Source organism: Pan troglodytes, chromosome 3 (genome assembly GCF_028858775.2).
Source record: "Pan troglodytes isolate AG18354 chromosome 3, NHGRI_mPanTro3-v2.0_pri, whole genome shotgun sequence".
NCBI classification, from domain to species: domain Eukaryota; kingdom Metazoa; phylum Chordata; class Mammalia; order Primates; family Hominidae; genus Pan; species Pan troglodytes.
The window spans coordinates 107,341,723-107,485,901 of NC_072401.2; the positions used below are offsets into that span (position 1 = coordinate 107,341,723).

Genomic DNA, 144,179 nt, shown 5'->3' on the forward strand with positions numbered 1-144,179 from the left:
GTTATTTATCCTGTTTTCATCCACCACTCTTCCTCTTTTCCTTAGATCTCCAGTTTTTTAGCCGTATATTACGCCCTTTCTCTCTAATCATCCATTGCACACAGTGAGGTTTATTTGTAAATCTAACCCAGGCACCAACTAACCAACCAACAAACAAAAACAGCTAAGGAGTAGCCACTGGAACCTGGAACCATGCCTACACTTACAAAAATTTGATTTTCTGCAGAAAAAATATTTTGACTCCTACATTTTTGGACTTCATTAGAAGGACCTGAAATGGATGACACCAAGCTGTTTGCCTAAAATAATGTCCCAAGCCTGAATTGGCATGGATCTTTCTTGAGATTAAAATAGAAACTTGTTTTGCTAACTGAAAACAACTTAGAAATCAAAGAGCCATTTAAGTTGAAACCATTATTTTTCCTTTCCTTGAAGAAAATTCCTGTTTTTACACACACTGAATGATCAGGATAGTGAGATCACCCTACCACAGAACTTTCCATTAAAAATTTGAAGTTGTAGAAACCTCAAAAAGAAAATGAAGATGGGGGGAAAACGTTTGTAATGTAGCAAATGAATTGAATAAACATTTATGAGCACCTACTATGTGCCAGGCAGTGTTCTAGGTGATAAAGATACCTGCCTTTGTACAGCTTGCATTCTAGCAGAAAGAAAACATACAAACAAAAAATATGCAAGTTATATAGTAATATAAAAGATGAGTGGTATGGAGAAAAGACAAAGTAGGACAGGCCAAGGATCATCAGAAGGAGGGCAAGTTAGAGGTTTAAATAGGATGGTCGTGACTGGCCTCTTCAAAGAGGTGTGACATTTGAGCAAAGACTGAAGGAAGTGAGGGCGTGTGCCATGTAGATATTTGCAGAGGGCAAGTTGCAGTTTTAAATAGGATGATCATGATTGGCCTCCTGGAAGAGGTGACATTTGAGCAAAGACTGAAGGAAGTGAGGGTGTGAGCCATGTAGATATTTGGGTCCAGATAGAGAAAACAGCCAGTTACTGGCCCCAAGGCAGGGGCATGCCTGGAACGTGCAAGAAAGGCAAGGAGGCCATGGACTGGAGGAAGAGAAATGAGGACATTGAGAGGTACGGGAGATGACAGATGATCACTGCACAAGGCTGTCATTCGAGGTAAGGTTGGGAAGAGGGGTGACTTGATGTCATGTACATCTTAGGATAATCATGTTTTCATTTGAACACAGTCATTTAGTACAATACTTTTTACTCTGCAACAACTGAACAATGATTACTTAAAATGGTTTCTAAGTGATCCCCTCAAGATCAGGCACCACAACACTACTAGGCAGTAGCAGCCCTTCCTCTCTGGCAGGCACTTATCCCTAGAGGGGCAGTCCTGTCCTAATGTGCTCGGGAGTTGAGCTGATAGAGACAGAAACAGTCTGCTCATTTCTTCTTCAAAACCCGACTGGAGAGCCAAATATTTCTTTTGGTTAGTTACAAAATAAAAAATATGCCTTTGCCAACTCTGCGGGAAAAGCAAACTCCCAGAGTTTGCCTTCGCTAATTTGTCCAAGTCGTGCTGTGGTTTTAGTAAATGCAGACACTGCTCAGCTCCAGCCCCATAAACCTCTCTGCTCTAGGGCTTCTCCGCCCTCCGGTGAAAGCTACTGCTCGCCCCTGCAGTCACCACCTGTTCGGGCGGAACCTGCGGAGCGTGCACCTACGCCTCGGGCTCCTTTCCTCCTCCACTCCCCTTTCCTGCTGGGCACCCTGCTTTCCCTCTCCCAGAGAGGGTTTGCAACTTTTCTCCCAGGCTGGGGCTCGCCCTGCTTGGCTAACCCCCAAGAGCCACTGCCGTCCCGCAGCGCCCCTGCCCCCGAGTTGCCTGCCCCGCTGGGCCCCCGGGAGGAGCGGAGCGCGCTCACCCTTCGCCCGGGGCTGGAAGGGCGGCGAGTCGGGCGCACGCGCACCCCCTGCCCGCCCCTGGCGCCCCTCCCCGCGGGCGGTGCAGCTACCCCTGCAGCGCCTCCCCTAGCTAGAAGGGAGCGGGAGGGGGCTCCGGGCGCCGCGCAGCAGACCTGCTCCGGCCGCGCGCCTCGCCGCTGTCCTCCGGGAGCGGCAGCAGTAGCCCGGGCGGCGAGGGCTGGGGGTTCCTCGAGACTCTCAGAGGGGCGCCTCCCATCGGCGCCCACCACCCCAACCTGTTCCTCGCGCGCCACTGCGCTGCGCCCCAGGACCCGCTGCCCAACATGGATTTTCTCCTGGCGCTGGTGCTGGTATCCTCGCTCTACCTGCAGGCGGCCGCCGAGTTCGACGGAAGGTGAGTTGGGCCCCGGGGCGTCCTCTCCTCCTTCCCGCGCTAATTTCACACTCACTGTCTTGGATCACTTTTCCCCGCGGGGTTTCGTGGTCAGAGAGGCGTCTCCTCCATCCAGAAGTTGGGCCACCGCACAGCGTGGCGCGAGGAGAGCGGTCCAGCGGCTCCGAGTGCCCGCCCGAGGCGGAAAGGGCGCGCCCTTGCGAGTCTGGGACCCCATCCGCGGCCCCCCGAGGGCGACTCGCCCCGGCTCGGGAATTAGGACTGAGGGAGAGGAGCCGCTGGAGCCTGGGATCTCGGCTCTGAGGGCGCGGTTTAGCCACCTACGCCGAGGTGACGCGCGGAACATCCCTTACCCGGGAAACTCCCGCGCCTGAACTAGACGGCTGTTCACTGGGGAAGCTTCCAGGCCCCAGGGGGGAGGCCCGGGCTCGGCTCAGGGCTCTCGGGGCCGCTCACACAGAGGGTGGGCGCGAGTCAGCGACTGGGCTACGGGGGAGATTTGTGGGCCTCCCCATTTGGTTTTCTTGAGGGAAGGAGACTCAAAATGAGGACCGGAGGGTGGGCGCTCCGTGAATGTGAGCATGAGTGTGTGGATGTGTGTGTGAGAGCGCACACACTGCGCCGCTCCTCAGACTCGGGCGAGCCTGACGGCGGCGTGCTGTGACAGGTTCCAACAACCTCGGGCCGCGTCTCCGCTGTCACTCAGCCGGTCCTCCCGCGCTCCGGGGCCGCTCCGGTGTGTGAGAGACACTGGGTCTGTCGGGAGGGTGTGCTCGGTCCCCCTCACCTCTGCGCAGTTACAGACTAGGCTCGTCCCGGGTGCAGATGGCTGCTGCGAAAAGAGGTTTTACTCTGGCGCACACCGCCGCCCGGTCGCCTTCCTTCAGCGACCTCTGCCCCCACCCCTCCGTGTAGGTCCCTGCCTAGTCCTAAAGAAAGATGCCGCACCTGTTTTACCTTTAATCTTGGAACGAATCAATTCCACAATTGATTCGCTTTCTTGTACCCGGAGGCGAACGGAGGGGAACCAGTGGAGCGCCAAGAAAAAGCACAGCTGCTTGTTCACTACCTGGTCGGAGGAAATAGAAAGTTCGGGGTTATTTTGTACTTTGGGCCTGGGGGTAGAAAGGCAGGTAAAAGAAAAGGGGAATTGAAAAGATAAGGAGACTTTAAGAAAACGTGATAGCAGCCAGAGTGTAGACCTTTTTATTTTATTTTTAAAAGCAATTCTGTGCTCACATTTGGGTATGTTATGCATTTCTTGCACACATCTTTGCAACAAGAAACCCATCACAAGATATGCATATGATGTGAATGCATATAGCTTTTTGTAACTTTAAAAAGATATCTAAAACAGCAAATTAAAATGTTGATACCCAGAGGAAAAGTCATTTAGGTGTGACTCTATACAAGGAAACAATTTAGCAAATAATGTGTCAACGTGTAATCAGGTGGATAAATCTGTATCCTGAAATTACTTTCTTTAGGCATTATTTACATTAGAGAGGAAAATACTATGAATTGTTGATCTAAGCACGTTTCAAACCACAAGGATACTTGAGATATCAGCTACACTTTAAACTCTCCTTGGTTTTATTTAGACTTTTTTCTAGTACTTTTTTTGTTTGTTTGTTTCTGCCACAGTTATGTCTCAAAAAGAGCTCTGTTACACTTGATTTTTGAGAAACCTTTCTGCTCCTTCCCCCATCCACCTTTTATATGAGGCAGAAATTTTTTCTGCTTTGACATGTCTTACTTAATACTTTTCAGTTTATGGTGAATCAGTCAAACCTGGCTTTCACCCCAGTAACAGGTGTGGGTCTTTGAGGAATCTGTTTTATTTCAAGCTTCAGAAACTATCCTGTGAGTGGCAGCCTTGAGAATTGTTGGTGTTAGCTGGTGCTATTTCTAGTTAAGAAAGCATCTTTCCCTCCCGTTTTTTCTCCTACCCTTGTGTGTTGGGGGATGGGGTATTTAACTGTCTGAAATTTGACATTAGATCATAGCAGAACTATTTCTGTGAAGGTGTTTTAACCTTAAATTTCTGCAGGCATAAAAGAGTTTGTAGAAAATTGTTGGGTGTGGTTGACATTTTTTCTAAAGTAATAATACAGAGGAAATTACCTTTCTTCTCAAAAGTGTCCTTATTTATTTTGAATCTTTTTTTTTTGGTAGGTGGCCCAGGCAAATAGTGTCATCGATTGGCCTATGTCGTTATGGTGGGAGGATTGACTGCTGCTGGGGCTGGGCTCGCCAGTCTTGGGGACAGTGTCAGCGTGAGTATCAAGCCTGGGGACTCCAGTTCCCTGGGAGGTGTGGCTTTCCACCTTGTTCATGGCTTCACCCCACATATCAGAGAGTTCGTTACTGAGCAAGGCTTGGCCTTGCAGGTCTGACTTGGGGATTTTCAGGTACAGTCCAGACTCCTTATTCTGCTTCTTTTCAGCTTTAGCCACCTGTATTACGGCCCAGCTTTGTCATTCACAGAGAGCCACCTTAAATGTTTCTTTTAGCATTTTTCCCCCCAAATCTGCAGCTGCTTCCTGTTTTCTTACCAGGTTTATTTCTCTCTCTCTCTCTCTCTGTCTCTCTCTCTCTGTCTCTCTCTCTCTCTCTCTCTCTCTCTCTCTCGCTGACTCGCTCGCTCCAGGCTGGGAGATGGGGATAAGATAATGAGTCTAGACTGTATTTACACAAAATAAACTCTGAACCTTACTTATATAATCCTCACCATAGCTGTTGTGTAAAGTGGCCCATTTGTAAATCCTTTTTTGAACTGGGGTTGTATTGACAGTGTTTTAAATGGACCACCCAGTATAATGAAACAAAGCCACTGAAACAACATTATTTTTAAGTTCTATAAGTAACCAACCTCATGTAATAAGTACCAAATCAGAAAGCTGATTTTCACCTTTTCTGTGACCACAAATGGATATTTTAATGGTAAAATTTAGAGCTACATCAAAAGAGTTTGAGAAATTTAGGAAATTTGTCCCCAGCATTTTATCGCGATCTTAAAATTGTATCTCACTCCTACTGCAAAAAAATAGTCTTCAAATGATCAAGTACCTTTCCAGAGCACCCTTAGAGTGCTTGGGGCGGGGGTAGGGGGCACTTCTGGTAAGATGATGGGAACTAAGTTGGATTCTACATTGGAATATATATTTTATTGCTAATGAGGAGGAGGCTTAGAGGAAGAGAGAAGGGCAGTTACGAAGGCTAGAGCTGGCAATGGAGAAGCCTGCCTTAGAGATGGGTTGCTAGTGTGAGGAGTCAGGCAAATTTAAGTTCAGGAAAGTTAGGAGTTCCCTCTGCTATTTTAATTTTTGAGGATGCTTGCAATGTCTTCCTTAATTTTGTGAAAGAGGGACAGTGACAGTCACAGATTGACTCTAATTGCATATAAAGACCACAATCTGTGGTTGGGAATAGAAAGGTAAAGGAAATGAATGTTTGCCTACCTGGTATGGAATTTGAGAACCAACAGATTCTAATAACCAAAATGTGAAGAAAGGACCCTTCTGTTGGCCCAACACACCTACACATAACCCTCCTGAGTGAAAAATGAGTAGTTCTATACCTGCAGTCTCCAGCTGTGCAAATACTTCTGATACTACAGAAGACTAAATTCCACCAGGCACCATTCTTCTTTTTTGATCATCTTCCCTTAAAACAATATTGAATAGACTAACCAGTGAGTGCACAGCAGCTTTGCCTACTTCTTTTGTTTACTGGAAACTGGAGTTACCACCATCTCCCTTTAAGAGAATGTAATTGACCCCCCGTGCAAAGGGTCTAGCCAAGCAGCTCGCACATAGCAGTTAGGCAAACATTCGTTTGCTTCACCTTTTATGTTTATACTTCCAAAATCAAAGTAGTTCCAAGGTTCTCTATGTTACAGTGAAATAAAATTCCTTTCAATTAAAAAGGCACAAATGGTTCTTTACTATTAACATTGAAGTTGGCAAGGTTGTAAAAATTAGCTCAAAGGTGAATGTTTCCTTCTGTGTATTTTATTTTTCCAGCATCTTAGATGGCGCAAATGTCTCTTGTCAGTTCAGAGTTCTGCCTGTCTTTGTTTTGATATAAACAGGTAGAGGAATGTGGGGCTGAGAAGTAAGCTTGAAGGGGCAGAACAAACCAAAAAGAGGCTGGTCAGATTGAATGAAATATCTCTGAAAACTCCTGATTATTTTAAAGAAAGTCTTTATGAAATTAAAAGTTTTGTCACTACGTTTGTTCAAGAAAATGCCTTGCTATTGTATAACAATTCAATCTAATATGATTCCTTATAAAGATTCCAAAGAACTTCTAGCGAATTTAATGTGAAAAATGTTTTTGCCTTTTCGACCTTTAGATAATCATGTAGTTCTTTCCCATAAGGAAGGGCTATTCTCCCTTCCTCATCAGAGGTGCTCTGGTTCTCTTCTTTTCTGAATGATTCACTTTGGAATTTTCCTTCAAAACAGCATAGCAAAACAAAAAGAAACTATTCCTATTACTGCATAGATCTTCCCAACTTATCCCATAGAAGGTGTGTTTGTAGGTAGGGAAAGGTGGTGGTACCCTCATTATATTATTTAACAGATCTTATGCCTTAGTGCAGTGACCCTTTGGTGAGTGTTTGTTCCATTTGGTTGAGCATTTGTGAGATGTTTGACTTAATATTCATGTGAGTCAAATGTATGTATCTGTAGAAAACATGCTGCCCTTCATTTTCACTTGCTATCTTCCTATCCATGGTCTTGTTTGGAGAAACCGACTAATGTTGCAGGATGCTAAAGCTGGTAGACCTCTCCTTCTGGCTCACTATGTCTAAGCAGAGCCAGATATAGCTGGGAAACTTTATATCCTTCCCTCTAGGACTCAGGAAGGAAGGATCAGAGATGCTACTCAAATGGGCATAGAACCTGTCCTGCTGCTTCCTGCCTGTACCACCCAACATTCTATCCCAACATTCCTGCCTGCTAGGGAAAGCATGACCCGTTCCAGAAATAGGCAGGTTGTGTTTTCATAGTTCTTTTATAGGTCATACCCTTGGTTTTTTTTTTTTTTTTTTTTTTTTTTTGATTCTTTGTTTTGTGTTCTTGACTCTTAAACAGATCTCTAGCATATTGAAAATTCAACATTTGATTTTCTAACTGTCATGGGCTTTACTTTTATTGACTATTGATGTGGCTGTTTATTGTCAGGTGAAAATTTTTTAATATGTTCACACACTGATGATTGCATATTTGCAGCACACAGCATCTTAAATCACTCAGAGGTTTGTCACAAAATGTGTGTTTCTTGCTCTGTAATTTTTTTGTCATCTTGATGGCATATTTTAATTATGCTTTTATTTCTCTCCTTCTACCAAGTGGAGACCTCTGTAATAAAGATTTGTCAGGGTTGCATATTTCATCTTTAAAAGCTGTGTACACTGTGGAAACAATTGTTAACCAAAAGCACTAGATAATTTAGGATAACTGAGTTCAAGTTCTGACTTTTGTACCTGAATAGGTGTCTAACATTTCTCAGCTACAGTTTTCTTATTACACAAGCATATTTCCAAGGTATGTTGAAGCTCTAAACTGCATCTGAAAACTTCCTTAATGTAGAAAAACTATATAGGATCTAAATATTGTATTTTTGTATGGTTGTCCTTGTGTTTACTCGGAGATTTGACTGTATATGTGGCTTATGACAATAGCATTTTTGTTAAAAGCATTTTATAGAAGTGTGAAGAAAAACTAAAAATACAACCAGTTCCAAGTTTTAACAAAACTATTCCGTTTCTGAGTTCTTTGGCTGTCATTGAGCAACTTGTGGTTTCTGAAGGAAATGATGTGAATTAGGATGGTTTTGTATCATTTATCCTTAAGAACAGGGAAAATTGAGATGTTTTCTTATGTTTCTGCTGGAGATTTTGGAAAGATGTGAAACCTACACCTACAGATTGACCTTGCTTAGTTAGCTCTGAACCTCCTGCTGCCTCTTCCACGTAAAGTGAAAATTTTGGATTCTTATCGGCTTCAGATAAACTTACAGGTTAGTGAAACATAGGGACTGAGATATAGTAATTCATTCTGAAGCTGTTTTGGAGTGGTCAAATAATTTTTGTTGGATAATATATATTACTGGCTAATGATTGTGGATATTGGAAGTGATGAAAAAATTATTGAATTATTTCTTTCTGCATTTCAAATGAAAAGGCTATTAGTTTGAGCAGAGAATTTTGATTTAGTAAACAAAATATTTAAATTTCATGTTTCATTTCTTTCTCCTATCTGGGTTCAGATACTCAGTCTTATAAATGGAACATGATTTATTTTTGCTCCCTAAACTGGTTATTAACTTCCTGTCCATAATCACAAAACTATATAGATTATATATTTCTTTGATTATTTGGATTTTGAATACTCTCTTTAAAATAATCAAGAGAAAATTAGAGCTGTTAGAATGTTAGAATTTGTTTTGAAGGCCACACATAGTGTTCCCTCCACAGAGAGGTTATACTAGTAAATGCCTTTCTATTTGAGGTCAACAACTATGACAACTTCCATTGAACATGAGTTAGTATTTTAAACGTAAAGCAATTTTTATACCTGTATGCACCCAAAAAGTAACAGGGGCTCTCAAAAGGGGTGGGGATTGTACTGTTTACATCTATATTGAAGATTGCTAGCAGAATTCTGGGGCCAGCTTAGTGGAGCGGAGTACACTTCATTGTCCTTAGTGTAGTAGCTTCCTCCTCTAATTTTGAGGTGAGAATGCAGAATCTGTTTTTTGTTTGTTTGCTTTTAGGTAGGAATAAAAGCAAGGCAAGGAATAATTTTGATTACTTGCAACATTAAACTTGAATCCACAAATCCTTAGGAAGTGAAGTTTTTGATTAAGATTATTTAACTGCCACTTTCCTTGAAAGGTTGTTTAAGAACATCATGTACCTTTGGGTAACTTCAAGTGGTCTTGGAATGCAGATTCCAAAGTAAGATCAGCATTGAAGAATCTTGACCTTTTCAAACAGGTAATTTGTTAGTATGTGTAGTCTTCAAAGTTACGTTTCAGAGAAATTGCTTTGCTCTTTTATTCTTTTCCCCAATTAGAACTGATCTTTATGTAATACTGTTAAGATCTACTGATTTCCTGAAATCCCTTCATAAGCTTAATCTGGCCAGGTCTTAACCTTTATGGATTAGAAATTTTAGTACTTCTTAAGCTAGAAGGCCAGGCCAACTAAAGGGAAGCACTCTCCTCTCTGCCAGTTCAGCAACTAGATCTGTCCTCAAATACCTGCCACAGGGATATGCTGCTTGAAGTTGCCCACGCATGTACACACTGGGACCAAGAAGGCACTTCTGGTGCCAGAAACAACACTGTGTTTGCTTTGTGGAAATTTTTGATATGCTTTCAAAAATGTAGGTGTCTTCTCCCTCATCTCCTGTGTGTAACTTCCAGCATTTCTTTTTGTTGCTTTTTATCTACAGAATTCATGTTCTTTGCATTTTGAGTTAGTTGAATCCACTGTATGCTTTCCAGATGATAATTAGTGAAGCTCAATGATTCTATGCAGTGTCTTTCAGTGGGTAAGGGAAGATATTCATCACAGGGATGGGCCTTCCTCACAGGGGAGATGGAAGGGCAAGGGAGAGGGATTCTGATGGCCTAACCCTCATTATTGCCCCCCACTGCCACATGCAGACACTCTTGCCCCTTTCCCATTGATTTTTTGCAGTATTTTAAATTTTTCCACCAATCTTTGGAAAATATTAATTTATTTTGTAGGAGAAAATGTATTCATTTCCTTAAATATCCCTCCTCAGAGCAACAAGCATGATTAGTTTTTGGTATACTTTAAAAAATATTTTACCTACTTATGGGTAAATTGCAATAGATCTCTCCCCTATCACCCACTTGTTTTGTACAAATGAAAGCATACTATATACACTGCTTTGTATGCTGCTGCTTTTTCTTAACTGTACAACTGTACATGTTGAAAGGTTTTCTTTATAGACCTTCTTACTTTTTTTTTTTTTTTTTTTTTTTGAGATAGGGTCTTGCTCTGTCACCCAGGTTGGAGTGCAGTGGCATAATCTTGGCTCACTAGAGCCCTTACCTCCTGGGCTCAAGCCATCCTCCCACCTCAGCCTCCTGAGTAGCTGGGACCACAGGCGTGAGCGACCACACCTGGATAATTTTTGTATTTTTTGTAGCGACTGGGTTTTGCCATGTTGCTCAGGCTGGTCTCAAGCTCTGAGCTCAACTGATCTGGCCACCTCAGCCTCCCAAAGTTCTGGGATTATAAGCGTGAGCCATCTTGCCCAGCCGCCTCCTTACTTTTTTATGCACTCAGCATTCCATTGTATGGCTATACTGTAATTTATTAGCAAGTCTCTTACTGATGAACATTTATGTTGATTCTAATCTTTTGCTAACACAAGCAATTCTAAAAAAACTTTGAACATATGTTAAAAATGTTGTTTTGCATGTTCTTAGTGTTTCTGCAAAATAAATTTTTATATGTGGTCAAATGGCAGATACATTTGTAATTTTTATCAATTGCCCAATGGCTTCTTACACAGTAGAGAAGATAGTTTAAGGGGAAAGACTGAATGGCAATGCTGACCCAAAGGCTCCAACAATCCCATGTCCAGAGTCTGATCTTTCCTTGATTTTAGGATTCTTTGATCCCTTTTCTTTCCCAAGAAATCCCTCTGACAACTCAGTGAATGTCCATCTGCTCCCATCATCTGTTTCCCATCAGACCAGAGGCAATGGGCTGAAGCTAGGAGAATGGAGTGAGATGTGTCCATTTGCCAGGGTCTCCCAATGGCTTCCTGCCTATCGTTTACTTGTAAGAAAGAGCCACACATTCCTTTAGGAATTGCTTAATTCATTGATCTTTTATTATATTTGTAGTTTAGCCATACTTATTTTTTTCTTTGAGACGGGGTCTCACTCTGTTGCCCAGGCTGGAGTGCTGTGGCAGGATCTCGGCTCACTGCAACCTCCGCCTCCTGGGTTCAAGCCATTCTGCCTCACTCTCTCTCGAGTAGTTGGGATTACAGGTGTACACCACCACACCTAGCTAATTTTTGTAATCAACTGATGGAGTTGATATCCAGAGACAAGATACAGAGATTCTGTATCTTGATTTTTAGTACAGACAGAGTTTCATCGTGTTGGTCTGGCTGGTCTTGAACTCCTGACTTCAGGTAATCCACCCACCTTGGTCTCCCAAAGTGCTGGGATTACAGACATGAGACACCACGCCCAGCCATTAGCCATAATTTTTATACCTTTGTATATAGCATGGGCCTTTTTTTTTTTTCTAGACTTATAACCTATTAAGGAGGAATATGTAGAATTCTGAGATCTGAATACCATTTTGGGGACACCGTTTATGATAAAAAGATTTTCAGGAAATATTAAGACATTTTTGTACCAAAATACTTTTTGTAGTGTCCTTAAAACCATAGGGGCATATATTTTCTGTTAGTTATTCTAATCTTTATTCCAATTATATACTTAAATTGTCTCCTTTTAGAAAAGTAAGAAATGCATGATTAGGTGAAAAATTAAAAGACACATACTAAGAGCAAGACAGCAGTGAAGGTAAGTATTTCTAACTTTCCTGTTTTCCTGACACCTAGTTCCACCTTCCCACAGGCTACCACTGTTTCCTATTGATCCTTGTAGAGATTTCTTTTTTTTTTTTATTTTTTTTTATTTATTTTTTTATTGATCATTCTTGGGTGTTTCTCGCAGAGGGGGATTTGGCAGGGTCACAGGACAATAGTGGAGGGAAGGTCAGCAGATAAACAAGTGAACAAAGTTCTCTGGTTTTCCTAGGCAGAGGACCCTGCGGCCTTCCGCAGTGTTTGTGTCCCTGGGTACTTGAGATTAGGGAGTGGTGATGACTCTTAACGAACATGCTGCCTTCAAGCATCTGTTTAACAAAGCACATCTTGCACCGCCCTTAATCCATTCAACCCTGAGTGGATACAGCACATGTTTCAGAGAGCACAGGGTTGGGGGTAAGGTCACAGATCAACAGGATCCCAAGGCAGAAGAATTTTTCTTAATACAGAACAAAATGAAAAGTCTCCCATGTCTACCTCTTTCTACACAGAAACGGCAACCATCCGATTTCTCAATCTTTTCCCCACCTTTCCCCCCTTTCTATTCCACAAAACCGCCATTGTCTTCATGGCCCGTTCTCAATGAGCTGTTGAGTACACCTCCCAGATGGGGTGGTGGCCGGGCAGAGGAGCTCCTCACTTCCCAGTAGGGGCGGCCGGGCAGAAGCGCCCCTCACCTCCCGGACGGGGCGGCTGGCCCGGCGGGGGGCTGACCCCCGCCACCTCCCTCCCGGACGGGGCGGCTGGCCGGGCGGGGGGCTGACCCCCCCACCTCCCTCCCGGACAGGGCGGCTGGCCGGGCAGAGGGGCTCCTCACTTCCCAGTAGGAGTGGCCGGGCAGAGGCGCCCCTCACTTCCCCGACGGGGCGGCTGGCCCCCCCACCTCCCTCCCGGACGGGGCGGCTGGCCGGGCAGAGGGGCTCCTCACTTCCCGGTAGGGGCGGCCGGGCAGAGGCGCCCCTCACCTCCCGGACGGGGCGGCTGGCCGGGCGGGGGGCTGACCCCCCCACCTCCCTCCCGGACGAGGAGGGAGGACGCTCCTCACTTCTCAGACGGGGTGGCTGCTGGGCGGAGGGGCTCCTCACTTCTCAGACGGGGTGGTTGCCAGGCAGAGGGTCTCCTCACTTCTCAGACAGGGCGGCCGGGCAGAGACGCTCCTCACATCCCGGACGGGGCGGCAGGGCAGAGGTGCTCCCCACATCTCAGACGATGGGCGTCCGGGCAGAGACGCTCCTCACTTCCCAGATGTGATGGCGGCCGGGAAGAGGCGCTCCTCACTTTCCAGACTGGGCAGCCAGGCAGAGGGGCTCCTCACATCCCAGACGATGGGCGGTCAGGCGGAGACGCTCCTCACTTCCCAGACGGGGTGGCTGCCAGGCAGAGGCTGCAATCTCGGCACTTAGGGAGGCCAAGGCAGGCGGCTGGGAGGTGGTTGTAGCGAGCCGAGATCACGCCACTGCACTCCAGCCTGGGCGCCATTGAGCACTGAGTTAACGAGACTCCGTCTGCAATCCCGGCACCTCGGGAGGCCGAGGCTGGCCGAGATTTCTTAACATTTTCAAAATTTCACTTTTTCATAAATGATGGCATGAAGTACGAACGGTTCTGTATCTTGATTTTTTTTCATGTAACACTACGTTTTGGAAAGCAGTCCTCATTAGTTTATATAAACCTGACTCATTCTTTTAAATGGCTATACAGTATGCCATTACATGAATGAATGTACTATAATTAATTAAAAAATCCCCTATTTATGTACCTTTGAGTGGTTTTCAATATTTTGTTTTTACATAACATGCTGCAATCAATATTTGCATATATCATCATCACTGTTGTATACCTTTAGATATGGAGGACATATCTAAAGACATTTGATTTCTGTATTAGTATAGTAATTGAAGAGCTTTCATTTTATTGCTACAAATTTTCTTTTGTTTAATCTGTAATGTAAAGGAGAGTAAATCATGGCTAATATTACAGAGTAGAAACCTTCTGTTCAGTCATCTTCTATTTTAGATTCCTTAGAAGATACCTTAAAAGATAAATTAAATTGATTTCTTTATTTCTATTTGTTTATGCCCTATCTTGTTTGGGAAAGTATATAAAGTGGCTTCCAGGAATTCACACAATTAAAATAAGGAAATAGGGGCTACATGGAGGAAAATGGGGGTAAAATAAAAATATTAGGAGGAGGGTTTTTCAATTGCAGATATGTAAGCCATAGGATCCTACATATGTCCTACAATTTGGCTACTAGCTTCTGGTAGCCAAAGGTAAGAGATGTTATTGCTGATTTAATTTGTGTTGTTTGTCAGGGAAAAAGCAAACAAGTTATGTGGGAGGAATTATGGTTTTCCTGCATGTAGTTCTGAAGGAAGACTTTCACGTGGCCCTTTACGGAGTGGGAGTGAATGATGGAATGGAAGGGGCCACAGCAACATTCCTATCATGAAGCCAGTGGTGGTTTTTGAAAAGCTGTTTCATAGAAGATCCGTCAACATAAGATGAGGCCCTTACTCTAAAAGTACAGTTCACGGAAAGCTGTTCTATACATAGTTTAAGAAGCATTATGTACATAGCTTTCTGACAGTTCAGCTAGATCCAGCCCAGAATATCTAGCTGTGATGGATGAGCTGTATAGGGTTTTGGATGGACAGCTCTGGATTAGACAAGATAGTTTCAGGTTAGAATCACTAACAATGTTCTGAAGTTTGCTGTATTATTTAGCAGATTAAAGGCCAGTTCATTTTGTCTTTCTTTTTTAAGTCGATATATTTTGAAGATCAGTAATCAACTGATGGAGTTGATATCCAGAGACATTGTGAATAGAGTAGGGATAGGGCCCCGCCTAGGCTCCAGTATAAGGAGGATCTGCAAAGAAATTAGTGGGAGATTTTTTAATATCAATTTTGTACCCATTGGATAGCAATATATAAATTCACCACCATTTTGCTATATACGTATTCATTTCCATGCCAGTTATGGCTTGGAATAAGGAGGAAAGGCATGAACATTGTTCCCAGGCATCATTTACCCTACTGATGCTCATACATGGATATGGGCCAGTGAGCCCAGGAACAACAGAATCCCTGACCAGTGCTTATTTCCCCAAAGTTCCTGATTGCTATAGGTGTTCCGGGGAGTCAAAGTAACCTCAACTGTTTTCTTAATTCACCTGGATTTATAAGGGTTGATTTATATAAGTTGCTTAGACCTGAACAGACTCAAAGCAGAGTCTGTAGGAAATACTCTGCATATCAACATCCTGTACCCAAACCTAAGTCATCTTTTCACTGGGGTGTGCGGAAGGGCTGATTCTCATGTACTCTTGAAGCCCTAGGCAATAGAACCTGAAATCCTGATGCACATATACCCTAGGATAATTTCTCTCTCAAAAAAAAAGCAAATAGTGATTTTAAAAATGATGACTCAATGCATATTCTGAGAGGGCAGCAATCCAGTAAGGGTCACATCTCCTTGGGAGGAACAAAGAGAAGGTCTTCAAACGCCTTTTCTGCAGAGACTAGCGTGAACCAAGAATCTCCCTGTCTGAATTGTCACCGTATATCAACGTGGCAGTGAGCTGAGAAAGTTAGCATTGCCAGGGCCAAGGTTTTCTGTCTTCACGGGAACAAACAAATGATCAGTCCTCAAAGATAGTAAAATGTAGCCAAGATAATTTGGCTTGAAAAAAATTCAAAGTGATGTCAATAACCAGCTACAACCATAGAAAAATACTAGTAGCATATTGATGGTGCATCTCTGGGAACATGCCAGGGCAAATTGGGGTGCAAAATACACCAGTTATTTAAAAATTGGTATGTTATAAGGTAAAGAATTCATTAAGTAATATCAAATACAAATAAACTTTTTATTTTGATTCACTAAAACTTCTTTTTAAGTTTTCTGATTTTATTACTTAATTACTACTGATACATAACTAAAGAATTATGGCCATAATAGAATTCCTAATAAAATTTCTAATAAAGCCAGAATGAAGGAGTATATTACAGGCCAGACATGATAAAGCATTATGATGTGTGGTAAAATAGTGACATCTATTTTTTCATTCTGTATTATTTTATAAATTTTCTAAAGAATTTCAGTTTAAACAGCCTGCTGAAATACTGTTAAATCAACCTGTTATTCTTAACTCTGATGGGAGGAAACAGATATGAATAATCAAAATGATTTCTTAGCTTTAGAATATAGTTGTTGCTTTGGAGAACAAACCGTTTTATTCCAATTATTTTTTATTAGGAGACTTCATTTTCTGCCATACATTAGCTTTGGTAGATACTAGATGCCAGGGGAGTGCAAATTTGAGAATAAGGATTTGGCATGGGTTATTTGCATGTTGAGAGTCAAGATTTAACTAAATTTTAAAACCAAACACTTCATTTGATCAATATCTTTTTAACCATTCTGTAGATTAATAATATAAATTCTCCGGAGCTGACATTACTTTGCTATAACATCATCAGATCACAAGATTAGGGTTGCCTTTTGTAGATGTTATTCACTTACTCTGAAATGTTAGGAAATATGTCATCACAGTTTAAATTTGTAGTAATATACACAAAAGGAAAACACAACTAGGAATTTTGGATTTATGCTTACTTTGCCAAAAACCATGTTGATTTTCAAAAACCTTTAGCCTTTTTTTTTTTTTTTTTGAGACGGAGTCTTCCTCTGTCACCCAGGCTGGAGTGTAGTGGTGCAATCTCGGCTCACTGCAACCTCTGCCTCCTGGGTTCAAGCGATTCTCCTGCCTCAGCCTCCCGAGTAGCTAGGACTATAGGCACCTGCCCACCACACCGACTAATTTTTTGTATTTTTAGCAGAGACAGGGTTTTACCATGTTAGGCAGGATGGTCTCGATCTCCTGACCTCGTGATCTGCCCGCCTCAGCCTTCCAAAGTACTGGCATTACAGGTGTGAGCCACCGTGCCTGGACTAACCTTATTTTCGTAAATCAAAGTTCCTAAATTCAGTTTCTAAGGAAAGCCCCTAAGTGGTCAAAGGTGTGTGTTGCTGAATTTCAGAAACAAACTCCACGGATGGACTTTCCAGACATAAACTTCCCAACCAAAATATTGTTCCAAAGTGTTTAGTGCCTCCTATTTTATTTTAGTGTTAAGATTTTGTAGGTACTTGATAATTATCAGCAAAATATTTACATACCAACAAATAGCAAAGCCATTGATAATTAATAGAACAACAAAATCACAGCTTATGTTTAGTTGTATTTTTTAGTGTATTTCAGTGTTTAGAGTTGATTTTATATTGCATATACTAACTGTGGTAATAGTTTCTACTGGATAGATTATTTCAAGTTTACATGATTATAGAAGTATTTTATGATGTTTGACATAGATAATGGTGGTTTCAGGGTCCCTTGTCTCTTGGGTTGGGTTTTTACGTCATTGAAGAATTAAAAGATTGTGTCTTGGTGTCTATGTATGGCCAAGAATTAAGACATTCTGATGTACAGTTTCATTTTCTAACTAAGGCAAATATGATTTTTGAAACAATTACTTTTTAGGATAAAAGTATAAAATTATGAAGAAATAATGTGTAGGTTTGCTAAATGTTGTGTTCTTAAATCTTGTGTTGAGGTCTGATGAGTTTTTTTATATCTTTAATAGTTCTAAAGTAGTGTACTGAAAGTTAGGATCATCCACGTTGCTACTTAACTTGTTGTCCATAGGGTCTGTTGTCCTGGATGTTGGTGTTATAAATGTACAGAGTTAGGTAGTTTTCTGTGAAGAGTTTGCAGGCTAATATCACTGTTTTTGACAATGAAAAATATAGCATGAAAATTAAGGTTGGGGTATGGAGAACTTTCTAGAGCTATTGCTTTTTCTAGCTGATGATTAAGGTTGAGAGGCAGAAGTACATTGTGTCAGGGAGGACCTTTCCCTTTTATGCATGCACCTGGCATTTATCACCTTTAACAAAGTGTGTGTGTCATGCTGTGCTGCTTGCTTAAGGGGCTGTATGCCTCCAGTCTGAGTCACATGGTAACTGCATCAGCAGTCTTAGCCTGTAGCATTTTATTATTTCTTTTCAAAGTTTACACTTGGCCTAATACTTAGACATTTTATAATTCTTTACAGTAAATGAAACTATACATGAGAAGATGGGCATACCTTTGGATTAAAAAAAAAAAAAGGCTCAGTTCTTTAAAGTTTCTTATCCTTGATTTTCCTAACACGGTCCAAAGTTCAGGACTGGCTCCAAACCCATAAACCTGTGTTTAGCAAGCAAGAAACATAATCCCCAAATAGTTTAGTTTCTCTGGTTTATGAGTCACAATTTCATAAAATCATCAGAGTGCTTATTAATTCCAACCACGTATAGTAAAGAACCTTCAGATGAACTGAAGCAAGGGTTCTTAGGCAAGTTGCCGGAGAGAGTTCTAGAATTCTAAACTACCTGAGTAGCTTTGCTGAAATGTTGCTTGTATTTGCTACTGTGGCCATTTTATGATGGCCATAGAGCAACAGATTATCAAGAGAAAATGAGACAGATTTTTCAGTATTATGTGCTATGAATGAATCCTATTTTAGTGAATGTTTTAATGGGGTTTATACCGCAAAAAAAAAAAAAAAAAAAAAATTGTACGTAAGGCATTTATTTCTGGCAACTTTCATAAAAATTGTTGTGATGGTTGCATATAAAAATTTTCCTTATCATTCAATAGAGAATAGTTCCCAGAAACTTCCTGGAAGTAATCTATTCCAGATTTAACATTGCTTTGACATAAAATGCAGTTTTGTGTAGTTTTAAAATGCAAATTAAAAAATATAGGACATTGGCTAAAATTTTATCTTGAACTCAGGTATATATTGATACCATAAAACTTACTAAATCTATGTATTTCAAGGCTAATTTATGCCAAGTAGGAAAAATATGACCCAACCTTAAGATATTACAAGGATAAAATAGACTATACAAAACTGTTTGGCTATTTGCTACTAATACAACTAGTTAGAACATAATGATGTTTGCTATTCTTTATTAAGTTGTTTTACCTTTGCTTACAATAATTTAAAGTATTTTTCCTGATAAATTTGATGATTCAAAATTGGCAATTAAAGAATATTAAAGAAACGGTATCCTTTTATATTTTTTCTTTCTCATATATAACCATAGTCATAACATGTGTGATCCAGAATGTAATTTGCTATTTACACTTTGATTTCAGCTGTTTGCTTAGATTGTACCTGATGTGTTTTATTATTCTATTTAAGGAATGTCTCAACATCAAGATATGGTGAGTTCTTTTCAAAATAACAGTAGAAACCTGACCAATATGAAAAAAAAAACGTCTAGCAAGCAAATGTAATTTGTGTCTTTAAAAATACATAGCAATCATTCTGGATCAATAGTTAAATTATTGCTTCAATTAAATCAAATTGGACTTAGAATTTTTTTCTTCTTATATTACCCAAAGGAAGGCCCCATTCACCTAATTTTAAATTATACAAATTATACAAATAAATATACAATTGTAAATTACAGTGGATATTTAATCCTTTAAAGGCATTAATTTAGAAGAGAAGAATAAAATTATCCCTTTTCTTACCTCTAAAATCTCTAGGTTGATCAAACACTGACCATTATTAGTACCATTTCAAGTTTCTTCCCTTTACTTTCATCAAACTGGATTATTTATGTATGTTCAAGTGAAATGGCTGTGCTTTCATGGTAATTCTTGTTGCTATTGACAACAAAAGCAGCCATGCAAGAAGAAAATGCTGTGGAAGGGAAGAAAAAAATTATATTTCCTCCCCAAAGTTGGAGAGAGAAGGGAACATACAGTATGTAAGAAACAGGTAAGTAAAAATATATCAATTTTAAAACTATTAGCCTTTCTTACTAATTGATCAAAAGTTTAAATTTTTTCAGATGTGTTTTCCAACTCCAATTTAAATAAAAGGATACTGTCTCTAGGAATCAGAAATTAATATTCTGGAAATGAAAAACTGGATTTGAAAATACAGCATCACAAAAGGTCTGAAATATTTAAATTTAGAATTTGGACTATAGAAGAATAGCATAACTTCAATTATTGGTTAATATTTTTGTTATGAAATGTTTTTTTATAACAAAATGGTGACTAAAATATTACTATTTTAAACATGTCCTAGATTTTTTTTTGTTTCAGAAAAGCACTGAAAGTTGAATATGTGTAAGTCTCCGGGAATGTAACAAGTTGATAAATACCCAAGTCCAGCCTCCTTACAGAGAAAAGATCTGGAATTTCTTTTTTTGGACATTTGTTTTGCAGCTTTCTACGTCTTAAGGCAGAGAATAGCCAGGATAAGGTGCCAGCTCAAAGGTTAGATGAACATATTTCTTGAAATAATTTTGGCTAATCTATGTCTTGAAAGGCATACCTTCTAAATAATTTTACAAAGCTGTAAACAAAACATTAGTTGTGTTTTTGAATTGCTTCTTTTTAGGAAAACTATATTTCTTAGAGATGTGCTTATTCTATACATAATTATAGTAAGTTAATTTTAATTCCATTATTACATTAAACTTTTCCATTTCAGTTGATAATTCCTTTCTTCTGTTTTATGAATCTAATAAATTGACCTCCATTCTAAGCTAAAGGACAGTTTATGTTTTTAATACTTAAGGAAGCAAATATAAAAACAAAGTCCACCAAATGAAATTACTAACACCAGCCTATCATTAACCTGAGGGAGTTGTATTTCATATTCATTAATTCTCCATGGAACAATTCAGGTAAGAAATATTTTTATTGTATGAAATATGTTATCAGTTATAATAGCACTTATGGGCATTTATGCTCTTGTTTTAGGTACATAAAGGGTTCCTTGTTTAAGATATTTTTGGCAGTAAATAATGTCACTTATCACCCTATGACACTTTAGTGGAAAACGTTGGTGAAATATGTGGAATTGTAATGTTTAATGGAATTGATTCTAAGAAGACAATGTTCTTTTTGTTTGTTTGAAACAGAGTCTTGCTCTGTTGCCCAAGGTGGAGTGCGCTGGTGTGATCTTGGCTTACTGCAAACTCCGCCTCTTAGGTTCAAGTGATTCTCCAGCCTCAGGCTCCTGAGTAGCTGGGATTACAGGTGCCCACCACAATGCCCGGCTAATTTTTTATTTTTAGTAGAGATGGGGTTTTGCCATGTTGGCCAGGCTGGTCTTGAACTCCTGACCTCAGGTGATCTGCCGGCCTCGACCTCCCAAAGTGCTGGGATTACAGGTGTGAGCTACTGCACCCGGCCTGAGAATGTTCTTTAAACTGATTGAAGAAACTATCACATGTCATGAAAAATGTTTTTAAGGCAGAATTTTAATAAAAAAAATATTTGGGAACAAAATTGATAGTACTAGAAATAAAAGTTCAGAAATTTCTTTGTTCAGGGAGACTTAAAACATATGTATTTTAAAGTTACTAGCAGTTATAGGATTGACTAGTAGAGCTATGGCTTACATTAGGGAGGCAATGCCAAGGAAAGAATAGAATGTGTGGTTGGCCACCAACATCTGGGTTCAGGAACTGTTCCTATGACTTACCACCTGTGAGAAACTAGACATTTTAACTTTTCTGAGCTGCAATGTTGTAATCTTTAAATCTAACTTTGCAAGATTCTTACTGGTTATAAGGAGGTGGCTTCCACAGTTCTTGACAGATGTTTGCTATTATTAGTGTGTTCTCAATATATACAATACAAATGGAGAACTCTGAGCCGAGTTTTACTAGGATCCATCTTAGGACAGATGGTACAGCACATTTTCAAATGGTTTTGTTTACCATAATCATCTTTTGGAAATAATCAATTGGAAGTAGAACAATTCTTCAGTTATTCATTTCTAAAATCAAAACTTTCATGGGATAGTTTTCTGTGCTTCTGAACCGTTTTTCCCATTTCTCTAATAATATCCATCCATAAACCTCCGAGTGGAACAGTTTTGGTTGTCTAACAGTGTGCTTGGGAAATGAATTGAAGGGAGATGGAATTGAATTGTTGAATGTGAGCATTTAGAGTTCCTGTAATTTATCTGTATAGTTATTTGAGAGCTTACTAGAGGTAAAGAGCTAAGTTAGGTGTTGGGAAGATACAAAGGTGAATAAAACAGGGACCCTTACTTTCAAGCAACTCAATTTGTAAGATGATTGGCTCTTATTCCTTCTATGATTCTTAAATAGGAAAAAGTTAGGGATAAAGATTTGAGGGAGTTCAGGGAAAGAATCATTTCCTGCTGAAGAGGATCAAGGAAGACTTCATGGACTCAATGGTATTCAGTTGATACTATATATATATATATTATCAGTATATCTAGTATATAGTATCAGTATATACTGATAGTGAGTGACATGAATGCCTAGAGCTTCATTTTACTGGGATGATATCTGCAGTAGTTGGTCCTGGATCATGCAGGTAATAGCTGGCTCTCTCTCTCCATTCTCTCTCTCTCTCTATATATATATATAAAATATATAAAAATAATATAATATATATTATATATTATAATATATATTATATAAAAATATAATATATATTATATATTATAATATATTATATATATTATATAAAAATAATAATATATATTATATATTACATAAATATTATATATACATAATATAATATATAATATATTATATATATAGAGAGAGAGATAATGGAGAGAGAGAGCCAGCTATTACCTGCATGATCCAGGACCAACTACTGCAGATATCATCCTAGTAAAATGAAGCTCTAGGCATTCACGTCACTCACTATCAGTATTGAAAGCCCACAGAGGAAGGCAATACTGGGTAAGAGGCATGTTTTGGTATAGGATTCTGTGAGAGCATATCTTAAGGGGCAGTAGCCCAGACCAGCAGTGATGGAGTGGTGATGGCCCAGCTGAATCCCGAGGGATAAATCAGTCAAGTGAAGAGTATCCTGGGCACGCAGAAAAATGCATTTAAAGCTCAGTAGCCAGAGGGAGGAGCACATTCCGAGAACTGTTAAGAATCTCAACCCAGCATATGTGGGGTATATGTTTGAAGGGCATCTGATGAGAGACACAGTGGGAGAAGTGGGAAAGGACTCCTGGAAGGCTTTTGATATCATATTAAATACATTTGCCTTAATCACAAAGTTGTAGAGGAACACTGTAAAGATTTTAAGCAGAGAAATTAATATTTTAGAGGATAGCTGGTGGTAATGGATCGGATCTAGCACTCAGGTGAATTTAGTTTTGCTTGGAGTGTTTGTAGTTGTCAGTGTCTCACAGGAGACATGGATATAAGGGTTGGTTCAAAAATCGGTAGGTCTGCATTGCTGCGAGGAGTCTATCAGCTGGGGCCTCTTCAGTAGCTGGCCCATTTGGAAGAAGTATGTGCCTCATTTCCCTGTGGAGCTCACTTCCTTTAGTGCAAATGCCTGGGACCTGTAGGAAGTCAACCTGGTGAGAAATTAGGCTTCATTTTAAGTAGTGGTGGTGGGAACAAAGAGAAGGAGAGGGATTGAAAGATACTGAAAAGAAAGGATGGAGAGGCACACAGTGTTAGGGCAGTGGCGGGGGGGCACATGGGCTTGGCAGACAGACTTGCTGCAACTACAAATTGTGTTTTTGAGAAACTTACCTAAACAGTCTGAGCTACAGCTTCTTTTTTGATAAAATGTAGATAACAGTCCTATCTAATAGGACTTTTTATGAGGATCAAATGAGGAAACCCAAAGTGTTTGACTCAGCAACTGGCTTATATTCACATTCAGTAACATGGTGGCTGCAGTATTTGTAATGCTGGTTGTGAAAGGTGAAGAAGATGTAATCAAGATTACTCCCAAGTCTCTAGGACATCATTTGGTGAGCTAGAGAACACAGGAGAAGGTGCAGATAATGATTTCAACTTTGGATGTGTCCAGTTTGAAGCGCTTGTGAGACTTTGAAGTAGAGAAACTTGATATGTGCTTGGATTGCAGGGTGAGATCTGAACAGAACACAGGCTATGATTTCATTTCTTTCCACTATTCTACTCAAACCTTCCTTCCTTTTCCTTCGTCAACTTCAGTCAACATTGATTATTGCCACAACTATCTCCACGGAGGAACAGCTTTAAACAGTAGAAGAAGAATGTGGGATAGGTAAAAATCTGTGTTCCACATCTGCTGAAATGTTATCTAATAGTTGTAAGTTCTTGAAAAAAAATCTTTCCAGTTTACCGTTTTGGCAAAGCATTGTAAGCAACTAATAATTCAACATTTGTTTATATCAAGGGCTGAAAAAAAGTCATCCTCTACAAACATATTTTCTTTTTTTCCCTCTTTTGGTTGCCTTTTTTTGTTTTACATCACCACCACTCCTAACTCTAAGAAAATATTTGACTAAAAGTGAATCATTGTTAGTAGTGAATTCGTACTTTTTTTTTTTTTTCTATGAGACATAGTCTCATTCTGTCACCTAGGCTGGAGTGCAATGGTGTGAGCTCTGCTCACGGCAGCCTCTGCCTGCCAGGTTCAATGGACTCTCCTGCCTCAGCCACCCAAGTGGCTGGGATTATAGGCATGCACCACCACGCCCATATAATTTTTTTTTTTTTTTTTCAGTAGAGACAGGGGTTTGCCATATTGCCCAGGCTGGTCTTGAACTCCTGAGCTCAAGCAATCCACCCACCTTGGCCTTCCAAAGTACTGAGATTACAGGCGTGGGCCACTGTACCCAGCCAAGCACATTTATTTTTTAAGTTTATATTCTGTCCTAATACAATGTATTAAAAATGAGCCCTGCCTCAAGTCCTAGCCTAAATGCCACTTTCTCCAGTCTGCTTTCCTGATTTTCACAGCAGGAAGTCTTCTGTACTTCCTCTACATATAACACTTGCATGAAGCATATCTCACATTGCCCTACATTGTGGTTATTTGTGGATCTATATTATTTGTTCTGCTAGACTATTAGTTTCATGAAGGTGGAGACGGTGTCTTATACATCTTTACGCCAGTATAACAGCTTCTGCAATGCCTCGTCCAGTTCAGTTCAGTACACTTTTGAAGGTGTAAGAGCTAGTCATTTCTATTTATTAATAAAAGGGATTTTAAAAAACGATGGACAAGATGTAATCTTAATAAACATATTGTGGTTTTCAGGAAACAGTTTAATGAGAAAATGAATTTATTTGTCTCCCTACCTTATGACCTTATTACGTATCATAGATCTTCACTCTTGCTTTAGATTCTAAACAGAAATCAATTTATGTGCTTGAAAACACATAAAGGTAATCTGATTGTGTCATCTACTGCTTACAGTCCATTGGCTGTTCACAGTTATGGGTAGAATCTTGATTATTTGAGTAGAAGCCTTTTCAGGCTGACATCGCCTTATCTGTGGAGGACTGTTTCTTGTTGTAGGCCCAGTCGCAGTGGACGGCCCTTGGGTTTCCAGACTTCTGCTGCTTCATGCCTGTTGGCTTTTCTTACGCTGCTCAGTCTGAGTCAAAGGCCCTTCACCCATTCCCATGGTGAATTTCTACTTATCCTTTAAAATTCAGCTCACATTTCCTCTTGAAAGTTTTTCCTGGTATCTTTCCTATTCCTGCCTCCCTGCAGAGAAACGCCTTTTTCTGTATTCTTTTAACACTTTGTACACCTGTCATGTCTGTCTTTGTCAGGAGACTGTACACTACAGAGCAAGTACTGTGTATTTAAAGAGCTCAAAGTCTAGTGAAGGAGCTAGATAAGAAAAACAACTCTGAAAATATGGTATAAGATATATATATTTAAAAGTAAACCTGTATATACATATAATTTATGATAGAAGTATGCACAGAGGCTTATGAAAGCACTGAAGAGGGTATGAACTCAGCATGAGGTGTGAAAATCTTGGGGGTGATATAATGGTCAAACTGACAGGTGAAGCCTGTCTAGATATTAGTGTAGCAGACAAGAGGGGGAATGGCATTCCATGTGAAAGTGTGGAGGTACTCGAGAGTGTATTTCTAAGAACTGCAATTAACTGCTATATTTGTGAATGTGATTGGAAATGAGGCCAATGGGATAGGCAAGGGTCACATCATGAAATATGGTACTGAATGCCATGCTGAGTGTTTGAAATAGTATAATGATCTAAATGAACATGATGAGGAGCCAGTGAATGAGTATAAGGAGCAGAATGGCATGCTGAAATCATGGGTTAGGGAAGTCCCTCTAACAATAGTTCAGGCCTGGATTGTAGTCCATGATGTTGGACACAGAAAGACTGTTGTGCCATCACTTACATGACCAATCTCTTATTGATGGACATTTAAGTTGTTTTCAAATTTCTGTTTAAGGTTCTTCATCAGATAAATTTGGAATAATTATCATTTTCTTTAGAAAACAAATAAGCAAACTAAAAACACCTGAAGGTCAAAATGACAAGTCTCTGACATCGTATTAGTCGAGGCCCAGTAACAAAATTGATTTAATTTTAAAAATAATGTATACTTCAACTCATGTATCAGTGACTCTTTTAAACATAGAGATTTTGGTTGCTAAAAAAGGTGATGATGGTTACATTAAAATTTTCTGGCCTTTTGTGATGATTCTTTAGCAAACCTGCTCAAAATTACAGTATCAGATGTTTTAAAAAATGATAATTTTCAACTAAAAGAAATACTGTAATGTATTTCATCATATTCTATGAATTCATACATTATGAAAGATATCTTTTATGTTTCAGATATCTATTGTATTTCCTTTTTGAAAGAATTTTTTCTAGCACTACATCTTTTCCAAACCTTTTTGACTTTCCTAAGCCTGTGTAATTAATCACTGCCTGTTCTGTGTCCTTAACATGCATCTGTTATCAGGACATCCCTGCTTACTTCTGTTTCTCCTTACTAGACTTACCTGCTGGAGGATGAGAACTTGCTCTCCTATTCATTTTTATATCCCCAATTTTTAATGTAGTGTCTTAGACACTGGGGCATTTCCTCCTTGTCATACTTATAATCCTCATCATAATTAGCATTTTATTGAGCTCTTATTAATGAGATGGGTACTGTTCTAAGTACTTTATTTGGGTTTTCTCATTTAATCCTCCAATAAACCTATGAGTAAGATCTCTAATGAATCTTGTGAGTTTACTGTTTTTTAAATAAAAAATGGCAATGAGAGCAGAGAGAAGTTAGGTAATCTGTATAGGTTGCACATTTCCCAAGTGGTAGAGCTGGGATCCCAGCAGTCTAACTGCAGCATCTATGCTTGTAAACCTTTCTCTAAATTACATTGAAAAGTTAACAACTACTCACAAGTTAAATAATAGTTGTCTGTGTATTCATGTTATTGTACTCCTTTTTATATATTTCTTCCATGTTTTGTATTAAAAAAATTTTAAATCCACAGAAGAGTTGAAGCAATAGGAAGAGTAAATACCCATATATCCTTATTGTTAATGTTTTACACATTTTTTTCTCTCTCTTCCTTCCCACCTCACCCTTCTCTCTTTCTCCCTCAACCATTTTTAAGTAACTTACAGACCTAATGACACTTCATGCCTAAACACTTCAGCATTCATCTCCAGAGAGCAAGGACATTTACTTACAAACCACAGTATCATTTCACACTTAAAAAATTTAGTATTGATATAATAATGCTATGTAATAAACAATCCATATTTAGATTTCCCTAATTGTCCCAATAATGGTTTTTATGGATTTTTTCTTTTTGATCCAGATCCAATTAAGAATCAAACACTGCATTTAGTTGACATTCCTCTTTAATTTAATTGCTTTAAAACAATTCTACCACTTTTGTTTGTTTGTTTGCTTCTCGACAATGATATTTTTGAAGAGTCCATATCAATTGCTTGGTAGAATCTACCACAGTTTAAATTTGTCTGTTGTTTCTGCATCATTAGATTAGAACTAAATTTATTTGTAAGAATATTATATATAGATGATCATCTGTTATGATATTCCTTGTGCACATATGTTGGTTTGTCCTACTATTGGTGATATTAAGTTTGATCACTTGATGAAGTGGTATCCATCAGATTTCTCTACTGAAAGGCACCTTTTTTTCTTTGTAATTAGTAAGTAATCTGTGGGGTAATACATTCACACTGTTTTGATACCCTGTTCCCCAACAAACTTTCACTTGGTGAAAGTTTTAACATCTATGGATAATCTTTCCTCAAATTAATTATTTCAATGATGATAGTAAAGTTCTGTTTTTCAAATTTCTCCATTCCTTCTACATGTTAGTAGGCATTGTTCTTAAAAGAGGAGCTCAGTCTTCTTCCTATTTAGAATCACTTCGTAACCATAGATTCTTTTTTTATTCAATTGTTATCAATAACTACTGTTATTCTTCTTGATGCTCAAACAATCCCAAATCTAGTCAGTGGAACTCCTCCAAGCCAGCTTCTATTCTTTTCACATGTCTCTACCATTCTTTGAGTGCTTAATTGCTTTTTAGAAGTTTTTTAGAAGGAAACTTATTCTAGCCTCCCTCCCCTAGCCCTCATTCCTTTTATTATTTATTTTCTTTAGAAAACAAATTAGGGAATGAAATATTTAGAAACAAAGATCCAGATGCTAGCTGTGGGCATTGCTACTGTTACTCTACTAAAAAAAAAAAAAAAAGAAAAAAAAAAACTTCACATTTCCAAATAAATAGTAACACTTTTTAATGTGTTCTTAAAGTCTTATTTGGCATTAATCTAAATTCCCCTCTAGCACAATGAAAACAGAAAGAGAAAGTTAAAATTTCAAGTAAACTGAAAACAACAATAGTGCTCAGAGGATTTTTTTTTTTTAAGTGAAAAGGGATAGTGCTTAATTATGACAAATAAAAGCTAATTTGACATGCACATGTACAGATGCAGCCACTTATTTTGGCGGGGGACACTTCAGGAATTAAAATTTAAATAGCGAGAGATCAAATAGATACTTGGTAAATGTTTCTGAATTGGATGTTCCCAGACACAAAAATAAAATGAGTTATTGACAGCTCTTGGGAGACAACATTATAAAGACTAGACACTTCATTTATTTTAACTTTATGTTCTAAATTACCATTGAGTAATTGACATTCCTTTTTGACTATGGTTTGTGGTTAAGTTCTTAATTGCAATAATGTTAAATAAAATGTGAAGCCCAAAGCAAACAAGAACAAAAATTATAGCAATACTTCAACAGAGGTAATAATAATATGCTGCATCAATGGTTCAGAATCCAGCATCTACATAAAACAAGCAACAGGGTAATGAAATTATTTTCTTTTCAAATATTCTGGCAGAGCTACTTTAGTTTTCTTAAGTTATAGATTGTGGTCTTAACTGCAACTTTTCGCTCCTTTTAAGAAGTATTTAAGTTATTTAAATGTTACTTAAATACTTTTATGTTTTTAATCATTATTAACATTCTCTACCCCTCTCATCCTTTCCTGCTTAGTATTTTGTTGTAATCTCACTCTCCCCACTTCCAAATGCACTCAAAAATGCTGGACTTTCTGGTCTTTTTCTGACCACCAGAAGAAGTAGTGGATTGAGCATGGAACTGGGATAAGACATTTTTCCTGAAATTGGTCAAGTCACTTAATCTTTTGCATTTTTACTTGTTTACTTGTAAAATGAAGATAGTGTCTGCCTCTCTCCTGCCTTATATGGATATCATGAGGATAAATTCAGTCAGTCATATGAAATGGTTTTGAGTTCTATATTCATGAGGGCATTTAATGTGTCTTATAGTGATAACAATCAGAGGCATTATTATTCAGTTTTTACTGCAGCAGGAATTTAGATTTGACCATCAGATAATTGACACTATAGTACAGGGTATTAGGAAAGCTGGAAAGATGCTTTCCCCTGGAGATCTTGGACAGTAGGATTCTTCTAGGTTTTGTTCTGCTCATGATATGCAATGGCTCAGGGCACTTTTCAGAGGACCACTGTAAAATCTCGCTCCATTCCACCCAGGTCCTATTAATATAGTAGTGAGTTGTTTCATATTGCCTTCAGCGACTTTCCCTTTTCCAAGGCCAATTACCATTTGAAAAAGTCATTCCCTGTCATATTTTCTTGTTCTGCTCAAATGAATTTGTCCATATCTGAATTCTGTGAAGCTTGTTGGGTGTAAAAACAGCTTTTCAAAGTCTTCCAGTTTCATATCTATCTGTTCTTCTGCCCTACCCTTGCATGTTTCTCTGTCCCCTTTTCTTCTGTGAACATAACCTGGAGGACAAGGTTTTTTGTTCTGCTTTTAGTGGTGCCATGTCTGCATAATAACATGATGTAGATTGAAAAAATTACAAATGATTCTTGGAATTCTAAAGATAATCTTATTTCTATTGAGAAAATCCTTCTCAAGTTACTAACTACCATTGAGATTGGATTGGCTTTTGCCTTATTACTTTTCAGAGCCTACATCTGCTTGGGTATCTCAACATATCCTTAGTTTTCAAATGTTGGCACTTTACTCCCAGCATGATTACCTTACATAAGAAACATTATAGGACTGATGTGGGAGTTTACTTTTCTCATAACTTATTTGATAATTCACTGCTTATGTTAGAGTTAGAAACTATTGTCCAACTCTCAGAGACCCAGTTACATCACTTAAGATGGATATTTTTTTTTTTTTGAGATCAAGTCTCACTCTGTCGCCCAAGCTGGAGTGCAGTGGTGCAGTCTCAGCTCACTGCAACCTCTGCCTCCCAGGTTGAAATGATTCTGCCTCAGCCTCCCAAGTAGCTGGGATTACAGGTGCCCACCACCACACCTGGCTAGTTTTTTTGTAGAGATAGGGTTTTACCATGTTGGCCAGGCTGGTCACAAACTCCTAGGATGGATTTTTAAGACTAAAATTTTAGATTGCAATCAAACAGAAGAGGCTTGGACATGTGACATTAAAGAGCTATGTTTGTTTTGCCAGTTGAAACTTGTTTCTTTTTCTAGTTAAAACAATGATTTAGAGGTTATTTTGAGGGCACTTTGAAGATTATGCTACAGGAATGCTAGAGAGCAAATTTTGAGTGTGATTGCCCATTTGGACTTAATTCTGGCAACTGATTTTGGGGTAAAATGTCTATCATTCGTTGATTATCTGTGATTTTTACCTGGACTTTATTTAAGCTTTATTAAGTTGCTAAACCATATTTGGATGCTAGTGATAGCAGACCATCAAATACGGCCCAAACTTCTTGTTCTGATCCACACGAAGGTCAGAGAAGCAATGCTGCCTTTTCTGATAGCCAGTAGCACCAGCAGGCACGTTGTTTACTCCAAACAAGAATATACTCTACTTTTAATATTTTTGAAGACCACTGAAAATGGATCATTTATCCTTTTTTATTTTTTTGATAAGGAAGGGATGACCTACTATTCACAGAGTAATGCAGTTTGCTGAAAAGGTTGGTTTTTGCTGACCTCTGAGAGCTCACATTACAGTGGAGTGTGTTATTGGAAGGTGAGCCAGTTTATACAGAGGTTGGGAATTATTTTTCTCTAGTTTTGAAATGGTTATGCACTTTCTAATCTAGTTATTTAGATGTAGAAATAAAGTTTTTTTTTTACATTCCCCTGAGTATATGGTATTGTAGGTATAAAATAAATTTGATGAGTTTTATTTCTGTACTAGGATCTACTCATAACTCTTCTATCCTAAATTTGTATCAAAAGGAAACCTTTGCTGTCTTGATAATAAACACAGACTAAGTCCAGATTCCACAGTCTAGTGATCAAGGAAATTCAGGAATTGTATTTAGCTACAAGTAACGTGACACAAAGAACAGTGCCCTAAATTGCTAGGATGGTGATTTAGGGTTAATATTATGACTTCTTGCTCTACCCTCTTTCCATTCTCAAGATCGCCTCATGGTCATAAAGAGGCCACTGTGGTTGAGTCATGACATGCACGTTCTAGGCGAGAACACAGAACAAGCCATGCTCTTCAGCCCCCTTTTTACACAGCATTCCAAAGCCCCACCCCATCACTTCTGCTTTCATCCCATTTAGCCAGAACTTAGTCATTTGGCTGCCCATATCTGCTAAGGAGAATAGGGAACATAGTTTTCCATTACTAACTCATCCCCCACTCAAAAAAATAAAAATTTTAAAAGCCTTTCTATATTAAAGCAGAAGGGAAAGAGATATTGGTAAGAATCCAGCTGGCCTTTTGTGATCTGTGTCAGCCTTTCTTTTGATCTCATCTGCTGTTTTAAGCACTTTACACTGTAGCCCCACGAGAACTCTTTGCACTCACTAAGAAGCAGTCCCCTTTGCTGCGCCCCCCCACCACTTTGCTTATATTCTGAAAGTCTTTTGTTTCCTATTCCACTGCTCTTACCTCTAACACACTGCCTCTAACACACCAACCTGCAGTTGTAGTTATTACACACCCTCCTTGGTTCTTTCATCTCTCTATCACAGCCCTTGTTGTGGTTTAGCCAATATATTTTAGTTCCACAGCTAAATTTTCATACCCTCTGTGACTCTCTAATCCCCTGCCACACTTGCCTACTATAATACATTATATATATAACAAATGTTTGATACGTATTTATTGAATTCCATTCCAGAACTAATGCCAGCAAGATAACTTTGTGCTATATAGGAGAATATCTTTTTGTGCAACAGTTTCCAAAGGGTTTTCTTTTTCTAAGAAGAAAGAAATTGATTGTATCAACTTTATGAGTATCCTACCGCATTTAATAGCCATTGGCTAATCTAAGGGTTCTTGGTTACTTCACTGAATAGCCTATCAGATGGAAGTGCAAACAACAGTTTGTTTTGAAATAGGACTCCCTAAACATGGAAGAAACATTAACAGTCTTGGCCTGTTGGAATGTGTGCATTTGATGTGCTCAAGATTAGGGCACTCTGCTTGAGAACAAATAACAAAAAAGGGAGAGGAAACAATAAAAACTTTGGTTCTATAAAGCACCTGAAAGTACTATAAATTGATGGTTCTCAAGCTGGTCAGGGGGTCCAAAGGCTACAGCCTGGGGGCCTCAAGTTTAATTGTTTTATAAAGTGTCCTAAATAAATTTTTTATGTTTTTAAGTGGTATTTTTAAAACTACTTTTTCATGCTTTGAGAGAGTTTTCCAAATTCCAGTTATTTTAAGGGGTTATTTCCTGGACTTGCACTTAACGATTTTGAGATGTTTACATTTTTTTCAATATGGCATTCTGTGTGCCTCAGTGATACATGGTTATCCAGGTTGCATGTATATATAAATGTTAAGATTTACGGAAGGTCATCTTTTTAGATTAAAAAGAATTTTTTTAAGCTGGTATTTCTTGGTGATAGGGCCTAGAAATTATGTAGAGTGGCTTACTTCTGGAACTTATTTTAAACTGCATATAAACCATCTGCCTAGTGTACAGTTGGCTAAAGAGTAATATTAGAAGGCCCTCCTGGACAGTTTATTTCATTTCATGGATATGAACACAATTGTTTCCCTTTGAATTTAATGCCATGTTTAAAATCAGATTTTAAGAATTTTCCAAGGGCATTTCCCTATCATTTACACTCTGCTTGTGTTTTCTTTCTGTAGTCTTTTACATTAAATACCTCCTACACAGCACTGCCTAAGGATTTGTGGTGGTACAGGGTCCAGTTGGGATGACAAACAGGCAAGGAAGGCCTGGAAGTAAAATTAGCAAAGAGGCCCTGTGGAATGGAAGGTGAGGGAAGGGTTAGTGACAGTTGGGGGAGGAAAGGTAGAAAAAAAAAATAACATGCACATCAGTTTCGCAGGAGTATTAGAGTCTTAAAGGAAACAATGTTTGATAATTATCAGAGAGGAAACTGGGAGCATAGAGCATATCCCAGAATGGAGAACAGCATGGGTTAAAATGGGTAGGAACAGGTGTCAGGAGCTTCAAAATTCAGGGTCATTGTTGAGTCCATTCCGCTTGGTCTTCAAGGACTGTCTGCTCTTCACTCAACGATTATTGAAGCTCATTTCTTCCTGTCACCAACACAAATCATACCTTCTTCACGTCAGACCTAAACTATTTCGCTGGCCTTGCAACTGTTCTCTCTGCCTCTAACTCTTTCCAGTCCATCCTACATACCATCACCAGAGCTTTGATAAGATTCCCAGAGCTTTGATTTTTATTGGGCAGTTATGATGATAAATGTATGGAAACTTCCCATTTCCTAGAGCTAAAGTGCATGTTTCTCATTCTGAAATGTAGGGAACATAATCATCTGATACCACTCACCTGATTGTTTCTCACTCTTCCTCCACCATTTACCCATCTCTTTAGCTTAATGAGTCCCCTGTGTATCTCCCAACTAAACAGCGGCTTACTTGCCTGTGAAATATTCTTCTCTTGGGTAGTCTGCTCCCTTCTCTGTCTACTCATGCTTCAAGATTCAACATAAGCCTCCTCTATGAGGCTTTCTGCACATATGTATATGGATTTGCTTGTGTAATGATTTCTTCACAGATTTCATATTGCTGATAAATAAATATTGTTTTGAATAAGAAACGTGGTTTTGTATTTTTATCTCAATTGTAGACTCCTTGAGACCAGTACCATGCTATACAATTATTTTTCATCTATTATAGTGTCTGGCATAGGGACATGCACATATTTGGTACAGAACAAGGTTTCCGAGTCTGGCACGATGACATTTTGGGCTGGATAATTTGTTGTGGCGGGTTGTCTGAACATTTTAGGATGTTTAGCAGCATCCTTGGCGCCTATCCACTAGATACCAGTAGTATCCTCTCCCTAGTGTGACAACCAAAAATGTCTCCAGACATTTCCAAATTTCCACAGGGGTAAAAAGTGCCCCCCAGTTGAGAATCACGGATAGAGAATAAACAGAATAAATTCCAATTAAACAGTGAAAATATTTGAGTGATGATTTACAGAATTTTAAAGTCTTGAGAAAGTGGAACTCAGTTGATGGAAAAGAGTGAATGTCAAACTGAGAACGTCCTATTTGCTATGTTAGGGCATAGAAAGGCCATTATAGATTGAAAAGCAGTTGTAATGAATCTTAGGGTTAAGAAAGATCAAGATACAGAAATATCCTTGAATTGAAGTTCCAAAACAATGTTGTTTTGGTTTTTGTTTCATTTTGAATCCTTTCATACTTAGGAATACCATTTCTAGTAAAATAAATATTTTATGTTTAGTTAGAAATTTATCTGTATTTCATACATACTTAGTACTTTTGGACTAAGAACTGCTATTTGAAGTATATTTGAGGGAATGAGTTTGAAATTTTGGGTGCAGGACATTATAAAGTTGTAACTATGAATAAATATCAGTTATGCTTATGCATAGTTTTACCTAGTTTTATTTGTCTATTTGAGTATTGTCCTGGAATTTAAAATTTTTTTCAGCCCCAACTGATACACACATATACATACATAACACATGTGTGTGTGTGTAGCTTACAGAGTGTTTATAGGAAACTGATTTTGTATACTTTGGCTACTTTGTTGTAAGTTCTAGTTTTTTTTCTTTTATTATTAAACTAGTGCACGACATCAGTGCTATATGATTGGTGTTTCGTTGACCTAGAAATAATGCATGCCATCTTCTTTTCACAGCTGTGTGCCAACCACGATGCAAACATGGTGAATGTATCGGGCCAAACAAGTGCAAGTGTCATCCTGGTTATGCTGGAAAAACCTGTAATCAAGGTAGGAAAACAGTCTGACATAAATACACAATCGAAGACACCTCTATCACTCCCAAATTAAAAATATTCTTATCTCAAACTACTTTCCATAGCTATTTTTCCAAAATATGTGAGCTGCCATTTTGCTGATAAATAAAAATATATTAATGATAAATATTGTAAAATTTATTTTATCAAAGGACAATTAAACAAATTGTATCCTCTTATTCTCTGATACTAATTAAAATGTATTTTGAAGAAAAGAATCCCTGCATCAGTAGTTTAGAAGCCTTCTGGTACTCCTTGTTTTTCCACTAACTAGTTGGAAATCCTTGGCCAAATAATTAACCACCTCAGACCCCAGGTACTGCTTCCCTTTAATGCCAAAGTCAGGTAGGGGATTTGATTTGAAATTTGGAGTTTCCTCCTAACTCTGAGCCCTTCGATTCGTGATTAAATCTCCCTTCAACTACTGACCAGTTTGGAATGTTTCCATGATAAATAAAAATGATTAATTTAGCAAGCACTTTTAAAAAAAATCAGCATCAGTTGTTTAAAGCAAATATTTATTCAACACTCATAGTGCCCCAGGTATTTTATATATATAATCCATTTTTATCTTTACAACAACATTAGGAAGTAGAGCATTATTTATTATAATTAAGGTATAATCTATTAATTATTAGTCCATTTTTTATTTGGAGAGACAGAGGCATAGGAATATTAAGTGTCTTGCTCAGGTTCACAGAGTTAGTAAAAGAGCTAGCATGTCAACTTAGAGCTATGGCATATATAATCCATATTTTTTCTACTATACTAGTTTTGGATAAAAAAATATATTTGGAAATGTGATCCTCGAACTCATGCTACAAAGTCAGACAAGGCTTGTCTTGTTAATTAAATTCAGTTAAAAATTTCCATTATTGGCCTGGCGTGGTGGCTCACGCCTGTAATCCCAGCACTTTGGGAAGCTGAGGCGAGTGGATCACCTGAGGTTGGGAGTTCAAGACCAGCCTGACCAACATGGAGTAACCCCATCTCTACTAAAAATACAAAATTAGCTGCGTGTGGTGGCTCATGCTTGTAATCCCAGCTACTCAAGAAGCTGAGGCAGGAGAATCACTTGAACCCAGGAGGTGGATGTTGCGGTGAGCCGAGATTGCACCATTGCACTCCAGCCTAGGCAACAAGAGTGAAACTCTGTCTCAAAAAAAAAAAAAAAGAAAAAAAAATCATTATTAGGAATTAAACTGAAGAAAGATTAGGGTTAGATTTCACTAAATAGATAAGTGTCAAAAATAAAAAAGATAAGTCAATTTTTACTTATTTCTTAAATTATACTCCCTATCATCTTAAATGTCAGGTGAAATAATCATATGGTGTCTAACTATCCCTTACATACTTACTTGACCTCATCTGATATAGAAATGATGTTGCTGAAATACTACTGTTCTTCAGTGTCTGATACTTATTCCAAGATACTCCTTGAGGTATGTCATGTAAACTAATGATTTATAGACACAGTTTTTTTTTCACTATTTATTTTTATTTTTTTAATTTAAGTTCTGGGATACATGTGGAAAACATGCAGCTTTGTTACAAAGGTATACACGTGCCTTGGTGATTTGCTGCACCTATCAACCCATCATCTAGGTTTCAAGCCCTGCATGCATTAGGTATTTGTCCTAATGCTCTCCCTCCCCTTACCCCTACCCCCCAACAGTTCCCCTCCCTGTGTCCATGTGTTCTCATTGTTCAACTCCCACTTATGAATGAGAACATGCGGTGTTTAGTTTTCTGTTCCTGTGTTAAGACACAGTTTTTACAATCATCCAAAATATTGATTTTTGAAAACATATTCAAAATGGTGGTTCATGAACCATCAGATGAAATTATTCATGAACCATCAGATGAAATCCACACTAGCAAAAGTGACATGTCCCAATGGTAGAAGCTGCCATTCTAAAGTGTGTTCTTGTATTATCTGCTATTTGATTTAGAACTGATTTTCCCAATGGTTGTTTTCTCTCTAATACTCTTTTTAACTTGAAATTTACCAAACATACCTGCATAATCTTTTTAAATAAGTGATGCTCTTATTATCTCAGTTTGCTCCTTAAAAAACTCCACTTGATTTTTCTTCCCCAGCATAAGTTTGCAGGTAGCAGTGTGTTAGGTTCTGGTTATTGGATGCCAATGTTCATCTTAGAATCTCAGTATACTTTTTTTTAAAGTGGTGAACATAAGCCCTCAGAGGTTTCATTAATATGTCAGCACGGTAAAATATTGTTGTCCAAATGTGAGGATATAAAATATAAAGAAGACGATTAAAATAAGTCACTTTTGAGATTGCAGAGAAATTCATTTAAATTTCTTTGCAGGAGCTGCATCAACTTTAACATGCTTTAAAGACATGCTAAAAGTATTATTGAAACAAAGGTTCATCACTGGATAGCTCTTATTTTCAGAAAACCAGTTTAACATGTACTTTTTTTTCCTGTAACACATACCTATTTCTCTAAAGAAAAAATCGAATGTATCAAGTTAAAATCTTGCTCCCCAAAACCATATTCCTTAAAGAGAAGAGGATTTGATTAGTAGCAAAATGGGATTTTACACCTGCAAAAATAGTGCTGACGCTGAAAATGTAATTTCAAGTCCAGTTTTGAAAATAAAACTACAGCTTAAAATAAACTTAGGTGTTTTAATCATCTCTTATTTTGCCCTCCTCACAAAAAAGCAGTGTGGCAGATTCCTGATGGCAAGGTTTATGCTCCTTGAGAGCAGAAATCCTTTTTGTTGTCTCTCTGATTTCTAAGTTCCTGAAAACTATTATTAAAGTGACTTGCACATGGTAAATGCACACTAAATATGTTAAATAAATGACAGTTTCATCTAATGGTTCTTAGTCCTGAACACTGGAAGCTTGAAAGGTTCCACCAGTTCTTGGTACAGCATCTTAGAGAGTCTCTGCATCCATAGACTGAGGGCCCTGTCAGGATCAGGGAAGCTGCCATGTGTGGCCTGGTTGAGTGTGAGAGCTGCCTAGAGACTTCCATAAAAGTTGTTAGAGAAAATTGTTGATAGTGCCTACATAGCAGATTAACTTAAACTGTTTTCATTCAGGCCCACACATTTTAATAAAGTAGAAAATATGCTTCACAGATAAGGGAAATCAAACAGGCTCCTTTTTTCTGGAGGAGAGAAATGTCAAAAAGAATTACATTTGAAATAACTTTACAGAACTGGAAATTAGCTTTTGATTAAAAGTACCTTTTAGTATATGACAAGTATTCACTGAGAATTTTGTAGCCAGTTATGTACTTTAAGAAATAACCCCCAGAAACTTGCATCATGGTGTAAACAGCTTGAATAAACAAGTGCTTAACCAGTGCCTTTAGAGCTGCCTGGGAAACAGCCAGAATACCAGGGCAAGCTGCATTTTGGAACTGGTTTAATTTAGTAGCCTCGCCACAGGCTTAGTGTGATCTGCTTTTGGTGGCTTGATCTTCCCCACTAAGTCATTTTCTGGATTTGTTACACCTAGAACTGTTAGGAAATTACAGGCTTGGGCTGATCATTAACATACTATACTCTACAAGGCACATGTTACCTTTCAAAGCAGATGAAATTCTAACCTGAATTCTGGCAAGATTCTTTGATCATTTGCTTCCTTTACTTTTACTTTTATTTATGCATATTTCCCTCCTCCTTGAGTTTCTGTACCAATACAAACCTCTTTTTCCCCCAGCCAGAAAAAAAAATATTATTATAGATAATAATCTTTTTATAACTTTTCCATTGGGGAATGATTTTTAGTATGTAAATATATCATTGCATATTCTCAGAAATGAAAGACATTCTTAGGAATTTACAGTGTACTTTGTAATAATTTCAGAAGAAAATATTTATAAATGTCAATTCCTAATGTTTTAGCATGGTTTATGTTTCATATGTTGAATTCTTTATCATAAGGAAAGAACTGGAGTCTTTTAGGTCAGAACCAGATACTAATTTTGTGGACTAGTTACATCTGAAAGTTGACTGCTTTGCTAAGCACAAAAATCTAAGGGCTTTAACTCTAATATTAAGGTGGTTACCTACAGCCGTAGGTTTTGAAAGATGTATGGTTCCAGCCGGGCGCCGTGGCTCTACCCTGTAATCCCAGCACTTTGGAAGGCCGAGGCGGGTGGATCACGAGGTCAGGATATCGAGACCATCCTGGCTAACACAGTGAAACCCCATCTCTACTAAAAATACAAAAAAAAAAAAAAAATTAGCCAGGCATGGTGCCAGGCGCCTGTAGTTCCAGCTACTCGGGAGGCTGTGGCAGGAGAATGGTGTGAACCTGGGAGGCGGAGCTTGCAGTGAGCCAAGATCGAGCGGCTGCACTCCAGCCTGGGCAACAGAGCAAGACTCCATCTAAAAAAAAAAAAAAGGAAGTTGTATGCTTTCAACTCCAAAAACCAATGTTCATTTGATTTGGACATTTAACTGGCTATTAATAACATAATGGTGTTGAAACAACGTGATTGTTAAGTCTCAACTCTCTTCTTTGAGTCTCACCCATCTTATATTTTGGTAAGCTAATAATGGCAACAGTTAACATTTTTTTGCATAAAGCTTCTCATGTATGTTCCAGAAGCATAATTTCTTACATTTAAATGATAATATTGATGATCTATTATGCTGTTGTTTAAATAAAATCTTTATGCAAATCATACATTTGTGCATAATTTTGGAGTATTTTAAACTACTATTGTACAACGTGATAGTGTAGGGAAAAAAATCTTAAGTTGGTCGTTTACAACTTCTGTGTCCTTAAATAGAGCAGGTGGATTATAATCAATATTTGTATAATTTGTTTTTTGTTTTCTTCCTTCTGTGTATGACTAAATAATACTTTTAAAAATGATGATCTCTTGTTTGGAGTTTTTTAAAAAATTGTGTGATGATGGATTGTTCATTTATAATGTGTGTGTTGTCCTTGGGAAACAAGATGACAGTGATACATTTTTAAGAAAATTAAAGGAAAAGAGAAACCAGAAGAACCAGAAACTATTGTTTATAAAGTATCTAATGCATTCTTTTTAAACCCTACCAACTGTATGTAATTGTTTAATATATACTTGCAAAGATTTTTAGGGCTAAAATTGACATCAGTTCAAAGTTGACTCTTATTACCTTCTTCCTGGTGTGAAGACGAGCACATCCCAGCTCCTCTTGACCAAGGCAGTGAACAGCCTCTTTTCCAACCCCTGGATCACCAAGCCACAAGTTTGCCTTCAAGGGGTGAGCGTGCATTGTCCCAGGTGGTCTGCTCTTCCCACCTGCATGGCTTCCTGCAGTTATGTCACTTCTTGCAAATGTTCTGAAGACTAGCCCAGGAGTGTCCAGCCTTCAGCCCTGAGCATGAGCAAGCAGCAGGAATTGCCACCTGGTGCTGATTCTCTGTGCTCTGAAAAGCATGGAGCTCTGCTGTCCTTTTAATGCATCGAGTATCATTGCTTTTCTTTCTCTTTTCTGAATTTTGAAATATGTTCTAAAAACAGATAGCAAAACAACTTTTTTCATATGTAGGCAAATTCAGGAGTTCCAAAGCAACTGAAATTGGGGGTTTGATGCCTTTTGCCAAGTAGATTTTAGAAATCAAGTCCTCTTCCCCACTCTTGAGGTATAGAGTTTTAGGTTATCTGAAAATCAAAGCATACATTAGTGACCTTCTTTTGGTATACATTGTGTAACATCAGATAGCCTAAGTTCTGGTTCCAAGAGAGCACTTATTTGCTATTTGATTATAAGCAAGTCATTAACCAATCAGTAACAGGGAGACAGTAATTCCTGCCCTATTTGCCTGTGGGGTTGGCGTAAGAATAGAAACACCAAAAATATTAATGTCTTCATCATGCTGGAAAGCTTTGTAGGAAAATAATGTGGTAGCATAATTTTACAGTTCCTCTTCTAGGTCATTTTATCTCTAACCCATTCATAGGTTTAAGAACTTAGAATAACTGAATTAAAATAGTTGAAATTATTAATCATTGTCTCTGCTGAGAAGAAATTTGATGCATTTGTATATTTTCTGCACAAGGAATTAGGGCAAAAGAATTAATTTCGGTCCTTAATAATTAAAAAATTAAAATTTTGGTAGTTGACATATTGACATCTGTTTGCCTATGACATTGCCCGATTTAAGCACCAAAGCGGGGAGAAAGTCCAAATGTGTTAAAACAAATGAAAGTTTATTTTTAAAAAATCCAGTAAGTTAGTTATCTCCCGATTTTTCAAGCTACTTTTCAGTGTCTGCATGCTAATACAATTTCTGATTTTTTTTCTGAAGTTTAATAATAATGCTGTGCAGCTTGCATTTCCATTCTGGACCAGTTCCCTTCTCCCTCTCCTTCTCCCATCCAAGCTCCTGAATCCACCAACCTACTGAAATGTATTCCTGACAATATTAGATGCACTTTAAGACTTGTATACATAATAATTGAAGCATTTGAATGTAAGTGGTTTATTGTAAAGTTCTATCCTTTAGTATAAGCACATGAAATAATTCATTAAATTTTTTATTTTCCTATTTTATAGATTTTCCTTATATATATTATAAACCTCCAGAGAAAAAGGAAGATAAGTAAATTTAAAATAAAAACACCAAAGTTTTATTTCCAGGTTCTTTTATCAACTTTTAAGATTTATTTGAGACAGTATGATCAATGACTTCATTTTGTTCTGCTTATTATTGTAGGAGTATTTACTATAATTTGGAAGTAATTTATTTTTGAATTTATTGCTTAATTGAATGATATCCAATAGATTGTGATAATGAACACAGCATTTATAGAAAGCAGCACATATTAACTTACTTAATATGGCACTAGGTCAATGAGAAAAGAAGGTAACATAATTAAAGACAAGAAACTCTTAAGAAAACTGAGGACAAAAAGGCTTCTCACCAGGATACCAGATGCATTTAATCTTTTGAAGCTCTGTACTTTAGGAAAAGTCTGATATTTGGCAAATTTTGATAAACATGGATGACTATGGAATCCTATTTTATAGTATCTGAAGTGGCTTTCATAAGGTTCATTGTGAAGTTTTTAGGAGACACCTGCCTGTGGCAGATGGGACAATGATGGCAGTCACTAGGGATATTAACACCAGTCAGCTGTCAGGGAATATTATCCAGACCATCAGCAGCTGGTAGAGTGCAGCTTTCTCAATTGCTTTCCATGTTTTGGATACTTATATGCCCGTTAATAACAGGTAAAATAGCCAGTACATCATTTCCACATTTACCCATTGAATGTTGCATGTTTTCTTCCTTTCACATATTCATACAGTCCAGATTTTTTTTTGGACTCATGACAGCACATTGGCTTTTCTTTCCTTTCAGTTTCATGATTCTTAACCCCAAAGTGCTTTTGCCATGGGAACGGAAGGATAAATTTGGGTCGAAGCCATTCTCTAAAACCACCAGCAGCTCCAGTCCAGATTATGAATACTACCATAGCAATCCTAAGGGGCCCTTTATTGGCCCAGACTGGAGCCAAATTGTAGAAGAGCTGCCCCAACTGGGCTTCAGGTTTAGTTTAGGGACATAGTGTCTGAAGAAATTTCCATCAGCATAAATACTCCTTGTTTATGAGCTGCCTGAAACTGTAAACACCGAATCCATTCCCATCAGGAACTCACAAAAGTTTCTGTTATGCTTTGAAAATAAACCTAGGGATACTTAACTGACATGTAAAGAAAAATCCATCAGTATCCTTTTCTCGAGATATAGGTTTTGATTTTACTGTGTTATTTTGTGGTTTTGTTCTATTTTTGTTTAGTGCAGAAAAATACTTAAAACACAAAGCCTTTCTCTAACACCATATTTGGTTTTAAATGCTATTTGCTATAATATCAAAAAGATTTATCAAAGACAGGTGTGACTCTGCAGGACCATATTAGGAACAGTCATTAACTCCTCTTAGAAGATGAGAAAAGTTTCCCTCTCATTTTTAGTAAATTCTGAAATACAAAGTAGAAGAATATGGGAAGGGTAGAAAATTTCTCAGTCATTCTTCCTTGATTTTTGCTTCAATTAACAGAGGGAGAAAACATTTTTGATACTGTAATCTGCATGGCGCTTTCTGTGAGGAAATTTTTTTTGAAATATTTTAAAATGTGATTTTGTTTTAAAAACCCTTAACTAGTCAAGAGACAATAAAGTAGAAAATTGAAGAACGCGTAGGAGATGACAAAAGTATTTGGTTTATTTATTTAACCTTTCCGGGATTTGCCCAGCTCGGGGTCTGCTTACAGTTGCATTCAGGGCAGATAAAAGACCTACTTGGAAAATCAGTAAGATATGAAAATTTTTTTAGATGTAATAATTATTTGGTGGTTTTAAAACATAATGGAACTTGGTGATTTAGTTAAATGAAATATACAGATTTCTAATAAATGAGCAGATCAGATTGAAATAGATTAGATTTGAAAACAATTTTGTCACTAGACATATTATCTATATTTTTTATTCAATGACATGGATTAATAGATAATTAAATTATGCTAAATGAGTACTTATGCTGGTGGTTCCAGACAAACATGTGGTCACATTTCTTTTTAATAAAGCATATATTTTGGGCATTACTATTTCAATGTTTATTTGTCATTATGAGTTTTATGTTCACTTGAGGCAGTGTTTAATTTAGGTTAAAACCTTTCCATAATGTAAAATTTGTTGATTCATTTCATATTGATACTTAAACCAATAAACCTGAAATACATGACAGTCTATTATATTTTGTCCATTAGTATTTCCATATGCCTTTTTTAACTGCGGAATAAATGAAAATATGTTGGTAGGTTTTTTAAAGTTCATTTTGTGACTTGAATACATTACTAAAGTAGGAAACTGAAGTTTCTTCTTTAATCTGAAATCATATAAAATCTACCAGATTGAACAAGAAAAACTACAATATTGATCACTCTTAATTTATTTCGTTCTTATCCTCTGAAAATATAGTCTATATAGCCTTCCTTTGGGAAGGTCAAAGCAGTCAAATGTTTTAAAATCTGTATACTTCCTGTAAAGTAAAATATTCTCAAAGTCCAAGCCTTAAGGAGGCCAATGCCTTATCCATTTAAAGTAAAATATTCTCATGTAATATGTTCTTTAAACAGAGAAAGGAAGACATTGAACGAATAGGGTTACATTGTCAGGATTGGATCTAGCAATAGAAACCAAATATTTTGAGAATATTGGCAAACAGTTGTTAGCTGATAGAGCATCTCTGCCCATGAGGACGTTAGTATGCTGCTGTTTCTAGGGATGATAAGGTAGGCACCTGTTGTTGAGAATTTTCCTAACTGGCCTTTATAAACAGAGATCCATAAAGGTCATGGCGACTCCTGGTTGCCCCTAGTGTAACGTACCTTCAAATTAATATTGCATGAACAGGATCTATCTCTTATGTAAATGACAGTTACTGTAGCTTGACCTATTTTTCTCTTTCACTTTTTAATATAGAAAAGAATTTTAGATGGCTTACATTAGTGCTGAAGTTTTGTAATTTTTCTGCTTCAACCCACATTGTTTTCAGATCTAAATGAGTGTGGCCTGAAGCCCCGGCCCTGTAAGCACAGGTGCATGAACACTTACGGCAGCTACAAGTGCTACTGTCTCAACGGATATATGCTCATGCCGGATGGTTCCTGCTCAAGTATGTCAAGAATCTTAACTGTTTTATAAGTGCTTTGGGCTTGTTTCTGTTGTGCTCTGAGAGCTTGCTTTTGTGAAAATGGCCTCCGGGGTTCTCCTAAACAAGATGTGTGCATGTGTTTATACTTTTGCCTGAGGAATTGAAAATCAAAATAAGAGGCACCATTTTCGATGTATAATACTCTTCTATCACGGGTGCCAATATTAAATTGATTAGGAAATGGTATTTAGAATAAGAATTACAAAACTAAGTATGTTTTCTAATTTTTTTTTTAAACACGTTTACCCCTGTCTTCTATCTGGGCATAGAAGAATGATTCCAGGTTAAAAAAAAAAAAAAAAAGAACACTACTGACTATTTAGGGACTGCTCAGACAGAATCCATCAGGTCTGTTTTGTAATTTTAAATCATTCATAAATATTTTCTTCATTTTTATATTTCATTATAAAAGCCTTTAGGCTTTTATAGAATTTTAGACTCTAATAATAGTCTAAGACTTCTAAAAAACAATTTCAAATAAAAAATAAATGAATATGATACCAGAAAAGTAGGATTCATGTTTATAAGGAAGAAATGCATGTTTTCACCATCATTTGGATGTATAAAATGGACTATGCCCTAAAATTCTCTATAGGCTGACTCCTGAATTGTGGTATTCATATGATATCCGACAATTAATGACTTGATTTTTATTTTTACTGAATTATCATTTAACTGAGTTGCATAAAATAAAGTTAGCTAATTTTATTTAACATTGCATAAGTATAGCATGGAACTTTTTGGAATTAGGTGAATACATGTTTAACATTGTGCAACTCAATGGGAAATCTGCTGTTCCCCTAGAGAAATTTCATGGGCATTTGAGACAGTTACTTGGATGATTAGTTAAGAATAGTGTTTAGCTTGAGTAATCTGGAAAAATGCCTCAATTCTTCACTTTCCTTGGCCACTGGAAAAATTTCCAGATAATCTATATATGATAGTTTTATATTTGTCTTTTAATGCTTTCTTTCCTTCCCCCTTTTACTTTCTTTAGATGTTTGATAGTTAAGGCCTCTTTGTCTTCATTGTTGTTCAGTGTCACTGATTTCAGGACAAGTGAAAAAACATAGCTATTTCCATTACAGATTTTGTTTTCTACCTGTCTGAGTCAGCCAGTCACTCTCTTTCCAGGTGCCCTGACCTGCTCCATGGCAAACTGTCAGTATGGCTGTGATGTTGTTAAAGGACAAATACGGTGCCAGTGCCCATCCCCTGGCCTGCAGCTGGCTCCTGATGGGAGGACCTGTGTAGGTGAGTTGTAAAATCAAGCATCTCTGTCAGCAGCCTCTGTAGGATAAAGGGAGAAAGTGAAAGGTGATGGGAATAAGGAAAAAAAAGGCAATTACTTACATCAGATAATTAGCTATCGTTCAGAAGATATCAGATGTCTCAGAAGAGGACATCTCTGTGAATGGATAATGGGAGCGTTGTTTTTTAAAAAATGAGAAATAGGAGGAGGCCTCAGGCAGAGGGAACCCTCTGTGCAAAGGCACTGCAGTTCAGAGGAGCACAATGTTTAGGGAAACGAGAAGAGCTCAGTATTCCTAGAATGTAAGCGGCAAGGGTGAGCAATGAGTGATGAAGCTGAATAGCTAGACAGGGCTAGATTGTATGTGTTGATCTTCAGGCCTCAGATTTTTTCCTGGTAAATTAGGAAGGCAGTGTAGGATTGAGAGTCTGGACTTTGGTTTTAAACCTGGCTCTTCCATGTACTAGATATGTAACCTTAGGCAAGAGACTTTGTTGCTTTGAGCTTGGGTCTTCTTATCTTCAAAATGGAAATAATACCACATAGAACTGGTAGGAAGATTGAATGAGATCATGGATGCAAAGAGCTTAGCACAATACCTAGCATGTAATAAGCCTTGAATGAATGGAAGTGTTTGGTGATTAGAGTTATTTACTGAGTACTTTCTATACTCCAGACACTGTGCTGAGTGCTAGGATATATAGCAGTGGCCTAAGCACACAAGATTTTGATCCCCACAAAGCTGACATGCTAATGGGGGAGACAGAAAAGAAACAAATACCCCATAAAATTACAGACAATGCCAAGTGTTAACATGAGGTATTGAGAGAAAAACACAATGTGTCTATTAGCCTTAAGGTAAGACCTGTATCATTAGCCATGTGAAGAAACAGCCAAGCAGCTGAAGACATTGCAGGGCACTGCGGTGAGAGAGAGGTTGGCCTGTGTGAGGTTTTTCAAGGAAGAAGGTCCATGTAGCTCAAGTACAGGGTGTGAGTATGAGGGGTGGTGGCTGGAGATATAATGGGTGAAGTAGGTGAGGGTGATTTGTTGCAGGGCCTTCAAGGACACAGGGGAGGAATGTGGATTTAATTCAAAGTGCAAGTAGAAATAGTTAAAAGATTTTGAGCACAGTAATGATCTGATTGTACGTTTTAATGGAATCATTTTGACAGTTGGGTTGGATATGCTTTGGAGGGGGTAAGTAACAGCAAAAGGAACTGTTTTGAGGCTTTTGTAACAGTCTAACCCAGGAGATGGTGGCTTCAAATAGGGTAGTGGTGGTGGATTAAGAGAAAAGTAGACAGATTCAAATACTTTTTTTTAGAGGTAGAATTAACTGGACTTGATGATTTGGGAGTTAAAGGAAAGAGGGTTGTTTCTAATTCAAGAATGACTCATGTTTCTAGTTTAAGCAACTTGGTAGATACAGGTGCAGTATGTGCTAATATATAGAGTGCAAGAAAATAATAACTTGGCTTAGAAGGCTGGGTTGAAATTTGGATATGTGGAATTTATGTTGCCTGTAGGGGCAACCAGCTAGATACCGTTTATAATGAGCTACTATATGCCAGGCAGCCATTTGTAGTCAGTTATTTATTTTGAAACCCACTCTGTCTTAACATACCCTTGCTCTTCCTAAAATGCTATTGACTTATGTTTCTAGATGTTGATGAATGTGCTGCAGGAAGGGCCTCCTGCCCTAGATTTAGGCAATGTGTCAACACTTTTGGGAGCTACATCTGCAAGTGTCATAAAGGCTTCGATCTCATGTATATTGGAGGCAAATATCAATGTCATGGTAATGAAACCCAACCATTGCTTTGTGTTGTTTCTTCCTAGAGCACTGAAAGGTCTCGTAATTGTGGTGATGGCTGGAATGTCAAGGGCAGGGGAGAGTACTGGCGTTAAATTAAACCAACAGACATCCAGTTTAACCACTGGTAGTTCTCAGTCTACATGTACTTTATTTCTTCTGTTTATCTGCCAATTTTATGTAGATCATCACATTGCCAAAAAAAATCATTTTTGAAACTGTATATATTTTTTATGTCATCATATTTATCTCCTAAATAAGTCTCTTCTTTTCCTACTTTCTGATGCAGACATAGACGAATGCTCACTTGGTCAGTATCAGTGCAGCAGCTTTGCTCGATGTTATAACATACGTGGGTCCTACAAGTGCAAATGTAAAGAAGGATACCAGGGTGATGGACTGACTTGTGTGTGTGAGTAGCACTTGTCTCTCAGCTTTAAATTCTAGCAGGAAATACAGGATTACACAAAGGCCATTGCTAGGGAAAATAAGGAATAAGATTATCAAAGAAGTATAATTGTCATAATTGGTTATATTTGTCTTTGATTTCCACAAACAATAAAATCACTTGCTCAGGTACTTGTAAAAACTAAGGACTCAGTAATACACTATAATCTTAAGAGTATTTTAATCTCTTCACTGAAATCTCTCAATATTTTCTTTTTAGCTAAAAAGAAATTATTGAGTCCTCCCTGAGAATTTGCTTTTGTTAAAATTAGAAATCATGTTTGCCATTAGCGTTAGATTTTGATGGTGGGATAATCTGGATATATTCTACATTTTTTTCCCTCTGTTTTATGCCTCCTAACTCTGCTATTAAAAAATCATTCCCGGCCAGGCACAGTGGCTCATGCCTGTAATCCTAGCACTTTCGGAGGCCATAGCAGCAGGATTGTTTGAGGGTAGGAGTTCAAGAGCAGCCTGGGCAACATAATGAGACCCTGTCTCTACAAAAAAAAATTTAGAAATTAGCCAGCTGCAGTGCGCATACCTGTAGTCCCAGCTACTCAGGAGGATGAGATGCTAGGATCACTTGAGCCTGGGATCTTAAGACTGCCATGAGCCCAGTGAGCTCTGACCATGCCACTGCACTCCAGCTTGGGCAAGAGAGCGAGACCTGTCTCAAAAGAAAAAAAAAAGCCATTCCCATATTTATTTCCTCTACATTCAGAACTGTTTTGCTTTTAAAATTTTTATAAGTTTTATTTGGAGTAGTGGTTATGTAATAGATAAACATGAAAAAAACCCAAAAGTCATAATTTAACATACATTTCATGTAACAGAAGATAATTTTTAAAATTTCCTCAGTAAAATATTTACTGAAAACCATGGTGCATGAAATCATGAGGATTAAAGGGTTTTTAAAGAGTCATGTAGTCATTCCCAGTCTGGAATGTATCATTCCAGGCAGATTAAATATTGATTCTTTTTGGTGAAGATTATCAAGGAAAAAGATTTCACAGATGATCTTTGCAACCTCTGAAAATGTCTATTTAAAAGCAGTTGTATCTATCAGTAAAGGGAAATAAAAACCGACCATAAAACAATATGTAGAACATTTACTCAAACTGTATTTATGCAAATTGAATTTATATAAAGTGTGGATAAGAAAAGTATTTGTCTTTAGACAATTCTGAACACAATTTTATAATATACACATAGCATAGGGATACAACGTAGATTCTAACTATGCATTTCTTATATTAAAAAACTTAGAATGTCTCTGCATTTTAAAAATTCTCATTGGTTGTTGTCTGTTTGCACTGCACAAATATTTAAAATGTTTTTATGTTGCAAATAATACATATTCATTATGTAAACACACCAATATATTTGTTACATACATCCAAAGGATGAATATATGAATATATATGTGTGTGTCATATACATATATGTATATATATGAATATATATATGTGAATATATATATGAATATATATATAGACACACATATATATGTTATTTGGAAAATAGTATGACTTACAGTAGGTAATATTCTAAATGTGAAAAATGATACCAGTTGTCATTAGATGTTTTTATGTGTCTGTCAGTGTAATGCTTCACTTTTTAGGGAGGAATGGTTACATACTGATTTAAGTCTTTGACTCTTTCAGATATCCCAAAAGTTATGATTGAACCTTCAGGTCCAATTCATGTACCAAAGGGAAATGGTACCATTTTAAAGGGTGACAGAGGACATAATAATTGGATTCCTGATGTTGGAAGTACTTGGTGGCCTCCGAAGACACCATATATTCCTCCTATCATTACCAACAGGCCTACTTCTAAGCCAACAACAAGACCTACACCAAAGCCAACACCAATTCCTACTCCACCACCACCACCACCCCTGCCAACAGAGCTCAGAACACTTCTACCACCTACAACCCCAGAAAGGCCAACCACCGGACTGACAACTATAGCACCAGCTGCCAGTACACCTCCAGGAGGGATTACAGTTGACAACAGGGTACAGACAGACCCTCAGAAACCCAGAGGAGATGTGTTCAGTAAGTCTAATAAATGTTAGCACATTTTCAATAGGCTCTTTATAATGACTTTTCAACCACAGGCCATGCCTTGAATAAGAATGAAACTCGTAAGAAGAACTAGCTATGTAAAGTCGTATGTCCCTATTGACAAATATTATAAAGAGCTACATAAAGAGTCAGTCTAATTGGGCAAGTAAGAAAGAATGTATGTAGCAATGGAAGGAATATCACAAAGTCATATGGTAGATGACAGCTCTTAGCCAGTATGGGAATTCTGACATAGTTGGATTTACTTGAAAACTCTCAGAGGTGGGAACTTAACTGTATTCCATGCTATGTTACTTTTAATCTAACCCTTCATTCATTCAGTCAGTGAACATTTTTGAATGTCTTTAGAGTGTCAAGAAGGCCTTGTATTAGTTATTGGGTTTATGTAAAGATAAAACAGAAAAGGTCACAGTCTGGTGGGAAAGATGGTTACTCAGAAGATACCAGTGGTAGTATGTTAGTGAAAGAGATCTGTGTAGGACACTATGGGAGGAGAATGAAGGGATACCTCGTCAGTCTTTGGGTAGGGAATATTCAGGGAGGGCTTCCCGAGTGAAACGGGGCAAAGTGGATGAGGAAAGGAAGATATTATAGTTAACAGGGACAGCCCAACAAATGCAAAGAAGTAGGAAGCAGTGTAATAGGCAGTAGACTGCCAGTAAATTGGAGGGTCATGTCAGGGACAGATGAGAGAAGCTGGACAGCTACCCCTTGGATTGTTGTAAACTGATAGTTAGACCTACACTGGGGCTGGATTAGATCAAAGACTCCCAGATTCTTAGCAGGTGACTAGGTAAAGGGTAGCACCACCAATGGAGATAGAGGATTCAGGAAGAGAAGCAAGTTTTGAAGGAGGAAAAGGTTGTTAATTTATTACCAGACCAAAATTTGCATGTTATAACTTTCATCTGTTCCTCATATTTATCTGTTTGTCCTGTGTCACTTCGCTTATTCTTAATTACCTTTGCATTCACTCTTCCTGTCTCCTCCTTTATACATTACCAGTTTATTTTGTTCCTTTTCTCATTCCTCTATGATGAAGCTAAAGTTTGTGCCTTTTATATTGAATACCTTTATAACTTTTTATCAGGTGAAAAAAATACTGACATTTATTATTCTTTAAAGGGGAAAATTGGGAGGCTGAGGCAGACCGATCGCTTGAGCCTAGGAGGTTGAGGCTGCAGTAAGCTGTGACTGTGCCACTGCACTGCAGCCTGGGTGACAGAGTGGGACACCATCTCAAAAAAATGAATAAATAAATAAAATAATAAAGGGGATATCAGAGCCGCATTTTGCTTGTATGTGACTCTCAATTAAATTTTCTCCTCTGGGTAATTGTCCATTTAAAGAAAGATCGAAATTCTCTAATTCTGATATAGTCATGTATGTTTTGGATAATCAATATAATTTTTAGGGGAATTAGATGGTAGCTCTCAAAATATACATTTTATATGTGCATAACTATTTTCTGAAATTTATGTTTTTGTAATTTTCTCCTCACCCCCTCTCTCCATCTCAGATACTGTCTTTTTCTCCCTATTACTCTCCTTTTTAAATTCTCATCATTGTGATCATACAATGGGATTTTTAATTTATGAGTGCTTAAGTAATTATGGTATTTATATTATTTTGCTGCCTTAGGATAACAGGGAAATTTGGCTATTTAATGTAAGATGATACGCTAAATATTTTTTTCATTATGATGAAAGAATACATCTTTCTGAGAATTTTAAAAAATACTTTCTCTTTTTAAAATGTTTCTCTTTATTTCCAGTATTCCTCTCTATGCCAATACATATATGAATTAAAAATGACTTTGAAGTTCACCAATAAAATTTAGTGCAATAAAATTGGGGAAATACAGAGTTCCAATGATGTTTGGGAGCATTCATTATAAGAGAGTGTGATCTTAAAGACATGCTCTGGGAAAGCATTGCCTTGATCAAATGCCAGGGCTGTTGCATGCCACAGATAGCATTGCTGCCTTTAGAAACTCCTGCCAAAAATTAAATTCCACTCTCATTTCATCTTCAGCGATAGCTGCTTATTAAGTCTAGCATGTGTGAGAATGCTTTAGATGCTTTTTGACTTGCTGTCTTATGGTTATAGCATATATTCTAAATAAGGCAAAGGCTCTAAGTTTTTAATTCAGGACAAATAACCAGTGTCTATTCACTGTGAAAACAGTAAGGAACCTTAGCACTATTTCAGTTCAACACCATTTCTTTACTGAATATTTTCTTCACTTCTGGCATAACTTCTTAAATCATCCTTATTCTCCGAGACAGGTCTGAGAATAGAATTTAGCTCACCTCATTTCATAAATTTTTAGGTGATGTTAATTATGGCCACTATTTGGCAGTCTCCTTCAAATAGCCCTCCACTTTGTGTTTTTCTTTACATTGAAAGATATTTTTAAATTGATTTTTAATTGACAGATAACAACTGAATATATTTATGGGGTATGAAAGATTTCTTTTAATGGAAGAGGTTGTGAAAGAGAGCTTTTCCTTATAATGTATGTGCGTTGTTGCCCTGAGAAAAGACTGTAAAGATATTCTAAAAGAAAATCAAGGAAGAAAAATATTATAACAAGAACACATCTTCAGCCCAGACCTCTCCCCCAAACTCTAGACCTGGATGTCAGCTGACTGCTTAACCTATCCAGTTGGATGAAAATAGACGTCTCAAACTCAACATGTATAGAATTGTCCCTTTTCTTCCCTTAAACATCCTCTACTCTCAGCCTTTCTTATCCCAGGTAATGGGACCTCTATCACCTGTTGCTAAGGTCTAATAATGTGGATTCATCCTTAATTACTCTTCATACATACAGCCAATATGTAAGGAAATCCTGTTAGCTGTACCTTCAAATTATATTTAAGTGTGACCATTTCTCACCAACTCCAGTGCTACCACCCTGGCCCAAGCCATCTCTCCCCTGGAATACAGGCCCAAAATCCTTTATCCAAATAACTTATGGAATATAGCATTTTTTAGATTTTAGAAAATCAGTAAGGTACACATACTATATTGTACACACTGAAGTAGTGAAACATACTGATTTTCCTCTAGTGCTTTTACTGTGAACATATCAATGTTAAGGAAAGGAAAATGATATTAACTCAGAGATGATGTCTCACAGCATATATTTACTAGCTTGCACAAATTTTTTAATGTTAGCAAGATTTAAGGCAAATTTTTTACTTATATTTTAATTGGATCCTATGATGATTATTAAAGAAAAAAGTAGTTATCTCTAGAAAGTATAAATTGAGCTCTTGGCAAATGTGAGCAAAACCAGAAATCAGATTTTTTTAAAGTTACGTGTACATTTGTCTATAGAGTTATAATTAAAAGTATTGTGCTCATAGCCAGTCTGTGATCTGGGGCATATTATTATATCTTCCTATGCCTTAAAACAATGTTTCCTGTAAGTATAAACAAAGTACCATTGACACTGCAGTTTTTGTCCATTTGCTACTTCCAAAAGAAAGGGGTACAAAACAGAAAAGTTATTTAAACTTTAAGCAGTTGGTTAGATATGGTAGTTATAATGAGCTTTGGTATTTTAATATGGGGCTTAAAAATTTTCATCTAAACCAACATTAATTATCTAAGTGTGATATCCTTAGGAGGTCTTTGTTAAGTCCTCCCAAGTATATCCACCATCTCCAAAGGTGACTGAAATCCCTTCTAATAACTCATCTATCAGGGGAACCCACCCCCAATATTTTAACATAGGTTCTTTCTATTTTCCATAAGTGTCGGCTGGCTGAGAAAGAAAGAGAAAGAGTACGAAGAGAGGAATTTTACAGCTGGGTCTACGGGGATGACATCACATATCAGTAGGACCGTGATGCCTACCTGACCTGCAAAACCAGCAAGTTTTATTAAGGATTTCAAAAGGGGAGGGGGTACAAGAACAGGGAGTAGGTCGCAAGATCACATGCTTCAAAGGGCAAAAAGGAGAACAAAGATCACATGCTTCCGAGGCAACAGGACAAGGGCAAAATCACAAACTCCTGATAAGGGTCCAGCAAAGATCACAAGGCAAAGGGCAAAAGCAGAATTACTGATAAGGGTCTATGTTTAGCGGTGCACGTGTTGTCTTGATAAACATCTTAAACAACAGAAAACAGGTTTGAGAGCAGAGAACTGGTCTGACCTCAAATCTACCAGGGTGGAGTTTCCCAATCCTAGTAAGGCTGAGGGTACTGCAAGAGACCAGGGCATATTTCAGTCATTATCTCAACCGCATGAGACAGACACTCCCAGAGCAGCTGTTTATAGGCCTCCCCCAGGAATGCATTCCTTCCCCAGGGTATTAATTATTATTATTCCTTGCTAGGAAAAGAATTTAGCAATATTATCCTACTTGCACATCTGTTTATAGGCTCTTTGCAAGAAGAAAAATATGGCTGTATTTTGCCTGACCCCGCAGGCAGTCAGACCTTATGGTTGTCTTCCCTTGTTCCCTAAAATCGCTGTTATTGTGTTCTTTTTCAAGGTGTACTGATTTCATATTGTTCAAACACACGTTTTACAACCAATTTGTACAGTTAACACAATTATAGTGGTCCTGAGGTGACATACATCCTCAGCTTAAGAAGATAATATGATTAAGAGATTAAAGTAAGACTGGTATAAGAAATTATAAGAGTATTATTTGGGAACTGATAAATGTCCATGAAATCTTCACAATTTATGTTCCTCTGCTGGAGCTCCAGCTGGTCCCTCCATTCAGGGTCCCTGACTTCCCACAACACTCATCCCACCACTGGAGCATTTTTCCTTATATTTAACCTAAATTTATGAAACTACAGTTTATGCCTTTTTAATATTGTCAGATACTCAGGGTTAATGGACACAGTTGTTCATTGTCTCCAGATCCCATACTCCATGTACTCAAAGACACTTTCAGGAGATGACTCACTCTTCGTTGGGCCCAATAATTTATATTTTATTAATCTTTTCTTAGAAATGCTTTTTTTCAACCCACTTAGCAATCTTGTTGACTGGTCCTTTGAACATTCTTTATTTTCCAAATCTGTCACAAATGATCGAGTCAAAGATATATAATAGTCAAATCTGACCCAATACTGATCACGGGGGGGTTTCTTTTAACATGTTTTGTAATCTAAATCATTTCTCTTTGTTGCAAAGTAGAGATTTATGGGCAGCTATTTAATCTCCAGATGTTTTTTCCTCAAATGGCCACATAGTGGGCAGTCAAAAATATTTGTTGAATGGAATGAAATGGAATTTTATATTGGATTTAATTTTTTTCATTCTAAGTAATCCTTCATATGCTTAAATAGCTAAATTTTACTTGTTGGTTCTGATATTCCTTCCCCAAATAATCAAAGTTAATTCAGATTATGGTTTTTTTTTCTTATCCTGATACAGCTTAATATAGCCATTGAAAATATTCTCTAGAAAATTCTTAGTCTAATATACTTCTAAATTTTAAGCATGACACTGAAAAATAGTGAAAAGCATAGAAAAGGAATATGAAAATAGCATTGAAACATTTGGAATTAAGGGGTTTTAACCACTACTAAAGATAGAATATACTGAACCAGAAAACCTAGTCTTGATTTCTACCTCTATTTATGAGGTACATGACTTTGGACTAGTATGAGTATTTATGAGGTACATCACTTTGGAAGAGTTACTGTGCTTTCCACCTCAATTTTTTCATCTGTAAAATTGAGGGAATATTCCCAGCTATCCTTTCTCATTGAGTAGCTTCAAAGATCAGAGATAAGGGATCTAGTGTTTGTGAATTCTGAGTTACTATGAAATGTAAAAGATTAATGTGTTTTGTTTATCACTGTAAATAACCTTGGTGGGGAGAACTTATGTGATTTAAGGTTGCAACTTTTTATGTGTGATGTGAAATATTAAACATATTTTTAAAATAATTTTTTTGAGACAGAGTCTCACTCTGTCACCCAGGCTGCTGCAGCTTCAATCTCTCAGGCTCAAGCAATCCTCCTGCCTCAGCCTCCCAAGTAGCTGGGTGGCTATTTATTTTTATTTTTTGTGGATACAAATTCTTACTGTGTTGCCCAGGCTGGTCTCCAACTCCTGAGCTCAAGGAATCCTCCCACCTTGGCCTCCCCAAGTGCTGGGATTCTAGGCATGAACCACTGCACCCAGCCTAAAAACAATTTTAGCTTGAGGGACCCTAGGTTTTTTTAGGTTATATGACTAGAAATATAATAAGATGTATTTACAGGGCTAATCCAGTGGGCATGATTTGAGCAACACTAAAGTTATCTGATATAGCGTAAAATTCTTGTTTCATTAATGAGACAGACTTGTGCTTCTCAAAGTGTGTTTTATAGAGCATTATTTCTCTGAAATATTACACAGTTGTATGTGTTAAAAAGTTCTTAGGTTAAAAACATTTAAGAACTCCTAGGTTTAGCTAAGTTAAATAGGTTTCTTAACTGTAGGACTTCTCAATACTCCAATGTGCTAACAATATTGCAAATCTCTAAGAGAGGCATATAATGTATCTTTTCCCAAGTTGTTTTAACCATGGGATTATTTGAATCTTGGGATTAGAGTTTACTGGAATCAACTTTAGGTCAGGCTGGGCTAAACTAGGAAGTATGGAGACCATACTCCACAAAACCCAGTATCCCTCACTAGTTAGCTCTCGTTGCCTGGTTTTTGAGACTAATGGGTTGATCTTGGATTTAGGAATGAGGGTTGGGGAGGGCAGAAAGGTGCTGCACAAACTTAGCCAGAAAAGCAGCCATAAGTGGTGGTATGCCTGTATGGACACCATAGGTTTGCTGCAGGGGATTGTTAAAAAACCACTTTTCAAAGACAAAACTCTGGTGTCACAGGGGTAGGAGCAATCCCAGGGCAAAGAAACTCAGAAAAACTTTCTGCAGAACCCAAAGTAAAGGAAGTTAGGGGGACATGCTTTCTGTTCTAGCAATATATAATGAAATCTTATATAACTATTAAACATGTTTTATGGAAAATATTTAATAATTTTGGAAAATACCCATGTTACAAAAATGTTACCTGAAAAGTACAAAGCTGTACCTGCCATTTGACTCCAATTAGATATATAAAATACCTGTCTGCATATGTCTGGATGTGTGTAAAAGTCTGAAAGAAAAAAGACCAAAATAGTAACCATGAGTATATCCTGTTTATGATATTTTGGGCGATTTTCATTGTCTTTTTGTTGTCTTTATGCAGTAATTTTTAAACTGTTCAACTGTACTATCGTTGATAACAGTAATTCATTATATCATTAATTCCTTCAGAGAGGGGGCAGAGTAACAGAACCCCACTCTTCTCAGCAGGAAAGTGAGGATTCTGATTCTTAATCATGTTTATTTTATTTTGGACATACTGAGTTTTAAAAATTCATTGAAGGTTTTATTAACTTCTATTTTTAACCTTTCAGATTTTCCTTTACAATTGAATGTGATAGATATGTCCAATTTTAGCTAGGAAATTTGTATTACGAGAGGGAATATAACATCACTTGGACCAGGAAACAGATTTTTTTTCCCCCAGTGTTGTCAGAAGCCCATTTTAACTAAAATAACATAGGATGTTTATTAACTAAAATAACATAGGATGCTTATCTTAAGATGTAGATTCCTAATCCTTATGACACATTTACTAAATCAGACTTACTAGGGAAAGTATCTCTCAGTCTTTATCTTTATTTATTTATTATTTATTTATTTATTTATTTTTTGAGACACAGGCTCACTCTGTTACCCAGGCTGGAGTGCAGTGGCACAATCTTGGCTCACTGCAACCTAAGTGATTATTGTGCCTCAGTCTCCTGAGTAGCTGGGATTACAGGCGTGTACCACCACACCCAGCTAATTTTTTTTTGTAATTTTAATAGAGACAGGGATTCACATCTGAGTAGGCACACTTAGTCCCCAACACTCAACCTTTTATTCAACCAGCCGTGAGCTGGATGTGAACATGACAGACCCAGTAGGGTTCCAATGCCTGACAACCTGCACCTGTCAGGAAGAGCCCCCTCCTTTCCTGCTCCCCTGCAACACATGGTTATTTTAATAGAGACAGGGTTTCACCATGTTGCCCAGGCTGGTCTTGAATTTCTGGCCTCAAGCGATCTGCCTGCCTCAGCCACCGAAAGTGCTGCGATTACAGGCGTGAGGCACTGTGCCTGGCTGTTCTCAGTCTTTAATATGTACACAAATTACAAGGGGATCTCGTTAAATTGAAGACTGACTGAGTGTGTCTGGAGTAGGACCAGAGACTCTGCATTTCTAACAAACACAGGTAATGTTTCTGATCTGCAGTCCCCACTTTGAATAGCAGGGCTCTTTCTAAAGCATAATGGCAGCTCCAACCCAGCAGAACCATATTCTGGATGGAGTCAGAACTAGCCAAATGTAGGCTATTTAAAATATAGCAATTGTGCCTAGGCATGTGTCCACCTGACTCATGTAAAATAAAAAGAAAAGGCGTTAATAGAAGCCAGATTATAGAACATAATGTTATTAATATGTATCAGGTGCTCTTATGAGTGGCCATATTAGAGAACCAGCCTCATTGTTGCTGTTATTACGCAACATGAGGCTGTGCTGCAATTCCAAGTACCAAGCAGTAAGAAGAAAATTGTTTTCTTTTACTGATTGCTGCATGTTGTCCTGAGGTTTTTCCCCTCATCTCTCTTCTACAGATTTTACAGAGTCTGTGGCTAGTTCAGTCACATTGTTCTTAGTCATGGAAATATTATGGTCTTTCTGATTCTGTGTAGTGATAAGTAAAAAGATTGTTTCTGCTGAGGGGTGAAAAGGTCTTCAAAGTAGTTTGCTTTCTTGTAAACAGTAAGACCTGCAGAGACCCTGAGAAGATGCCTGATATCTCCTTGAAAATTAAATTTCTGCTAGTGTTTTGAAGGAGCGAATTGTCACTTCTCACAGGTTAGGATCTGGTGCTGTGAATTCTGAAAGTTTTCAAGATTTTTGATTTATATTTTAATTAGATCCTATGGTAGCTAGTAAAGAAAATATCATTCTCTCCAAAACGTATAAATGGGCCCTTGGTGATTGTGACCAAAGTCAGAAGTCAGATTTAAGTTACATGGACATTTGTCAATAGAGTTATAATTTACAAGTATTGTCCTCATTGCCAGTCTGTAATTTGGGGCGTATCATTAAATTTTCCTGTGCCTTTGTTTTCTTATCTGTAAGTCAGGGATAGTAATAGTATCTACCTCATTGGGCTGTTGTGAGAATTAGATGCAGGGGTACTTATAAAACTTTTACTGTAGTGCTTGGCACGTAGTAATAAATTAATACATATTTGCTATTACTGCTACTATTGATGTTGAATTCATTTATATAGTAATGATAACATTTCCTACTTAATTCATAAAAAGACAGCCTATGCTGTTTTCTTGTTCTGAGTTTATATGTTTCTCATGATTTTTATTATGGTTCATTACAATTTTAATGTTGTTTTTAACTAACTAGATCCTTTTGAAACAAATTGGTTTGCAAGTGTGAGCTGTTAGGTGCACAGAGAAAAATGAAAATAGAAACTTGCTATTTTATTCTAGGCTTGTTACCAAGTATTTAGAATACTGTGTTTTATTTAGGTGTTTATAGTCTCATTAGACAGTTGTGATTTTAAAATAGAGACCACATCATCTCAACTTCTTTACTGTGAAAATAGTGACAATAGTCTTTTTAGAGATGAATCTGTCTAGATGGGAAATTTACATGATTGATCTGATGAGGGCATCCAGCCTGGGCAGCAGAGCGAGACACTATCTCCAAAATAAAATAAAATAAACAAAATAATCTGACAAGTAGTTTCCCCAGAAAGTCTGATTTAGTAAATGTACCAAAAGGATTTAGAAATCTACATCATAAATAAACATTCTATGTTATTTTAGTTCAGACCCTATTTTAATTCAGACTTCCTATGGGATAAAAACTTCCATTCTTTCTTTAAATAGATTATTTTGGCTTGAGTGCATTTACACCTGTCCCCAACAGCTGGTGGGCTTCTGCTCACCCTAGACGGTGTTCATGCTGCGCTCAGTCCAAGCAGCCCTTATCAGAGAGTCTTCTTACCACTTGCATTCTGGTGCAAAGGACTCATTCCTGGCAGAGCCTAACCTTCATGGGAACCGTTGGCTTAGAAGAGAGGAGAAGGGGAGGCCGAGGCAGGTGGATCACTAGGTCAGGAGTTCAAGACCAGCCTGGCCAACATGGTGAAACCCTGTCTCTACTAAAAATATAAAAATTAGCCAGGCATGGTGGTGCGCACCTGGAATCCCAGCTACTTGAGAGGCTGAGACAGGAGAATTGCTTGAACCCGGGAGGCAGAGATTGTAGTGAGCCGAGATCGTGCCTCTGCACTCCAGCCTGGGTGACACAGCAAGACTCTGTCTCAAAAGAAAAAAAATTATCCTGTCTCCAGGCAGTGTCTCTGAGTCTTTCTAAAACTTTATTAAAAGTTCCTACAATACATAAAGGAGAAATAGGTATGTCACAAAAATTGGGCTCATTGTTGATTAGCAATGTCTATGCTCCACCTTTCACCAGAGATTTAACTTTTTTGCCAATTTTGCTCTTTTTTATTTTTTTTATTTTTTTATCATTCTTGGGTGTTTCTCACAGAGGGGGATTTGGCAGGGTCATAGGACAATAGTGGAGGGAGGGTCAGCAGATAAACAAGTGAACAAAGGTCTCTGGTTTTCCTATGCAGAGGACCCTGCGGCCTTCCGCAGTGTTTGTGTCCCTGGGTACTTGAGATTAGGGAGTGGTGATGACTCTTAACGAACATGCTGCCTTCAAGCATCTGTTTAACAAAGCACATCTTGCACCGCCCTTAATCCATTTAACCCTGAGTGGACACAGCACATGTTTCAGAGAGCACAGGGTTGGGGGTAGGGTCACCGATCAACAGGATCACAAGGCAGAAGAATTTTTCTTAGTACAGAACAAAATGAAAAGTCTCCCGTGTCTACCTCTTTCTACACAGACATGGCAACCATCCGATTTCTCAATCCTTTCCCCGCCTTTCCCCCCTTTCTATTCCACAAAACCGCCATTGTCATCATGGCCCATTCTCAATGAGCTGTTGGGTACACCTCCCAGACGGGGTGGTGGCTGGGCAGAGGGGCTCCTCACTTCCCAGTAGGGGCGGCCGGGCAGAGGCGCCCCTCACCTCCCAGACGGGGCGGCTGGCCGGGCCGGGGGCTGACTCCCCCACCTCCCTCCCGGTCGGGGCGGCTGGCCTGGCGGGGGGCTGACCCCCCCACCTCCCTCCCGGACGGGGCAGCTGGCCGGGCAGAGGGGCTCCTCACTTCCCAGTAGGGGCGGCCGGGCAGAGGCACCCCTCACCTCCCGGATGGGGCGGCTGGCCGGGCAGGGGGCTGACCCCCCCACCTCCCTCCCGGACGGGGCGGCTGGCCGGGCAGAGGGGCTCCTCACTTCCCAGTAGGAGCGGCCGGGCAGAGGCGCCCCTCACCTCCCGGACGGGGCGGCTGGCCGGGCGGGGGGCTGACCCCCCAACCTCCCTCCTGGACAGGGCGGCTGGCCGTGCGGGGGGCTGATCCCCCCACCTCCCTCCCGGACGGGGCGGCTGGCCTGGCGGGGGCTGACCCCCACCTCCCTCCCGGATGGGGTGGCTGCTGGGCAGAGACGCTCCTCACTTCCCAGACGGGGTGGCTGCCGGGTGGAGGGGCTCCTCACTTCTCATATGGGGCGGCTGCCAGGCGGAGGGTCTCCTCACTTCTCAGACGGGGCGGCTGGGCAGAGATGCTCCTCACCTCCCAGACGGGGTTGTGGCCGGGTAGAGGCACTCCTCACATCCCAGACGGGGCGGCGGGCCAGAGGCGCTCCCCACATCTCAGACGATGGGCGGCCGGGCAGAGACGCTCCTCACTTCCTAGATGGGATGGCGGCCAGGAAGAGGCACTCCTCACTTCCTAGATGGGATGGCGGCCGGGCAGAGACGCTCCTCACTTTCCAGACTGGGTAGCCAGGCAGAGGGGCTCCTCACGTCCCAGACGATGGGCGGCCAGGCAGAGACGCTCCTCACTTCCCAGACGGGGTGGCGGCTGGGCAGAGGCTGCAATCTTGGCACTTTGGGAGGCCAAGGCAGGCAGCTGGGAGGTGGAGGTTGTAGCGAGCCGAGATCACGCCACTGCACTCCAGCCTGGGCACCATTGAGCACTGAGTGAACCAGACTCCGTCTGCAATCCCGGCACCTTGGGAGGCCGAGGCTGGCGCATCACTCGCAGTTAGGAGCTGGAGACCAGCCCGGCCAACACAGCGAAACCCCGTCTCCACCAAAAAAATACGAAAACCAGTCAGGCGTGGTGGTGCGCGCCTGCAGTCGCAGGCACTCGGCAGGCTGAGGCAGGAGAATCAGGCAGGGAGGCTGCAGTGAGCCGAGATGGCAGCAGTACAGTCCAGCTTCGGCTCAGCATCAGTGGGAGACCGTGGGGAGAGGGAGAGGGGGGAGAGGGAGAGGGAGAGGGGGAGGGGGAGGGGAAGGGGGAGAGGGAGAGGGACCCAATTTTGCTCTTTACTGTCAGCCCAAAGGTGTCTGTGGAACTTTGTAGATTCTTCCTATGGGATGAAAGCTTTGACAAACAAGGTCTTATTTCTGTGAGTCCAACAACCCTTTTCTTTTGGCTTATAATGAATAGATGGCTAAAACTTTTCTCTAACATGGTTAAAGAAATTTCAGAAACTAATTTCCAGCCCTTTTATTTGCTTTTCTCTCTGATCACTTAAAATTATGATGCATATGTCCCGCATCTGGAGAGAGAATAGGGGGAGAGAGAGACAGGGAGAGGAGGAGAGACCATCTCATAAAACCCTTGTCATTCATCCCTACACTCCAATCTGTGTCTCTAAAAGCCTCTAGGTTTTGCCACCAGAAACAGCCTTCAGAATATTAGAATAATTACATATGTACCATTCTCTTCGATGAACTAAACTCCTAAGCATAGAAGTAATTTAAGACAGTGTTATTTTTAATCATTTAGTCCAACAACAAATGCCAGAACTGGCCTGGGTAATGCCATAGGAACCACCTTGTTTCCTATGAAACAGGAAGAGAATTTGCAAACCTACCTTTACTAAATAATGCTTACATTTTGCTATAGTTACTCTTGGCAAGAAGTTGAGCAGTGGGAGGTGTATATGATAATATTTACATTTACTTCTCTGTGCTTACTCTTAATGTTTTCTGGGTAAAAATGTGCAATTGACTATTTGGGAAACTTCATTTGTGAACACAGGTTATATATGATCACATCCCTGGGGAATATACATATTTAGTAGAAAGTGCCTGGCCAGCATTTCTTACAAGAACTTTCCTGCTCCTTTTTGTGGCTGATTTTACCCCTGACTCCAGGGCCCAGTAGCCATTAGAAAGTACTGTGCTCCTCAGCCCAGTCCAACCATGCCTTTATCCAGCTGTCACTTGCTTCAGTACCTGTACATTCCCTTTCTTTTAGTTTATGCAGAAGGCTGTAAGAAGCAACACGCAAGACATATCTTTTGGTGGGTAAAACATGGACCAATGGTATAAAGATTCTGGGGACATTTTCTAAAAATATATGAACATTCATGGTTGATGTTAATTTTAGTCATAATTCCCCTATGACACCCAGTCTCACCTTCTTCCTGTTCATTCTCCAAGCTACTACCAGAATGGTCATTTCAGCATGCAAACCTGATCTTGGCAATCCTCTGTTAATCCTTCAGAGGCCGCCAGTTTCCACCAGGATAATGTCCAAAATATTTACAAGGCTTTAAAAGCTCCTGCACACTCTGCCTCTATCTCCAATTCCATTTGATGCCCTTCCTCCTGCACCTTCTTCCTGCCTCCCTCGCCCTGTAAGGTCTACAGCGATTCTGATGTTTCAGTCCCCTCTCTTTTCATTCTCCAGAGCCATAGCTCATAGTACTTCTTCTTATGTCATAGAGAAAGCATCACTTCTCAGAGATTTTTATGACGTGTATCCTCCCCAGCCTAGCTTAGCCAGTCCCTCACTCCCCACTCCCATACTCACTAGCATCCTCTGCTTCTTTAAAGCACACATTACCTGGGGAAATTGTTAAAAATCTGCCTTCACTTCTAGAATGTAGATCCCATGAAGGCAAGAGTATGCCCAATGCTTTATAACAAGCTCTTAGCCCATGCTTTGTATAGCTGATGCTCAGTTTCTTGACTGACTGCATAAATGAGTGGATGGAGTAGAAGGAGGCAGGATGCATGGACAGATGGTGGAGGAATTGTATTGCTAGCGCTTCTCTGATTCTTTTTTAGTTTCTAAATTTATACCATTCTAATTCTAAGAATTAATGGTTCAACTGCAGAGAATAGCAGGTATGCATTTGTTTTTATGAAATGTGTATATTGTGTATTTAAGTTGAATATTAGCCAAAGTATCAAGCAGGGAAAGAACAATTAGAAAAATCATGTACCAATGTCTATCCTGGTTATAGTTCATTTTTGGGCAAGGCTAGTCATTCATTTTAATTAACATTTTCTGCATTGGTCAAAATAGCTCCTTTGAAATCAAAGAAAAGTGTTTGAATTTCACAAACATATTTCAATTTCATAGCCTTGCGTTCAACAAGTATCAAGTCTATTCTCAGTTCTCTTTGAGTAACCAAAATACAAATAACAGACATATAATTGCTATTTATATGTGATCTAACAGAACCCTCTTTTATTTAGATGTTTTAGGTAAGTTTTTTATTCATATTTATATTTTTTCTTTTTACAATCCTAAAAACATAGAATTACAAAAAAAGTGAACCAATACAAATGAAAAAAAAATTCATTTCTAATACTTAGATTACCAGTATTAGCATATTGGCATATTGGTGTATTTATCCCTCTTTAGTCCTCTTTTTTGGTTTGTTTTTCTTGTACATGATTGTGATAATAACATAATACTGCTTGAATGATTTGTTCTGCTACTTATTTCACTTAATATGTTCACATAAACTCTAAAGTGTATCAGGGGGTGGGTAGTGTTTTTTCTCTTGATACTTCAGTGGGATGCTCTTAGTAATCCCATACTGGTATGTGTGAGGAAGGAAAATTAGTTAAATAATTTGGTATGGTTATAGAGTAGAGCACACAAAATTGTAAGAACCAATAGCTTCTCAGCACTTCTGGTCTCTAAATTCCTTGGAATGTTTCCCAGTGGATTGTAATGAAGGTATACATGATCATCTGCTGCTAAATTAAATGGTTCTTAGAAACCAAGAACCATTTAATTTAATATTAATAATTTATATTAATAAACCATCTGACATTTTACAAGTTGTTACATGACTAATTCTTTGTGTTGCCATCTTCTAACTGTATGATCTAATCTCTTCCTTTCTCTTCAACCTCATCCCATGCCGCTTTCTTCATTTCTCAACATCCTCCAGCCATTGTGAACTCCTTTCTCTAAATTTTCCAAGCACTTTCTTTGTACTTGCTGCCTGAAACCCTCCCTCTTCCCCAACCCCAATGCTATGCTTTTTGCTTGGAAAGTTTCATTCTTCCCCTTTCAGTTTAAATTGTGCTTCCTCAGAGAGGACCTCTTGATCTCCCTTTTTATAAAACAGGCTCCCGGTGCCAGGAAACCTTTACATCAAGACTCGATTTGCCATTTGATAGTCCTTCATCTGGGAGGGAAAAAAAAGGTGGAGGGGAGCTTGAAAAACTGTCATAATGTCCCTGGAATATGGTACTTTTAAGAGTTGAGCCTATTCCATTTTGGAGATGATTTATATAAGTTACAACAAAAGAAGGGGACAAAAACATGATTGTTCTATGGAGTTTTTATAACTTTCTGTCACAAGAAAGAAAGCACGCTTGTCTACAATTTTGTAATATTTCTAGTAAATAAAAGAGGCACTCCCTGTCTCAGAGCACCAAATAAGGAAAGTGTAATTGGATGTCATTGCTGTCAGTCAGCTGGGCTATAAAAGAGAGAGTGGGGTTGCCTCATCCCCTGGGTATCCACAGTCAGCTGTGTCCCTAGAGCTTCTTTTCTTTCATTGCTGCCCAGCTGGGTATATTGCAAGTATGGATTATAAGAGGGGAAGGGACTTCACTGTTTTAACGTTTGAAACAAAAGGGAAAAAACTCAGAAGTAGTAAGCTAAAAACAACTTGTGCAAACGTTCTGGGATTATTACTTAATTTTAAGAATTTTTGCTAAAAACAATAGGAACATCATTGAAAAAAGAACCCCTTTGAGTGATGACTGTTTCATAGTGTTCTACATCTCCTACTCCCTGCCTTATAAAAATAAAGCTAATTAATTGAAGTTCTGGCAAAGAGAAGGGAGTATTCCTTGGCCTTTGACCAAGAATTCCCCTCACCACCATGAACATTCCCACGCATTTCCCCACCAGTTACTCTCCATGATGTCTTCCTTCCTAACTCTTACCAAAATCTCAAATTCCAGCACTCGTTTATCTCCATATTTAAAGTCTGCTTCTCCTATTAGAATTCAAGCCATGTAAGATCCAGACCCTCAGTCTTGTCTACCCCGTTCACCCTGTCTCCTTAGTGCCCGCCACAGTGGTTGGCATCTGCTTGACCATCAAATATACACTGATTGAATAAATGAATCAATGATTTAAAGAAATCAATTATTTTTTTAAAGTAGATTCTTATGCTTTGTTCCACTTGTGTCCTTTGAGGAAAAGTGTTGAAATACTACCTGGGGTTCTAACAGGATCTTTGCATTCACTTAGTAAACACTTATTGAGTGCCTGTCACCAGGTCAAGCCCTGGAAATGCCACCCAAATAAGACATGATTGATGCCCTCCAGGACCTCAGAGACTAGCAGAGGGACAGACACATGTGTGTAAATAGCTGCAATTCTTTATGAAAGTGTGTAATAGGGGCTTATAAGCATGAACTCTTGAGGTACAAGAGGGAAGAATTTGATTCTGCCTGGGGCAGAATCACTCCACAGAGGCCGTGATATTTATGCTGGGTCTTGAAGGAAGAAGAGATTTTTGGCAGGTTAATTAGCAGGAAAGAGAGCATTGGGTCTGAGACGTGAAAATGAATGGCATGTTTGGACAGCATTGTGTATTTTGGTGGGGTAGATTGTAAACTCTGGCCCAAGAAGTTTGAGTTTGATCTTAAAGGAGCCAGGGAAACTGTTTAAGCAAGGGAGGCCATGGTAGGAAATGTATATTAGAGTGCAACAATGTGCGGAGTTCACTGGGGGTGGGGAGTAGATGCTGTGATTAGAAACCAAACCATTCACTTCCATCATAGGTATTTTCAGTTAAAACAACCTTGATTTAAAGATCATAATAATGTATCTTTCTTAGAGATGAACTTTAGAATTTCATAGAGATGAATAGTTGGCTAGAAATTGGTTGCTCTATTAAAATGTATTTTCCAGATAAAGACTTTTTAAGTTATTTTTGTTGAATTTCAGAAACTTTTGAAAATCATTTTTAAAAAATGTACCCAGATCAAGGTTGCAGTATAAATCACTGCAGAACAAAATTCGTGAATCTTCATGTGAGATATAATTAAATATTTTGGATTCATCCAGATGAATAAAATGACTAGGTCTTTTCCTCCTGCCCTTGTTAAAGGTAATGCCTCTTTATCAATACTTCACACACACACACACACACAAAAAAACTCAAAACCTTTCTCTTGCAGTTCCACGGCAACCTTCAAATGACTTGTTTGAAATATTTGAAATAGAAAGAGGAGTCAGTGCAGACGATGAAGCAAAGGATGATCCAGGTGACACTTACACTCTTAGTGCCATCATAATGACATTTTATTGTTTCTCTCCATGAAAATAACTTTTAAATGTAGATCGTTTGGACCATTTGGGAAAATTACACCTGTTTTCTTTAACAACTCAGATTTTCTTTGTAGTTAAATCAGTTGAGCAAAAATAATTACGAATCATCATTTTCTTTTTTAAAAAAATTTTAAAGTAGTACTTAAACTGTAAAAAGGAAATCATATTTTATAAGTGATGATGTAACATTGTTATAATTTGGCAACACTTGTGTGTTCTATTTTTACAGATGATGCACTATTGTGCTGAGAAAAGATTAATGTAATTTCCCTTTGGTCTTGTGGAAAGAAGCTCTGGTTATATGGATAGGAGAGAACACTTGTTGTCTAGATACCCCTAGTTCATAGATTCATTGTTGTTTTTTGTTGATTTTCTGATCCACTCGTCTTTCTGATTATTTCCTTGTAGGTGTTCTGGTACACAGTTGTAATTTTGACCATGGACTTTGTGGATGGATCAGGGAGAAAGACAATGACTTGCACTGGGAACCAATCAGGGACCCAGCAGGTAAAACCATTTCATTTAACTTTTTCTGGTACACATTTCAATGTGATACTATCTGAAGACTCCACTGCTGCTAATCAAGTCTACTGTAACACATCTCTGTGTTTACTTGATAAAGGTGGTCAAAAAGGACCATGCCTAGCACTTATATTTCATTTCTTTGAGAGAGTTAAATTTGTTAGCTATCAACTAGCACTGTATTATGGGAGACAAGTAGTTAATTAAAAGGTCAGCTAATTTCTCTCAAAAAGCTTGATAAATAAAATATTTAGATTAATTCTTGCAAATAATTCTTAAGTTATTTGTAGCACCCATTCCCGGGAATAAAATAAGTAATATGGTGGTATATCAGCCATGGTAATAGGCATTTCCCAGTTGTTTTTTCTTTGTTTTTCTTTTTCTTTTTTTTTTTTTTAAGATTTGAGTGGTAGTAGAAGGACACAGTGGAAATTTCTATAAAGTTGTGATTATCCCTCTGAAAACATTTCACTCTAACTTGGGTGCTGAAGGAAGTGGTTACAAATCACCACCACTCATTTTATAACAAAAGGTAGATTTAGACATAGTTCCTTGGAACTCAACAGTGTTTTAAATTGCACAATTCCTATTAATCTAAAGTTTTAGTACTCATAAGACATCTTTTCTTCTAGATTCAAGATAGCTTTTCTCCCCTCAGTAGTTAAATCTTTTTTTTTTTTTTTTTGAGATGGAGTCTTGCTCTGTTGCCCAGGCTAGAGTGCAGTGGCACGATCTCGGCTCACTGCAACCTCTGCCTCCTGGGTTCAATGAATTCTCCTGCCTCAGCCTCCCAAGTAGCTGGGACTACAGGCATGTGCCACCATGCCCGGCTAATTTTTTGTAATTTTTAGTAGAGACTAGATTTCACCTTGTTAGCCAGGATGGTCTCGATCTCCTGACCTCGTGATCCGCCCACCTCGGCCTCCCAAAGTGCTGGGATTACAGGCGTGAGCCACCGCGCCCAGCCAGTAGTTAAATCTTTTATGGATAAGGCCTACTTAATGGAAGGGTGAGGAGTTTGGTTTCATTTTTTTTTTCTTTTTATACTCCTGATTCTAGATTTTAAGAAGATACAGAATGTGAAGGAAAAGCTTGTTATTTCATTTATTTTAAAAGCCTAGTTCTTGAATACCATACCGGGTAAGAGCACCAAACACAGAAAAGTTAACTTGAGAGAGCTCATGATATCTTAAACCAGCTCTTCTCAAACTTCACTGTGATTGCAGAGCATCTGAGGGCCTCATTAAAATACAGATTTTCATGCATTTCTAGCAGGCTCCCTGAAGATCTCTATGGTGGTCCTCAACGCACATTTTGAGTAACAAGGTATTAAAAAATTAGTCCAAAAATATATTCTTTACATCCCCTAAGGTTGAAATAGAGATATACTTAAAAATTAAAATGTGAAGTAAATTCCTTAAAATAGGAATATTCAATAAATTCAAATTGGTTCATACATTTCTTTTCGTTGTAAAAGACAATATCATTTAGTGCCTCACACACAGTACTCTCAGTCATTCTTGCATTACTGTCTTACTCATTTAAAGTTAACTCTGAGCAGGACAGCATTATCATTAATGTCACAGATTCTGTGAATAAGAGAGAAACCAACATATCTACATATGTGTGTGTGTGTGTGTGTGTGTATACAATATAAAATACCTATGACAGTCCTAGCTTATTTAAAATCTCATCAATTTTATTTAATTGTAGCAATTAAAATAAATTTATTTAATTGCTACAGAGTTGTAGCAATTTACACTCCTACCAACAGTATTTGAAAACCATCCCCAACAGATATTATAAAAGTATTTTTTTAAATCTCTACAAATCTTATAGGTGAAAAGGAATCTCTTTTAATTTTGCTTTGCATTTCTTCTATTGTGAAAAGTTGATCATGTTTTATCATTCACTCGAGGAGCAAGTAATATTGTCTTTATTTCACAAAGGAAATATTGACACCCAGAGAAGTTACCTGTTTCCTAAGGCCACAGAGCTAGAGAGTGGTGGAATTAAGTCCAAACCAGTCTGTACTACTCATGCAGGCTCCTAGACAGTCCAATACTCAGAACATCTGCAGCATTATTGTGTTTTTGACTGTACCACAGGCTGGCCTCAGTAGGTATGCATGTGGTAGTGTGCATGATCTGATTAGCAGATCACAGACCTGTAGATTAGACTGACTGACCACTGACCTGGAGTAGTTTGCTACAGAAGGAGGGATCTTTGGCAGTCATGTATGACAGAATGGTGAATAATATTTATGGTCATAATGAATGATTCCTTCAAGTAAGGTACATTGGGGAGAGTAATTCATGCTAAACTCAGGAGAATTCACTGCACTTCTATGTAAACAATCTATGTAAAATACTTGAGTTTTAGAATTTAAATACTGTATTTTAGAACCAATTTAGTCCTTTTCAACATTTTTTTATTATTCATTATATTTGTAAATGTTTAAATTTGTTGTGACCCAAATCTCCCTTTCTCTCTGATGGAAAAATGAGAAGAGGGTTAGAAATTAGAATGGTAGACAAAGAAATTTGAAATCGTTATTGGACTGTGTTAGTACAGAGCAAATTGAAAGGAAGAGATGCCTGCTTGAGTGATTGGATAACTCGTGATGATTGGCTACGGTCCCTGGAGGATGCTTTTCTAGATTTGGTCCAGGTTTTTACCAAGAACTTAGATAAGTAGGACATTGAACTTAATGTTGAAGATAAACTGACCAAACTACGGTTGACTCAAATCTGGAGAGGAAAGTGACTATGTGTGCTGATACAACAGCATTCGAAAGATTAGATTAATGGGTCACAATTAAGAAGGTGAAATGTAATGGGGTTGAGTCTAAGTTATGGCTCATAGTCTAGAAACCAGTCACACATCTGAGTGAGGGGGAAGACCTGACATATCACTAAGGGTAGAAGACTTTAGAGTTTTAGTGTGTAATGAAATCAATCTAAGCGAACCTTGTGATGTTGCTGCCAGAAATATGGACCATCTCTATAGAAATATGCTATGTTTCAAGAATGAAAATCCACTTTGGTTAAGTGGTGAATCCACTTTTGAGAATTCTTTTTTTCTAATATGAGAAGAATAGAGTTGGTCACTTAGAAGAGGATGACCTGCATGGAAAGGTATCTCCAAGCTTGTGAGAAACAGGCAAAGGAACCATAACATTTAGCCTGGAGAAGAAATGATGCATCAGGGTTCCTTTTCAAATAATTGACTAGGGTTAGAGTTGTTCTCTGTGACCGAAAGGGGATGAGAATAGGATTGATGGGTAAAAAATACAGGGAGATTCATTTTGGCTCACTGTCATCTAAAAAGAGAACAGGCTGACATGGAAAGAGTGAGTTATCTTGGTGGAAGCATTTGACTGGGTGACATATGGCAAGATATTGTTAAAAGGTTTTGAGCATCAGATAAAAGTTGGATTAGAAAACCTCTAAACCAGCTCTGAGAGCCTGATTCAGAATGGAATGTGGAAATAGTCCCAAGAAATTCAGTGAGCAGGATTCTAGCTTGGAAGGAAGGATGGGAAGACCAAAAGATGGCAGAGAGTTGGAAGGCAGGATATGTGAGGATGGAATTGCAGAATATATTTTTAGAATATGTTGAGAGAATTATAACCCAGCACTGATGGGAAAATACTAATAAAGCTTACCTTTTCATGGCTTTTTCTTCTAGGAAATTCAGGTGGATGGAGTGTATGTGTGTGTGTGTGTGTGTGTATGTGTGTGTCTATGTATGTGTATGTGTGTGTGTATCACATGTGAAGGCCAGAGAAGAATATAAAAAATCGGCTAGACACAGTGGCTCACCCCTGTAATCCCAGCACTTTGGGAGGCTGAGGCGGGTGGATCACCTGAGGTCAGGAGTTCAAGACCAGCCTGGCCAACATAGTGAAACCCCGTCTTTACTAAAAATACAAAAATTAGCCAGGCGTGGTGGCAGGCACCTGTAGTCCCAGCTACTCAGTAGGCTGAGGCAGGAGAATCGCTTGAGCCTGGGAGGCAGAGCTTGCAGTGAGCCGAGATCACGCCACTGTACTCCAGCCTGGGTGACAAAGCAAGACTCCGTCAAAAAAATAATAATAAATAATAATTTCTGTGTATTATTCTAATTACCAAGCTAATTATTTACCTATTTCTATCTAGATTATACCACTTATAAAAGAATATGTGTTTGGATATCCAATTATGGATGATTTTAATGATGTGCAGTTCTAATCCAAGATCCAGATTTGTAAATATTCTTATATGTTAATATTTCTAAGAAAACTCTCAAAACTCAAAACCTTAAGAAATAGCTGCAAAATAAGTGCATTTGCTAGCTGCCTTTCATGGTGCTATTAGGTTTTATCACATTCAGTCACAGTGAGATGTAAAATTAACAATGCCTCTAAGAAATGGAAAATTGTGCTGCTGACAGACATGGTGATACGCTGCAGGTATGTAGCTGTGGCCCTGGGGACACACCCTTCTCCTGTGTGTGTCAAAGCTAGAACTAAGGCCCTTTTCCTGGAACCTTGATCTCTGGAGAACAAGGATTAAGGGCAACTGACTCAGCACTCTGTCTGCCACTGATAGCTACAAGGAATTTGCTTACATATGTATCAAGTATGCCAGCATGTACATACAAGTATGTCTATTTCAGCATTAAAACATTATTTTAAAATACACATAAATGTAAAATAAATCAACAATATAAGTGAAAGCTTTCTACCATCCCTGACTCCCATTCACCACCCGGCAAGATGCAGCCAGTTTCTTGATTATGTTCTCAGAGAGATATTTTTGGATACAATGGCATTCTCTTCTGTGCCTTGCCTTTGTCACTTATTGATACTACCTTAAGAGTTAACAGGAAGAACATGGACTTTGAAGCCAGAATACCTGGTCTGGAACCCAGCACCACCACATACTAGCTTTGACCTTGAGCAAGTTACTTAAATGGGGATAATAAGTACTATCCACTAAACATATGTAAGGCATTTCAAGCAGTGCCTTGCCCAGAGTTACCACTAAAATAGTATTAGCCATTGTGGCTGAAGCATGTCCCCTGTCAGTACATACAGAACACCCTCATTCTTATTTATGGCTGGCTGCTATTCCATTACTCATCAGATGTACCACAATGTATTTAGCCAGCCCTCCACAGAGGAACATAAGTTGTTTCCAGACTTTAGGTAGTTCAGACAATAGTGCAGTGAATAACCCTATACATTCATTATTTAATATATGTTAGACTGTATCTATAGAATAAATTCCTAAATGTGGAATTGCTATGTCAAAAGAGAATTTGTATTTTGAATTTTGATAGATTTTATTAAATTGCCCTTTATAAAGGTTGTAGCAATTTACACTTCTTCCTACAATATTTGAAAACCATCCCCAATATATTATAAAAGTATTTTCAAAATCTTTGCCAATCTTATAGGTTAAAAGGAATGTCTTTTAATTTTACTTTACATTTCTTTTATTGTGAAAAGTTGATCACATTTTCATATATTTGTCATTTTTTTCTCTGATGTTCTTTATTTTTCTTTAGTATTTTTATTGATTTATGGAAGTTTTCTATACAAAAAGAAAAATTATCCTTTTTTAATTTGTTGCAAATATTTAAAAACATTTTTGTTTGTCTGTTTTATGGTATTTTTATCTTAACATGCAAATTTGAAAACTTAAATGTTCTTCAGTAAGAAATTGGCTAAATGGTTATTGGCATACTTGCAGCAATGCAAAGTGTATTTGCTACCATAGAAAAATGGTTATACAAGAAGCAACTTACAACACTGCAAATATAGTATTCGTTTTTTTTTAAAAAGTTCATATTCATGTGCATTTATGTGAATGTATTACATAAGAAAAGTTCAGAAGTCAAAACCTTCACAAATACCTCTAGATTTTGTGAATTGAAAATTTAAAGGCACCAACCACTACAGAATTAAAAATAAATAAACTAACATTTTATAACCCAACTTTCTGGTCAAGTTTTGCAGCATCTATTATTTACCCTCCCTCCCCAAAATTCTTGAGATATTGTGATACTGTAAACTGAATGAATGTTTAATATAATTATATATTTATCACCAGAATTATGAAATCAGAAGTGAAAATTTTAATAGGTAACTTGCTTGACACTGAATCAATTTTTCCCTTAGTTAATGTTCCAACTTGTATCATTTCCTTTATTACAAAGGGAACGAATTCTTCATGGCAAAAAAAAAAAAAAAAAAAAAGCAAAAGCAAAACCTGGTGCACACAGAGTAGCTCTACAGAGGAAAAACAATCATAACCTCATTTATCGTGTTGTAAATTTTAGAGTTTTAAATGCATATGCAAAGAATACCTTGGTGTGTTAGGTTGTCTTGTTTGCAGGTAGCGTCTGGCAGAATGGTATCAGTGTACATTCCACAGGGACTTAATCCTTGTTTTCTCGAAACTTGCAGGTTAACTGTAATAACCTTATATCTTAGTCTTAACCAGAGTACCTGTGATGATTCAAAAGCTGACTTATAGTGAGACATGTAAATATTTTGGCCCAAAATATTGTTTGGATTAGTTTGTGGAGGAAGGGGACAAGGGAAGTGGGAGAAAGATTCTTAAGACATTATGTATTTTTAGTGATTCAAGTACGTGAATCAAGGATCTATTTCCCTGCAGTTTTTTGCTGTATCCTTGGAACATCATTTGTTGATTCAAACATCCTTAAACACCTGCTACCTGCTAGCAGGGTAACACAGAGGTTTGGGGGAAACTTTGGTTCAGACTTTTAAGTTGTTCACAACCTGCTGGGGAGCCCTTAGCACAGAGGCTGGCACATAGTAAGTGCACAGAAATCACCTGTGACCTATAGAGCTCCGACGGGACTTGTTAGAGAAGAAGACACTGGAATAAAAAGTTAATACCAAATTTTATCATGTCTTGTATAAATTAAGCATAAGAAAGAGATGATAGTTTATATCTGTTAACTGAAAACTAAATGGGATTACTACCAAAATAGATACACATGTTCAACATTCCAACCATTTTTCTATGGAAAAACCAGTGTTGAAACATACAGTGTGTTTTCAGTTGACTGAGATAAAATAGCCTGAGGGAATGTCATTTGTACATGGATCAAGTTTCAAAATACTACTTGCAACTTTCTCTCTCTTGAGAAGCAGCACCCCCCACTTCACTGCTGCTTAACCATTTTTTTTCTAATGCAGTTTCCTTAACAACAGAGGGAAGAAAACTCTGTAGCCCTAGGGATCTGAGAACATCATCAAAGTGGTCTATCTAAAGTGAAAGTTTTTATTAATATTTGTGTTCATGTATATATAATAGGACATATTTATAGAATAGATATGATATAGATTTGTTTTACTATAAAGATGTTTTAAATGGCTTACCTCCAAATAAAATTGAAGCTCCAGGAAGACGGGGAGGGTTTCCTGAATACCTCTGTATCTTCCTGGTGTTAGATTTACACCAGTGTGAGAAGCTCTGCCAACTCTGATTTTTTTTTTAAAGAACCTTTACGTTTAGAGATTTTTTTTTTTTTAAGTTGGGGGAGGAGAGAATAAGCAGATATAGGGCCCTTTAAATCACCATCTGCTTTACTGTTCAGAGGTTAATTATCCACCAGAAAATTCTCCCTAGAAATTTAGGGTCAGTTTTACCAAACCACCAAGCCAGATCGCCAGGGGTGTTGGACAACATTATCGTAAACTGGTGAGGGTCACAAGGTGGTGAATGTGTATATGTTGTTGTATGCCTATATGTCTTATCATATTCCATTGGAAATATTCATAGTGTTTGGTTACTAATTATTGTGTGTCTCTGGCATTACTTGTACTTTCCATGAGCAAAGTAAGTGAATGTTTTCTGTAAACACATACCATAGAACTTAAGACAGGCATACAAATAAGTCATATTTTTCTTCTTCAAAAATCTGGAATTCTTTACAAAGAAAAGAAAAAAAAAAAAACTAAAACTCCTGTCCATGCTGCTTGTTCTAGAAAGGGATATTGGCACATACACACAGCCCTGCTTTTCCTATTCCAGGTGGACAATATCTGACAGTGTCGGCAGCCAAAGCCCCAGGGGGAAAAGCTGCACGCTTGGTGCTACCTCTCGGCCGCCTCATGCATTCAGGGGACCTGTGCCTGTCATTCAGGCACAAGGTGACGGGGTTGCACTCTGGCACACTCCAGGTGTTTGTGAGAAAACACGGTGCCCATGGAGCAGCCCTGTGGGGAAGAAATGGTGGCCATGGCTGGAGGCAAACACAGATCACCTTGCGAGGGGCTGACATCAAGAGCGTAAGTAGATCCACAAAGGAGGCAGGACCTGGGACGTTTTCCTTTCATAGGAGAACTCTGGGATCTGAATTTGAAGAAGCCTTGCTGTGTGAATTCAGGCTCAGATAAAGGTTTGGGTTTTTTTCTGGGCCTGATGACTCCATTCAGTGTCTCTTTCTGAGACCACTTTCTGCTGCTTCATCCTTCTTCATTGCAACCTGTGTTCACCACCTCTCCCTAACCCTGGTAAAGATCCAGTTTTTTTTTAATGGAAAAAAAAATCTAGGAATAGAAAAGTTTTTTTGTTTTTTTTAAAGTTGATCAACAGAAACTTCCAAGGGTGGGGTGGGGAGCTTAATTGTTCCTGCTTTCCCTTTCCTTTTAATTCCTTATATTTCAAACTTTTACTACCATAAATTACCCAGGAGATGGTTCTTTTTTCTTTTTTGAAATGTTTCTTTCAAGTTCAAATTTTTTTCTTTGTTTCAGAGATCACAGTTAAGCAGCGTAGGGTGGGAACTCAGAACTACAATTGGAAAGCACTATTCTATTCAGGACAGGATGTGGGAAGTGCTTTGATGGAATATATAAATTTGATCTTAAGTAATCAAGACATAGGTAGCAAAAAAATGGTCTACGACATCCCAACAAAATTATGAATGCATTTGGGAAAATGTCATCTTTATGCTGGTGCTTATGAAACTTGCTGTTGGGAGATAACTATGCCTGTATGTAGGTATAGTTTATAAGAAACCATTTTAGGAAGAAAAGATAGATTCCATTAATACAGTTTTTATCAGAGTACTTGGATTTTGTTTAATTCTTACATATTTTTTCTTAAAACTTTTCTCAGTATTTTTATTGTTTAGAGAAATAAAACAAGATAATAAATCATTTTAAATCATAGCACTTAGGTTTTCTCTTGTTTTATAAGGAGCAAGGATGCTCTATAGAAAATATAATGTAAGAATAATAAAAGTTTTTGGTTTTTACATAGGTAAAACAAGTGTGATTGGATTATGGATTTTGATTCTATTCCATTTTCAGCAAGAAAGCGATGTTAACCAAAAAGGAACTAAGAAACATCCAAGATAGGCTGTGTGATTATGATCTTTCAGATCTTTGGCTCCTAATATCTGTTCCTTTATATTCTATCACACTCTTCTAACTTTGGTAATCCTTGACAAAAGTGTCCACTTTATAAACAATCCTAAATCGAATTGTTCTGTAGCTTAGAATGGCTTTTTAAAGAGTAATTGATTCTGAGTAATGTGGTCTGATGAACAGTTTGATGATTTCAGTTTCTACTGAAAGAGTAGCTTCAGTGATACTGGCAACTATATTCTGTTTTTTTCCTCCTGCAAAATAAGTTTAAAATTGGTTTGGGGGAAGGTTTACCTTTATTTTTGCTTAATAAGGAGGCATTAGAAAGGGGCAGAGGAGGCTTGACTGGTGTGTGCATTCTCTCCCTAGGTCATCTTCAAAGGTGAAAAAAGGCGTGGTCACACTGGGGAGATTGGATTAGATGATGTGAGCTTGAAAAAAGGCCACTGCTCTGAAGAACGCTAACAACTCCAGAACTAACAATGAACTCCTATGTTGCTCTATCCTCTTTTTCCAATTCTCATCTTCTCTCCTCTTCTCCCTTTTATCAGGCCTAGGAGAAGAGTGGGTCATTGGGTCAGAAGGAAGTCTATTTGGTGACCCAGGTTTTGCTGGCCTGCTTTTGTGCAATCCCAATGAACAGTGATACCCTCCTTGAAATACAGGGGCATCGTAGACACATCAAAGCCATCTGTGGGTGTTGCCTTCCATCCTGTGTCTCTTTCAGGAAGGCATTCAGCATGCGTGAGCCATACTATCCTCCATCCTGATTACAAGGTGCTCCTTGTAGCAAATTATGGGAGTGAGTTACGGGAGCAGTTTTTAAAAGAAATCTTTGCAGATGGCCATGATGTTATGTGTTCGGTGTTGTACCATGAGTAGTATTGACTTCCCTTGAGATATGGTGTACAGTATGCTTGTGAAATTGACTTACCCTCTTCACTTAAGTTAGTTCTGGCCTGACCTGAACTCTGACTTTTACTGCCATTCACTTTATAAAATAAGGGTGTGTAACATATCAAGATACATGTATTTTTATCTGTTTTTTTTTTTTTTCCTGTTAAAGACAATTATGTAGAGTGGGCACGTAATCCCTCCTTAGTAGTATTGTGTTTTGTGTAAATGTGCTATTGATATTAAGTATTTACATGTTCCAAATATTTACAGACTCTAGTTGCAAGGTAAAGGGCAGCTTGTGATCTCAAAAAAGTACATGGTGAAATGTCATCCAGTTCCATGACCTTATATTGGCAGCAGTAGGAAATTGGCAGAAGTGTTGGGTTGTGGTAACGGAGTGATGAATTTTTTTTTTAATGGCCTTGAGTTTGATCTCTGCAAAGGATAGGAAACCTTTAGGAAGACAAGAAACTGCAGTTAATTTAGAACTGTCACTTTCAAGTTACACTTTAAAACCACAGCTTTTACCATCATAACATGGCTCTGGTAATATGTAGGGAGCTTTATAAAAGTTTTGGTTGATTCAGAAAAAGGATCCTGTTGCAGAGTGAGAGGAAGCATAGGGGAAACTCCATTGGAACAGATTTTCACACAACGTTTTAAATTGATATAAGTTTAGGCAGTTGTAGTTCATAACTTATGTTGCTCATGTTGTGCTGTGTCAGGATGGGATAGGAAGCAAGTCCCGTGCTTAGAGGCATGGGATGTGTTGGAACGGGATTTACACACACTGGAGGAGCAGGGCAAGTTGGAATTCTAAGATCCATGAACCCCCAACTGTATTTCCTCCCTGCATATTTTACCAATATATTAAAAAACAATGTAACTTTTAAAAGGCATCATTCCTGAGGTTTGTCTTAATTTCTGATTAAGTAATCAAAATATTTTCTGCTGTTTTTGCCAGGAATCACAAAGATGATTAAAGGGTTGGAAAAAAAGATCTATGATGAAAAATTAAAGGAACTGGGATTATTGAGCCTGGAGAAGAGAAGACTGAGGGGCAAACCATTGATGGTTTTCAAGTATATGAAGGGTTGGCACAGAGAGGGTGGCGACCAGCTGTTCTCCATATGCACTAAGAATAGAACAAGAGGAAACTGGCTTAGACTAGAGTATAAGGGAGCATTTCTTGGCAGGGGCCATTGTTAAATTAGAATACTTCATAAAAAAAGAAGTGTGAAAATCTCAGTATCTCTCTCTCTTTCTAAAAAATTAGATAAAAATTTGTCTATTTAAGATGGTTAAAGATGTTCTTACCCAAGGAAAAGTAACAAATTATAGAATTTCCCAAAAGATGTTTTGATCCTACTAGTAGTATGCAGTGAAAATCTTTAGAACTAAGTAATTTGGACAAGGCTTAATTTAGGCATTTCCCTCTTGACCTCCTAATGGAGAGGGATTGAAAGGGGAAGAGCCCACCAAATGCTGAGCTCACTGAAATATCTCTCCCTTATGGCAATCCTAGCAGTATTAAAGAAAAAAGGAAACTATTTATTCCAAATGAGAGTATGATGGACAGATATTTTAGTATCTCAGTAATGTCCTAGTGTGGCGGTGGTTTTAAATGTTTCTTCATGGTAAAGGTATAAGCCTTTCATTTGTTCAATGGATGATGTTTCAGATTTTTTTTTTTTTTTTAAGAGATCCTTCAAGGAACACAATTCAGAGAGATTTTCATTGGGTGCATTCTCTCTGCTTCGTGTGTGACAAGTTATCTTGGCTGCGAGAAAGAGTGCCCTGCCCCACACTGGCAGACCTTTCCTTCACCTCATCAGTATGATTCAGTTTCTCTTATCAATTGGACTCTCCCAGGTTCCACAGAACTGTAATATTTTTTGAACAATAGGTACAATAGAAGGTCTTCTGTCATTTAACCTGGTAAAGGCAGGGCTGGAGGGGGAAAATAAATCATTAAGCCTTTGAGTAACGGCAGAATATATGGCTGTAGATCCATTTTTAATGGTTCATTTCCTTTATGGTCATATAACTGCACAGCTGAAGATGAAAGGGGAAAATAAATGAAAATTTTACTTTTCGATGCCAATGATACATTGCACTAAACTGATGGAAGAAGTTATCCAAAGTACTGTATAACATCTTGTTTATTATTTAATGTTTTCTAAAATAAAAAATGTTAGTGGTTTTCCAAATGGCCTAATAAAAACAATTATTTGTAAATAAAAACACTGTTAGTAATACCAGTTGTCTATTCTTGTTTTTTGAGTTTTGTTTTTTTTTGACTTGGAAAAAAGCATTGAGGTAGTTAAATGATGTTTCACAAAAGTCATAGTAGAATCCCTTTTACTGTTTGGATGGTGGGAACAAAGATGTTGCCTGCAGTATTATACTTTCTAGGTTATAAAACATGAGACACTTTTTTTTTTTTATCAGCATGAACAGGGAAAGAGATCAGAAGATCACTATAACCCATGCCATGCCTTAGTAAATTGCTTTAGTTATGTTTTATTATCATTTCGTTGTAAACATTTGCTTTAAATTCTTTTTTGTTGTTGTTCTTTTTTTTGAGACAAGGTCTCTCTCTGTCTCGCATGTTGCAGTGCAGTGGTGCAATCATAGCTCACTGCAGCCTCAAACTCCTGGGCTCAAGCAATCCTCTGGTCTCAGCCTCCCAAGTAGCTGAGACTACAGGCACATGCCACTACTAGACCTGGCTAATTTTTTATATTTAATTTTTTTTTTTTTGTAGAGACAGGGTCTTGTTATGTTGCCCAGGCTGGTCTTCAACTCCTAGCTTCAAGCTATCCTCCCACCTCACCTTCCCAAAGTGCTTGGGATTACAGGTGTGAGCTACTGTGCCCAGCTGCTTTCAGTTCTATTATGGAAAGGCAGATTAAGCTATAAGTAAATATACAAATATGTGAATTATAAGTGAAAAGTCTTTTTTTACTGTAATTTTGTTAATTTATAACACTTTACTCATACTCTAATAACCTTTCCTGATGGAGAAAACAACTACAAAGAAAAAATTTTAAATTATACAAGAATAAAAATTAGTCCTCATGCAGAATTACAGAGAATATACTCAATAGTTTCTCTCTTTCCAATATGCAGAGAACTCTTAGCTGGGGACATAAAATCTTGGATAAATACATAATTCAAGCAAAAAGTAAGGAATAACTTATCTCAGAGATCCTTCATAATCATCCCTCAGAGATCTGAGAAAGTTCAGGTTTTCTGAGTATGTTAATTAAGAAGTTAAACCTCTTCTGAAACCTATTTAAGGTTGTGGGTTGGGAGGAGCAGATAATGATGAGATTCCAGGGTGTAGTTCATTGATATAGTCAGCAGATTTTCAAATACCCATGTGTAAGGAAAGGGAGGGGGGCTCTAGGGTCAGACAGTGGGAGATTTCCCCTTTTAGTGTTTCAGTCTTGAGAGGGAGGTGGACATTTATCAAAGTCATATGAATTAATGCAAAATTGCTGTTCTGAATAAGTAGGCGGTGTTTTGAAGGTTCTGGAACCATGGTGGATTTCAAGACTCTCACCCATTGCTTTTCATTTTAAGGTGCATGGGAAGCACCTGGAATCTTGTTAAAATGCAGCTTTTGATTTAATGAATCTGGAGTGAGGCTTGAGATGCTTCATTTCTAACCAGTTCCCAGGTGATGCCTATGCTGCTTGTCCTGGTTCCACAATTTGAGTAACAAGGCCTTAATGGTAAGTGTACTGAGGGAGATTAGGGCCTTCATCTTCATTAACATTCACGGCTGGAAGGCCTGAGGGCCCATAGTTGCAAGATCTGGATTCGTAAAAATTTACAAAGTCCCAGTGTATTTTTTTTCTTTCAAAAACTTCTTTTCTGAGCATGGAATATTTAAACTTGCCCACCTGGTGCAGAACATTGCTTTTTAAACAACTGGCAGGGCCTTCGGAATAAGGAAGTTATAATTGAGGACACTTAAATATAAGTGAGGCAGTGATCCAGGAAGCCTGTATTTTAAAAGACAAAGGGACATTCACAAATTGGAGAGCATTGCTTTTCAGGGCTCCAGGACTCAGAAACTTGAAAGCAATCTGAAATTCCAGTAAAGGTGAGTTCCAATTTGATTTTTCTGGGATTAATTCATTAAAAGCTAAAAACTGAGGCCTCACTCATAACCTGTATGTAATTTCGAGGAGTATAGATGACCGACCCTGGAGGCTCTGTTCTGTTGTTTTACGCAAATCTTCATTTTCTGGACCAAGCCCCACTCTGGTGTTCGGGATCTGCTTGCAGACACTCGTGATTTGTAGGGTCATCCAAAGCAGTTTTCTCACCTGCAGGCAGTTTTCATCCTCAGGGGACATTTGGTAATGCATAGAAACATTTTTGGTTGTCACAATGCGGGGGTGCTATTGGTATCTAGTGTTTAGATATGTTTCCAAACGTCTCATAAAGCACAGGACAGCTCCACACAATGAAGAATAATCTGGCTTCGAATGATAATACTGTGGTCAAAATCAATGATTTCCAAACAGTAGTCCCCAAACTAGCCGCCTCAGTACTGGAAACATGTTAGAAATGCAAATTCTTTGCCTCCATGTCCATCCAACAGCATCAGAAACTTGAGGTGGAGCCCCTGCAATCTGGGTATAACAAGTTCTCCAGGTAACTTTGATGTGCCTTAGTTTAAGATTCTTTCCTTATTAATGTTTTCTGTTTTTCATCATCTATTTAGAAAGTGACTTACATGAGACCAATTTTCCAGTGCCTTGCTACCACTGCTATTTCACTCCCTAACTCTGAACTAGCATCACTATTCTACCAAAAGTGCTCTTTTGAAGTCTGCTTATTAACTTGTATAATTGTGTATAAGTTCCAATGTTTAATCCACATGTATCATTACATAAGCAGCATTTGGCAGTGATGAGCACATCTGATATTCCTTGATATCCTCTTCTCCCTTGGCTTTCTTGAGCCACATTCCCACATTTCCAACTGTTTACTGGAAAGGTGCAAGGAGATTCCATAAAGGAGCTCCAAACAATATTAATTACAGCTTATTATTAATCTACCCCTCTTTCTCCCCGAAGCCTGCTTGACCTTGCTAATTCCTTCCTTCTTTGAATAAAAGCACTAACATCAATTTCATTAACCTTTGAAATTTGTCACTGGTTTTCTGTTTTTATTTTTCTTTTATTTTTATTTCTTCAAATCGTTGACAAATTCTAACTGTTCTGCCTCTGAAATAGTTTTCCCCCAGCCCACCAATCAAAAATGCAAAAATACAGGCGAACATTTTTTAAATTTTAAAGAGAATGGGTTTTCTCCGATGATTTAATTCATCAGGTGTTTTAAATGATTGGTCAATAGCACTGCTCTCCTGCATGTTTCTTGCAGTGCTGTTCACCATAGCCAAGATACAGAATCAACCTAAACTATCAACAGATGAATGGATAAGGAAAATGCTGTCCATACACACAATATAGTACTATTCAGCCATTAAAAAGAATGAAATGCTGTCATTCATGGCAACATGGATAAGCATCGTGGACTTACGTTAAAATAGGCACAGAAAGAAATATCACATGTTCTCACTAATGTGGAAACTAAAAAAATGAGCTCATGGAAGGAGAGAGTGGAATTGTTCATATTAGAAGCTGGGAAAGAGAAAAACATTGGTTAACAAATACAAAATTATAGCTAGACAGGAAGAATGGGTTCTAGTATCCTATAGTACTGCAGGGTGAATATAGTTAAGAATTTATTGTATATGTTCAAAAAGCTAGAGGAGAGGATTTTGAATGTTCCCAACACAAAGAGATAAGAAATGCCTGATGTAATGGATAGCCTAACTATCCTGATTTGATCATTACACATTGTATACATGTATCGAAATATCACTCCCATACTCCATAATATGTATAATTATTATGTGTCACCTAAAATTAATAGGGGAAAAATAGTACTGCTGCATCCCCTCTCATGAAGTAGTCTTCTTTTGCATCCAGAAGCCATAGATCAAGCTTGTCAATCTGCCTGTGGCCCAGGATGGCTTTGAACGCAGCCAACACTAATTCATAAACTTTCTTAAAACATTGAGTTTTTTGTGATTTTATTTTATTTATTTTTTTTTTTTTAGCTCATCAGCTATCATTAGTGTTAGTGTGTTTTATGTGTGGCCTAAAACAGTTTCTTCCAATGTGACCCAAAGAAGCCAAATGTCTATGGCCTTGGACACCCCTGCCATAGATGTAGAGCAGAAGTTTTATATGTATTTTCATATGTATTTTTGTAAGCTCCTTCAAATCTATTATTAAATAATATAATTTTTAAAGAAAAAATTTGGTTATTGCAGGGCTGAACTCACTGTCAAATTATCTGAAAAGCAGACAAGTAGCAGAGAGCAGAAAGCTTAACATACTTAGTAATAAATTTTAAAATATCCATTTTTCTTTTTTAAAGAAAGCAAATGCACAGCCATGAGCTGCTCTTTCCAGCCTTATCAGTCAGAGTGTAGTCAGTGGACCAGTAGTGCAAGCACCACCTGGGAATCATGGGCCCACCTTAGGCCTAATGAAGTAAAATCCACTTATAACAAGATTCTTAGGTGAGTTGTAGGCCCATTAAGTTTTGCAAAGTACCACTTTAGAGTACTGTGTAACACTTTTCTATTAACCTTAGCTTTCTCCCACATAGGAACACCCATGAAACAAATTTGCCCAACTAAGGTAGATGGGCAGATGGTAAACCATGCTTTAGAGTGGTGGGTTCTCAAAGTCTGATGCTGGAATCAGCAGCTTCAACATCACTAGGGGACTTGTTAGAAATGCAGATTCTCAGGCCCATCTTAGACTTACAGAATCAAACTCTGCAGGTGAGGCCCAGCAGTCAGGGGTTTTCACCATACATCAGTAAATCTGATGCATACTGAAGCCTAAGAACCACTGCCTTGGAGACGGCGGTGCTGGATCATAGACAGGTACGGAAGTTCCCTGCCTCCTGCCTCCGTATGGTTTATTGAGTACCTACCAACACCAGCACTGCTGGAGCCACCATCAGCACCTGCAGGTATGAGGTTCAACATGGTTGCAGGGCTAATGTATAATTAGGAGAACTTGAGTCGACGTTATTTCATTGGTAGTCTGAATAACATTTTTTATATGCACAGAAAATGTATAGCTTTCAAAGTGCTTTCCACAATATTTCATTTAACCCTCACTGCTATCCAAGGGTGCAGATATAATTACCTCCCACAACAGATGAGAAAACTGAGTTTGAGAAGGATTAAGTGACTTGTGAAAGCCCGTAGTGTTATTAAGGGCCAGGGCTAGTTTTGGAACCCACAAAGCACAATTGCTAAGAGATCTTCTCTCAGCAGTTTGAAAGTTAGAGAAGTTTCAAATGTAGCTGAAAACTCCAAAATGTTTTCTACCTTGTGGAAAATACATTTCAGACATTCAGATTAATGAAGAAAAACCCATGAAAAAATTCACAACTTCCTCTTTGAAGGTTCAACAGTAACAACAAAAATAATATATGTACATATAGAGAGAGAGATAAAGCAAATGAGGCAAAATGTTAACATCTGGTGAATCTAGGTAAAAGATTTATGAGTTTTCATTGCACAATATCTGCAACTTTTCTTTGAAAAGTAAAATCCACAAAGCTTTCAATATTTATCTGTGTGCCCAAGTAGATTAGACTCTATACTTCTTCCTTATCATTGTGTATGTCTTCAGGCCTTCTGTGAAATAGCTTCTAAGTACGAAAGAACTTATCTACGCTGCACTGAGAGAAAGCAGGGAACAGACAAATGAGTAACAAGCAAGGTGCAATTACAACTTCTTTCTTTTTGCAGTGAAGCTTACCATTGATGCTAATATTCTTCACCGGGGTAAATAGTTCACTATCAAAAGGGCAATTTTTTGTTGCAATTTTTATTAATAGGATTGTGTTCTGTTTAACCCCAGGCATAAGCCCAATCTCACAGAGAAGTTCTAGGGAGTTTTTGAGAATCTGGCTGTTAATGTGTTGCTTTGACCCTTGCGCTGTAATTCTCACTGTCGCCAGTAACCACACTGGGCTGCATCTCAGCACATTTCAAAAACTGTTCTTCTACTTGTACATCACTTTCCTCAGGTTTCACAGCTCATGTTTCTTAAAGACTTTTCGATTAAATACCAGATTGGGAAGAAATAACTAGAAAGACCATTATTGAAACAACTAGGGAAATTCAATTTAGATAATAGCATTTCTGTCAAAAATGAATGATTATGAACCCAGTTAAAAGTGGGTTAGGGGCATGATGAATGATTACTTGCCCCCAACCCACTTGTAAGAAGTGATCCTGCCACACTGTGCTTGAGTCCTCCTGACTTTTTCTATTCCTATGTGAACAGCAAAGAAATTGTGATAAGAGTTACCAAATGTAGATGGTTTTACAGTTGACAAATACTAAGATAAATGAGATATTAAATGGTATTTAATATCTCTAAATACCATCTAATATCTCATTTAACCTCATTTGATGAAAATGATTTCCTCATTTGACTGTAGTGCTTTCATGTAGGTAGTAAGTCCCTGATTTTATAGAACATGGAATATGAGAGTCATTGAGTTAACCAAATTTCCAAAGGTCACTTGGGTAGTAGGTACCAGTGCTGGGATTCAAACTAGGGTCTGATTTAAAAGTTCTTCTAATCTATGCAGAACAATAGTGGCAAGTCATAAGAACTCTGCAGGAGTGTGGGGTAAGGTCAGGAACAGAAAAAGGGACCCAGGGAACTTAGTGAACATCTTTGCAAATGCACAAAAGTCATAAATACTTACTGTAGAATATTGAGAAAATTTTAAAAGATGGAAGAAAGGAAGGAGGAAGGGAAGACAGAAAACCCATTATATCTCAATCTGGAAATAGTCATTGCTGACACTTTTGTATATATACTCTCAGATTTTTTCCTTTATTTAAACCTATCCAAACCTACATGTAAAGGCTTGTAACTAACAAGGCTTCATGAATAGCTTGTGATAGTGAATACGTCTCATGAGATCTGATGGTTTTATAAAGGGCAGTTCCCCTGCACACACCCTTTTGCCTGCCACCTTGTAAGACATGCCTTTGCTCTTCCTTTGCCTTCCACCACGATTGTGAGGCCTCCCCAGCCATGTGGAACTGTGAGTCCATTAAACCTCTTTTTCTTCATAAATGACCCAGTCTCAGGTATGTCTTTATTAGCAGCGTGAGAGCAGACTAATACAAACTTGCCTCTACTACTTCATTTTAATGGCTGCATAGTATTCTATTGAAAGGATTAACCATAAACATTAAACTGTTTCTCTGGGATTTTGGACTGCCTCTCTAGCCAGGCCTTTTAGGGATTCCAGAAGACTAATTATGCTGCAGGAAATGATTCACGATCTATTTGTAATAGCTGGCTCTTTCCTTTCCTCACTCGCTCCAGTGAACCATGGAAGCATTCCCTGGGGGCCTGGTGTTAGCTTCCCAGAAAAGCCAGACCGGAGTACTTGGTCAGCCTTTAGAAATAGAAATAGAGAAGAAACATTCCAATAGGAATCTTCCTAGATTCAAAAACATTTCATTTTAAAACAACAGAAGAAAAAGGGCAACAAAATTTCCTGCTTCCTCCCAGCTGTTCAGTGAGCCATTGGAAGGGGAAGAAGCAAAGCACAGTCATGGAAGTTGCTGAGTTTGCATCATAGTTGAGCTCGTTGTGCCATTCTTCTAAGTTTTTGGTAACTAAAGCATTATAATATTGAGGCTAAAGTTAAAGTTTAGATGCCTTTGTGGATAACTCAGCTTCATTCTGGAAGCCTACCATAGAAGGCAGAATACCTGTAAGCCAAATTGGAGGTAGAAAATCTCCAATTTGGAGATTTTCTAAATCTCTAAAAAAGAGAATTCTTTATTAAAATGTCACTAGATCCAGGAGCTTTTGCATAATATATGAAAACAAAATAAGGAAAAACAAAAACAAAAACGCTTGCTTTAATCTGCTTGGAAATGTGTAGAGTTTTAGCCTTGACAGTGTTCAGCTAACAAAAGAGGGATTTTTCAACAGAGTTTCAAGTGGTTTGGAAGGGAGATTTGTCCCCTTCCTGTGGGGTTCCTATAGTGAGCTTTCCTTGTGCATTCTCAGTCCACGACATATATCACCTCCTGGCTCTGGCTTTGTGTCCTTCAGCTCTCCTCAGCACACATGGCTGGCTGGTGTCAAAGTTTAGAGGCCTGTATGGAAAACTCAGCTTAGGGATCTAACTCTTCCATCAGTGAGGATTCTTTCCCGCTGATTCAGCTTTAAGTGCTTCTAGACAACACTTTAGCAGGCAGGCCTTCCTTTTTTTTTTTTTTTTTTTTTTTGACAGGGTCTTCTGCTGTCACCCAGGCTGCAGTGAAGATTATGACTCACTGAAGCTTCACCATCCTGGGCTCAAGCAATCCTCCCGCCTCAGCCTCCCAACTATTTAGGACCATAGGTGCATGCCACCACACCCTAACTAATTTTTGTATTTTTTGTAGAGATGGGATTTTGCCATGTTGCCCAGGCTGGTCTCAAACTCCTGAGCTCAGCCCACCTTGGCCTCCCAAAGTGTCGGGATTATGGGTATGAACACCACACCACCCTGCCAAGCAGTCCTTCCTAATCAGTTGGAGCTGGCATTAAACACTGATACCCATTAGCCATTCTAGAGCTGAAGCTGGTACTTTGATATACAAAACAACACTCTACGTAGTTATATGGCTCTTTCAAAGGATCCCAACCTCTTGTGCCAAACTCAAGCACTCTTTTTGATTCAGAGAACTGATCCCGGTCATTTCACTCCATTTTCCCTCATATTATATAGTTTGATTTTCCCCAAGAAGAGTAGATGCCTCTTTACAAATCGAAGGTCCTGGTTTTCTTTCTTTTTTAATTTTTTAAATTATACTTTAAGTTCTAGGGTACATGTACACAACCTGCAGGTTTGTTACATATGTATACATGTGCCACGTTGGTGTACCATGCTATTTTGGTTACTGTAGCCTTGTAGTATAGTTTGAAGTCAGGTAGTGTGATGCCTTCAGCTTCGTTCTTTTGGCTTAGGATTGTCTTGGCAATGAGCATTCTCTTTTGGTTCCATATGAACTTGAAAGTAGTTTTTTCCAATTCTGTGAAGAAAGTCATTGGTAGCTTGATGGGGATGGCATTAAATCTATAAATTACCTTGGGCAGTATGGCCATTTTCATGATATTGATTCTTCCTACCCATGAGCATGGAATGTTCTTCCATTTGTTTGTGTCCTCTTTTATTTCCTGGAGCAGTGGTTTGTAGTTCTCCTTGAAGAGGTCCTTCACATCCCTTGTAAGTTGGCTTCCTAGGTATTTTATTCTCTTTGAAGCAATTGTGAATGGGAGTTCACTCATGATTTGGCTCTCTGTTTGTCTGTTATTACTGTATAGGAATGCTTGTGATTTTTGCACATTGATTTTGTATCCTGAGACTTTGCTGAAGTTACTTATCAGCTTAAGGAGATTTTGGGCTGAGACAATGGGGTTTTCTAAATATACATTCATGTCATCTGCAAACAGGGACAATTTGACTTCCTCTTTTCCTAATTGAATACCCTTTATTTCTTTCCCCTGCCTGATTGCCCTGGCCAGAACTTTCAACACTATGTTGAATAGGAGTGATGAGAGAGGGCATCCCTGTCTTGTGCCAGTTTTCAAAGGGAATGCTTCCAGTTTTTGCCCATTCAGTATGATATTGGCTGTGGGTTTGTCATAGATAGCTCTTATTATTTTGAGATATGTCCCATCAATACCTAGTTTATTGAGAGTTTTTAGCATGAAGAGCTGTTGAATTTTGTCAAAGGTCTTTTCTGCATCTATTGAGATAATCATATGGTTTTTATTTTTGGTTCTGTTTATATGCTGGATTATGTTTATTGATTTGTGTATGTTGAACCAGCCTTGCATCCCAGGGATGAAGCCAACTTGATTGTGGTGGATAAGCTTTTTGATGTGCTGCTGGATTCAGTTTGCCAGTATTTTATTGAGGATTTTTGCATCGATGTTCATCAGGGATGTTGGTCTAAAATTCTCTTTTTTTGTTGTGTCTCTGCCAGGCTTTGGTATCAGGATGATGCTGGCCTCATAAAATGAGTTAGGGAGGATTCCCTCTTTTTCTATTGATGGGAATAGTTTCAGAAGGAATGGTACCAGCTCCCCCTTGTACCTCTGGTAGAATTCGGCTGTGAATCCATCTGGTCCTGGACTTGTTTTGGTTGGTAGGCTATTAATTATTGCCTCAATTTCAGAGCCTATTATTGGTCTATTCAGGGATTCAAATTCTTCCTGGTTTAGCCTTGGGAGGGTATGTGTGTCCAGGAATTTGTCCATTTCTTCTAGATTTTCTAGTTTATTTGCATAGAGGTATTTATAGTATTCTCTGATGGTAGTTTGTATTTCTGTGGGATCAGTGGGGATATCCCCTTTATCATTTTTTATTGCATCTATTTGATTCTTCTCTCTTTTCTTCTTTATTAGTCTTGCTAGTGGTCTATCAATTTTGCTGATCTTTTCAAAAAACCAGCTCCTGGATTCATTGATTTTTTTTGAAGGGTTTTTGTGTCTTCATCTCCTTCAGTTCTGCTCTGATCTTAGTTATTTGTTGCCTTCTGCTAGCTTTTGAATGTTTTTGCTCTTGCTTCTCTAGTTCTTTTAATTGTGACGTTAGGGTGTCAATTTTAGATCTTTCCTGCTTTCTCTTGTGGGCATTTAGTGCTACAAATGTCCCTCTACACACTGCTTTAAGTGTGGATTCTGGTATGTTTTGTCTTTGTTCTCATTGGTTTCAAAGAACATCTTTATTTCTGCCTTCATTTTGTTATGTACCCAGTAGTCATTCAGGAGCAGGTTGTTCAGTTTCCACGTAGTTGAGTGGTTTTGAGTGAATTTCTTAATCCTGAGTTCTAGTTTGATTGCACTGTGGTCTGAGAGACAGTTTATTATAATTTCTGTTCTTTTACATTTACTGAGGAGTGCTTTACTCCCAACTATGTGGTCAATTTTGGAATAAGTGTGATGTGGTGCTGAGAAGAATGTATATTCTGTTGATTTGGGGTGGAGAGTTCTGTAGATGTCTATTAGGTCTGCTTGGTGCAGAGCTGAGTTCAATTCCTGGATATTGGATATCCTTGTTAACTTTCTGTCTTGTTGATCTGTCTAATGTTGACAGTGGGGTGTTAAAGTCTCCCATTATTATTGTGTGGGAGTCTAAGTCTCTTTGCACATCCCTAAGGACTTGCTTTATGAATCTGAGTGCTCCTGTATTGGGTGCATATATATTTAGGGTAGTTAGCTCTTCTTGTTGAATTGATCCCTTTACCATTATGTAATGGCCTTCTTTGTCTCTTTTGATCTTTGTTGGTTTAAAGTCTGTTTTATCAGAGACTAGAATTACAACCCCTGCTTTTTTTTGTTTTCCATTTGCTGGTAGATCTTCCTCCATCCCTTTATTTTGAGCCTATGCATGTCTCTGCATGTGAGATAGGTCTCCTGAATACAGCACACTGATGAGTCTTGACTCTTGATCCGATTTCCAGTCTGTGTCTTTTAATTGGGGCATTTAGCCCATTTACATTTAAGGTTGATATTGTTATGTGTGAATTTGATCCTGTCATTATGATGTTAGCTGGTTATTTTGCTCGTTAGTTGATGCAGTTTCTTCCTAGCATCGATGGTCTTTACAATTTGGCATGTTTTTGCAGTGGCTGGTACCGGTTGTTCCTTTCCATGTTTAGTGCTTCCTTCAGGAGCTCTCGTAGGGCAGGCCTGGTGGTGACAAAATCTCTCAGCATTTGTTTGTCTGTAAAGGATTTTATTTCTCCTTCACTTATGCAGCTTAGTTTGGCTGGATATGAAATTCTGGGTTGAAAATTCTTTAAGAATGTTGAATATTGGCCCCCACTCTCTTCTGGCTTGTAGAATTTCTGCCAAGAGATCAGCTGTTCGTCTGATGGGCTTCCCTTTGTGGGTAACCCGACCTTTCTCTCTGGCTGCCCTTAACATTTTTTCCTTCATTTCAACTTTGGTGGATCTGACAATTATGTGTCTTCGAGTTGCTCTTCTCGAGGAGTATCTTTGTGGCGTTCTCTGTATTTCCTGAATTTGAATGTTGGCCTGCCTTGCTAGGTTGGGGAAGTTCTCCTGGATAATATCCTGCAGAATGTTTTCCAACTTGGTTCCATTCTCCCCGTCACTTTCAGGTACACCAATCAGGTATAGATTTGGTCTTTTCACGTAGTCCCATATTTCTTGGAGGCTTTGTTTGTTTCTTTTTATTCTTTTTTCTCTAAACTTCTCTTCTCTCTTCATTTCATTCATTTGATCTTCAATCACTAATACCCTTTCTTTCCCTTGATTGAATCAGCTACTGAAGCTCATGCATGTATCACATAGTTCTCATGCCATGGTTTTCAGCTCCATCAGGTCATTTAAGGTCTTCTCTATGCTGTTTATTCTAGTTAGCCATTTGTCTAATCTTTTTTCAAGGTTTTTAGCTTCTTTGTGATGGGTTCGAACATCCTCCTTTAGCTCAGAGAAGTTTGTTGTAGCCGATCATCTGAAGACTTCTTCTCTCAACTTGTCAAAGTCATTCTCTGTCCAGCTTTGTTCCATTGCTGGTGAGGAGCTGCATTCCTCTGGAGGAGGAGAGGCTCTCTGATTTTTAGAATTTTCAGCTTTTCTGCTCTGGTTTCTCCCCATCTTTGTGGTTTTATCTACCTTTGGTCTGTGATGTTGGTGACATGCAGGTGGGGTTTTGGTGTGGATATCCTTTCTGTTTGTTAGTTTTCCTTCTAACAGTCAGGACCCTCAGCTGCAGGTGTGTTGCAATTTGTTGGAGGTCCAATCCAGACCTGTTTGCCTGGGTATCACCAGCAGAGGCTGCAGAACAGCAAATACTGCAGAACGGCAAATGTTGCTGCCTGATCCTTCCTCTGGAAGCTTCGTCTCAGAGGGGCACCCGGCCATATGAGGTGTCAGTCAGCCCCTAGTGGGAGGTGCCTCCCAGTTAGGCTACTTGGGGGTCACGGACCCACTTGAGGAGGCAGTCTGTCCGTTCTCAGATCTCAAACTCCATGCTGGGAGAACCACTACTCTCTTCAAAGCTGTCAGACAGGGACATGTAAGTCTGCAGAAGTTTCTGGTGCCTTTTGTTCAGCTATGCCCAGCCCCCAGATGTGGAGTCTACAGAGTCAGGCAGGCCTCCTTGAGCTCTGGTGGGCTCCACCCAGTTTGCGCTTCCTGGCAGTTTTGTTTACCTACTGAAGCCTCAGCAATGGCAGACGCCCCTACCACAGCCTCACCGCCACCTTGCAGTTCAATCTCAGACTGCTGTGCTAGCAGTGAGCGAGGCTCCGTGGGCGTGGGACCCTCTGAGCCAGGCACAGGATATAATCTCCTGGTGTGCTGTTTGCTAAGACCTTTGGAAAAGTGCATTATTAGGGTGGGAGTGTCCGGATTTTCCAGGTACCGTCTGTCACGGCTGCCCTTGGCTAGGAAAGGGCACCGTGGGCTTCTGATAAGCCCCAGTGAGATGAACCCAGTACCTCAGTTGGAAATGCAGAAATCACCCATCTTCTGTGTCACTGACGCTGGGAGCTATAGACTGGAGCTGTTCCTATTCGGCCATATTGGAACTGCCTGGTGCTGGTTTTCATTTGGAAATTGAATGTAGCCAAGTTCTTTTTTTTTTTTTTTTTTTATACTTTAAGTTTTAGGGTACGTGTGCACATTGTGCAGGTTAGTTACATATGTATACATGTGCCATGCTGGTGCGCTGCACCCACTAACACGTCATCTAGCATTAGGTATATCTCCCAATGCTATCCCTCCCCCCTCCCCCCACCCCACAACAGTCCCCAAAGTGTGATGTTCCCCTTCCTGTGTCCATGTGATCTCATTGTTCAATTCCCACCTATGAGTGAGAATATGCGGTGTTTGGTTTTTTGTTCTTGCGATAGTTTACTGAAAATGATGATTTCCAATTTCATCCATGTCCCTACAAAGGACATGAACTCATCATTTTTATGGCTGCATAGTATTCCATGGTGTATATGTGCCACATTTTCTTAATTCAGTCTATCATTGTTGCACATTTGGGTTGGTTCCAAGTCTTTGCTATGGTGAATAATGCTGCAATAAACATACGTGTACATGTGTCTTTATAGCAGCATGATTTATAGTCCTTTGGGTATATACCCAGTAATGGGATGGCTGGGTCAAATGGTATTTCTAGTTCTAGATCCCTGAGGAATCGCCACACTGACTTCCACAATGGTTGAACTAGTTTACAGTCCCACCAACAGTGTAAAAGTGTTCCTATTTCTCCACATCCTCTCCAGCACCTGTTGTTTCCTGACTTTTTAATGATTGCCATTCTAACTGGTGTGAGATGGTATCTCATTGTGGTTTTGATTTGCATTTCTCTGATGGCCAGTGATGATGAGCATTTTTTCATGTGTCTTTTGGCTGCATAAATGTCTTCTTTTGAGAAGTGTCTGTTCATGTCCTTCACCCACTTTTTGATGGGGTTGTTTGTTTTTTTCTTGTAAATTTGTTTGAGTTCATTGTAGATTCTGGATATTAGCCCTTTGTCAGATGAGTAGTTTGCGAAAATTTTCTCCCATTTTGTAGGTTGCCTGTTCACTCTGATGGTAGTTTCTTTTGCTGTGCAGAAGCTCTTTAGTTTAATTAGATCGCATTTGTCAATTTTGGCTTTTGTTGCCATTGCTTTTGGTGTTTTAGACATGAAGTCCTTGCCCATGCCTATGTCCTGAATGGTAATGCCTAGGTTTTCTTCTAGGGTTTTTATGGTTTTAGGTCTAACGTTTAAGTCTTTAATCCATCTTGAATTGATTTTTGTATAAGGTGTAAGGAAGGGATCCAGTTTCAGCTTTCTACATATGGCTAGCCAATTTTCCCAGCACCATTTATTAAATAGGGTATCCTTTCCCCATTGCTTGTTTTTCTCAGGTTTGTCAAAGATCAGATAGTTGTAGATATGCGGCGTTATTTCTGAGGGCTCTGTTGTGTTCCATTGATCTATATCTCTGTTTTGGTACCGGTACCATGCTGTTTTGGTTACTGTAGCCTTGTAGTATAGTTTGAAGTCAGGTAGTGTGATGTCTCCAGCTTTGTTCTTTTGGCTTAGGATTGTCTTGGCAATGCGGGCTCTTTTTTGGTTCCATATGAACTTTAAAGTAGTTTTTTCCAATTCTGTGAAGAAAGTCATTGGTAGCTTTATGGGGATGGCATTGAATCTATAAATTACCTTGGGCAGTATGGCCATTTTCACGATATTGATTCTTCCTACCCATGAGCATGGAATGTTCTTCCATTTGTTTGTATCCTCTTTTATTTCCTTGAGCAGTGGTTTGTAGTTCTCCTTGAAGAGGTGCTTCACATCCCTTGTAAGTTGGATTCCTAGGTATTTTATTCTCTTTGAAGCAATTGTGAATGGGAGTTCACTCATGATTTGGCTCTCTGTTTGTCTGTTGTTGGTGTATAAGAATGCTTGTGATTTTTGTACATTGATTTTGTATCCTGAGACTTTGCTGAAGTTGCTTATCAGCTTAAGGAGATTTTGGGCTGGGACAATGGGGTTTTCTAGATATACAATCATGTCCTCGAATGCAGCCAAGTTCTGTAATACATCTACTCTCAGGTTAGGAAAAAAATGTGGCTATTTGTTCTCCCACAGAGGAGTGGGGGATTCAGGTCTCTTGGGCTTGTGTGTCTCTCTGTCATTGCCATGGGCTGCACTGTTCACAGCTGTTCTCAGTTGTATTGGATTGTTCCAAAGGACCTCCTGCTCTGGCAGCACACTAACCTGGAAAAGTCATGCTTGAGAAGCAGATACAAAATAGGGTAAAGAAATTTGCACCTTAAGCAGTTTTCTCTTCTCTGTTGAACTTCTTCACCCCCATCATTTTAGTTGCTGACAAATAATAAGAAAAAAACACAACCTTTGAAGTTCTGGAGTTTTTTAAATAATTTTTTTCTTTTTCTTTTTAGTTGAATATATTTGTACATATTTATGGGATACAGAATGGTATTTCAATACATGTATACAATGTGTAATGATCAAATCAGGGTAATTAGCATAGCCATCACCTGAAACATTTATCATTACTTTGTCTTGTGAGCATTCAAAAATTCTCTCTTCCAGCTTTTTGAGACTATACAATAAATTATAGTTTACCCTCCAGTACTGCAGAACACCAGAGCTCACTTCTCCTACCCAGCTGCAATTTTGTATTAACCAAACTCTGCCCATCCTCCTCACTCCGTACCCTTCCCAGCTTCTTTTTTTTTTTTTTTTTTTCTTTTTTTTTTTTTTTGAGATAGAGTCTCACTCTGTCAGCCAGGCTGGAGTGCAGTGGCATGATCTCAGCTCATTGCAACCTCCGCCTCCCAGGTTCAAGCGATTCTCTTGCCTCAGCTTCCTGAGTAGCTGGGATTACAGGTGTGCACCACCATGTCCGGCTAATTTTTTTGTATTTTTAGTAGAGACAGGGTTTCACCATGTTGGTCAGGCTGGTCTCGAACTCGTGACCTCATGATCTGCCCACCTCAGCCTCCCAAAGTGCTCAGCTTCTAATACCCACAATTCTACTCTCACTGTTCATGGCCTCAAATTTGTTTTTTAGCTCCCACATATGAGTGAGAACATGTGATATTTATCTTTCTGTCCCTGGCGTATTTCTGAGCCTCAGTTTTTAAGAAGTCTGTTCTTTATTTTAAGGAATGAGAAAGATGTAACTACTGTTTCTGCATTTGCATTATGGCTAATTTTTAAAGGTATCTTTTTGGTCTAATAAGAAGTATGTGGGAAATGGACTTTTTCCAATATCACTTGATAGCTTGATGAGAACATATTGTAGAGACTCTATTGTTCTGGCCTTTAAGGAATAGAGAGTTCTGTATCTCCAAGGTATGCTTTTCTACAAGCCCATGAAGGCCTTCTAAATGCCTAATGTTGCTACAGTCTATGTGGTGAATAGGTACTTGTTTGAGTTTGACATGGGCATTATTCTAACTGTAATTTTAGATATTTACACCATCATCTACTCATTTGACTCCTTCATAGATTTCCTTATAGATAGCCTCTGAGACCAGTGACTGAATATCCTATATTTGAAATATCCTATATTTGAATATCCTATATTTGAAATCCACTATAGGAGATTGCTTACATTAGTTTTCTATTGCTACCTAACAATATTTCCACAAACAGCAGTTTAAAATAACACACATTTATTATCTCATGGTTTCTGTGAGTTAAGAGTCTGGGTGGGCATGATGTCAGTAGATTCTCTGCTTCAGCGTCTTCCAAGGCTGTAGTCAAGGTATCAGCCAGGGCTGTGGCCTCATCCAAGACTCAACTGTGGAAGGATCCACATGCAAGTTCAGGCAGTTGTTGGCATAATTCAATTCCTTGCATCTGACTCATTTTCTTGCTGGCCCGAGGCTGCCCTCAACTCCTTGAAGTCTCCCACAGTTCCTTGCCACATCGGATTCCCCAACAGGACCACTTGTTTCCTCAGTGCCAGTAAAGAAAAGACCCCAGCAAGATGGGTTCTAAAATCATACATGGCATAGGCATATAGTCATGTACATGTCATACAATGGTCCATTTAAATACATCTGATTTGTATATAAAAAAGTATCTTCAGTTCTGCCCTAAAATATTCTTAAATATGATCTGTGTTTGAAGTATCTGAATGGGAGTCAACAACTTAGAATCCTTCCTCTAACTCCTCTAAGATCATGAGAAACTTTCTCTGTATATGACGCATTTTCACAGGGCTATGAAAATCCTGGGAGGAATACTTTGCAAGATACTGTTTCCACTTTGATGTGCTAGCTTTTACCCTATATTCAAAAGCAAATGTCCCTCTATTCATATTTTTATGATATCACTGAGGAACTGGCTGCCATAAATTTTCTCCTTAAATGAGTCACACTCCTATGCAAAGAATACCAAGTTATTTTTATTAAAATGTTAAGTCTCAAGGTATTTTAAAAAATAGCATTAATGGGGGGTTTGGTCAAGTGTGCACTGGTATTCTTAACAAGTCTGTATCTTGTCAAGTTGGTTCCAACTTGATTAATCCAAGAAGATTAGCCAGCTGTCCTAAACAAGTTCTTTTTTGCTCCAAAGTTTGTGTGGCCTTGTTAGGACACCCCTGGAAAGGCCTTTTAAGACTCACTGTTAAATACTGGCTTGATTCCCACCCTCCTGTTCTGCTATAGAAAACCTGTGATTTCCTCGGGCATGAAGGAAATCCTCCCATTAGAGGGAGTGGTTGGCAACTCCTGATATGAGGTCACTGGCTATTTTGTCCCAAGTGTAAGATTTCCCTTTGACCTGGCAATGCCACCTCTAAACTCCCAGCATTTTCAAAGGAGATGAAAAATGCCTTATTGAAAACTGGGTTAATGTAGTTATTTGGTTAATTTAAAACCTGAACAAATCAAATAATGAAGATGTGATCTTAGTTTATATCCAATGAAACCCTTAACTGTTCCAATAAACAAGTATTAGTCATTTAAAAAAATTCTAGTCTCAACAAACCTCATAAAATGTATATTTCTGAGTGAGTAGTTGTGACTTAAGAATGCCAGCCATTCCCCTCTTTTACTCCTTCTATAACCTAAGTGTGTTTTGGTCAGAGTGCATAATGTTTAGTCATTTAAAAAAATGTCAACAAGATAATGGATACTTCAGTCCCTAACTTACCTTTCAATATATTTCCTATTTCTAATGTTTCCTTCTAACCTTACACCCCTGTTCCCTGCCTATTTTCTCTTCCTTGCCATTCTCATTTGCCCCTAGTCTTCCCATTGGTTGCTTGTTCTTACAACTCTTACATGTGTATAGAGATGAGAGTTCAGAATGGGGAAGGGTGGTGAGTGCTGTTTCCCCTTTCCCTGGATTCCCACCAGCTCATGATTTTCAGAACTTCTACCTTCCCTGAAGGATCAGGGAAGTTGCTGCATTCTCTCTCCTCTCTTGGGTGAGATGTCCAGGTATCAGGTCACACTCTTGGTCTGTGAGTCCCAACTGAGTGAGGCTAATGGAGCCTTCCTTCTGGCTCTCTCAGCCCTATGCAGTCTCATGGTTTCCTCCATCTTGTAAACCCTCAGAAAAGACTTTGCCCCTGGAAGGGGGAGGGTGGTGAAGTTCTGTAATCATCCAGCTATTCTGGCTAAGAACGTCTCTTGGGTCAAGGGTGGGCTGGGAGCAAGCTTATTGAACAGGATGCCCCAGGGCCAAAGGAAATGATATGATGCCTTTACCCATCTTGGGTAAAAGTCCAGGCCTTTGCAATCTTGCTTTAGCAGTGATACAACTGGCATTTTGGTCTCTGACTGTGTCTTTTTCAGTTTATTCCTTATCCAGAGGAGAGATGGGTGCTATGAATTAGTGTCCTTAAATGCTAATAACGAGCATCAAGCTGGCTCTGCTCTCCCTTTTCCCTCACAGGGAAGCAAACCTGAGGGAAGCAAGTGGGGGTTTTGTGGGCAGCAGAGCTTGTGAGCAACTTCATGGGGCCTGACCAGGAAGGCAGACAAAGAGCCGGATGTCCTGTGAAATGAGGGCACTTGGGATGTGGGCCACCAGGCCAAGTTTAGTTCTTCCTGCTTTCAGCCAAGCACAGGAGCTAGGCCAAAGCTCTGGTGGAGACTCTGGGCAGGACGCCAGGCCTGTGAAACCTGCTAAAACAGGCCTGGTGAGTATCCAGGGCACAGCATGAGAGAATCAAAAGGTGGACATCCCCAGTGAGTCAGGCTGACAGAAAAGGACAGCTGGTCATGATCCCTGAGGGAGCCAGAGCTGACTCAGCTTCAGTGCTGTGGTCTCCAGGGTATTTGAGGTAGGAGCAAAACCGTGTCCCTAACTTGTCATATACTCAAAATTAAGAGTCATGACTTTGACCAACTCAGACTTCAGTAAGGTGAGCACTTTCTATATTGGAACTCAAAGATTCCATTAAAAAGACGGAAAAGGAACCTAGATGTCCAGTGGCCTGATGTAGAGAACTGATTATCTACACAGAATCTAAAACATCCTGCTCCACCCAAAGTGCGCATCAAAAAGAACTCCCCTCCAACCTCCTGTTAGCATTTGCCTCGGTTTTAGCTCAGCAAAGGTAATATTCTTGTGCAAGCAGAGAAGGAAAGGTGAGTCTATATCCTTTTGGTGACATTTCCTTTTGGTGATGGGAGCGAGCTTATTGAACAGAATGCCCCACACCCAGAGGAAATGATATATGTGTCTCAGGACTTCTGTGAGGCCACTATAAGCTCCCAGAGCATCGGTAGAATAGCTGGGCCCTGTTGCCATGACAGTGTCATCTTGAGCAGCGGCCGCACTCCTGCAGAACCTACAGTTTGAACTCTGTCTCTGTGGTCCAGTCCGTTCTTCTGTAGAACTGTGTTTGCCTCGGGGTGTATCGGGTAGAGTGAGGGAGAAGCAGCTGCAGGGGCTGACACTGCCCCTACTGGCACTGACTCTGCCTGATGGTGCCTCATCCCCATCCTTCTTCATGTCCTCCTGGCTCATGGGCCCAAGAGGCCTCTCGTTATCCACTTTATCACAGGCTTTTCCCCACAACCCATTAACGGTCAGCTCTGCCAATTGCCAACTGTAACCTTGGGCAAATTAGTCAGCCTCTCTGACTCTGTTTCTTTTTCCTAAAATAAGAAATGCAATACTTCCTCTCAGGGTTTATGTGCAGATCCATTTGAGGAGTGTAACATTCGTATAGCACTTAACATAGCACCTAGCCACGAGAGGCATTCAATAAATAGGAAGCCATTTTTCTTATTAGCAGTATTATTAAGATTAATAATAAATGGAATTATATTTGTAATAACAATAGTAATGTACCATTAATAATAGTAATAACTATTATTATTACTTGTGGCTCATTTAGGTTGGCTAATGTTCATATATTTATAATACACACATATGTGTATGTATTCCAACACATACACTACAGTTTGACTCCAAACACCTAGCTGTTTGAATGTCTAGCACTTATGACACATAGCACACCTATATCATGTATAAAATATACCTGCTATTTTCAGAGCAACAGGATGAACATACAATGAAAATTCATTCCTACAGCTAGTTTGGAAATGAAAGAGCAGTGTTTGGGTTTTTATCCTCTGTTTTCATAGTGTGATCATTTGGGGAACAAACAAATGGGCATGTCCAGTCATCTCACCTAGATATACACAGATTAGCCCAGGAAAGAACTGGGGATTCTCTAGGATGAAGGAAGCCATGTAAGTGGAAATGGCCTCATGAGGCACATTCTTGAATCCACTTCAAGAAAGAGGCCTAGGACAAAGAAACTCACTGGTTAGTGGTTAAAAGACCATGACCGTTCACCTTTGAAGTAGGAGAATCTTAGAATACCTGCGAGTCAGAAGGCATGGGGAATTCAAACCCCATCTGGGACAACAGGACTCAGATTCCTAAAGAGCATAAACCTCTGGCATCCAAACTAAAATTATTAATTAACCAATAGGACAATACACAGTTTTCAGAAAGAGTTTAGACATTTTTCATGTTCTTTGAATCTAGAAAATGTAATACAGAGACAAAGCCAATGAACCCAACACATGCCAAGAACCAGGGAAAATTAGAAAACCACAAAAGCACACAAATAACTGTTTATTGAGTGCTCCCTATGGGCCAAGCAGTTGGCACATTGTCTTATTTAAGTTTCACAACAATTTTATGGAGAAATATCATTTTGCTCAATCTATTGATGAGAAAACTAAGACCTGGAGAGTTTAAACAGCTTGGTCAGAGTCACTAAGGTACTAGTTAGTAAGCAGCAGGTGGGCTCGGAAGTTCACACTCTTCCCGATAACCCACATGCTACTTTGCTGATTGTTATGTCAGCACCATTACTGCAAAAGGCAGCTGTGCCTGCATACAGACAGCACCATTTTAAAGCACAGTAATCAGGATGGCTGGCGGACGGTGGGGTCACATGGACAGAACATTCAAATGCACTCCTTAGGATTGTCTCCTCTTAGAAATCCTGTGATTGGTTCCTTGAACCATGTTTTCCATGAGCATTTATGTCTTGTTGACCAGCAACCCATCAACCATATTTCAAAACAATACCTGGGCACCCTGACAAGCTGATACTTTTAAAGCAACAATACTAAATACTTTTCAGTTTAAATACATATTTAATTGACAGTACATTTACTATCAATTAATTTATTTACTTTTTAGATTTAAAATATAGTTTTCTGAGCCCAAATTCCAAAATTCCAGTAACAAAGGTGGCTTCAACAAATAAAGCCACCACTTACGAATCCTATGTGCCAGGAATCAAGTGAAATACTTTTCATCAAACTTATTCCCACGACCATGCTGCAAGGTATTATTGTCCACACCTGTTCTATAGATGAGGAAATGAACTAATGCTCAGAGAGTTTGAATAACTTGTCCAAAGTCACATAGGGAGGATGTAACCAGAAATCAAACCCAAACTATGTATTCTACAAGACTGGCCACATTGCAGGGCTTTGTTTAGAATGTGTAGTTATCTTCATAGGTGAAGAGAAGACCCTCCTGCAATGGAAATGGATCCAGAGTCTGGGAGCATTTCTCCTGATAATTGAAAAATTTCCTAAGGAAAGGTTTTGCTTCACACAGGGGCTGATTCTTCTGACTTCCACACTCTTAGAGTGGAAAACATGGTTATTAATGAAGCATGAAATGGTGAGATGATTATAAACAGATACTGTCAGTTTACTTCTGCCAGTCCTGGGTCACGTCCAACAAGCGTTATGTCCTCAGGATACAGCCCGTCCTCCCGGAAACAGCACAGCAACCAGTTCATAGGCACGGGGAGTGAGCAGGTTTGGGTTCATCTCCAAATTGTTACATCGTGCAAGTTTCAGTCAACTTTGTTCACCTCCCAATGTTTTTCAATGTCGCAGGAATAACACCACCTCTCTTATATCCATCCACCAGGCAATTAATAACTGCTATTTAAAACATTCACTCACTTGTTTACATAGGAGCCATCTGAAGTGTGTAGCAAGATGCACTAAGAATAAGGATTATTCTTCTTACGATTTTATAGAGGAGAAAGTTTGGGGCCAGAGAGGTTAAGTAAGTTGCCCAAGGTCACACAGTTAGTGACCTGTGAAACTGACTGACTCCAGAGACCAGATACGAACATGGCCTCTAGTGAATTCCTGTCATAGATTGGACTAGCTCCTGAGCCATTCAGCTTCCATTTCTAAGCTCTTCGCCGTGATTATACTGCTTCTCTCTCTGAGATGTTCTCTCTCTTTTTTTCTAATATACCTCTGTGACAATATTACACACCTACGATTATTATGTATTGAAGAAGTTCCTGCCAAGGTGCGTCCTGTGGGACATAGATTGACTGGGCTCTGGTCCTGGCAGGAGCCCCCAAGTCTGACTTTTTTCAGATGGCTCTGACTGCAGCTTGCTTTTGAGTTCCTAGCTTCTGTCACTTCAGTAAGAGTGAAACACATCTTTTATAGCACAACGGCCTTCCTGCAGAATGAGTCCTTCAGGAGAAAGCTGAAGCAACCCACTCACACCTGAATACTGCACAGTGGCTCATGCAGCATGGCTGGTTGTCTGCAGCAGTAAAAAAATGTCACCTGAGGTGCACAAACAGCTCCTGGTTGAGGGAATCTTCACTTCTATCTCACCCTGAGGTTACTTTTGGGCATTTGTTGGCAGACATTTGTAGATTGCTTCCCTACTTTCCATTTTCCTTACTGTAGACAACAGAAGCCTGTGGCTAATTGGGTGGAACTCTCCTTTCTCCACTCCCTGAGAGTGATTTGGCTGAAGCTGTCCCCACCCTAGGTCCTGCCCTGCTTGGCTTAAGCTGATTAATTTGTAGTTAGTGGTTCAGGCACAAGCAGGTGACACAGACCCAAGCCCCTTGGAGCATTCCCCTTGCTCTAGTGACCGGTCCAAATGTTGGCCCTCCTCTCGAGCTGGTCAAAACCAAGTAGACTCCAATTATTGCTAAGAAAGTTATCAGAGGCTTTCCTTCCCTTGACGGTGTGGGGTGAGGGAGGCAGCACCTGCCCCCACCAGGAGAGTATCTGGTGCTGTTACGAGAAGTTTGGAGCCTGAGGATAGATTTGACCCCATGGAAAACAGAGAGCTATAGAGAGAACCTCAGTCCTTGGAGACATGGGTGAGCCATTGGATCAAGTCTCACTGGAAGCTGGAATTGTCTCTTGGCATTTTAGTTACATGGAGCAGTAAAGTGTACCGGAGGCCTAAGCCAATGCTCTGTCCCCGTAACACAGAGCCTTTTCCTTGGGGACAGCTTCCGTGTCTTACTGCTCTATGCTTCCTCCATGTCTGCTAATGTGTTCTAAATAAATAAACATACTTTGCAAAATAAAAAAAGTAATTATTCGTAACTAACAACAGCTGTTAAACCAGCTATGTTGATATTACTCTTATAATTTTCCTTGATGCACAAAATGTTTTTCATGGTTAGATTTATGATACTAACCTGCCAGGACAAAGTTGAGAAGTTTACCATTTTCCTATACACATTGAATGCTCCAGGTACAGACCACATAACTAAAGTAAGATTTGTGAGCTGTATTGTATTGCACTAACAAGGAATTGTTTCTCACAGCAAGCACTTTGGGGACCAACCCGAGAAAGCTTAGGTGAATTTTTATTTATTTGGTAGATTCTTTACTGTATGGGGAGTTATCTTAATAAAAAGAATTCCTTGAGAATCTCTTAATTAAAGTTTTCCATACAACTAAAGGAATTAAGTGCTTAGAGTCTGTTACTATGATGGGATCTTGACATATAAGTATTTTACTGAACAATGCATTTTTTGTAGTGTCTGTCACTGAGGAATACAAAAGATTTTTATAGCTTTTTGTACAAAGGGTTGTAATTTTGATGCCTTAAAAATATCTGTGTCACCTTGAGCAGGACATTTAACTCTTCTGGGCCAGAACATCCTCGGTAAAAGAAGAGTTGGTCTCAGTAATCTCTTAGTTGTTATTATTATAAATCACTAATATTACAGAGATTCAAGATGCAAATATACTCCTTCATTTATTCATTAAAAAATTAGATAATCCTAATATGTAGCATTTATAGTGAAGGATTCTAGAATCAAGAAGACAATGATTATGACTTCAGCAACCTTTTTGTTCTCTAGAGTGAAAGTTTGTTTTAAAAGGTTTTATTCTTTGTTTATTCATTTGGTAAATATTCACTGAGGTGCTGACCATGTGCCCAGAATTCTGTGGCACCGGCTTCATATCTGAGAAGGACATTATGGCAGGAAAGATTTAGGTTTGCTATACAAATGCATTTCCTATACACAGAGTGGCTAAGTGATAAAATGTAGACCCGACTCTGCTGTGAAATATTGACATCAATTTTATAAGTACATGAAATGTGTATGGGGTGACAGCACCTTTGAGCACCGGGGAGGCAGATCCTTCTGTCTCGGCCACCACTGGGTCAGCAGCCAGGCAGCGCCTGTGCATGATGGTCACCTAACAAGCGTGCGAGAGTAACCTGATGAGTCAGCCAGTTCCTATCGCCCTGTAGTGTGATAATGACGCTTGGTTTCCTTTTTTGACTCCCTGTGCTTGGGGCTAATACTGTGGCTATCTATGCTAGAGTCCTCCAGCAGCATTTCTTGGAGATTATATGTCTATTGTTATCTCACATTCCCTCTATGTGGAAGAGCACCACTAAATAGCAGAGGGATGGACAAATGACAAAAAATCCTCTGTTTTAATATTACTTAGACGTGCACTGTACAGTTAGCAAGTCGTATATTCAGTGGTGTTTTCTCCATTATTTGATGGCCTCAGAAGTGACTGAAATTGCCCTCATCTGTGAAGTGTTGTGTCTGGAGCCAGGAACACATGGGCCCTTGATAAATGTTGGTTGAATGAAATTTAAGCAAGAAGGAAAAGAGCCAGTCCTGTTTTGAATCAATCTTTCCAAAGAAGTGGCTGAGCACTAACCCTGTGCTTCACCTGACTAAACCTTCTGGAGACAGAAGTGGACATGACCTTGGGGAGACAAACCAAATGTATTTGAAGAGATGGAAGTTCGCAATTAAGTGTCAATTGTGCGTAGCACAGACTGTTAAGTGCTGAAAGAATTTAGAGGACAGAGATATCTAAGAGGGTGGAAAGAGATCAGTGAAGATATATGAAAGATAAAGGACTTGAGAGGGTTCTTAAAAGAAGGATTTGGAGGCCGGGTTGAGAAGGATTTGGAGGCCGGGCACGGTGGCTCACGCCTGTAATCCCAGCACTTTGGGAAGCTGAGGCGGGCGGATCATGAGGTCAGGAAATCCGAGACCATCCTGGCTAACACGGTGAAACCCCGTCTCTACTAAAAATACAAAAAAAATTAGCCGGGTGCTGTGGCGGGCTCCTGTAGTCCCAGCTACTTGGGAGGCTGAGGCAGGAGAATGGCGTGAACCCGGGAGGCGGAGCTTGCAGTGAGCCGAGATCGCGCCACTGCACTCCAGCCTGGGGGACAGAGCGAGACTCCGTCTCAAAAAAAAAAAAAAAAAGGAAGGATTTGGAAAGTGAACGAGTGTGTGTTTTTGGGGGGTGGGGGAGGGCGAGGAGGAAAGAGGCTCAGGAAGTGAAGGCAAAATCTAATGTTCAAAGCTGTATTCCGCTTTAGCTTCTGGTCAGTAAGCCTGCCTGCCACTACTGTATCTTTAAAGGTTTTTGCTGCTGTGGAAAATCACCACTCACTGGGATCAGAATATTATCCTCCTGTTAAGCCTTGGTTTCAAAGAGGGTGCACATTTCCTGCATGGCAAGACAACACCATCACCACTGGTAACATAACCCTGCACGTTAGGGAGCTGGTAAATAAATAAACCTTTACATTCCAGATCAATCCATCCAGCCTCTGACAATGACTTATGGCTTGTACTGCAAGGTTAAAAATTAGTCAAGGGTGCCTTTCAAAGTCAGCTCATACCCTGGGATTTCTGGAGGAAAAGGGCATCTGCCATGAGCCTGGTCTGTGAACATAACTTAAACGAGTTATCTTGGACCTGAAGCACTAGAAAGACTGGGGAGAAACCACATGAATACGATGCCTTCAAAACACAGCAAATGCCCTCATGCTGATAAGGCGGAAGAAACATCAGCCACAATCATTTTCAGAGTTAACACAAGCAAACAGAGAGGTCCTCAAGGACTCATCATTTCAGTTTATATTCTAAGATAACTGTACCCAGGAGTAACCATTCCAGCTTTCTAAAGCTTTATAGCTTTTTATATTCTTTCATTGATATCAATTCTATGACCCTGAGGGGCAGACCTCATTTCCATTTTAACATGAACAAAACAGATGTCAGAAAAGAAATTTCTTATTCAAAGTTGCACAGCTGGAAGTTTAAGTACCCACTTAGATAATGATTTAAGAACAAAACCAAGAATGCACCTGCATAACTGTGTAAAAGATGCTGTTTGTAATGACAACATTTTGTCCCACTCTGAGGCTTCCTGAAATACATTATGGTACATTCAAACAATGGAATAATCTGCAGCTCTTAAGATCTATTTTGAGGAATCGTATCTGTTAACATAAAAAGATATTTATGTTACATTGCTTAGTTAGAAAAGCAGTTACCAAACCGAATATAGGGTACGAATCTCTGTTTGGAAATAAAAAGTATTTGCATAGCAAAAAACCATTAATATATATATTAATATATATACATACACAATATGTATACACATACATACATACACGAAAGGACTATTAGTAATGTGGAATTGTGAATGTTTTTGTGCTTACGTGCTTTTGTTTTTGTGCATCTTCAAATTTTTCTGGTTTGAGATTTTGCTTTTGAAATAAGGACTACAAATCAAAATAAAAAAGCAAGCAAGAAAAAGACAAACCTTACAGAAAAAGTTAAGAGTTTACCTGTGCTAAAATGTTCGCTCCACTTATTTGTCTCAGTGTCTGGAATTTCTACCATTATCACTTTATGTATGAAAACCATTTCAAAAGACAAGAGTTCCTGGGAGAGTGCCACAAATTACTACTCTTACATCCCGTGGCTTAGAAACTCAGACCAGCCGCCTCCCATCTAGAAAAGCCTAGAGCACGGCCTTGCTGGAAATTCAGGTTGGCACCACAAAGCAGGAGCTGCTCTCCGGGGAGGACAGAACTTCCTAGGTGGGGTCTGAGAAGCACTGGATCTTAGAAGGAAGCAAAAGGAGATGGGAAAGGGAAGCAGAAATAACAATCTGGTGTTACTTAGTGCCTGCTCTAGGAAAGTGCATACAAAGCAGTACGCATCCACAGAGACTCGCAGAAAGCTCAACAATTGGTCCGAGCTCAGAGTGGCAGTGTTAATGGAGTTTGGAGTACATGAAAACATCTCTTTAGCCTTCTGGTGAAGTCAAATCCTGGATCCAGGTCTGGAAGTATTCAGCGTATACTGGGGGAAATTAAACTCTGTGAGGAAGTGGACAGTGTCAAGTTGGAGGCTGGAGTGTGTAGGAGCCACTAAGCCCTTGGGGAATCAACCTGAATTAAGGAGTCATCTGAGTTTGGGTCTTATTATTTGACATAATACTTTCTGTTGTTTAAACTAGTCAAGGTTTTTTGTTACTGGTAACAAAAGCATCCTAAGGGATCCAACCACATTTAATGAGCACACATGTGTGCCAGGCATTGTGTTAAGGCTTTATGTGTATTGCTTCATTCGATCCTCACACAACCCCAAGACATACATCATTGTCATACCTGGTTGGAAAACAAGGAGCAAAAGCTTACAGAGGTTTAGAAACTTGCCCGGGTTGCACAACCCTGGAGGAATAGGTGTGCATTTGTGTGAACATAGACCATCTGACTCACAGTTGTTCCATTTGTTTCCTAATTTAATATTAGGTAATATGTGCCATTGCTCAGTTGATGTTTTTTATCCATGAGTTATTAGCAGATGAAAAGAAAGAATTTGAGGGTAGTTCTACCCACAATTCCAAAGAACATTCTCTGCTCCATTGACACTGGTTTCCTTTGCAAAAGCCAAACTCTGTACAACTAATTTGTCCAGAGAGGAATGCTGTGGGGTGGAGCGGGTAGCAGGAGATGAATGGGGAACAGTCTAAGAAGTTCAGCTCCTTGCTTTGGACTTAACAGGAGATCTAAGGCAAGGTATTAAATCCCCTGAGCCTCAGTTTCCTCATCTGTAAAGGGGTAGCAGGAGAGACATTTCTCACAGACCTAGTGTGTGGATTGAGAGAGACGCAGTATATAAAGCATGAGAGTGGTGCCTAGCCTATGACAGATCCTAAAAGAAGGCAGCTACTGGGAAACAGGCTACTGTGTGGATGAGGAACACAGGCTTGGGAGTTCAGGCTTACCAGGATTCCAATCTTGCCTTAATTTCCTACTTTGTCTCTAAAATCAGGATAATCATTCATTTATTCAACATTTTTTTGCCTCCATTCTAGCCCATATGCTGAAATAATGTTGAGTTAAAACTACAAACTGATAAGTCTCTATTATCTTGAAAATTACAATCTAATAGGGAAACAGAGATGAAAAAGGAGATTACAATGTGGTGTGTTATGTTCTAAGACAGAGGAGGCATGGGCTTTCATGAGAATGCTTGGGAGTTAGATTCAGCCTGGGTTTGGTGTGTCACAGGAGGCTCCCTGGAGGAAGAGATCCTCAAGGTGAGTGCTAAGCCCTAAGTAGGAGTGAGCTAAGCTGCAGTGGGCATGGAGAAAGGGGGAAGGGAAGAGCATTTCAGGTCTCAGGCTGTTGGGAAGGTTAAATGCGACAATGTATGGAATCGCTTAATATAGTGCCCAGCAATTTATATGTGCACCATAAATAGCAGTGATTTCCTTATTTTAGAACATTTGAAATACATGTGTTTTTCTATTTGCTTGTCCAGCTTCAGAATGAATGTTCTCCGTTAACTATCAAGTGGTTTTCTGAGTCTCACCAGCATTACTTAACATATGATCATCTAAAGAACCACAGTTGTGTTCTAACTTATATTTTTGAGCAGCAAAGAGGATGCTATTCTTGTATTCTCTACAAACGGTAAGTGGCCAGCAGGGCACTGCTTTACTAAGTGGAGGCAGTAAATGTTGGCTGTTTACTGAGCCTGCCAAACACACTCATAGATCCTTTCCAGCAGTCTCATTACTTTTTAGTTCAGCTCTAAGGAAGGGAAAACCTAACACTTCTTAATAGTTAAGCACTTAGACCACCTTCATCTTGCAGACAAAGACTCATGGTGCTCTGTCTTCCTTCTGTTTTCTTGGCAAGTAGCCTGTATGTACGTTGACGTATCTTTATGATGCTTCAGAATAATTTCTCAGTGAGCCTGATTCTCCACACCCACCAGCTCATTTGGGGAAGACAATATTCAGTTTTGGAAACCACATGTTAAGAGAGATATGGAAAAAGTGAAGTATGTGCACAGGAGAAGGTTTCAGACTGTGAAGAGGCTTGGATCCATGCTAAATGAAACCAACCTACTGGCCACTTTGTCACTTGTGCAGAAGTGGGCAACAGTGTTAAGGGAGTTGTCTGCTCTGCTAGGTTGTGAGGAGAGGGCATATGGTAAAGATATCATACTAAGCTTCATAATTGTATTTCGTTAAAAGTTGAGGTGGAAACTTTTATAAAAATCAAATCTGAAATGTAGAAGACTTAGAAAACTCTATAGGTGGGAATGTAGAGCAAAGGCATTTTCATGCACTGTTGGTGGAATTGTAAACTGGTACCACTACTTTGGAAAATAAATTGTCTGGTATACGTGATGATATATGCCCTCTGTGCATTCCTGCAATTCCCCTTCTAGAGAATTTCATGCCCTAGGGAAACAAACACACATGTGCCCAAGAATATATGTACAAGAAGGTTTATAGCAGCATGGCTCATAATTGTGCAATGTCTGAACCAACCCACTGTCCACCAAAAGTAGAATGAATAAATAAATTGTGCTATGTTCATACAACAGAATGCTATATAGCAATGAGAAAAAATACATCATAGTTACAGGAAACGTGGATTTTATAACTATAATGTACATATGAAGCAAGTTCAAAATAATATGGTATGATTGCATTTATGTAGAGTTCAAAACTTAGTCAAACTAAATTATGATTTTTAGGGATGCATGCATAGGTGGTGAGACTAATGAAAAGCAAGGAAGTAGTTATAATAAAAATCAGGATAGTGGGAAGGGAGGATGCTATAATTGGTAAGAGACATACTGGAAACTCCTGGGGTTTGGCAATGTTCTATTGCTTGATCTGGGAGATGTTATGTGGGTGTTTGTTTTATAATTTGTTAATTGAACATTTATATTTAATTCACTTTTCTGTATGTTATATTTCACCAAAAGTAAAAAAAAATAAGTGACCCTTTGAACAAATGGTAGCCTGTAGAGCAAATCATTAATAAAATTATTCTCTAATGGACTTCTAGTGAGAAAGCTTTTCCCCATGAGTCTCTGTTAGGTGCCTAATTTATCTCTAAATTCAAGACCTTTGGACACAATTGGTTTTGCTATAACCAGGAAAGGCTCTTTCCAGATACATCAGATATCTGGCTCTAACTCCCTGAAAAAGAATGTTGAAATGCTAGAGGGAAGATTTTTCCTCTTTGATAACCTGTTGCTTGTGAATGAGCTAACTGGTGCGATCTGGTATAGACTAGAAAGCCAGTGTATTTCTGAAATCAGGGTACTTATTTCTAGAGAAACGTGGAAACATTAACCAGATCCCCAGGGAAAGGCTTCCTGACAGACTGTTTTTGCTTCTTAGTTGTACAGATTAGACATAAAATGAGATGTGCCTTGAGTTTTTTATTCAACATTTCAAAATATATTTTAAAAAAACAAAATGAAAAACTTAAGTAAATGAACAATAAGGTGACGGTCTTTCACAGTATAAAGTGTAACTTTTTTGTTGCTCTCATTATGACCCCATGCCTTCATTACTCTAAGTGGACAGAAATTTTCAGACACAGGTTACTGTACACAGGATGATTCCATTTGGAAATTTAGGCCAAAGAGCAGAGAGAATAATCTTTCAAAGGTATATATATATATAGATCTGTATCTTATGTTGTAAAACACATGTTTATATACAAATTTCATATTTATAAGTACAAAAGACAAAGAATGCAGATGAATAATTAATCTATAGTCAATATAGATAATACTGTTGTCCCTGTTCTGTTTTCTAATTTTACAAGACAATTGTAGCTGTCTGCATGCAGGTGGACTTGACTTGTAGCAACTGGAGACAAGGTGTAGTTCTCCATGTGTCTGAGATTCCAGAACTAGACTCAATTGTGGTTCCAGATCAAATCAGCCTGCAGAGAATGGCTGTTCCCTGGTGCACATGGAGTTGAGCAGAGCAGCACACTTGGGCACAGGGGTTGGCCCTCAGCTCACTGTCCTGCTGCCACCCTCCACCACCTCAGAGGCTGCTGTAACTTTGAGAAAATAACCTTTGAACCTCAGTCTCTACAATGCTTAAATAAAGAGAACATTCAATTAGAGAAAATAATTTTAGCAGTTAAATGTTCCATTTTTCCAAAGTGCTATATATAGATTTGACTCACACTGGTTTACACATTTCCTAGGAAGAAAACAAACAAATCTGTATGTTATACTCGTGCCCCCTTAAAATGTATACGTTGAAGCCCTAACCCCAAATGTGACTGTGTTTGGAGATAGGGCCTATACGGAGATAATTAAGGTTAAATGAGGTCATAAGAGTGGGATCCTAATCTGACAGGATTAGTGTCCTTATAAGAAGAAGAGGAGCTCTAACCAGAGCTTCCGCATCCTACCGCTTTGCCCCCACAGAAGAAAGGCCATGTGAGGACAGAGGGAGAAGGTTGCATCTGCCAGCCAAAAAGAAAGGCCTCTCCAGACACCAAGCACTATGATTTTCCAGCACCTTGATTTTGGACTTCCTGCCTCCCGAACTATGAGAAAATTAATTTTTGTTGTTTCAGCTACTCAGCCTATGGTATTTTGTTAGGACAGCCTTAGTGGACTAATACACTGTGCCATCTTCTTAAAGAAGCTACCGTATTACACATTGTATTTTTTGATGCTCATGTCCCAGTCACTATACAGGGTTTATTTCTTTAAGTTAAATGATGCTAATCACTTAATTCAGTCAACAAATAAGATAACTCACTCTGTGTCAGAAATTATTCTAGCTAGTGGCGATATGGCAGTGAATAACACAATATCCCTGCCCTTAGGAAATTTATATTCTAGTGGAGAAGAGTAAAGCACAGATGAGAAGACTTTAGTGACCCCTAAGCCAGCAGTATTTCACACTAGAGATTTTAAACTTCTTTCCTTCAGTTAAAGGAACAAATCAATGAAAGTCTTTATGAACACATTAACCAAGAACATATTCTACAGGAAGAAATCCCTGGTCTTCCCTTTTTAGAAATTGCCAAAATTAAACACAAATCTAAGTTAAATGAGATTCGCAATCTATGAAAAGGCTAAATTAAGAACTGGTTTCTTTTTAACCAAGAACTGTCCAAACAAAAACAAAACAAAAAAGGTGCTCTTTCAGCGTGATTATGTAAAATGTTTTGTCAGACCAACATTGGGAAGCAATCCAGCCCTTGCACACAAATGCCTAGCTACATGGCAAAGCACTCAGAGTCATCACCTTCACACCATAAAATCACTCTACAAAAGGAGCTGAGTGTGTCAGATATTACATGATCCATAGTAGCATCCTGCAGAATGTCACAGTCAGAATTCTATCAGTCTCCCAGTCTTTGAAATACTGAGGCACGAAAACAAAACCCACAAGTATTGCCTTAGGTATAGAATCAAGAGAAAGCTATTGAGCTATAATTGAGCAATTGATAATGTGCCTCATGGCAGGATAGGATGGAAAATACAATTTTAGCAGTGAGCATTGCTGAGAATTGTTAAAAACAAAAAAACAAAAAACAAAAACAAACAAACGAAAAAAAACTTTCCAGAAATCCCAATAGAATTCCTTACATAAAGAGAGAAGGTAGGATTTTAAACCAAATGTAGACCGATTTTCATATCTGAGATTAGTTTGAATATGGAAATTTCCATGTCAAAGTCATGATTTTCAAAGTCTTCCAGACCAAGAGACCAGTGATAGGCATGTGATCCACATTTAATTGGTTAGTGTTAAGACTCTGCCCAGTAAGGCAACTAGGCTAGTCATTTGCCTATTTGCGTTTACTCTCAGATCTAGTGTCTTTTCTCTTTCTCTGTTCTCAGTAACATGGGACTGACCTTTGCAAACTACATATTCTGAGCTTTCTAGGCAGCCTGGGCTTCTGGGCTCTAGTAACAACTCTTTTTCCTTTGAGTCTCTTCAGCCCTAGGCGAGATATTGGCTCTCTGGATTGCCTTATTGTCCCTTGCTGTTTGCCTTTTCGGGTCTTCCCACAGGTCCATAATTAATTGTCCATATTCAATATACTATATTGTACCATGTGACATGGGTTGTGTGGTTCCTGCTAAGCCTAAGTTATATAGTACTTCACGTAAGACAGTGACTTGTATTATACAAGTTGGGACCTCTCTCCTGAGTCTGAACCTGAGATAGAAAATTAGCATTGCAGTAATTGCTGAGGCAGAGAATAGAAGAGCATCAGAAGATCCCCAGAAGTTCAGATCTGCATTGTCTCCTGAATGGCAATTGTGTTCTCTGTGACTTTCAATTTTGCAATTTCCACTTTGTTCTAAAAGATATTGAGGTTTTCCTTAAAGCAGCCAATGTGGGAGTTATGACCATTTCCTGCCTCGCTTACTTCTCTTCATATCTTTACAATATATTCAAGTGTGTCTCAGCTCTACATAACCTGAAATAGCCTATTACCAAACCTGAATGAAAGAAGTCAAGGCGGTAAATCTGGAAACTGCTCTAAAGACACAAATGCTGCAAATGCACGTGACTTACATGTCCTCAGGCCTTAATGAAGGTGTGCAGGCAATTTAAATTTATTGAGATTGTTGACATAGTAGAACTTCTATCTACCATTTTGTTATATTTGTTTTCTATTTTTCTCATTTGTTCTTTGCTTCCCTTTCTCTTATCTGCCTTCTTTTAGATTGATTGCATTTTTTAAATTATTCCATTTTATCTCCTTTGGTGGCTTCTTAGCTCTGTGGTTTTTATTGTCATATAGGTTTTTGTTGTTGGTTTTGTTTTAGTGTTTGCTTTAGGTTTTATACCATATAACTTTAATTTATCATAACCTAGCTTCAAGTAACATATTCCTTCATGTATAATTTCTCTTTCTCTGCCTTTGTGCTATTGTCATAATTTAATGCTTACATGTTATATACCTCTCAATACATTGTTATCTTTCATTTAAACAGTCAACCGATATTTATTTATTTATTTATTTATTTATTTATTTTTGAGATGGAGTCTTGCTCTGTTGCTCAGGCTGGAGTGCAGTGGCACGATCTTGGCTCACTGCAACCTCTGCCTCCTGGGTTCATGCTGTTCTCCTGCCTCGGCCTCCCAAGTAGCTGGGATTACAGGCGAGCACCTCCACTCCTGGTTAATTTTTTTTTTTTTTTTTTTTTTGAGACAGTCTCGCTCTGTTGCCCAGGCTGGAGTGCAGTGGCACGATCTTGGCTCACCGCAAGCTCCGCCTCCCGGGTTCACACCATTCTCTTGCCTCAGCCTCCCGAGTAGCTGGGACTACAGGCGCCTGCCACCACACCTGGCTAATTGTTTGCATTTTTAGTAGAGACGGGGTTTCACTGTGTTAGCCAGGATGGTCTCGATCTCCTGACCTCGTGATCCACCTGCCTCAGCCTCCCAAAGTGCTGGGATTACAGGCGTGAAGCCACCGTGCCCGGCGTTTTTTAAATTTTTTATAGAGACGGGGTTTCGCAATGTGGGCCAGGCTGATCTCCAACTCCTGGCCTCAAGTGATCCACCTGCCTTGGCCTCCCAAAGTGCTGGGATTACAGGCATGAGCCACTGCATCCAGCATATTTATTTATTTTTAATTAATTTCAATGAGTTTTGGGGGAACAGGTGGTGTTTGGTTACATGGATAAGTTCTTTACTGGCGATTTTTGAGGTTTCGGTGCACCCATCCTTGGAGCAGTGTACACTGTATCTAGTGTGTAGTATTTTACTCCTCATCTCCCTCCCACCATTCCCTCTGAGTCCCCAAAGTATTATTCTTATGCCTTTGCATCCTCATAGCTTAGCTCCCATATATCATTGAGAACATATGATGTTTGGTTTTCCATTCCTGAGTTACTTCACTTGGAATAATGGTCTCCAGCTCCATTCAGGTCGCTGCAAAGGCCTTTATTTTGTTCCCTTTTATGGCTGCGTAGTATTCCATGGTGTGTATGTGTATATATACACTATGTATATATACCACATTTGCTTTATCCACTCATTGATTGATGGGCATTTGGGCTGGTTCCATATTTTTGCAGTAGCACATTGTGCTGCTATAAACATGCATGTGCAAGTGTCTTTTTTTGTATGACTTCTTTTCCTTTGTATCGATACCCAGAAGTGGGATTGCTGAATCAAATTGTACATCTACTTTTAGTTCTTTAAGGAATGTCCATACTCTTTTCCATAGTGGTTGTACTAGTTTATGTTCCCACCAGCAGTGTAGTAGTGTTCCTTGTTCCATCCCAACATCTATTATTTTTTGAATTTTTTTATTATGGCCATTCTTGTAGAAGTAAGGTGGTATCACGTTGTGGTTTTGATTTGCATTTCTCTGATCATTAGTGATGTTGAATATTTTTTCATTTGTTTGTTGTCCATTTGTATATCTTCGTTTGAGAATTATCTATTCATGCCCTTAGGCCACTTTTTGATGGGATTGTTTGCTTTTCTCTTGCTGATTAGTTTGAGATCCTTGTAGATTGTAGATATTCATCCTTTGTCAGATATACAGATTGTGAAGATTTTCTCCCCCTCTATGGGGTGTCTGTTAACTCTGCCGATTATTTCTTTTGTTGTGCAGAAGCTTTTTAGTTTAATTAAGTCCCATCTATTTATCTTTGTTTTTCTTGCATTTGCTTTTGGGTTCTTGGTCATGAAGTCTTTGCCTAAGCCAATATCTAGAAGGATTTTTCCAATGTTATCTTCTAGAACTTTTATGATTTCAGGTCTTAGATTTAAGTCTTTGATCCATCTTGAGTTGATTTTTGTATAAGGTGAGAGATGAGGATCCGGTTTCATTCTTCTACATATGGCTTGCCGATTGTTCCAGCACCATTTGTTGAATAGGTGTCCTTTTCCCACTTTACATCTTATTTGTTTTGTCAGAAGATCAGTTGACTGTAAGTATTTGGCTTTATTTGTAGGTTCTGTATTCTGTTCCACTGGTCTGTGTGCCTATTTTTATACCAGTCCTGTACTGTTTTGGTGACTATGGCCTTACAATATAGTTTGAAGTTGGGTAATGTGATGCCTCTAGATTTGTTCTTTTTGCTTAGTCTTGCTTTGGATATGTGGGCTCCTTTTTCTTCCATACAATTTTGGGATTTTTTTTTTAGTTCTGTGAAGAATTATGGTGGTATTTTGATGGAATTGCATTGAATTTGTATATTGCTTTTGGCAGTATGGTATTTTCACAATATTGATTCTATCCATCTATGAGCATAGGGTATGTTTCCATTTGTTTGTGTCATCTATGATTTCTTTCAGCAATATTTTGTAGTTTTCCTTGTAGATGTCTTTCACCTCCTTGGTTAGGTATATTTCTAAATATTTTAAGGTTTTTGTAGCTATTGTAAGAGATGTTGAGTTCTTGATTTGATTCTCAGCTTGGTCATAGTTGGTGTATAGCAGGGCTACTGATTTGTGTACATTAATTTTGTATCTTGAAATTTGACTGAATTGATTTAACTGTTCTAGGATCTTTTTAGAGGAGTCTTTAGGGTTTTCTAGGTATATGATCATATCATCAGTAAACAGAGACAGTTTGACTTTCTCTTTACTGATTTGGGTGCCCTTTATTTCTTTCTCTTGCCTGATTGCTCTGGCTAGGACTTCCAGTACAATGTTGAATAGAAGTGGTGAAAGTGGGTATCCTTGTCTTTTTCCAGCTCTCAAGGGGAATGCTTTCAACTTGTCCCTGTTACGTATAATGCTGGTTGTGGGTTTGTTATAGATAGCTTTTATTACCTTAAGGTATGTCCCTTCGAATTTGTTTTTGCTGAGGGTTTTAATCATAAAGGGATGCTGGACTTTATAAAATGTTTTTTCTGCATCTATTGAGATGATCACATTGTACTTATTTTTAATTCTGTTTATGTAATGTATCACATGTATTGACTTGCATATGTTAACCTATCCCTGCTTCCCTGGTATGAAACCCACTTGATCATGGTGGATTATCTCTTTGATATGCTATTGGATTCAGTTAGCTAGTATTGTGTTGAGGATTTTTGCATCTATGTTCGTCAGAGATATCAGTCTGTAGTTTACTTTTTTTGTTATGTCCTTTCCTTGTTTTGGTATTAGGGCTTCATAGAATGATTTAAGGAGGATTTCCTCCTTCCCTATCTTTTGGAATAGTGTCAATATAATTGGTACCAGGTTTTTTTTGAATGTCTGATAGACTTCATGTGGGAATCCATCTGTTCCTGGACTCTTTTTTGTTGGCAATTTTTGAATTACCATTTCAATCTCACTGATTGTTATTGGTCTGTTCAGAGTTTCTATTTCTTCCTGGTTTAATCTAGGAGGGTTGTATATTTCCAGGAATTTATCTATCTCCTCTAGGTTTTCTAGTTTGTGTGTGTAAAGGTGTTCACAGTAGCCTTGAATGATCTTTTGTATTTCTGTGGTATTGGTTGTAATACTTTCTGTTTCATTTCTAATTGAACTTATTTATATCTCTCTTCTTTTCTTGGTTAATCTCGCTAATGGTGGATCAGTTTTGTTTATCTTTTAAAAAAACAGCTTTTTGTTTCATTTATCTTTTGTATGTTTTTTTTTTGTTGTTGTTTCCATTTCATTTAGTTCTGCTCTGATCACTGTAATTTCTTTTCTTCTGCTAGGTTTGGGTTTTGTTTGTTCTTGTTTCTCTAGTTCCTTGAGGTGTGACCTTAGATTGTCTATTTGTGCTCTTCAGCTTTTTTGATGTAGGCATTTTAAGCTATGGACTTTCCTCTTAGCACTGCTTTTGCTGTATCCCAGAAGTTTTGATAGGTTGTGTCACTATTATCATTTAGTTCAAATAATTTTTTAATTTCCATCTTGCTTTCATTGTTGACCCAGCATTGAGGCCATTTACATTCAACATTAGTATTGAGATGTGAGATACTATTCTAGTCATCATGCTAGTTGTTGCCTGAATATCTTGTTTTTTTTTTTCATTGTGTTATTGTTTTATAGGCCCTGTTAGATTTATGTTTTCAGGGGGTTCTATTTTGGTGTATCTCGAGGTTTCAAGTTTTACAACTCCTTTTAGCAGTTTCTGTAGTGCTGGCTTGGTAGTGGTGAATTCTCTCAGCACTTTTTTTTGTCCAGAAAAGACTTTCCCTCTTTCATTTATAAAGCTTAGTTTTGCTGGTTACAAAATTCTTGACTGATAATTGTCTTGTTTAAGGAAGCTAAAAATAAAACTCCAATCCCTTCTGGCTTGTGGGGTTTCTGCTGAGAAATCTACTGTTAATCTGATAGGTTTTCCCTTATAGGTTACCTGATGCTTTTACCTCACAACTCTTAAGATTCTTTCCTTCCTCTTGGCTTTGGATAACCTGAAGACTATGTACCTAGGTTATAAACTTTTTGCAATGCATTTCCCAGGTGTTCTTTGAGCTTCTTGTATTTGGATGTCTAGCCCTTTAGCAAAGCCAGGGAAGTTTTCCTCAATTATTCCCTTAAATATGTTTTCTAAACTTTTAGATTTCTCTTCTTCCTTGGGAACACAAGTTATTCTTAGGTTTGGTTGTTTAACATAATCCCATACTTCTTGGAGGCTTTGTTCATTTTTTTTAAAAAAATCTTTTTTCTTTGTCTTTGTCGGGTTAATTTCAAAGCCTTGTCTTTGAGTTCTGAAGTTCTTCCTTCTACTTGTTTGCTTCTATTGTTGAAACTTTCTAGTGTATTTTACATTTCTCTAAGTGTGTCTTTCATCTCCAGAAGTTGTGGTTGTTTTTTATTTATGCTATTTTTCTGGAGAATTTTTTGTCCATATCCTGTACTTTTTACAAAATTTCTTTAAGTTAGTTTCTACCTTTCTCTGTTGCCTCTTTGAGTAGCTTAATAATTGACCTCTGAATTCTTTTTCTGGCATTTTAGAGATTTCTTCTTGGTTTGGATCCATTGCTTGTGAGCTAGTGTGATCTTTTGGGGGAGTTAAATAACCTTGTTTTGTCATATTACCAGAATTGTTTTTCTGGTTCCTTCTCATTTGGGTAGACTATGTCAGAGGAAAGATTGGGGCTTAATGGCTGCTGTTCAGATTCTTTTGTCCCACAGCATGCTCTGTTGGTGTGGTGCTCTTCCCTTTCTCTAGGGATGGAGCTTCCTGAGAGTCAGACTACAGTGATTGTTATTGCTCTTCTGGGTTTAGCCACCCATCAGAGCTACCAGGCTCCAGGAGGATACTGGGGAGTGTCTGCAAAGAGTCCTGGGATGTAATCCATCTTCAGGTCTTGCAGTCATGGACACCAGCACTTGCTCTGGAAGAGACAGCTTTACAGTCCACAGTAAAGTGGACTCTGTGAGGGTCCTTGGTTGTAGTCATGTTTAGTGCACTGGTTTTCTTGAATGCTGTTAAACAGTCAACGAACTTTTCAAAGAGGTGTGTTTTTATTTTTTATTTTTTTATTTTTTGAGACAGAGTCTCTCTCTATTGCCAAGCTGGAGTGCTGTGGCACAGTCTTGGCGCACTGCAGCCTCCGACTCCCTGGTTCAGGTGATTCTCCTGCCTCAGCCTCCTGAGTAGCTGGGATTACAGGCACATGCCACCACACCCAGCTAATTTTTGTATTTTTGGTAGAGACAGGGTTTCACCATATTGGCCAGGATGGTCTCCATCTCTTGACCTCGTGATCTGCCCGCCTTGACTTCCCAAAGTGCTGGAATTACAGGCGGGAGCCACTGCACCTGGCCAAGAGATTTTTTAAATAAGGAAAAAGTATTTTATATTTTACCCATGAGTTTATTATCTAGTACTCTTTATTCTGTTACATAGATCCACATTTCCATATGGCATTATTTTCCTTTTGCCTGCAATCCTCTAATATTTATTGTAGAGCAGATCTGCTGCTAATGAATTCTTTTAGGATTTATAAATTTAAAAAGTCTTTATTTTCCCTCTCTTTTGGGAAGATCTAGTCACTGGATATAGTATTCTACTTGAAAGGATTTTTTTTTTCCTTTCAATACTTTAAAGAAAATGTTTCAATGCCTTTGAGCTTCCATTGTTTCTAAAGAGAAATCTACCATCATCCCTCTCTTTGGCTATCTGTACATAATGTGTCTTTTTTTCCTTTGGCTGCTTCTAAGGTTTTCTCTTTCCCAATTGTATCAATCAATTTGATTCTAATGTGCCTTAGTGTAGTTTTCTTTATGTTCTTTGTGTTTTCAGTTTGTTGAGTGTCTTGGATCTATCAGTTTATGCTTTTTGTCAAATTTGTTTCTTTTCTCAACTATTTTTTCTGTCCACCCTCACCCCCCAAACTTGTACCCTTCTGAGCCATCTCCAGTTGCATGTATATTAAGGTTCTTGAGGTTGTTGTTATTGTTCATTTTGTTTGGTCTTTTTTCTTACCTTGTTTTGTTTTAGATAGTTTCTATTATTGTCTTCAAGTTTATTGATCTTTTACTCTACAGTGTCTAGTCTGTTTTTATATGTTATATGTTTCATATTAAGTATTGTATTCATCATTTCCAAAGTTAGATATCTTTCATATCTCTCCTACTTGTGCTCATGCTTTCCCTTACTTTGTGAACACATAAAATATAGTATTAACTATTTTAATTTCCTCATGTGCTAATTCTATCATCTATATAATTTCTGGGTCAGTTTCAAGTCACTGATTTTTCTCCTCATTATGAGTTTTAATTCTGATTTTTTGCATGCCTTGTAATTTTTGATTGGATGACAAACAGTTTAGATTTTACCTTTTTATGAGTGCTGGATATTTCATATTTCTTTATATGTTTTTGAACTTGTTCTAAGACCTTGTTAAGTTATTTAAAAAGAGTCTGTTTCCTAGTGCCACTATAACAAATTACCACAAACTGAATGGCTTAAAACAACAGAAATATATTTTCTCACAGCCATTGAGGCCAAAAATCTAAAATCAAGATGTTAGCAGAGCCACATTTCCTCCAAAGGAAGTGGCAGATAATCCAGTACTTACTTCTTCCAGCTTCTGGTGGCTTTTTCGGCACTCTTGGACTTGAGGTCACTGCACTTTAATCTCTGCCTCTGTTTTCACATCATCTTTTCCTCTGAGTGTTTGTGTTATCTCCCTTTGCCTCTATCCTGGAAGGACACTTATAATTCCATTAAGGGTCTACCCAGATAATCCAGGGTAATCTCTTCATCTCAAAATCCTCAACTTAATTACATCTACAAATACCCCTTTCCCAAATAAATTCTCATTTACAAGTTCAGGGATTATAACTTGATACCTTTGGTGACCATAATTATAAGATGTAAGTATAAATTAGTTCTCTGTTATTCTAATTTGGCTAGAAGAAAAAGTCTGGGGGGAAGTATAAAGGAACAAGTAAAATATGTATGGAGTGAACCAGGAAGAAACCCTGAGGATTTCATTCACCAGTTCAATTTGTTAAAAATGTTTACTGAACACCTAATATGTGATGGGGGCATAGAAAAAAAAATACCCTTGTCCTCGTAGAGCTAACATTCTAATGAGAGGAGACTAATAATAAAGCAAACAAGTCAAACACATAATCTTCACATAGTGATGAGGGCTATGGGAAAAAAATAAAGCAAGCAAGCAAGAGATATGAAATGGACTCCAGAGATGGTGAATAGGTTATAATTATAAATAGAGTGGACAGGGAAGTTCTGATTGGAAATGGAGTATTTGAGTAAAGATCTGAAATAAAGTGAGAAACTGAGGCATGCACATATCTGATGAAGATGTTTCAGGTAGATGGAACAGTATGTACAAGAGCCTGAGTTAGGAATGTACTTGGTGAGTTTGGAGAAAGTGGCTAGAAACCCAGCATCAGCTAGAGCAGAATAAGCCATACTGGGGGGTATGTCAGAGGGTGCAGATCAAATAGGACATTGAAAGCTGTATGTAATGACTTTGGCTTTCACTTGAGTAAGATGGAAAGCCATTTAGAAGGCCATGATATGATTAGGCTTTAAAGGGATTTCTTTGAGTGTGGTGTTGGGAAGAGATTGGGAACAGAGTATGGAAGCAGAAAGATCTGTTAGGACAGAATTATTCAGTGACAGAATTATTGAGTGACAGAATAATGGTGGCTTAAATTAGGATGGCAGTGAAGGTGTGAGATGGCTTTAGATTCTGCTGAAGGTTGAGCCAACAGGACTTGTTGGTGGATTACATGTGGGATATGAGAGAAAGAGAGGCATTCAGAAGAAATCTAATGTTTTAGGCCTGAGCAGCGGAGGGATGAAGTTGCTATTAGTTGAGATGGGGAGGACTGTGGTCTAAAAAGGAAGAGCAGAAGTTTCTTTTTGAATATTTAAGTGTGAGGTGCCAATTATACATCCAATTGAGATGTTAAAGAGATCATTGGATATACTGAGTCTGGCATTTAGAGGAGAGGTCTGGTTTGGGCATATAGATTCAAGAGTCAACTGACAGCAAATGGAAGGGAACAGAATTATTATGTTTAGGAACCTATTAAAATTAGGAAGGGTTAGGTATCTTCAAGCCTCTTCTCTTTTAACTTAAGGGGTTATATGGAAAATGTTTCTAAGCATATAGTGTCCTACCTGTTCAATGTTCATTGACAAAACAAATTAAAATATAGAACACAGAAAAGTATAGAATAGAATTGAGGTACAAGAAGTGCAATAGTTGATGAGAGAATGTCTGGAATTTAACATAAACTAGATAATTAAATTCTCACAAGATAGGTATTACTGCCCCCATTTTATGGATAGGGAAACTGGCTTTTACAGAGGTCAAACAGCATGCCCAAACTCACAAAGTCAGTCAGTCGTAGAGCTGGGATTCAAATCCAGCAGATCTAACTCTGAAGTCCAGGTCCTTCCTATGACTCTACAAGGCCTTCCAGCCAAACAGTTTAAGGGTAGAAATCATGGCATATTTGGGGCTCAGGGCTCACTTCTTTACTTATGAGGTTAAGCTTTCTGCTACAGGAAATGATCTAGACTAGTTTCTACAAAATGGGGCCAGGAAAGTCGTAATTATAAATATTCATTATTTGAGAACTATTTCCATTATTGGGCTGAAAGCAAAGGATTTGTATATCTTACCCCTTGGTTACATGAGATCATGAATAAACAAAATATAATTAAGATTGATTATAAAGATAAACATAGAGAACCCAGCTCATTACTTAACTTTACTGCTATTGATACCAGGCCAGAAAACTTTTCAATTGAGGAACACCATGTTAGCCAATTTTAAATTAAAGTCTCTCAAACATGAAAACCCCACCTACCCCACCTACCCCACCTCTGTCACTGTGCCATGCCAGATTGGCAAGTCCATTTGTAAGGGAAGCAAAGTATCCTGGTGAACAGGCCACCTTGCCAGGAGGCACCTGCAGACCTTATCAACAATGAGCCTACTTATTCTTACTGTCCTTTCTTTTTAGATCCTCTATAAAAGGTATGGCTGTTTATCACCTATTGCAGTACCTCAGAATCAAATGTCAGTGATATCAATACATGGGGATAAGAGAGCTCATTCAAGGTGAAATGGAAGATACCACTTGGTTTGTTTATCATGCAGTACAAGGGGAGGAAAGAAGGGGAAACAGGGAAGATGGAGCAATGTCCCTCACAAAAGGAGATGGGTGAGCTGTGCCAACAGCCTTTCCTTTCCAGAACACCAAAGGAGCCATTGTTACTAACTTTGTATTTTGGTTTTGACAGGAGACACCTGATCCTAGTTTAGGGATTTATTTCCATGGCAGGACTAAAGCAGTCTGACCTGACATAAAGGGACCTGGAACGCACACATGTCCTACCAGTCACATGGTTGGGAGATGGTGTAGGTTGCATCTGCAGGGGGTCTTTGCTGCTTACGACAACTCTGGGGTCTTCAGGTTCATACCTGAAGTTTGTGAACTCTACAGTGAACGTGGCTCACTTGCTCTCTCCCTGTGGCTCCATTTCATTGAGTTACTTTTCCAGCATTAAGGACTCCTCACCAAATGACTGAAAGGCAGATGACAGGAAGGAGATTTTTTTTGCTTTGGGTTCTCTGACAGGTCTTGTGAACAGGGCTCTAAGCAGATGCTGGCATTAGAAAATATTTGTGTTCTCTGACTTTCCTGATACCTGGTATAGGAAATTCAGTGAAGAAAGATAGCAGGCAAGACAAGGCTTGTATTACATGATCCAGTGGCACAAAGCCACAGGAGACAAGAAATAGTGGGCACTGAAACACTGACAAGAATTTTACATCCTTGTCTCACTGAGTCTGATCTCTTGATGCCCTGGGAGATGTGAAACACTTACAAAGAGCCAGTATTGACTAATGCCTGGAGATTTCACTTTGAAACGGATAGTGTCTGGGGTGAATTAATACAGCACATGATTTCCCCCACAAGTTAATTTTCTGGAAAAACTTTCTGAAGAATGAAATGCCCAGATACTCAGTAGCTTAAAAGTAATGAGAGTTAAGCTGACATCGTGAGAAGGAGATAGCTCCATAGAGGAGCTGACATTTAGTGTGGGCTCCAGCCATGCCCAGCCAAATAAGCAGTATTTTCTGGCAGCCCCAGTGAGAGCCATCACCAGTTCTTTTGTTTAACAAAATCCAAGAGTGCAATTAACAATTTCTATGACTTGGCCTTCAGAGCCTTCAAGTTACAAGAGGATAAACAAGTAGGAAAGAAAAGGGAGACGCCAATGTTTCAGAAATTATGATCTTCAAAGGAGGAGAAATAGTTCAACCACAAGGAGAGTGGTCAGAAATTTGATATCCTTTCTGTGAGAGCACAAGGAGACCCCAAACTGCCAAACCACTGTATCTGAGGAGGCGTTGCTGGGACTGAAGTTTCCAGAAATCTTTGAATGGCTCATTTATTTTACTGGGGCTAAAGTTGACGGGGTAATTATCAGGGCAGGCTGTGGATTTGATTGCTGTTCGGGCAAGTAGGCTTTCATTGTCAGCCAGGAAGCACTTGGGAATTACTTACTGCAGTGTGCCATGCAGACCTGTGCGTATGAGTGTGCATACATACTGTGTGTATGTGTGTGTGTGAGAGAGAGAGAGTGAAAGAGAAAGCTGAGGAGGAAGGATGGTCTATCTCTCTTTGCTTTTAAATCCAATTTTTCTCTCTTTGGTGTATATAACAGAGTCAGCAGAGAGAGGTGAAGTTTTCGGTGTGCTAAACCCTATAGTAAGGATGAATTTCTATTTCACCTGTAACTCAAGCTTCCCCAGTCTAACAGGATTATATTAATGGGAATAGCCAAAATATCAGAGCCCCCACCCCTGCACACCCCCCACCCCTTACCACCAGTGCATGGCCCAGAAGCTCCAGCTCCATCAAAGTCTCACCCAGTGTTGGATACTCTCTAGTGGGATCTCGTGTGACCTCAGGAACAGTTCTTTTATGCTGTCCTGATCAGGGTTTCATAGCTGGGGATCAAGATGCCATCTGAGGGTGGCTGTGCACTCCCCTCACCTCTGCATGGCTTCAGTGGTATTCTTGAGAGTCTAAATGTCCATGCCAAGGAATGGAGGGGTCACCTTTTTCTAGTGGCCACATCAGCAACCTGCAGGGTACCAAGGAACGGCTGTACTTTCTGGAGTTCTCACCAGGCTGAAGCAACACTGTTTCCCCTATTCCGTCACATTTGCCTCCTGGGTAGCCATGATCATGCTGCTAGGTCATGCAAAACCCTGTGAGAACATATCCTCCACCTTCTGCCTGTAGCTCCTTCTTTCTATGCAGTGCAGATAAAAAACTAAGGTAGGAGGATCCACATTCTACACCAGTGGTTCTCAAACTTCAGCATGCATTAGAGTCACCTGAAGGTTTCATTAAAACACTGATTTCTGGGTGTTATCCAGGCTTTTTGATTTAGTAACTCTGGGGTGGGGTTTAAGATTTTACAATTCGAAATAATCCCCAGATGATGCTGGTACTACTGCTCTAGGGACCATATTTTGAGAACCACTGTTCTGGACAAGCACTATGCTGCCCCAGGGCCTCTGATCCACCAGTTGTCTGGGAGGTCCTGCCCCTCAACAGAGACACACCCAGACACGTGCATCTTCACAGAGGGCCCCATTTATGTTCAATCTGGTACCTCCATTGCCATCATAGATGAAAACACATTGACCCTCCCATGCTATGCGTTTAAAGCAGAGATTTGCTGCTTGCATTCAGGCAATGTAGGTTTTGACTCCAGAACTTCACACTTGCACGTTCCTTAGGTATGAATTACTGACCAACACCATTCTAGGGGTAGAGGTGGGGGGTCCCTTAAATGCTGAAGAATGATCATTTGTGTGGTCTTCTCCCTCTTACTGCAAAAATTATTATATTTGGTGGTAGAAAATTCTTTCTTTGGTGGACTAGTAAAGCAACTGATGGGTAGGAGGCCTGGAGGATAAGAGGGGCTGTAAAGCAAGGAAGAAAAAATGGGAGAGAAGGGGACAAAATGGATGCCTTCCCATGTTGAGTCTTTGAGGAGTAGTCCTTGAACTATAGTTTTATCATGGATTAAATGGGCCTTGAGGAAGGGGCCTTCCGGGAAGTCTAGACTATGTCGAACATTTCTGTGGGAAATGTGTTATGAGAAGACACAAGCTAACTTACCCACCAACTGGAACTCAACTTGCTGCAAATTGGAGGTTACAGGAAATGTGCTAAAGGTCTTTTGCCACAGATGAACATTCTTTTGCTCTGATAGTGTGTATCATCAGTCATGCTAAGGGTGAAGCACAAATGAGATCTGGCATCTGCTAGGCTGCTGAATTATTGCTGTTATTGTTGGGTTTCCTGTATCTTTCCCATGAAATTACAGTGATCATCACTATGGTATCTGCTGGGCCTGAGATGGATCAGAGCTAAAAATAGGATAGAGAATTCAGGCTCCTGGAGACAGTTCATGCACTGTGTGAGCTTTGAACCTTTGGTTTGCCCCAACTTTTGAGTTTGGCTTGAGGTGGCTCTTGGTAATAATGGGACAGAGCTCTGAGGAAAGGCAGTGTATGAAAGTGGAATCTCCAGATTTCATAAACTCCAGGGACCTTCAAGCTAATTCCATTCGACTCCACCCTTCTGCTGATGAGAAACTGAGGCCTAGAGAGTCATAGTAACCACAGCAGGAGTGTGGCCATGTGGGATTAGTTTGGGGCTCCAGAAATAGTTTCCTCAAACCTGCCTCCTACGGTGTGTTCCCTGGACCACTGGTGTCTGGGACAGTTAGCAGGTGCTAGATGAAATGGTTTGGGAAATACCAGGTTAAGTATTAAATGTAAGAGCAGGACCCGCTTAAGCTTTCCTAGGAGATATGTACAGTATTATGAATCTCTAAGAGGAGTTAAGGTAGGCTGTCTCTTTTTTCCTACTGAGCACTTCATGGAAGTACTCCGTGGAACCCATTTTGGGAAATTCTACATTATGCCCGTAGGTCTTAAAGTCTCCCGGCTGAATTGATACCCTTAAGATAGGTTTTCTTGAGGTTCTGAGGGGAACAATGTGTACTGGGAGTAAGGTTGTCAAGTAAAATATAGGGTGTTCCAGCTAAATTCAAATTTCAGTTAAATCAATTTTTTTTCTTTTTTTTTTTAGTGTAGGTCTCATGCAAGATTTGGGACTTACTTAAACGATTATTCATAGTTTAATCTGAAATTCAAATTTAACCAGGAATTCTCGAATTTTATTGCTAAATCTGGCATTCCTAAGTGGAGATTAGAGCAGAAAGAGAGAAAACTAAGAGCTGTTAAGACAGGCAGGCCAGGCCTTGGCCTCAGGAAGGAAGGGGCCACCCTCAAGGCTCTGTGCCAAGGAGAGAGCCCAGGTGTTTCTAGCCCACTTAGACCAGAGGCTTCAAATAAGACGGGCTACTGGCTTCAGTCTGGAAATCTGTGGGGCAATTTTTGTTGTGAGAGTGATTGGGAGGTTCTACTGGCACTTAATGGACAGCAATGCCATATGTCCTGTAATATGTGAGACAGTCCAGTTTCCCACTCCACATTCCTTGTGTGTCCTACCTGACATTCTTAAATGTGCTTTCTTACTTCCCTTAAATGCAAGCCTATTCACGATATGAAAGTGCTAGCTCCTGACAACTTCTTTAAGTCTCCTGGGATGCTCATACTCCAGTATTTACATGTTAAATTATATGTCATTTTATGCTGACTTACTTTCCTTTTATTTATCCTCTTTCCTATTGTTAAGGCAATGTGTTTGTGTGTGTTCAATTATTTACAATTATTTATACCTATAGGCAATAGTGTCTGTGATTTTCATTTTAGGAGAGTAAAATAGGTATTATAAAATGTTCATAAAAAAATGAACACTTGTTTGGTAGAAATAAGAAGTATCGACTGAGCCACATTGTTTTTCTTGGCTATAGTAAAACCCTGAGTTCTGCTCTCTTCTTCTTCATTAAGTATATCAGTTCAAATTAGGTTTGGCTGCATTTAATGGAAAAACAAAATGAGATTGATAAATAAAAATAAAATCCTAAATGCCATACCAACTGACTGGATCCTTCCCCACTTGGCCAAGGGGACCCCAGAAAAACCTTAAAAACTGGCCATGATGGTACAGAAGGTTGGACATGCCTTGTTATACCCCCTCCCTCATTAACCACTATTTAGGCTTTCTTTCTTAAGCATTAAACAAAAACCAGCCCTTTGGAAGGACTTGTTCCACTGCTAAATTCAACCAACCTCCCTTTTGTGGTTTTGACACAACAAATGATCAGCATTCTTTCCTGATAAGAGACCGCCAACCACAAAGTGGTTCTGGCCATCTATGGATGCTGTGCAGAGGGACTTTGTGTGCTCTGTTTCACCCTTGGATGTATAGGGCCTAATTGTAATACATTTAAACATTAGGTTTCCACCCCAAAGTGAACATGGGACACATGTTGTATTCATGTTAGTCCTCTACACATGCCCATGCCTCCCCTTTGTGAATATTCATAGCTCCTCCTATAACTGTCAAATATATATATTTGGCCACCCTGCTCAGCATATATCTCTGTCTTATTCTTCCCACTCTCAAGAGCCTATTTCTGGCTTCTGACTGGAGGTGACGCTTGCCAGCTTATCAGAATGGCTGCCTGCAGGCTGCAACGCTTTATGAGAAATAAAGCTCTCCTTTCCAAATTTGTAACTTCGTTGTTCTTCAGTTGACAAGAAAAAGCAGTGGCTTCAACAATACAGCAGGTTATTTCTGTTGCATGTAAGAGAAGTTAAGAGGTAGGCTGTCCTGTGTTGGGAGGCCACATCCTTCCAGGTCTCTGTTCTGCCATCCTCAAGATGGCTGTTTGGAGGTCTTGGACATGTTCGACACTCATTTTTGGAAGCCAGCCTCCATTCTGAGGAGGCAAAGCAGCCACATGAAGAGGCCCACAAGAAGGGAACCAAGGGCCCTAGCCAACAGTCTCAACTGAGCTCCCAGCCAGTGGCTGCATCCAAAGCCAGCCTGGTAAGTGAGGCTATTTCAGCCATCAGCTTCCAGCACCCAAGCTGTCACTATGTGACACCAGAGAACTGTCTGGTGGATACACAGAAATGTGATAAATGATAGGTCATTGTTCTTTTAAGCCTCTAAGTTCCCCCCTTCCCCTACCACTACCACCCCACAGGTAGGGGGGATTGTTATACAGCAATTGATAACCCAAACAACATTTGTTTATTCATTCATGTGAACTCATGTGCTAAGCACTATTCCAGATGCTGAGGATTCAGGAGTGAAAAGGTAGAAAAAATCCCTGCCCTCAAGAAGTTTACCATCTAGCTAGCTCCTTCTTTTATTCCTCTAGAGGCTACAAATCATTTTTCTCTTCAAGCCATCACCCCTACTTCTTGTTTTATGGGGAAGTTGGAGACCATTAGAAGTGAATTTTTCCAACTTCTTTCTCCCACACACACATTTCCCTGGATCTACACTGTCTCCTCTCCTCCACCGCAGCTCACGGCAGGGCCAGAACCAGCCCATCCCCTCTTTTCTGCTATCCAGCTACCAGACTCTGGATCCTATCCTTCCTTTCATGTGCCTTTAACTTCTGCTCCATGAGACCAACTCTTTCATAATATAAACAGATTCATCTCTACAGTCCTAAAAACTAGCACAATAAAAAGCTCCTCTTTAACCTTATCTTCACAATGTGCCTTTTGCTCTTTCTCTTTTAGCCTTCACAGCCAAGTTTCTACAGATTGGAGTCTTCTCATTCTTTCTCTGTTTTCTCATTTCCAGTTCACTAGTATATAATGGTCATGGAAGGTCTCTGTGGGAAGTGACGTTTAAGCTGATACAATAACAATTTCTTGATTCTTCATATTGCTGGAACTTTCAGCAGCATTTGCATTTCTAACCATTCTTTCCTTCCTCAACTAAACTCTAGGGTAATCTCTTGGTTCTCTTCCTACATCTCCAACCCATGTATCTCTTTCTCTTATCTTTCTGGCCATTCTCCATCAAGTATTGTTCAGGTTTCCACCTTTGGCCTTCCTGTCTCACTCACCTTCTTTGCAGCCAAATTCATCCACATCCATAGTTTTAACCCACCACCAAAGTGCTAATGACCCCAAACCAGTATGTCCACTCCAGATTGCTACCCCCAACCCCTTGGTTCATTTGCCCAGCTTCCTTCCAAGCAGCTCCACTTGGGTTTCCACCAGGCAGTTCAAGTTCAGAGCTGAATCCAATTTCTCCACCTCTTTCCACTACTCCAAGTCTCAGCCAGCAATGCTTCTTGATGAAGCCTAAAACCACAGGGCCAACCTAGATTTCTCTCTTCTTTTTTTGTACCATCACCCACATACATAGGAATTTTTTAAAATCACAAGATCCTCTTGATTCTATATCCTTACGATTTCCTGTCTCTATTCGTCCATTTCCATCCCCACTGTTCAGAACTGGCCCTTTCTCCACTTATAGAAGACGTACTGGACTCCTTACCCCAAAGTATTTCTTCCTTCAATTAGTCCTCTTTTCTACTATCAGAGTGACGTGTCTAACATTTAAAATTGATAAGATCAAGCTGCTGTTCAGAATTCTCCAATAGCCTCTGCTCTGGGTCCTGCTTGGTGCTTTAGTTCCTCCCTTCCCCACCCAGCTTTAGTCCTCCCCTGGCCACGTCTTGGGACCACATGGATGTGCACAACTTGAACTTGAACCTGCCCCACCACTCCCCAGTTCAGGTATTCTGAACCTAAGGACTCCCTGTGTGCACGGTGTGGAAAGGCCTCTGTGCTCTTGCACAGCCCCATGAAGTATTAGGAACAGGAAATTTGCTGCCTCATCCATTTCCCACTATTTCTGCCTCCCCTGAGTTTGCTTACTTCCCCTCATTTCCTCACTTCTGTTCATTCTTTTTTCTCTACCTGCAATGCTCTCCTCTTTTACCCATCAGAGTAAAATTCCTACTCCTTTAAAAAAATTTCAGTAAGTTTTTGGAAAACAGGTAAAGTTTGGTTACATGAATAAGTTCTTTGGTTGTGATTTCTAAGATTTTGGTGTCTCCATCACCCAAGCAGTATACACCATACCCAATGTGTAGTCTCCTATCCCTTGCCATCCCCTACCCTTTCCCCAAGTCCCCAACGCCCAATGTATCACTCTTGTTCCTTTGTGTCCCCACAGCTTATCTCCTACATATGAATGAGAACATAGGATGTTTGGTTTTCCATTCCTGAGTTACTTCACTTAGAATAATGGTCTCCACTTCCATTCAGGTTGCTGTGAATGCCATTATTTTGCTCCTTTTTATGGCTAAATAGTATTCCACGGTTGTGTGTGTGTGTGTGTGTGTGTGTGTGTGTATCACATTTTCTTTATCCACTTGTTGATTGATGGGCATTTGGGCTGGTTCCATATTTTTGCAATTGCAAATTATGCTGCTATACATACGCATGTGCAAGTATCTTTTTCATGTAATGACTTATTTTCCTCTGGGTAGATACCCAGTAGTGGGATTGCTGGATCAAATGGTAGATCTACTTTTAGTTCTTTAAGGAATCTCCACACGGTTTTCCATAGTGGTTGTACTAGTTTACATCCCCACCAACAGTGTAAAAGTATTCCTTTTCACCGCATTCTTGCCAACATATATTTATTTTTATTTTTTTATTATAGCCATTCTTGCAGGAGTAAGGTGGTATCGCACTGTGGTTTTGATTTGCATTTCCCTGATCATTAGTGATGTTGAGCATTTTTCCACATGCTTTTTCCCCATTTGTGTATCTTCTTTTGAGAATTTTCTGTTTATGTCCTTAGCCCACTTTTTGATGGGATTGTTTTTTCCTTGCTGATTTGTTTGAGTTCATTGTTGATTCTGGATATTAGTCTTTTGTCAGATATATAGATTGTGAAGATTTTCTCCCACTCTGTGGGGTGTCTGTTAACTCCGCTGATTATTTATTTTGCTGTGCAGAAACTTTTTAGTTTAATTAGAACCCATCTATTTATCTTTTTATTGCATTTGCTTTTGGGTTCTTGGTCATGAAGTCTTTGCCTAAGCCAATGTCTGGAAGGGTTTTTCTGATGTTATTTTCTAGAATCTTTATGGTTCAGGTCTTGGATTTAAGTCTTTGATCCATCTTGAGAGATTTTTGTATAAGGTGAGAGATGAGGATCCAGTGTCATTCTTCAACATGTGGCCAGCCAATTATCCCAGCACCATTTGTTGAATAGGGTGTCCTATCCCCACTTTATGTTTTTTGTTTGCTTTGTCAAAGATTAGTTGACTGTAAATATTTGGCTTTATATCTGAGTTTAGTATTCTGTTTCATAGGTCGATGTGCCTATTTTTATACCAGTACCATGCTGTTTTAGTGACTATGGCCTTATAGTATAGTGTGAAGTCGCGTAATGTGATGCCTCCAGATTTGTTCTTTTTACTTAGCCTTGCTTTGGGTATGTGAGCTCTTTTTTATTTTTTTGGTTCCATATGAATTTTAGGATTGTTTTTGCTAGTTCTGTGAAGAATTATGGCAGTATTTTGATAGAAATTGCATTGAATTTGTAGATTGTTTTGGCAGTATGGTCATTTTCACAATATTCACTCTACCCATCCATGAGCACGGGATGTGTTTCCATTTGTTTGTGTCATCTGTCATTTCTTTCATCAGTGTTTTGTAGTGTTCCTTTTAGAAGTTTTCCACCTCTTTGGTTAGGTATATTCCTAAATATTTGTTTTTGTTATTGTCGTTGTTGTTGTTGCAGCTATTGTAAAAGGGGTTGAGTTCTTGACTCTATTCTCAGCTTGATTGCTGTTGGTGTATAGCAGAGTGACTGATTTGAGTACATTAATTTTGTATCCAGAAACTTTGCTGAATTCATTTAACAGTGCTAGGGACTTTCTGGATGAGACTTTAGGGTTTTCTAGGTATATGATCATATCATCAGCAAACAGTGACAGTTTGACTTCCTCTTTACCGATTTGGATGCCCTTTATTTCTTTCTCTTGTCTGATTGCTTCGACTAGGACTTTTAGTACTATGTTGAATAGAAGTGGTGAAAGTGGGCATCCTTGTGTTGTTCTAGTTCTCAGGGGAAGTGCTTTCAACTTTTCCCTGTTTGGTATAATATTGGCTGTGGGTTTGTTGTAGATGGCTTTTATTACCTTAAATTATGTCCCTTCAAATTTGTTTTTGCTGAGAGTTTTAATCATAAAGAGATGCTGGATTTTATAAAATGCTTTTTCTGCATCTATTGAGACGATCATTTAATTTTTGTTTTTAATTCTGTTTATGTGATGTATCATGTTTATTGACTTAGGTATGTTAAACCATCTCTGCATCCCTGGTATGTAACCCACTTGATCATGGTGGATTATCTTTTCAATATGCTATTGGATTTGGTTTGCTAGTATTTTGTAGAGGATTTTTACATCTATGTTCATCAGGGATATTGGTCCATAGTTTTCTTTTTTTTTTTTTGTTATGTTCTTTCCTGGTTTTGGTATTATTAGGATGTTACTGGCTTCATAGAATGATTTAGGCAAGATTCCCTCTTTCTCTATCTTTTAGAATAATTTCAATAGGATTGGTACTAACTCTTTTTAAATGCCTAATAGAATACAGCTGTGAAACCATCCTTTCCTGGCATTTTTTTCCTGTTGGCAAATTTTAAATTGAAATTTACCATTTCAATCTTCCCACTTGTTACTGGTCTGCTCAGATTCTTTATTTTCCTGGTTTAATCTAGAAGGGTTGTATATTTCTAGGAATTTATCCATCTCCTCTAGGTTTTCTAGTGTATGAGTGTAAAGATTTTCATAGTAGCTGATATGGTTTGGCTGTGTCCCCACTCAAATATCTCTCGAATTCCCACGTGTTGTGAGAGGGACCTGGTGGGAGGCAATTGAATCATGGGGGCAGTTCTTTCCTGTGCTGTTCGAGTGAGAGTGAATAAATCTCATGAGATCTGAAGGCTTTATGAGGCAGAGTCTCCCTGCATCTCCCTGCACAAGCACTCTTTTTTCCTGTTTCCATCCATGTAAGATGTGACTTGCTCCTCCTTGCCTTCTACCATGATTGTGAGGCTTCTCCAGCCACATGAAACCATAAGTCTATTAAACCTTTTTTCTTTTGTAAATTGCCTAGTCTTGGGTATGTCTTTTTTTTTTTTTTTTTTTTTTTTTTGAGATGGAGTCTCACTCTGTCATCCAGGCTGGAGTGCAGTGGTGTGATCTTGGCTCACTGCAACCTTGGCCTCCCGGATTCAAGTGATTCTCCAGCCTCAGCCTCCCAAGTAGCCAGGGCTACAGATGTGTGCCACCATATCTGGCTAATTTTTGTATTTTTAATAGAGATGGGGTTTTGCCATGTTGGCCAGGCTGGTCTCCAACTCCTGACCTTAGGTGATCCACCTGCCTTGGCCTACCAAAGTGCTGGGATTACAGGCATGAGCCACCTCACCCAGCCTTGGGTATGTCTTTATCAGCAGCATTAAAATGAATGAATACAGTAAATTGTTACCAGTATGGTGGGGTGCTGCTAAAAGATACCTGAAAATGTAGAAGTGACTTTGGAAGTGGGTGACAGGCAGAGATTGGAGAAGTTTGGAGAGCTCAGAAAAAAAAAAAAAAAAAAAAAAAAAAAAAAAAAAAAAAAAACAGAAAAATGTGGGAAAGTTTGGAACTCCCTAGAGACTTGTTGAATGGCTTTGACCAAAATGCTGATAATGATATGGACAGTGAAATCCAGGCTGAGTTGGTCTCAGATAAAGATGGGGAACTTGGGAACTGGAGCAAAGGTGACTTTTGTTATGTTTTAGTAAAGAGACTGGCAGCATTTTGCTCCTGCCCTAGAGATCTGGAACTTTGAACTTGAGAGAGATGACTTAGGGTATCTGGTGGAAGAAATTTCTAAGCAGGAAAGCGTTCAAGGGGTGACTTGGGTGCTGTTAAAGGGATTCAGTTTTAAAAGGGAAACAGTATAAAAGTGGAAAATTTGCAGCCTAAAAGTGTGATAGAAATGAAAATCCCATTTTCTAAGGAGAAATTCAAGCCAGCTGCAGAAATTTGCATAAGTAACAAGGAGCCGAACATTAATCACCAAGACAATGGGGAAAATGTCTCCAGGCCATGTCAAAGACATTTCCAGCATCCCCTCTAGTAATAGACCCAGAGGTTTAGGAGGAAAAAATGGTCTCATGGCCCAGGCCTAGGGTCCCTCTGCTGTGTGAAGCCTAGGGACTTTGTGCCCTGCATCCCAGCTGCTCAAGCTGTGACTAAAATGGGCCAAGGTACAGCTTGGGCTCTTGCTTCAGAGGGTGGAAGCCCCAAGCCTTGGCAGCTTCTATGTGGTATTGAGCCTGCAGGTGAACAGAAGTCAAGAATTGAGGTTTGGGAACTTCTGTCTAGATTTCAGAGGACGTATGGAAACACCAACATGCCCAGGCAAAAATTTGCTGCAGGGGTGGGGCCCTCATGGAGAACCTCTGCTAGGGCAATGCAGAAGGGAAATGTGATGTCAGAGCCCCGACACAGAATCCCTACAGGGGCACCCCCTAGTAGAGCTATGAGAAGAGGGCCACTATCCTCCAGACCCCAGAATCATACACCCACCAATAGCTTGCACTGTGCACCTGGAAAAGCCACATACACCCAATGCCAACCTGTGAAAGCAGCCAGGAGGGTAGCTATACCCTGAAAAGCCCCAGGGCTGGAGCTGCCCAGGACCATGGGAACCCACCTTTTGCATCAGCATGACCTGGATGTGAGACATGAAGTCAAAGGAGATCATTTTGGAGCTTTAAGATTTGGCTGCTCTGCTGGATTTTGGAATTGCATGGGGCCTGTAGCCCCTTTGTTTGGGCCAATTTCTCCCAGTTGGAATGGGTGTATTTACCCAATTCCTGTACCCCCATTGTATTTAGGAAGTAACTAGCTTTTGGTTTTACAGGCTCATAGGCAGAAAAGGCTTGCTTTGTTTCAGATGAGACTTTGGACTGTGGACTTTTGAGTTAATACTGAAATGAATTAAGACTTTGGGGGACTGTTGGGAAGCCATGATTGGTTTTGAAATGTGAGGACATGAGATTTGGGAGGAGCTGGAGGTGGAATAATATGGTTTGGCTGTGTACCCACTCAAATCTCATCTTGAATTCCCACATGTTATGGGAGGGACCTGGTGGGAGGTAATTGAATCATGGGGGCAGTTCTTTCCCTTGATGTTCTCATGATAGTGAATAAGTCTCATGTGATCTGATGGCTTTTTAAAGCAGAGCTTCCCAGCACAAGCACTCTCTTAGCCTACTGCCTTCCATGTAAGATGTGACTTGTTCTTTTTGTCTTCCACCATGATTGTGAGACTTCCCCAGGCACATGGAAGTGTAAGTCCATTAAACCTCTTTCTTTTGTAAATTGCCCTGTTTTGGGTATGTCTTTATCTGCAGCATGAAAAAGAACAAATACAGTTGCCTTGAATACTCTTTTGTGTTTCTGTGGTATTGGTTGTAATATCTCTCATTTTTTTTCTAATTGAGCTTATTTGGATCTTCTCTCTTCTTGGTTAATCTCACTAACGTTCTATCAATTTTATTTATCTTTTCAAAGAACCAGCTTTTAAAAACTTTCATTTATCTTTTGTATTTTTGTTTCTTTCAATTTCATTTAGTTCTGCTGTGATTTTTGTTACTTCCTTTCTTTTGCTGGATTTGGTTTGGATTGTTCTTGTTTCTCCAGTTCTGTGAGGTGTGATGTTAGATTCTCGGTCTATGCTTTTTTAGACTTTCAAATGTAAGCATTTAATGCTATGGTTTATAGTTGATTTTGAATTTTATTTCATTGTGGTCTAAGAGAGTACTTGATATAATTTCTATTGTCAGTCTGTGCTTTTTCAGACTTTCTAATGTAGGCATTTAATGCTATGAACTTTCCTGTTAGTACCACTTTTGCTGTATCCCAGAGGTTTTGATAGGTTGTGTCATTATTATCATTTAGTTCAAATAATTTTTTAATTTCCATCTTGATTTCATTGTTGATCTAATGATCATTCAAGAGCAGGTTATTTAATTTCCATGTATTTGCATGGTTTTAAGGGTTACTTTGCAGTTGATTTTGAATTTTATTCCATTGTGGCCTGAGATAGTACTTGATGTAATTTCTATTTTCTTAAATTTATTGTGTCTTGTGGCTTATTGTATGGTTTATCTTGGAGAATGTTCCATGTGCTGATGAAAAGAATGTATATTCTGCAGTTGTTGGGTAGAATGTTGTATAAACATCTGCTAAGTCCATTTGTTGTAGGGTGTACTTTAAGTCCATTGCTTCTTTGTTGACTTTGATTTTTGATGATGTGTCTAGTGCTGTCAGTGGAGTATTAAAGTCCCCTCCCACCTTATAACTGCATTGCCATCTATCTCATTCTGTAGATCTAGTAGTAATTGTTTTATAAATTTGGGAGCTTGAGTGTTAGGTACATATATATTTAGGATTGTGATATTTTCTTGTTAGATCAGTTTTTTTATTATCATATAATGTCCTTCTTTGTCTTTTTAAACTGTTGTGTTGCTTTAAAGTCTGTTTTGTCTGATATAAGAATAGCTACTTCTGCTCATTTTTGGTGTCCATTTGCATGGAATATCTCTTTCTACCCCTTTAAATTATTTGGGTGTATTTCGAGGTTTCACTTCAAGATTTACAGCTCCTTTTAGCAGTTCTTGTAATGCTGGCTTGGTAGTGGCAAATTCTCCCAGCACTTTTTTTGTCTGGAAAAAAATGTATCTTTCCTTCATTTATGAAGTGTAGTTTTGCTGGATACAAAATTCTTGGCTGATAATTGTTTCATTTAAGGAGGCTAAAAATAAAACCTCAATCTCTTCTGGCCTGTAGGGTTTCTGCTGAGAAATCTGCCATTAATCTGATAGGTTTTCCTTTATAGATTACCTGATGCTTTTCCTTCACAGATCTTAAGTTTCTATTCTTTATCTTGACTTTAGATAACCTGATGACTATGTGCCTAGGCAATGATCTCTTTGCAATGAATTTCCCAGTTGTTCTTTGAGCTTCTTGTATTTGGAAGTCTAGATCTCTAGCAAGGCTGAGAAAGCTTTCCTTAATTTTTCCCTTAAATATGTTTTCTAAACTTTTAGATTTCTCTTCTTCCTTGGGACCACCAATTATTTTTAGGCTTGGATGTTTAACATAGTCCCAAACTTCTTGGAGGTTTTGTTCATTCTTTAAAATACTTTTTTCTTTGTCTTTGATGGATTGAGTTAATTAGAAAGCCTTGTCTTTGAGCTCTGAAGTTCTTTCTTCTGCTTGTTTGATTCTATTGCTGAGACTTTCCAGTACATTTTGAATTTCTCTAAGTGTACCCTTGATTTCCAGAAGTTGTGATTGCTTATTATTTATGCTACCCATTTCACTGAAGAATTTTCTTTCATATAGCCTGTGTTTTTGATTTCTTTAAGTTGGACTTCACCTTTCTCTGGTGGCTCCTTGATTAGCTTAATAATCGACCTTCTGAATCTTTTTTCTGGCAATTCAGATATTTCATCTTGGTTTGGATCCATTGCTGTTGAGCTGGTGTGATCTTTTGAGGGTGTTAAAGAAACTTGTTTTGTCATATTACCAGAATTGTTTTTCTGGTTCCTTCTCATCTGGGTAGACTATGTCAGAGGGAAAATCTGGGATTCAAGCGCTGCTGTTCAGATTCTTTTGTTCCACAAGGTGCTCTCTTGATGTGGTGTTTTCCCCCTTCCCCTAAAAATGGGGCTTCCTGAGAGCCGAACTGTAGTGATTGTTTTGCTCTTATGTCTAGCCACCCAGTGGAGCTACCAGACACTGGGCTGGTTTTGAAGAGTGTCTGCAAAGAGTCCTGTGATGTGATCCGTCTTCAGGTCTTGCAGCTGTAGATACCAGCACCTGCTCTGGTGGAGGTCTTAGGGGAGTGAAGTGGATTCTGTGAGGTTCCTTAGTTGTGTTTTTGTTTAGTGCACTGGTTTTGTGTTGGTTGGCCTCCAGTCAGGAGTTGGCACTTTCAAGAGCACATCAGCTGCAGTCCTATGGGGAGGATGCAAGCTTGCTCTAGAGATACCTGGTTAAATATTCAGGTTTCTCAGACATTGGGCAGGGCCATAGAACTCCCAACAGATTATGACTTTTGTTTTTTGGATACTAGGGTGGGTAGAGAAAGACCACCAGGTGGAGGCAGGGATTGGCGTGTCTGAGCTCCAACTCTCCTTGGGCAGAACTTGCTGCAGCTGCTGTGGTGGATAGGGATGTGGTTCCCAGGCCAATGGAATTATATTCCCAGGGGGATTATGGCTGCCTCTGCTGAGTCATACAGGTCACCAGGGAAGTGGGAAAGCCAGCAGTCCCAGGCCTCACCCCTCTCCCATGCAACCCACAGTCCTAAAGTCCAGATTCACTCCCACAGTACCCCTGGCAACAGCACTGAGTCTATTTCCAGGCAGCTGGTGACCAGGGCTGAGAATTTGCCCAGACCATGAGCTTCCTCATTGAAAACGCAAGACGACTCACAGTTTTTGGGCCTTTCAGGGAGCCTGCAGTAGTGATCCAGTTCCTTCAAAAGACTGGTGAATTTTCTTAGCTTTTCCTGGTATGTTCTGTAGTACTTCCTGGAGCAAAAGTTCAAGATGTGAGTCTCCACATGCTGCTCTGTCCATCTGAGCTGGAGCTGCAAGCTAGTTCTGCCTCTTACCCACCATCTTAATCCAATTCCTACTCCATATTAGGTTTCAGCAAAAGGGTCTCGCCAACCACCCCCAGCAAACCCAGGCATGCTTTCTGCATTCTTGCTGCACTTTGACTCACATTCTGTGGCTGTTCTTGAGTTCCTCAAAGACATTGCTGGCATCTTCTCCATTTTCCTCGCATTTCCTAGCCCATCCCTGGCATGTAGATACCATGAATAAAGGAATTTACCTCTATTAGCCAAGAAATGCATCTCACTTGCCAATTTCACCATGCTTACATTTCAATGGCAGAGAATTTAGAAGCACTTCAGCATAGGAAGGCAGTGTCTTGTTAAAAATATTAGCTACACCTTTTACTGAGTCATTCCTCTGTGCCAGGCATTCTGCTAAGTGCTTTACAAATATTATCATGTTTATCTTCATTATAACTATGTAAAGCAGACATAATTATTAAACCCAGTTTACAGACATGGAAACTGAGGCTCAGCAAGGTTAAATTAAATGCTCCAGGTCACACAACCAGGAAGGGAAAAGCCAAAGTTCCCATCTAATTACAGCACACTCTCTTCTACTGCACATGGGATTAGAACAACCTATTGGGGCAAAATATGCAGTCTCTCCTCTTCCAATCATAACAAATGGATTTAAATATATCAAAAAGTATTCTTAGGGAAGCAATGTTCCTATATGATCAAAAAGTTGTCAGTGCTTTTTCTTAAAAAATGAATATGGTAAGGAAACACAATTAACCTGCTGAATTTGAACTCCAATTTTATTTAGACTGAGTGTAATAAGAGGCATGCTTAAGGTAGTTTTAAAAATTTAAAGTCCCAATAAAAATCTTACTCTGAGAAATTGTTTTTTGTTGTTGTTGTTTATTCAATTAGGTTACTTCTAGAACAGAAACAGTGCTATGCTGTTGTGAAGTAAAAAATCTCTTCTTTTTTACTTGAGCCCATGAATTCTTAGTT

At 39.0% G+C, this 144,179-nt stretch overlaps 1 protein-coding gene and 2 long non-coding RNA genes across 10 annotated transcripts; 1 reads left to right on the top strand and 2 right to left on the bottom strand.

The window, feature by feature from the left end:
- The first annotated feature begins 1,598 nt into the window (after nt 1–1,598).
- Nucleotides 1,599–81,807, top strand: NPNT (nephronectin). 8 transcript variants are annotated; one of them, XM_016951960.4, is made up of 14 exons: nt 1,876–2,299; nt 4,475–4,575; nt 20,219–20,269; nt 35,455–35,547; nt 40,728–40,817; nt 45,119–45,238; nt 46,412–46,531; nt 48,196–48,330; nt 48,635–48,757; nt 50,460–50,855; nt 68,586–68,672; nt 69,145–69,243; nt 77,313–77,569; nt 79,022–81,807. In XM_016951960.4, the coding sequence occupies exons 1-14, from the start codon at nt 2,229–2,231 to the stop codon at nt 79,115–79,117; spliced, it is 1,839 nt and encodes a 612-aa protein (XP_016807449.2). In that variant the 5' UTR covers nt 1,876–2,228; the 3' UTR covers nt 79,118–81,807. The 8 variants fall into 8 exon arrangements, with proteins under 8 accessions (XP_016807451.2, XP_054539220.1, XP_016807454.2 ...); XM_016951962.4 differs by lacking the exon at nt 68,586–68,672 and having other exon boundaries at nt 1,599–2,299; XM_054683245.2 differs by lacking the exon at nt 48,196–48,330 and having other exon boundaries at nt 1,599–2,299.
- Nucleotides 13,869–28,559, bottom strand: LOC107974364 (uncharacterized). The gene is made up of 3 exons (XR_001717071.2): nt 25,087–28,559; nt 19,514–19,685; nt 13,869–14,793 (listed from the first exon to the last, which is right to left on the bottom strand). It is a non-coding gene; the product is annotated as an uncharacterized LOC107974364 (long non-coding RNA).
- Nucleotides 40,811–64,923, bottom strand: LOC107974365 (uncharacterized). The gene is made up of 4 exons (XR_010156658.1): nt 64,558–64,923; nt 49,337–49,462; nt 46,380–46,567; nt 40,811–41,218 (listed from the first exon to the last, which is right to left on the bottom strand). It is a non-coding gene; the product is annotated as an uncharacterized LOC107974365 (long non-coding RNA).
- Nucleotides 81,808–144,179: the final 62,372 nt, after the last annotated feature.

What these genes read in the sequence shown, in the direction of transcription:
- NPNT (XM_016951960.4), top strand. Translation starts at nt 2,229, where the DNA reads ATGGATTTTCTCCTGGCGCTGGTGCTGGTATCCTCGCTCTACCTGCAG. An exon ending in GCCGCCGAGTTCGACGGAAG is followed by an intron (nt 2,300 to 4,474) that starts GTGAGTTGGGCC and finishes TTTTTTTGGTAG; the next exon opens with GTGGCCCAGGCAAATAGTGT. An exon ending in GAGGGGCTGACATCAAGAGC is followed by an intron (nt 77,570 to 79,021) that starts GTAAGTAGATCC and finishes TTCTCTCCCTAG; the next exon opens with GTCATCTTCAAAGGTGAAAA.